This window comes from Drosophila miranda, chromosome 3 (assembly GCF_003369915.1).
Source record: "Drosophila miranda strain MSH22 chromosome 3, D.miranda_PacBio2.1, whole genome shotgun sequence".
Classification (NCBI taxonomy): Eukaryota; Metazoa; Arthropoda; class Insecta; order Diptera; family Drosophilidae; genus Drosophila; species Drosophila miranda.
The window spans coordinates 7,328,593-7,460,264 of record NC_046676.1 but is presented as its reverse complement, the minus strand read 5'-3'; the positions used below and the strand labels follow the sequence as shown (position 1 = coordinate 7,460,264).

At 45.7% G+C, this 131,672-nt stretch overlaps 28 protein-coding genes and 2 long non-coding RNA genes across 43 annotated transcripts in view; 13 read left to right on the top strand and 17 right to left on the bottom strand.

Moving 5' to 3' along the window:
* Positions 1-1,283, top strand: part of LOC108160803 (D-beta-hydroxybutyrate dehydrogenase, mitochondrial) — a 12,841-nt gene extending 11,558 nt beyond the window's left edge. Inside the window, exons 4-7 of the mRNA XM_017295024.2 lie at positions 1-72; positions 147-403; positions 580-681; positions 748-1,283. The exon at positions 1-72 is cut by the window's left edge and continues 82 nt beyond it. Coding sequence (XP_017150513.1) covers positions 1-72; positions 147-403; positions 580-681; positions 748-924 — 608 coding nt within the window. The 3' untranslated portion in view covers positions 925-1,283. The remainder of the gene's footprint in view (positions 73-146; positions 404-579; positions 682-747) is intronic.
* A 1,509-nt stretch (positions 1,284-2,792) lies between these two features.
* On the bottom strand, positions 2,793-10,071 carry LOC108161018. The gene is made up of 4 exons (XM_017295330.2): positions 9,913-10,071; positions 9,155-9,550; positions 3,917-4,126; positions 2,793-3,833 (listed from the first exon to the last, which is right to left on the bottom strand). Exons 2-4 carry the CDS (start codon positions 9,503-9,505, stop codon positions 3,609-3,611), a joined length of 786 nt encoding a protein of 261 aa, XP_017150819.1. The 5' UTR covers positions 9,506-9,550; positions 9,913-10,071; the 3' UTR covers positions 2,793-3,608.
* A 4,893-nt stretch (positions 10,072-14,964) lies between these two features.
* Positions 14,965-20,292, bottom strand: LOC108160548. Its single transcript, XM_017294615.2, has 4 exons — positions 19,991-20,292; positions 17,044-17,259; positions 16,604-16,908; positions 14,965-16,526 (listed from the first exon to the last, which is right to left on the bottom strand). Exons 1-4 carry the CDS (start codon positions 20,036-20,038, stop codon positions 16,163-16,165), a joined length of 933 nt encoding a protein of 310 aa, XP_017150104.1. The 5' UTR covers positions 20,039-20,292; the 3' UTR covers positions 14,965-16,162.
* A 1,725-nt stretch (positions 20,293-22,017) lies between these two features.
* LOC108158627 (DNA-directed RNA polymerase III subunit RPC2) lies at positions 22,018-25,625 on the bottom strand. The gene is made up of 2 exons (XM_017291104.2): positions 24,656-25,625; positions 22,018-24,601 (listed from the first exon to the last, which is right to left on the bottom strand). The coding sequence occupies exons 1-2, from the start codon at positions 25,536-25,538 to the stop codon at positions 22,071-22,073; spliced, it is 3,414 nt and encodes a 1,137-aa protein (XP_017146593.1). The 5' UTR covers positions 25,539-25,625; the 3' UTR covers positions 22,018-22,070.
* Positions 25,626-25,712: 87 nt separating this feature from the next.
* Positions 25,713-27,208, bottom strand: LOC108158631 (GTP-binding protein 128up). The gene is made up of 4 exons (XM_017291111.2): positions 27,054-27,208; positions 26,848-26,968; positions 25,952-26,792; positions 25,713-25,891 (listed from the first exon to the last, which is right to left on the bottom strand). The coding sequence occupies exons 1-4, from the start codon at positions 27,093-27,095 to the stop codon at positions 25,789-25,791; spliced, it is 1,107 nt and encodes a 368-aa protein (XP_017146600.1). The 5' UTR covers positions 27,096-27,208; the 3' UTR covers positions 25,713-25,788.
* Positions 27,209-28,177: 969 nt separating this feature from the next.
* On the top strand, positions 28,178-29,256 carry LOC108158634. Its single transcript, XM_017291115.2, has 4 exons — positions 28,178-28,214; positions 28,277-28,720; positions 28,785-28,907; positions 28,967-29,256. The coding sequence occupies exons 1-4, from the start codon at positions 28,202-28,204 to the stop codon at positions 29,119-29,121; spliced, it is 735 nt and encodes a 244-aa protein (XP_017146604.1). The 5' UTR covers positions 28,178-28,201; the 3' UTR covers positions 29,122-29,256.
* Positions 29,257-29,330: 74 nt separating this feature from the next.
* On the bottom strand, positions 29,331-31,262 carry LOC117187776 (protein kinase C-binding protein 1-like; the record flags this gene model as incomplete). The annotated part of the gene is made up of 2 exons (XM_033390610.1): positions 29,331-30,168; positions 30,222-31,262. Coding segments are annotated over 2 exons (1,743 nt in total), but the record flags the coding sequence as incomplete, so codon positions are not given.
* Positions 31,166-32,843, bottom strand: LOC117187806 (GTP-binding protein 128up). Its single transcript, XM_033390660.1, has 5 exons — positions 32,689-32,843; positions 32,483-32,603; positions 31,587-32,427; positions 31,326-31,526; positions 31,166-31,258 (listed from the first exon to the last, which is right to left on the bottom strand). Exons 1-4 carry the CDS (start codon positions 32,728-32,730, stop codon positions 31,424-31,426), a joined length of 1,107 nt encoding a protein of 368 aa, XP_033246551.1. The 5' UTR covers positions 32,731-32,843; the 3' UTR covers positions 31,166-31,258; positions 31,326-31,423.
* Positions 32,844-33,812: 969 nt separating this feature from the next.
* LOC117188457 lies at positions 33,813-34,855 on the top strand. Its single transcript, XM_033392363.1, has 4 exons — positions 33,813-33,849; positions 33,912-34,355; positions 34,420-34,542; positions 34,602-34,855. Exons 1-4 carry the CDS (start codon positions 33,837-33,839, stop codon positions 34,754-34,756), a joined length of 735 nt encoding a protein of 244 aa, XP_033248254.1. The 5' UTR covers positions 33,813-33,836; the 3' UTR covers positions 34,757-34,855.
* A 110-nt stretch (positions 34,856-34,965) lies between these two features.
* Positions 34,966-37,170, bottom strand: LOC108158629 (zinc finger MYND domain-containing protein 11). Its single transcript, XM_017291108.2, has 3 exons — positions 36,961-37,170; positions 35,857-36,893; positions 34,966-35,803 (listed from the first exon to the last, which is right to left on the bottom strand). The coding sequence occupies exons 1-3, from the start codon at positions 37,076-37,078 to the stop codon at positions 35,102-35,104; spliced, it is 1,857 nt and encodes a 618-aa protein (XP_017146597.2). The 5' UTR covers positions 37,079-37,170; the 3' UTR covers positions 34,966-35,101.
* A 399-nt stretch (positions 37,171-37,569) lies between these two features.
* LOC108158630 (zinc finger protein 551) lies at positions 37,570-39,091 on the top strand. Its single transcript, XM_017291110.2, has 2 exons — positions 37,570-38,054; positions 38,115-39,091. Exons 1-2 carry the CDS (start codon positions 37,659-37,661, stop codon positions 39,033-39,035), a joined length of 1,317 nt encoding a protein of 438 aa, XP_017146599.1. The 5' UTR covers positions 37,570-37,658; the 3' UTR covers positions 39,036-39,091.
* Positions 39,092-39,406: 315 nt separating this feature from the next.
* Positions 39,407-46,559, top strand: LOC117188456. 2 transcript variants are annotated; one of them, XM_033392360.1, is made up of 13 exons: positions 39,408-39,971; positions 40,035-40,161; positions 40,229-40,666; positions 40,728-40,883; positions 40,952-41,065; positions 41,152-41,502; positions 43,029-43,859; positions 43,944-44,123; positions 44,186-44,281; positions 44,373-44,408; positions 44,541-44,807; positions 44,955-45,999; positions 46,069-46,559. In XM_033392360.1, exons 1-13 carry the CDS (start codon positions 39,600-39,602, stop codon positions 46,280-46,282), a joined length of 4,227 nt encoding a protein of 1,408 aa, XP_033248251.1. In that variant the 5' UTR covers positions 39,408-39,599; the 3' UTR covers positions 46,283-46,559. The 2 variants fall into 2 exon arrangements, with proteins under 2 accessions (XP_033248252.1, XP_033248251.1); XM_033392361.1 differs by lacking the exon at positions 40,952-41,065 and having other exon boundaries at positions 39,407-39,971.
* Positions 46,560-46,999: 440 nt separating this feature from the next.
* LOC108158632 (tigger transposable element-derived protein 6) lies at positions 47,000-48,241 on the bottom strand. Its single transcript, XM_017291112.2, has 2 exons — positions 47,805-48,241; positions 47,000-47,726 (listed from the first exon to the last, which is right to left on the bottom strand). The coding sequence occupies exons 1-2, from the start codon at positions 47,915-47,917 to the stop codon at positions 47,153-47,155; spliced, it is 687 nt and encodes a 228-aa protein (XP_017146601.1). The 5' UTR covers positions 47,918-48,241; the 3' UTR covers positions 47,000-47,152.
* Positions 48,242-48,511: 270 nt separating this feature from the next.
* Positions 48,512-51,429, top strand: LOC108158628 (zinc finger protein 471). Its single transcript, XM_017291106.2, has 6 exons — positions 48,512-49,205; positions 49,271-49,630; positions 49,687-49,881; positions 49,940-50,041; positions 50,113-50,782; positions 50,858-51,429. Exons 1-6 carry the CDS (start codon positions 48,674-48,676, stop codon positions 51,111-51,113), a joined length of 2,115 nt encoding a protein of 704 aa, XP_017146595.1. The 5' UTR covers positions 48,512-48,673; the 3' UTR covers positions 51,114-51,429.
* Positions 51,430-51,438: 9 nt separating this feature from the next.
* On the bottom strand, positions 51,439-52,057 carry LOC108158633 (NADH dehydrogenase [ubiquinone] 1 alpha subcomplex subunit 6). Its single transcript, XM_017291113.2, has 3 exons — positions 51,860-52,057; positions 51,676-51,791; positions 51,439-51,620 (listed from the first exon to the last, which is right to left on the bottom strand). Exons 1-3 carry the CDS (start codon positions 51,987-51,989, stop codon positions 51,492-51,494), a joined length of 375 nt encoding a protein of 124 aa, XP_017146602.1. The 5' UTR covers positions 51,990-52,057; the 3' UTR covers positions 51,439-51,491.
* A 2,919-nt stretch (positions 52,058-54,976) lies between these two features.
* Positions 54,977-55,493, top strand: LOC108160780. Of its 2 annotated transcripts, none has more exons than XM_033392276.1 (2): positions 54,977-55,059; positions 55,116-55,493. In XM_033392276.1, the coding sequence occupies exon 2, from the start codon at positions 55,116-55,118 to the stop codon at positions 55,422-55,424; it is 309 nt and encodes a 102-aa protein (XP_033248167.1). In that variant the 5' UTR covers positions 54,977-55,059; the 3' UTR covers positions 55,425-55,493. The 2 variants fall into 2 exon arrangements, with proteins under 2 accessions (XP_033248167.1, XP_017150473.1); XM_017294984.2 differs by having other exon boundaries at positions 54,997-55,050.
* Positions 55,494-58,521: 3,028 nt separating this feature from the next.
* LOC117188287 lies at positions 58,522-58,805 on the top strand. The gene is made up of 2 exons (XR_004472545.1): positions 58,522-58,649; positions 58,716-58,805. It is a non-coding gene; the product is annotated as an uncharacterized LOC117188287 (long non-coding RNA).
* A 193-nt stretch (positions 58,806-58,998) lies between these two features.
* Positions 58,999-60,396, top strand: LOC108160779. The gene is made up of 2 exons (XM_033392487.1): positions 58,999-60,090; positions 60,176-60,396. Exons 1-2 carry the CDS (start codon positions 59,794-59,796, stop codon positions 60,302-60,304), a joined length of 426 nt encoding a protein of 141 aa, XP_033248378.1. The 5' UTR covers positions 58,999-59,793; the 3' UTR covers positions 60,305-60,396.
* Positions 60,397-60,659: 263 nt separating this feature from the next.
* On the top strand, positions 60,660-62,418 carry LOC117188507. Of its 2 annotated transcripts, XR_004472610.1 has the most exons (3): positions 60,660-61,075; positions 61,136-61,391; positions 61,455-62,418. XR_004472610.1 is itself a non-coding variant. In XM_033392488.1 (2 exons), the coding sequence occupies exons 1-2, from the start codon at positions 61,171-61,173 to the stop codon at positions 61,537-61,539; spliced, it is 306 nt and encodes a 101-aa protein (XP_033248379.1). In that variant the 5' UTR covers positions 61,089-61,170; the 3' UTR covers positions 61,540-62,418. The 2 variants fall into 2 exon arrangements, 1 of the variants encoding a protein (XP_033248379.1); XM_033392488.1 differs by lacking the exon at positions 60,660-61,075 and having other exon boundaries at positions 61,089-61,391.
* A 5,973-nt stretch (positions 62,419-68,391) lies between these two features.
* LOC108160719 (putative mediator of RNA polymerase II transcription subunit 29) lies at positions 68,392-76,154 on the top strand. 2 transcript variants are annotated; one of them, XM_017294895.2, is made up of 2 exons: positions 68,392-68,563; positions 74,115-76,154. In XM_017294895.2, the coding sequence occupies exon 2, from the start codon at positions 74,243-74,245 to the stop codon at positions 75,746-75,748; it is 1,506 nt and encodes a 501-aa protein (XP_017150384.1). In that variant the 5' UTR covers positions 68,392-68,563; positions 74,115-74,242; the 3' UTR covers positions 75,749-76,154. The 2 variants fall into 2 exon arrangements, with proteins under 2 accessions (XP_017150384.1, XP_017150381.2); XM_017294892.2 differs by lacking the exon at positions 68,392-68,563 and adding an exon at positions 70,612-70,810.
* Positions 76,155-76,944: 790 nt separating this feature from the next.
* Positions 76,945-81,926, top strand: LOC117188113 (centrosomal protein of 131 kDa-like). 2 transcript variants are annotated; one of them, XM_033391454.1, is made up of 9 exons: positions 76,945-77,069; positions 77,132-77,353; positions 77,423-78,977; positions 79,063-79,183; positions 79,252-79,389; positions 79,457-79,877; positions 79,948-80,603; positions 80,660-80,953; positions 81,051-81,926. In XM_033391454.1, exons 1-9 carry the CDS (start codon positions 77,043-77,045, stop codon positions 81,160-81,162), a joined length of 3,546 nt encoding a protein of 1,181 aa, XP_033247345.1. In that variant the 5' UTR covers positions 76,945-77,042; the 3' UTR covers positions 81,163-81,926. The 2 variants fall into 2 exon arrangements, with proteins under 2 accessions (XP_033247345.1, XP_033247344.1); XM_033391453.1 differs by having other exon boundaries at positions 77,043-77,069; positions 81,026-81,926.
* Positions 81,234-81,973, bottom strand: LOC108160837 (C-type lectin domain family 2 member D3-like). The gene is made up of 2 exons (XM_017295080.2): positions 81,821-81,973; positions 81,234-81,755 (listed from the first exon to the last, which is right to left on the bottom strand). Exons 1-2 carry the CDS (start codon positions 81,938-81,940, stop codon positions 81,351-81,353), a joined length of 525 nt encoding a protein of 174 aa, XP_017150569.1. The 5' UTR covers positions 81,941-81,973; the 3' UTR covers positions 81,234-81,350.
* A 79-nt stretch (positions 81,974-82,052) lies between these two features.
* On the bottom strand, positions 82,053-82,736 carry LOC108158000. Its single transcript, XM_017290143.2, has 2 exons — positions 82,660-82,736; positions 82,053-82,606 (listed from the first exon to the last, which is right to left on the bottom strand). Exons 1-2 carry the CDS (start codon positions 82,711-82,713, stop codon positions 82,124-82,126), a joined length of 537 nt encoding a protein of 178 aa, XP_017145632.1. The 5' UTR covers positions 82,714-82,736; the 3' UTR covers positions 82,053-82,123.
* Positions 82,737-84,199: 1,463 nt separating this feature from the next.
* Positions 84,200-85,977, top strand: LOC108160639. 3 transcript variants are annotated; one of them, XM_017294770.2, is made up of 9 exons: positions 84,200-84,306; positions 84,365-84,457; positions 84,542-84,624; positions 84,684-84,778; positions 84,837-84,965; positions 85,012-85,166; positions 85,222-85,366; positions 85,426-85,676; positions 85,731-85,977. In XM_017294770.2, the coding sequence occupies exons 1-9, from the start codon at positions 84,244-84,246 to the stop codon at positions 85,851-85,853; spliced, it is 1,137 nt and encodes a 378-aa protein (XP_017150259.1). In that variant the 5' UTR covers positions 84,200-84,243; the 3' UTR covers positions 85,854-85,977. The 3 variants fall into 3 exon arrangements, with proteins under 3 accessions (XP_017150259.1, XP_017150258.1, XP_017150257.1); XM_017294769.2 differs by having other exon boundaries at positions 84,515-84,624; positions 85,015-85,166; XM_017294768.2 differs by having other exon boundaries at positions 84,515-84,624.
* On the bottom strand, positions 85,871-86,603 carry LOC108160640. The gene is made up of 2 exons (XM_017294772.2): positions 86,446-86,603; positions 85,871-86,389 (listed from the first exon to the last, which is right to left on the bottom strand). The coding sequence occupies exons 1-2, from the start codon at positions 86,557-86,559 to the stop codon at positions 85,973-85,975; spliced, it is 531 nt and encodes a 176-aa protein (XP_017150261.1). The 5' UTR covers positions 86,560-86,603; the 3' UTR covers positions 85,871-85,972.
* A 5,518-nt stretch (positions 86,604-92,121) lies between these two features.
* Positions 92,122-102,054, bottom strand: LOC108160633. 5 transcript variants are annotated; one of them, XM_017294762.2, is made up of 7 exons: positions 101,540-102,054; positions 97,305-97,458; positions 96,074-97,248; positions 95,605-96,006; positions 95,134-95,424; positions 94,883-94,983; positions 92,122-94,436 (listed from the first exon to the last, which is right to left on the bottom strand). In XM_017294762.2, exons 2-7 carry the CDS (start codon positions 97,445-97,447, stop codon positions 94,278-94,280), a joined length of 2,271 nt encoding a protein of 756 aa, XP_017150251.1. In that variant the 5' UTR covers positions 97,448-97,458; positions 101,540-102,054; the 3' UTR covers positions 92,122-94,277. The 5 variants fall into 5 exon arrangements, with proteins under 5 accessions (XP_017150251.1, XP_033246424.1, XP_017150249.1 ...); XM_033390533.1 differs by having other exon boundaries at positions 101,584-102,054; XM_017294760.2 differs by lacking the exon at positions 101,540-102,054 and adding an exon at positions 98,754-100,111.
* Positions 102,055-102,759: 705 nt separating this feature from the next.
* On the bottom strand, positions 102,760-105,618 carry LOC108160457 (phosphoenolpyruvate carboxykinase [GTP]). Its single transcript, XM_017294473.2, has 2 exons — positions 105,277-105,618; positions 102,760-104,936 (listed from the first exon to the last, which is right to left on the bottom strand). The coding sequence occupies exons 1-2, from the start codon at positions 105,306-105,308 to the stop codon at positions 103,025-103,027; spliced, it is 1,944 nt and encodes a 647-aa protein (XP_017149962.1). The 5' UTR covers positions 105,309-105,618; the 3' UTR covers positions 102,760-103,024.
* A 1,957-nt stretch (positions 105,619-107,575) lies between these two features.
* On the bottom strand, positions 107,576-115,421 carry LOC108160113 (phosphoenolpyruvate carboxykinase [GTP]). The gene is made up of 2 exons (XM_017293905.2): positions 114,981-115,421; positions 107,576-109,543 (listed from the first exon to the last, which is right to left on the bottom strand). Exons 1-2 carry the CDS (start codon positions 115,013-115,015, stop codon positions 107,659-107,661), a joined length of 1,920 nt encoding a protein of 639 aa, XP_017149394.1. The 5' UTR covers positions 115,016-115,421; the 3' UTR covers positions 107,576-107,658.
* LOC117187739 lies at positions 111,588-114,966 on the bottom strand. The gene is made up of 2 exons (XR_004472339.1): positions 112,296-114,966; positions 111,588-112,222 (listed from the first exon to the last, which is right to left on the bottom strand). It is a non-coding gene; the product is annotated as an uncharacterized LOC117187739 (long non-coding RNA).
* A 1,196-nt stretch (positions 115,422-116,617) lies between the features above and the next one.
* LOC117185928 (sodium-dependent neutral amino acid transporter B(0)AT3-like) lies at positions 116,618-129,197 on the bottom strand. Of its 3 annotated transcripts, none has more exons than XM_033390535.1 (10): positions 128,852-129,197; positions 123,935-124,239; positions 122,864-123,096; positions 122,210-122,787; positions 121,717-121,864; positions 121,277-121,638; positions 121,057-121,219; positions 120,783-120,986; positions 120,452-120,520; positions 116,618-119,099 (listed from the first exon to the last, which is right to left on the bottom strand). In XM_033390535.1, exons 2-10 carry the CDS (start codon positions 124,203-124,205, stop codon positions 118,899-118,901), a joined length of 2,229 nt encoding a protein of 742 aa, XP_033246426.1. In that variant the 5' UTR covers positions 124,206-124,239; positions 128,852-129,197; the 3' UTR covers positions 116,618-118,898. The 3 variants fall into 3 exon arrangements, with proteins under 3 accessions (XP_033246426.1, XP_033246427.1, XP_033246428.1); XM_033390537.1 differs by lacking the exon at positions 116,618-119,099 and adding an exon at positions 120,059-120,269; XM_033390536.1 differs by lacking the exon at positions 120,452-120,520.
* Between the last annotated feature and the right edge of the window lie 2,475 nt (positions 129,198-131,672).

Sequence of the window (131,672 nt, the reverse complement as noted above, 5' to 3'; positions counted from 1 at the left end):
GGATAGCTTTGGGAGAGCTCGAGTGGATTCCATTCGCGGTGCTGCGCAAAAGCTTGGATCTCAATCTACTCGGTGAGTGGGGGCGCCACTGAACAGGAGTTTTCCGGTACTCAGTACTGACCCGTGCCGTTCCGTTACCCTTGCAGGAGCCGCTCGCCTCACTCAAATCTTCCTGCCGCTGGTCCGTCGTGCCCATGGACGCGTGGTGTTCCTCACCTCCGGCCTGAACCGCGTCCCATCGCCCGTGCGTGGCATCCAGTGCGCCACCCAGGCTGCCGTCGACTGTTTTGCCGCCTGCCTGCGCCAGGAGATGCGCACACGAGGCGTGGATGTGTCTGTGGTGGCGGCGGGAGAGTTCGCTCCCGGCAACGGCTGGCTGAACGAGACGGAACTCCGCGACCAGGTGAGCATTCGATGCTTCCCCTCTTAATGGCTTGGCAGAGGCAGCGGCAAAAGCGGAGGCCATGCAGCCAGAGCAGCCTTGCCATGCTTTTAGTTTTTTACGATACCATAACCATGTCGAAGCGGGGGAACTGGCAGAACTAGGAACTCATTAACTCTCCTTGCGTCTCCTTGAAGGCCAAGCAAATGTGGAACCAGCTATCGTCGGAGCAGAAGAAGACCTACGGCGAGGATTACTACGAGGCGGCCATGACGTCGGTGGAGAAGTATTCCCGCGAGGTGAGGGGCCGCACAGCAGTGCCCGACGTGTCCGAGAGCTAACGAGCATTTAATCCCCCTCCACAGGCCGCCGATATCCAGCCCACGCTGCGTGTCCTCATCGACGCTGTGACCAGGACCTTCCCCATGGCCCGCTACACGCCCGTGACGGCCAAGGAAAAGCTGCAGATCTTCCTGGCCGAGCACCTGGCCCCCTCTCTGTACGAGTCGGTATACGGCGAGCAGAAGAAGTTCGTCTACTGATCCGAGAACACCCAGACACCTCGACACCCCAGCCTCATCCCCATGCCAGCCCCGACCAGCCGCCCCTTGGAATACTATTGATTGCTTATGTCCCTTGTGCCATGTCCCTCGTGGCTCCCTCGTGGCTCCCTTTTGTATAGGGCATTTATAAGAAAACTGTCAGAGGAGGAGCGCTGACGGTCGTCAATGAGCATTTAGCTATGTTTTTTCCCCGATTATTTTGATAATTATTCTCAATTTATTGCAATTTCCCGCGTATCTGCATAATGTTATTATCCTTAGTTGCTAGAACGAATTGTGAAACGATGAATGATAAGAAAACGTAAAAGAAAAAGTAAAATGAAAACAAAACGAGTAAACCATGAATTTTACCTGAATTCTAACGGATGTTCCTGGAAAATGTGAACACGAACAGCTGGACAAGAATCATTTCTTAGTGTTTCATTCTTTTGGTCTGTTGGTTGAGGAATTAGTCGGACAAGCAATCCAATGAAGTGGAACATTGTTTGATTTGTAGAAAATGTCATATTACCACCTCCTCCCCATTCTTGGGAGCACCCTTTAAGCATTAATTGCTTCTGTTTGCCGTTGGTTGAGTGCTGCCTCTCCAATGAGACGATGGTTTGATCTGCTCAATCCAGACATCATGCCATTCCACTCAACGGCATTAGACATGCCTCCAGTTCCCGCTCCAGCTCCTGCTCATCATTCCCCCACATCCCAGCCGGGACTAAGCTTAAGTGCACTGTCAGAAGCACTGGAAAGCAGACACAAATAAATTCTATAAATTTTGAATGCATGTGATTCGAAACGAGTATGAGGGGAGCTCAGGTGCTGCCAGCCAGTCCCCGTCCCCCGACAGCTCAATGGGCAGCTATGGAGCCATAGCGAAGGAGTTTATAGGGAGTTTGTAGGGTACCCAGAAGCGCATAACTCGTGCATAAATCTCTCATAGTTGCTAATGTAAACCACAGCTGGCAGCTACTCCCAATCCGCCTCCCAGATGGCATCCGCCGCATGTTCGAACTTTTGCGAAAGAATACCAACTGAACGAACAAAAAGCACAAAAGTTGCCTGGGAAATGAGTTGGTTAGCTCAAACACACAGATAAACCCGGGAACATAATTCCCTACTAGCCACTATAAGACACAGACCAAAGGTTCTATGTGTGATTCCGTCTCTCTGTCTGCATTTATCTGTCAACATTCCAGCTGCTCCGGCCTCGGGTCTCTGGTCTCCGGTCCTCATCGTTTCTATTTTCCTCGTAACATCCTTTGTCTCTGTCGGCGCCTTCCGTTTCCCAGAGCTGTTGTATTTGGCTTACCAATCTGTCGGACTTCCACTGAGATGCTCACAGTAGATGAGCTGACCAGGTTGGCTCTGACGCCTGATTCAGGAACTCGCAAAAAATCCTGGGAATGTTGCTTTTCAGGCTTCTTTGCAGGCTTCTATCCGATATAAACGTACCTTACTCTCACTGGACGCCGAATCAATGCTACTGCTGGCCGTTGCAGTCCACTGTTTTGGATCGCAATTGTGTCCATTAAACATGCTCTTTTCGACAAATTTGATGAAGCCCATCTAGTCCGTAGTTGCCCTTGGCAGTAACTGAAAGGAAAAACTCGTAGCACATATTGTTTAAACGTTAAAGAGCACATCTATTTACATCTTCTCCTACCTTCCGGGCCACTTTGGATAATTAAAGCTGGGCCCAATTCCAAGGGCACTGCAAGTGTCAGCTGAGGCACAGGAAATGCCCTTTAGGCATTGGACAATTTCCGTTTACTTGGCCCCTGGCATCGACATACAAACTTATACAGTAGAAATCGAACAACCACAAGTAAATTGGGAAAGAAAACGCCTTCGAACACATTTATTCTCCATTTATTGTATCGATAAAAAGTAATTTTCACACAATGACCACAAATTTTTTCCGAGTATTGCACACGTAACAGATTAAAATTTGAATTGAATTGCTGGTGGACAAAACGAAGAAGTAAAGTCGATTGAATAAATTACCCTCTCCTCCTATTTGGTGCAGTAAAGTGTTTTGTTTTATTGTGAACAAATCCATAAAAACATTAAGTACAATTCGGTTGGTGCTTAGTGTGAGCATTTATGCAACAGGCATTTGATTTGGACTCGATTACAGCCAAAAACTATTGCTTTTTGGTTGGTATTTACCTGGAATGTGCTACGGAGTCAACAGACATACCAAAGAATGGTATGTTCTCATTATGGAGGAGTAAGGTACAGACAGGACAGTTTCGTCGATGCCCCACTGGGTGGGACGAGTGTAAAGGTATCTAAGAGACTGGGGATCGGCCTTTGAGACCTTTTAAGTTACACAGCTATTGGTCTAGGAACAATGGTCGGCTGAGACTGAGATTGGGCATTCTAGGTGAGAGTATATCTATGAAAATGTGGGCTCGAAAAATACACAACATTTAGCTCTAAACATGCAGATAAAACCCCCGCTAAATCACTTCAAATCGGTCGCTTCGCTCCAAGTGCCAGCATCAAAACGTGTTTCCAAAAATACCCGAAATCTTGGGGTTCCGGCTTGACAAAAAAAACTCGTACAAATTCCTTACATTTCTATCATAAGCGGCGGTTCCGTTCTGTTCCGTTCCCATTCCATTCCCAATTATCCCAAACCCTTCAATGTGACTCACGGATGTCCCCTAGCAGGACAGCTCCGTGGATCGCCGCGCCGTCTCGCTCTGCGCACAGTATTCGTTGTCCTTTGGCTCCCGTCCTGTAATGTCCACCAGCGAATTGGGATCCATGTTGGAGAGCTTGTCCAAATAGTCGTCATTGACGAAGTTCTGCTGCAGCTTGCCCACCAATTTCCGTAGGCGTTGGGCATCCAATGAGGGTCGCCGCAAATTGGCATTATAATCGCTCGGCTGCGGGGCAGTACATTGGAAGAGGCCGGTTGAAAAAGTGAGTGGTGAGAGGGGAGAGGGAAAAGGTGTTAAGTCTAACTCACATCTCGCCACTGCTCTCCCGGAAAGACTGCAATCAGCTCGGCATTTGGCTCCAGGGTGCTGAAGTACTCCTCGTCATCCACTTCGGTGCCATCGCAGTCCAGGTGTATCGCCGGGTCAGCGCGCTGGAACTTTGCTGCCACCTTCAGGCGCATCTCCGCGAGTGTGGTTGCCACCACAGCCTTGCGTATGTTGCGTGTGATGTCCTTGATCTGCAGGTTAAAGCAATTTAGTGGATATATTTGCCCAGTAGTAGAAACCCAAAAACACTGCCAAATAACAAAAGAACATAGCATTTAAAATTGCTCAGTTGCTCCCATTAAAATTTATAACGTATGTCCTCCGAAAGAAAGCCCCACAACGGCCCCAGAAATTGTGGGCTTTAACTCACAAAAGCCCCCAGCGGCATACGTGTACGTATCTCTCCCCTTAAGTTCTCAATACAAACAATAAAAACCAATGAAGCGGCTGTGATAAGGAGACAAAACATGAGGGTAATGGAGATGTATTGTGTAAGTATTGTTGATAGAGATGCCGGAGGCAGGCAAAGGCAGCCAATCAATTTATTATTTGCCAGCGCAACAAAGCACCCCAACAATGGCAAGGTCGAGGCCAGGTAACCGATTATATTTTCATTCCTTGCACTCGTCTGTCTTTTTTTTTCGGGCCTAAGAAATTGCTACTGAAATATTTAAAGCCTAATGCTTAAAGTAAGAGCCTGGAATGGATGGATGGATGGATGGAAGGGTCAAGCAAAAGGACAACGAAGTCAGAAACAGAAGCAGAAACAAAAAAAATGGCACAAACGAGCCCAGAGCAATCAAAAAGGAGCAAACGCCCCGCTCCAAAGGGTCGGGAATAGGTTGGGCCGGGCCAATCGCCAAAGGATTTCCGCTCACTATGATGGATCTGCAGGTGTCGACTGCTGACAGCCGACTGTCAGGCGGTTTGCGGCCATTTAATCGTAGTGCTCAGACCGAGACCCAGTTCCATCTCTATTCTCCGACTTCCTAATCGATGGCACTCTGACTTGGACGACTCCCCGACGACTGGCATCAATCAATTCGCCAGCCACTTTGTCTCGTAAACCAATTATTCGATGCTTAGAGGACCCAACCCATCAAATGACCAACCACATCTCGGGTCTGGCCAAAGTCTCGACGGCTCGACGTCTGCTCGTCTGGATGTCTGATGCTTCGACGACAATGAAAATGTATCATGCCCTTCACGCGAATTCGAATGGATGCCAGTCACGGCGGGGGCTAAGTGGGATCGCACTTACATTACGTGGATATTTTCAACTGGTTTATGGGTTTGTGGACTGGACAAGGGAGTTTCCCTTGAATCCATTATGTGGGTATGGCACAGTACGAGTATTCAATCAGCTGTCTGACTTTCCAAAGGGCAAGGGTAAGTCTGGGCCATATGCCAATGGCCTGCGGTTTTGTTTGCACTTTATACGTCTTTCGAATTGGCTTTTCTGAATGCCAGCCCACACCTATTCTCCTTTCGAGGCTGTTGCCTCTACTTTCTGCTGCCAAAAAGTCATTATAACTTGGGCTTCTGCTGTTTCTCGGCCTCTTAGCTGATGGAAACAATTTTTTTTCCGAGTTGGCAATGAACCCTGAATTTTGGAAAACCCCTTGCCCAAATTCCTTTCAACATTGTGCAGGAGTCTTTCAGTCACAATCAACTCTGTGGCCCTGCCCTGCTGAGTGGTTTCATCAACCAGATCAACACGATTGTTCCACTCGGTGTTGTGATCTATCGGGGCTCGGCTCTAATGAGAGCAGTCATGAGTACACAGGTGAGCCGTGAGCCGGGCAGGGCCAATATGTACCTCTGTGCGGTTGGGTCTGCGTTGGTACTCGCATTTCTGTTTGCCTGCCACTGTCAATATTGTCCCTGTAAATTTGTAGTTTGTATAGCAGGAGCAGCGGCAGGACAGGCCAAAGCATTACACGGGCAATGGGCAGAGATGCCCATGCCAATGAAGGCATGAATTCAACATGAGGACCACGAGAGACACAAGAGGAGGAGGCAACTTTTATGTGTGTCTGTTTCTATGTCGGAGTGTATGCAGCTCTGGACTCTGCCGTGCTAATACGAGACCATGCAAATTGAGGACAATTAGAGGTTCTAAATTGACACAAGCCGATAGAGAGAAGAGGGTACCGCAATGGAAAGTTATGGTACTTCGCATGACATTTTCCTCCTTCATTTTCTATGCTTCCCATTGTCTCGCTTCACCTCTCATGGTGTCTATTGTCACACTAATTTCCCCATGATTGCCATCAAAGTGATAATGGGAGCTACATATGTAAATCATTGACTAGTATTTCTTCCCCGTTCTATGCTGTCCACAGATCTGTGGCAGGGCGGGTCGGGTTGAGAGGCAATTTACATGCTTGTCGTCACATTTACAAGCACACTCGTATTAATAACAGGGACATCTCTTCAAGGGGCAGACCATCGGGGGAGTGGTTAAGTTGCACGCCTGCCCGGACATGAATAATGTTCGCATATTTGTTTTAATGGGCAACGTTGCGTATACGCATTGTACGGGCGAGGCTTCTCCCTGATGTCTTCTTTTCCAAATGCCGTTCTCTGTTTTCTGTTTTCTGTTTTCTGTTGGCTCCTGCCTTGTTCTCTGATGTTATTCATCGTTTCTGTGGCCCCGTCCATGGGTAATTTAATTCCGGCCATGACGCGGCTGCTTTTCCTTCCTTTTTCCGCTTTTAAGCTCATTTGGAAGGTGTCTGTGTGGGTATGTGGCTGTGCACTCTGGAGCACGGGACTTTTTTTGAATCCAATTGGATGTGGACTGCAACATGGAAATGGCATTAGCGACTCAGGAACTGTGCGTGGAGTGAATGCCGACAGGACATGGTGGGAAAATGTCAGTCCCTCAGGAATCATACGTGCAATTCAGTGAACTTTCAACTGAGCGATGCTTCGCAATTTCTGTGATCAAATTCGCAGAATCATTGATTGATTTCACACGAAATGATATGTGTTGTTCTAGCACGTAATATGCTCCAGCAGAGTACAATTGATGTCAGATTTCCCCATAAATTCAACGGAGAGTAAGTTATCCTATAAACTCATTAATTCCTACATATACTCGTATGCATATTCTTTCCCATGCAGTTCCATTGAGTCTCCCAGCGAGTAGATTGCATATTCCATCAATTCCATTCTCTCAAAGCTGTACAAATTTGATGAGCACCATCCCACACACACGGACTGCTTTGAAAGGTGTGTGATGGAAGAGGAGACCGAGGTGGGGTTAATTAATTAGCTAAAATACGCATGAATTACACATTTGTTTATCATCCGTCATCCCTTTGCCCTCCATCCTCTGCGTGCCACTAATAAATTGCCCAACATTCGGGCACTGGCAAGCTGTCAATTAATTGCTATATACTTCTGCTGCTGCTGCCTGTCTCCGTGGGCGTGGCTGTGGGCAGAGCTTATCATCCATGCAGTGGGCCCGATGCTGATCTTTTGGCCATCTCGTATTGCTGTGGCGGCAGTCTCTTGAATGGCTTTAGCACACACTTAATCGATTAGGCCAACGCTCCTTGAGAGGAGCAGTTCTTGGCCCAGCCCGATGATGCGGGGCCAAGTGCCAGACGGCTCGTTATCGTCTCACGGACGGGCGCAGACGAGACGGCTTATTGGATGGTTGGTCGATTGCAGGAGGGGGGTGCCATACAATCTGGTTCAATTCATATTGGCGCCCGCATGCTTCTCCTGCTGCTGCTTTTGCTATTTTATCTAGCTGAACGAACAGTTTCAACATTTTAATTAATTTTCAATTCTTGGCCATCCACAAAATTGGCATCCTTTCGCCCAGTTTGTGGTGAACTTATATTATTCGTATAGCCATGAAAAACGAAATAATAAATAAAGAACACAAACAATAAAAAGAACGAGGGGGAACGTTGTGAGTTGCTGCGGACACCGCAACTCTACGGTTATACCCGACACTAAGTCAGTATGGCTCTCCTCCGGCAGACGCCGCTAATATTAAACGACACGACAAAGAGTGCGTGCGAGAGAGACAGAAAATCAGTCTGAGCGTGACGTCGGGCGCTGCGTAGCCAGTGCAAATTGATTTGTTCCTTTTGGGTATAAAAATGATCCGATCTGATCCAGATTCAACAATCAGATAGATATGGTCGTTATCTATGATTCTGCGTTTTTAGTTTTCTCGAATCTGCAATATTGTGGATGCAACAGATTTTCGTCCTTTGTGTGGGCGGAAGGGGGTGGGACGAAATTTTGAGATATACGTTTTATAGTGCGATCTAACAGAAGTGCGGATACCATATTTGGTTACTCTAGCCTTAATAGTCTCTGAGATTTGTGGATGCCCCAGATTTTCGTACATGAAACAGAGCGAGAAAGAATGAAATTGTTTTCTTGATTCTGGCTATAATAATTATACGATCTGGTTGAGATTTTACACTCTAGAACATATAGTCATCCTCTTAGATTCTGCGGATGCCACAGATTTTCGTCCTTTGTGGGGGCGGAAGTGGGCGGGGCGAAGTTTTGAAATATTTTTGTAGCAGTGACATATCACAGAAGTCTGGGTCCAAAACATCGTTGCTCTAGCTCCTATAGTCTTTGAGCACTAGGCGCTGAAGGGGACGGACAGACGGACGGACGGACAGACGGACAGACGGACGGACGGACGGACGGACAGACGGACAGACAGACATGGCTCAATCGACTCGGCTATTGATGCTGATCAAGAATATATATACTTTATGGGGTCGAAAACGATTCCTTCTGGACGTTACACACATCCACTTTTACCACAAATCTAATATACCCCAATACTCATTTTGAGTATCGGGTATAAAAAGAATAATAATGAAAATATTCTATATACTATACACAAAAGTCTCCTTTTCGGGCTGGGAATTAGTGTTTTTTCTGCTTCAGCCCTGCGTCGGCCAAAAAACTTGAAAAGTTTACCAAACGCGTCAGCGGCGGCGGCAATAGAAGCACCAATGTCGATGCCCCTCCACGTGGATGGCTCTGAAGTGGCCCGGCCAGCTTTTTTCGGGCCATGCTGCTGATGCTGGTGATGGACTGACTCTTCACAACTTTTGCGCCAGCAACAGCGCGGGGCACGGCCATAATCACTGAACGGAATTCTGGCCCAGCGAGCATAAAGCTCATGAAGGGCCTAGCGCGCACAAAGGCTATGGCTGTACGGTACCCACCTTGAAGGGTTTGCTGTTGTCCAGTTGGGCGAAATCCTCCTCGGACATGGTGGGCGGCGGTGTGGGCGTGCTGCTGTGGGGCGAGAGAGCCAGCTCCAGTGTGATGCTGTCCGTGGCATCATCCGCCTCGGCATCCACTTCAATGTCATCGCCATCCGCATCCAGTTCTGCGGTCCGTGTCAATGTCCGTTGTCTGGATGGTGGGGCAGATCCAGATACAGATCCAGCGCCTGCAAGTGCTCCTGGTTCCTTTGTAGTTTCCATTCCTGTTCCCTCTGCTCCTTGGGACTCCATTCCATTGTCTGCATCTGCCATTCCGGTGGCAATTTTACCATCATCCGCTGCATTCATTTCTGTCCTCTCTTTTTTCTCTCCGAACTTTTCGAGTCTGCAACACTACCAAAGGATTTATGACAAGCAAACAAAATTTGAGCATTAATTGAAATATCTAGTTCGCTGGGAATCCGGTAATGGATCCTACGAGTTTGAAACAGTTAAGAACACTTTCCCCTGGGAAACGGTTACAGGAAAAACCCATCATTTCTCATAGCTGAATAAATGTTTACAAAATGCTTTTACGAACTTTTGCCATCAGTGAACTTTTCCCTTGGGAAAATGTACTAAATGTTTTCAATGTTTAGCTACTTTTGGCTTTAGAAAAATGCTTAAATGTTTTCACATATTAGGATTATTAAATTTCTTTTTTTTTACTTAAACACTTTATTTGTGTAGTGTTTTTCCTATGGATTTGTGTTTACCTTCTAATTAATTTTGCACCGGAGAACTGTTCACATTGTTTTTAAAAAAATTGTTCACCAATTTGTTGCCGATTAAATACGCTACGCGAGTCACCGCCCGAGTTCCGCCGCTTCTCAACAGCCAAGTGCAACAAAAGCCGGTCGAGCTTGGAATAAATTGCCAGACATCCGACCGCCCTGTATTTAAACAAGTCAGGACATCGCTCGGCAATAGCCTCGGCCTTTGCAAAGACAGCCAGCACCCGCCAAGCAAAGTCAGAGGGAAAAACCAGGAAAACCCAACAAAGAAAAGCCAACTCGGAGCTTTCGCAAAGAGAGCGCCAGAGCGCTAACAGAGGCCTGTTAAGGTTCTGTTAGGCTAGGGGCTGAATGGGCGTGACTGGGATGCAGACACCCATCGAATGTCTGGCCAGGACAGGACTCTATGGGACTCTATGGGACTCTATGACCTGTGAATGGAACAAACATTCTCGGAGCAGGTGCCACAGCCAGGCAAATAGTTGCACTTGGCCGAACAACACCCACATATAGAGGAGAATGTACATAAAGGCAGTAAATATAAATAATTTAGCCCGAACTTTTCGAGGCGTAAGGGCAAAGTTTGCAAACGCAATAAAATAAAGTTGGCAGTTTCGGGGCCAAAACTCCTATAAATGCAAAGGGTCTGAAGACCGAAAAATGTCGCTTTGCGGCATAATGAGATGGGGCGATGCCGAAGCCGAAGCCGATGCCCTTTCCCTGGCTGCATATTTAAGCCATGGAGCGAGATCGTGGTAAAAGTTTAAGCACAAAGCTGCTTTGGTTGAGGTTAAGAGACAAAGGAACCGATTTATTAGACCCCCAACTGTCGATGTCATGGTGCAAATGCATTCTTTTGACCTGATATCAAATTTATTTTCAAAAGCCAGAGCCAAAAGCGGAGCTTTAAAGTTTAAACACGATGTGGGGACGAAATTTATAACTGAGTTGAGCTGACAACGCTGAAATATTGCGTATACGGCATGTATGCGGCGGCTAAAGTAATTGCCAATCTGTCAACGCAGTGCGGACATCCTGTAGCTCTGACGGATATGGGCACGTGATCATTTCCAGAGTCACGTCATGCAGGAATCGCTAGTAATTCGCGTACCTCGCTCATTGATTGTTCGCTATCCCGCGGCGAGTCCTTGGAAAACGCACATTCTTCGCCTAAAAGCAGGCAACACTCTGTGCATATTTTAGCTGACTGACCGACCGCATCGCATCAGCGAATGTCGGTTGCCATTTTGCACATTCGTCTGCTGGTTCGCCCTTCAGGCAATAATTTCCGCCTCCATTTCCCCTTTCGGGTGGCCGCCACATAATTTATGTGCCTCGGTCCGCTAATTGTGCATTGGGCCGTGGCGCGAACAACTTTTCGCATATGTATGCAGCGAGACCCGACATCAATTTAAATGCATAGACCCCACCCGACCAGACGGTGGAACAAATGGAAATTTATGCGTCGCGTCAGCCAGGTGGGTCGTCGAGGAAGTGGTGATGGTTGGCCTGCCGAAAGCCCCTTCATCATCGACCGCCGCTCTTAATTGCATTCCATGACCTTCTTTCTGCCATTGTCCTCGTCTGCAGTCTTCAGTCTGGCAGCCATTGGGCAGTTAGATTAATTAACTCACATGTCGTCGCGGCATGAGGAGCAACATCAGCCGAAACATCAGCAGCAGGAAGTGCCTCCAAAAAGGTCACACTCAACGCATGTGGCAATGATTAATTGTCCTGCCGCAAGGTCTCGGTCTGGGCCTGGTCCTGATTCGCTGCAGGCTCAACCTTTGATATTCGAAATGGGTTTGGTTTGTTGCACTTTAAATACCCTTCCAGACGGTACGAGTATTATGATTTGACCAAATGTTTGTTACGCCCAGAAGAAACCGTTAACAGACTTGTCCTACTGTTTTCCTGTTTCATATTCAAGCTTGTCTCTCAGCTCAAAAACCATCCGAATGGAACTTCTTTCCGAAATAGGTAAACTATTTTCTCTGATTTGATGTCGGGGCCATACATATATGGTTCAAAAATGTCTGTACTTTCAATCAGTAGCACAAATACTCAATGCAAGAACACCAAATAAGAGGAAAAATCTATTTTTAAATACAAAAGTATTGAAATTAAATAGAATTCAATTCGATAGAAACAATGAATATGAAAACGTGTAATTTAAATGCGAAATATATTTATTTGAATTTTAAAATGTATCTGAAAACTTTGTATTTACAATTTATTTACATTTTTATATGTATTTTCCCACAGGAGTGGAAGGCGAAAGGCAGCGATCGGTAACTGCGGCATTGAAGGCTCTCAAATGTTAGATACCCGCCATTCGATTCTCTCTTCTTCCTGCTGGTCGCTGGTCGCTGCTTGCTTTTGTTTTTGTTGGACTTGTCAGAGCGGCACGCGAGGATTCAGTCGGCTTGGCATCCGAATGTGTAAATGCCAAATATTTGCTTCTGCTCCTGCTCTTGCCCCCTGCGCTGTTCTGGCATTTGCCATTCTAAATGAACAGCAACGGAAAAGAGAGAAAAAAATCGGAATTTCAATATGAGAGAACATGCTGGAAAAATTGCAAACATTTTAATTTAATTAAAATATACGGGTCTACTATATGAGCAAGCCCGACAGTTGGTTTTTGCCAGCCTTTTGTGTGTACTCGAATGTGTAACATGCAATTAAAATTAATGGTACACGTAATTGATTTGTATTTTGGCAAAGCGTGTGGGCTGCTCTTTTATTTTCGTACATCGAAATGCATTTACGCTTAATTCGCTTACGGCTTAAATGCAGGAGACAGGCCAACGGGCCAACGGGCCAACGGGCCAACAGGCCAAATACGGCTCTATAAGGTAGATAAAGCGTAAAAATATACCACCCATAAAGAGTGATAAAATCAAAAGCTTGAATGATGCTTACTTCTCCTGGAAATACTCGTATAATCCCAATAAAGGTTGAATCACACAGCAGATAAAGCGTGAATACCCTATACTATACTCGATTCTCGCCACTATAGCTAATGCTTAAACAAGCAGATCATTGTGCAGTCGAGGGTCCGCTCATACTGGAGGCACTCTGTCGGCGGGTCCACGCTGCTGATGTTGCTTGCCTTGAGGCACCCCGCAAAGCACGAACTTGTCTCCAGCTTGCCCACGGAGGCGGAGACGGAATCCTCTGGCTTCGATGGGGCCACGGAGGCCTCTCCCCTCGAAGTGGGCGCCAGCATCAGCATCAGAGTCGCCAGCAATTGCATTAGGATAAACAAAACGGATAATTTCATATTTGTGTATGCCAAAGTTGGTTAAATTTTCATTACTGACTTGCTGACAGCTGGCTCATTGCTATGGGGCTCCGGGGCATTCACTTCCATTTCCATCAGTACCGTGCATACCCGTGCATATGTATTTATGGACACATGGTCATATGTTTGTGAGCTCAGATTTGCCCTAATGACTTCCGAGGAAAGCCAAACACCCAAATGAGGCAGTCTGAGCATCAGTTTGCTGCTGGCCGTGGATCTGGTTGCACAATTATGAACCGCCTGCCGCCACACAGACCCCTACTTATCCACCCACACACACTCCCACACACGCCACGGGGCGCATTAGTAATGCCCATTGCGGCATCTATTAGAGAACTCCTTGTTTATGTTCACTACGAAAGCCACACTGAGAAAAGCAAACAGCCAGAGGCGGCTGCTGCTGCCCCCCCGCTCTTAGCTACCCCCCAAAAAACCCCCCACCGTACTCTGCCCGTGACATTTATTTCGGGGAAATACGAGCATGTGTGTGTGTGTGTGGATGTGTGTGTGTGTGGGTGTGGGTAAAGAAAAGGCAAGCAGCAGAAATTGTAGAAAATTATGCCCTCGCTTGAGCGGCAGGCGACTCGTTATCCGGGCAAATCCTCACTCAATATGTTGTTTACTCAGGCACGCCCTCCTCCCGGCTCTCTTTCCAGCGGAACATTTGACATTTGACCCTCAAAAGGTGCGACAACAAGCGTGCAACATCGTCTGACGATGCCGATGACGATGAGTGTACAATAATTGTGATTGCAGGTGGAATAAAGAGTTGAAAACGGCTTTGATTTGAGACAAAAAATATGGCAACGAACATTCGATCGAGGGCCAACCAAATCCAGGAACCCCAGGGGAGTTTCCAACCAAATTAGTGTTTGTAGCCGAGACTTCTTTGGCCCCCTTCACATTAATATACAAATGGAACTTCAAAAGAAAAGGAAATTCAGGACAAATTAAGGCCAAGGCGCGGGGTGTGGGCTGTGGGCTGTGGCAGTCTGAGGCAGCCACGCCCATCGACCGTACATAAGTATACGAGCACGGAAAATGCGAAATGCGACCGCACTTCAAAACCAGACAAAGAAAGGCAAGAGTTTGGTTCCATTTTTAATATTTTTTTGTGTGCTTTCAAATGCTTGTTTGTGCAGCAGCAATTTCCTAAAAAAAAGAAAAATTCAGAAAATTTAAGAACACATCAAAAGAAAAGAGATCTTTGAAATGGGAAATGATTTTATTCGAATGAGAAGTACTGGTATTAAGTGTACAAAGGTCACATTTAACAAATGTAATTCATTTGGCTCAAGCCACGCCCACTGCTCACTGCTGAGGGCGCAAATTGTTGCTGTCGGCACGAATTTGGGTCATTGGGGAAGGAGCTTTAAACTGTGTTAGTAGGGCATCTATCCATCCTGCGGCAGGGACCCCCGTGGTGCAACACACGTCACAGCACAGCCTTGTGACGTCACAAACGAACGCACACCAACCCAAGCCGATTCCAAGTCCGAGTCCAAGCTAAAACAATTAACTGTATGCAGTATCGTAGCTCTCTCTTCACGACCTGCTCTGCGTTGCTCTGCTCTGTTCTGCTCGCTCTTTTGCCAGCGAAAGAGCAATGCAGCGCAACGCAACGCCACGGAACACCCATACGCCCTGTTGCACACGGTGGGCATAGTACTCTATGTTGCGCATACGCGCTGATGTGGTGTCTAGTTAGCTTTTGGTTCACTCAACTCTCGTTAATTATTCAATTATTTATTCGTTCATTACTCGTCTCGTGTATATAGTTTACATCTGAATTCGTTTCACTTTGCTAAAGTTAATAATTGTTTCGTTTCCATTCGGATTTCCCTTATTGCTTATTCGAATTGTAGACTTGTAGTTTTCGTGGTTGGGTTTAGTAGTATTTGATGTTCTTTATGTTTTTTGTTGTGCAATTGTATGTCGCGTTTATTGTTTATTGTTTAATTTGCTAATGTTAATGTTTGTCGTTGCTTAAATTCATTCGGCAATAGAACCAGGGGGTCTCTTTGGGCTTGGGGTGCCTCTTCTCTCCATCCATCCAGACATGCATCCATCTCGGCCCGGGCCCACAAAAATCTATTACGAGTATTACACATAAATACAGTCAGTCTCAATTGGCCTTTAACGAATGACATTCACAATGGCATCGGTGTAAAAACAATTTTTGATGTGCGTCTCCTTTGCATAACTTGATTAAATACAATTAACTACCAACAAAATCTCTAAAGCAGGCAAAAATCAAAATCAACAATTTCCATCCCGGAATCAACGCATTTCGAACGCGACACTCTTCTCTGGGCTTTCTCTTGTACTCGTACGAATATTTATCTAGACCTGTGGTTCTATCTCATTGTAATATATAATCTTCTACTTCTTTGGGTTTGATTATTGAATATGCATCTACATTTGCATCTGCATCTGCCCTAAGCTGCGGCTTGTAGGGTTTTCTATGATTCTTATGTCCACACTGATACTGATACTGATACTGATAACGATTCTGACTCTGATCGGACTCTGATTGTTAAAAGACTCTTCATAACTTGTGTAGCTTATGTGCCTTGAAGTCTGGCATATCCTCCTGCATATATGTATGTTTGTATGTATTTATGTCTGTTTAATACTAGTACGTGTATTTCGTCGTTAACTTTCATTTACTCTTAGATCCTATGAAGCTTTCTCTGTGATTTCTAGATTGATTTTGTCTTCGTTTCGTTTCAATTGGCTTGCAGATGCCACAGCGCCTAATTACAAGCTACAAATGTATATTATATGTTAACCCAATGTTGCAGGACTGATGTCTCCATAAGCGCTCCTTAATTTCCTTGATCTCCTCCGCTGATTCTCGTGTCCGCTTAGTTCTTAGGCCTAAACCTCGAGCGGCAGACTTGACCTGAGGCCGCCCAGCATGGGCAGTCAGATATCTCCACCGGCATTCCCGTTCGCATTGGCATTGGCATTGGCATTAGCCTCGTTGGCCGCCGCCTCCACCGAGGACAGCGAACCGTTGCCCGTGGCCAAGCAGGTGCTGCTGGCCTCGCCCACAGTAATGGTTATCGTCGTGTTCTGATTGTCGCACTGCACCACCTCGATGGTGCGCGTGTTGCTGGCCGATGTGGCCGTCACCTGTCCGCTCTCCGCCTCGTTCAGCTGGCGCCCGATCTCGCGGTCGATGGCCTCGGCATCTTCCGGATAGCGTTCCGAGCAGAAGATGGCTCCGGCCTTGAGCAGCTTCAGCAAATTCAGACGATCCTCGGCGTTGCGCTTGGCGCACAGCGGTCTGGCGGATATAATGGCAAAAGATTGGACTTGGCTATAAATGTGAACATATTGTGGGAACAATTGTGTTGTACCGACCTGCCCGCGTCCTTTAGCTGCTCCATAAACTCTTTTCCGGTGATGTCCACCAACGAATTGGGATCCATGTTGGACAACGAGTCCAGATCCGCATCGTTCATCACGGACACGTTGCAGAGATTGTTCTGCAGCTGTCCGACCAGCTGCCGGATGCGTGCCGCCGACTCCGAGTGGTTGGCATCGGTGGTGTCGCCTCCGTCACAGCTTCCACCGACTCCTCCGCCTACTCCTCCTGAAGAGATGTCGCCGTTGCCAGTCACGGTCTCGCCGCCATGCGGCGTCGTTATGGTCACGTAGTGCGTGGGCTGTAACCGGAAAACAAACAAACAAACAAGGCAAGGACATTATTACGCATCTCTTCTTCCGTCACAAAACTCAATTTGTGGACATTTTCAGGGCGCAACAAGTGTAGTTATAAATTAACCAATTAGGACACTCACATCGATCCAGTGCTCGCCGGGGAAGACAGCCACCAGCTCCGTGTTCTCGTCGAGCGTGCGAAAGTACTCCTCGTCGTCGATTTCGGTGCCATCCGAGTCCAGGTGGATGGTGGGCACGTGGTCACACTTGCCGAACTTCTCCGCCACCTTGTCCCGTATCTCCTCCAGGCTGGCGGCGCACACGGCCTTCTTAATGTTTCGCGTTACGTCCTTGACCTGGCCGCCACAAGGCAGTAAACAAACAGTAAACAAACAGTAAACAGGAGAAGGCCGAAACGAAACGGAAAAGGAAAAGGAAAAGGGAATAATTGCATGTTTTTACAGTTACATATGGCCATAATGAATAATACAGATGCCAGGAAAAGGAACAGATGTGTCCCGACATTCGAACAGGCCAATGAAATATTTAAGCGGGTCCAAGAGGCGGGACAGCACCCAAAGCACACAACAGACACAAAAACAGAAAAGACAGGAAACAGAAAAAGGGCCCCCTCCACAGATACCGGAATGAAGCGGGGTAAAAAAATATCTCAACTGTCAAGCCGATTACTAGAAAGTACTTTTCAATCGGCGGCACTTTCAGTTAATTGCTTTTCCCTCACAAAGGAAAGGTACTCCCCAGCGAGGGGGGGCTGAGGGACTCTTTTTACTCTCCAATTACTATCAATAATCGTAATAATCTCCGCGAGGAGGACCACTCTCCCTCCTGGTAGAGCCGTGTAGAACAGGAATAAATAAGCATGATATGGCGCAAACGCTAATTGAGACTCGTGGCAGAAAGAGCTGTATAGAAAGAACTTTGACATTCGTCAGTTTAAGCGGAAATTCAGAGCTTAGCTTTAGTTTCGAACGGTATATAGGGGAGGAAGGATGGGGGATTGCGTGCTCCTGCTGCTGCGGAGCATCATCTCGAACCCAGTTTGACTTGCACTTCTCTCGGGCCGCGGCACAAATATTTACACGTTAATGCTGCACCTCCTCTTGTGCCTCCTTGGAGCTCTGCCACTACTTTCTTTTTGTGACAAGTTATGCCTGTCAGCAGTTTTGCGTTGCATGCCTCATGCTTCATGCTGTATGCTGTATGCTTAGGCGCTGGTGGAGACGGAGGGGGAGACGGAGGGGGAGACGGGGGGCAAATGCCATGGGCGAGTGCTCGGCGCAAGGACAACATGCCTCCACCAGGCTCCATTAAACTTGCATGCACCTTAAATGGTGCCTCAGCGCTAAGGTTAAAAGGAACATAAATTAGACCTGGCCAACAGATCTGAGGCAGCGTGCATTCCGAAATTTATCGTCCCAAAAACGTTGAGGAGCGTGCAAGACCTCCTCTGAGTCGTTCATATATGTACGTAAATTAAAGCAATCGCGTTGCCCAATCAAATTTTTTATTTCAGCTAACATTTACCCGTTTCCCGGCCATCCGCCATTGAATTCCCGCTTCAAGCGAGCCAACTTTTTCGCATCGCCAGTGTCAAATATTAATCACATCATACTTTGACTGAAAAACTTTTCCACATTGAAAACTTTCCCGAATGCCGTCCCCAAAAGCAGCATATATGTATTTCAAAGATGTGGGGAGCTCTTCTAGAAGCGAAAATATAATTGAGTTGTTTGTTTTGAAATGAAACTTGCGAAAAGTTGAGATTTTCTCTTTCGTGCTACTTAATTGAAATTTTTGGCAGCACAAATGTATTATATATGTATATTTTCAACTAAACTAATGGAAAAAAGCCACAGAAAAGCAAGCAATTAACGGGGGAATAAATTCCATATAAATTTGGTAGAAGATATCTTTTTTGTTTTAGCCTGACAGGCTTCCAAACAAAGTTATACGGATTCTGCATGTGGCATTAGCCTGATGGCCCTTCAATCACAACCAGCTCAAACTGCTCAACTATCGGGGGATCCCCATAAAGGCAGTCCTGTCGCCTACATGTCTGGGACTCTGTGGCAGAGCAGAGGCTTCACTTCCCAGTCACCTGCATCATCTTGGACCGTTTCCACAAGTCGCCCTTTAAATATTTGATGGGCGTAGGCCGCAGATATTCACGGCCCCGGGGAAATTATGCTTTAGTACAGCCTTAAATTGCTTTCCAACTATGACTTGACATGGAATTATGTAAATTGTTTAATAAATTATTTAAGCCAGGGGGCTGAATAGGCGGTGGGCGTGGCCCTGTGCTAATTACAGAGACATGTCGGGATGAAAAGTTTCCACTTTTAATGGCATTTTCATGGCTGTCTGGGCATGCGACAGGGCTGTTAAGCCGATTTGTGCTTGGCGGTTTTTGAATTAATTATTTTCATAAGCTGCGGAATTTCAATGGATCTGATCTGGCAGGAATGGAACCCAGTTCCAACCTTCTGGAGGTGCGGTCAGCAAGAAAGATTCTCTATGTCTCTGCTTCTGACAGACAGTTGAAATTGCGCTGCGGTTTTTGGATTTTTAAAGTTTTCTCTGTGTTGCATGTTGCATGTACTGTGGTTTTTACCGGCTTCAGGATGCACAGGGAGGAGCGGAGGCAGGGATTGTGCTATTTAAACGGCAAATAAACAAATTAGTCGGGAACAAAGGTCCCAGCCCCCAGACGGGTGGCAAACACAAACAATTGCACAAGCAAAGCCAAGCAAAGGCAAACAAAAACACAGAGGTGGGAATTGGTGTCAAGTTTCTGCCTTTCGAAGAGAGCACATTACTGAGCTTTCGCCTCTCTTTATGCTGGCACAGCTTTTACACTCTCTTCATTGCCTTACAACCAAAAGTTCACCCAGTTTCCATAAAAAAAGGAACAAATAAAACCCAAACGCAGCACGCGGCCAACACAACAACAACAGCGAGACACAACGCCCAAAAAAGGGCATGGCCAGCTCGGCCAGGCGTCGCTTTGTTTGCCTTCTGGCCTTTGTATGATTATAAAAATATAATGAGCTCCTTCTAAAAACTCACTTTGAATGGCTTTTTCGAGCTCGTTGTTGTTTCCATGGCGTTGGGCATTGTTTAAATTCACTTCTGAGACTTATCTTTATCTAAAACTTTAAATTATGCTCGCTCCAAGCGTATAGTATCTTCTACACAGCATACATCTCATTCACTATCCCCGATCTGTTACTAATTGTTACACTGACACACCCGCACCACACTAACAATGTTTGACTTTTGAATTCCTTTAGAAGTTGCACTTGAAGTGAGAATAAGTTCAGTTTCTGTAGCTGAGTTCTTTGTGCGACGTGCAGAGAGCGCCGGTTTCGACTCAGCTTCTGGCAACGCCAGGCGCCTGCTTTTATAGCCCATCCTATAGGCTAGTGCAGGTCTTTTAACTGGAAAAAAGCTAGTAATTAATCCAGTACAAAAGTGGCTTCTGAACGCAGGCTGAAGTGGCGAACTATACAGCCTAAAGTGTAGCCGTCCCATAGTTTCATTATACATCTATATCATAATGGTGTGGCTTACATGTTTTTACATATATAACTAAATCAAGTTTTTTTGAAAATCGGATACCTACGAGTATATTTTCAATAGGAAGGATGAATCTGCAAGGTTATCAAAGGCTATCCTTTCTTTTTTTCCTTTTAAAACAAAATTCTATTATATTACTAGAAACTAACTTGCGGAATTTGAATTCTAGCCCCGCAGAATCGGCATCACTGAAAAGTAAAAGAGAGCATATCAATGTAGAGCTTACAAAAGAGCACGAAAATTGAGAGAAAGAGAGAGAGAGAGAGAGCGAGAGAAGTCCCAAGCTTGCTATGTTATCAGCAGAGCGCTGTTATCAGGTAAGGATGAAATTTAGCTGGAATTTACTAGATTCAACATTTGTGGCTAATCCCCGCACTGATTCGTATCCCACTCAGAAGGTGGATCAAAGGTATATAGAGACAACCATGGGCCATTTCATCAGTGCCATCATCCATCCCCACCTTTGACCATCCATCGGACCTCACCCAGCAGGACAGTTAAACAGCACTTAACTTTCCGCCCAAGTGGCCAACACCCATTTAAATCTATAATATCTACTATACACACTCACAGACACACACAAATCCCATCCCCAGACCCCTTGTTGCTGGGGAGCAAACAGCAAACTTTTTGACAAATAGCCAAAAGACCTGAAAGGAAAACCGAAGCGAAGCCGGAAGGTGGCCCCAGATTGAGTTGAGTTGCGCTGGAACCTGAATGGAAGGAATGGTATGGCCTGGTATGGATAGACGGTGGGCTAGGCGATGGGGTGGGGTGCTGGCGGCAGCCTTAAATTGTCATCATTCTGCGCCCCATTGGCTGCTAGTTGCTTTTGCTACTGTTGCTGGCAGCTTGCCCCTTGTTGCAGTCCTGTCATTGCACTGCCTCCAACACAGGAACAACAGCAGCAACAACATCATCTGTGGCAGTCACTCTGAGTGGCGGATTGGGGGCCTGGCAGGTGGCTTTGACTATTTCGAGCGCAAGTCACTTGAAATGACGCACAAGGACATTGCCTTGTGTGGGTGTTATGTGCCGAGTCACGTGCCCCGGACAGTGCATTGACCACTGGGAGACGTTGACTCGAGCTCCTATCTGGGTTGAGGCTTTCATTCACAGTCAGGTGACACAAAAGAAGGCGAGTAAATCACTGTACAACCAAAGTAAGAAGCCCCTTGAATGCAGCTCCTTTAAACAGCCAATATGGGAGGAACGACACCATAAATAGTAGAAAGACAACAAAATCCACATTAATTATCAATTAAACAGGACTAAAAAGGGATAACAGAAGCAATAAAAAGCTGCTAAGCTGATGTTAGCTACCAGCTCTGCTAAGCAAACGGACTCCTTGGTGCCGCGCCTTCGTTGGGGGGTGACAGGACCTTCATGAATATGTAAAACTGTACGCAAATGCGAAATTAAAGCAACTAAAGTGAACCGCCTGGGGGCAGTCCAGTCCTTGGTGACAGCCATAAACATTTATCAAGCCAGGATTCTAGAGCGAGCAAGCACTGCAATTGGTAGATTACAGAAAGGCAAACATTTTATTTTAAAATACGAGGTCCATCCATTAATAGTCCTCCAGGATCATTTTGGGTACAACATTCATGCTGGTCAACTCCTGGAAGAGCAGCTTGCAAGCATACGGCATGGATATCTTCGAGACGTGAGCCGACGACTGGCAGAAGTGGCACCAGGAGCAGTAGGCCAGGCGGCCACAGGTGCGACACACATCCACCTCAAAGGCATCGGAAGAAATCATCAGACGCTCCATAATCAGCATGCTGGCTCCGTACGAGATGAGACAGTCGCGCTCCATTTCGCCCAGGCGCAGGCCTCCCTCCCGACTCCGGCCTTGGGTGGGCTGGCGTGTGAGCACGGCCTTGGGACCCCGCGCCCTGGCGTGCATTTTGTCCTGGACCATGTGCTTCAGCTTCTGATAGTAGACCGGGCCGGAGTAGATGTATGCCTGCAGTGGAGCTCCAGTGATGCCCGAGTAGAAGAAGTCCTTGCCCATGTAATTGAAGCCGTGGCGCTCCAACTCCGCCTGAATGTCGCCCACCTTTGAGCCACCAAAGGCCGTGCCGTAGTGGAATTTGCCCTCGAGAACTCCAGCCTTGCCGCCGAGCAGCTCTAGAGTCTTGCCCACTGTCATACGGGAGGGGAAACCGTGGGGATTCATGATCATGTCCGGACAGATGCCAGAATCATTGTAAGGCATGTCCTCCTGGTCCACAATGAGCCCTGTGACACCCTTCTGACCGTGCCGCGAGCTGAACTTGTCGCCAATCTCCGGAATGCGCGTCTGGCGCAGAAGGATCTTGATGAGGAAGTCCTCTTCCGAGTTGGCAGAGACCATCACACGCTCCACATAGCTGGGCTCGGTCCCCTTGTAGCTGATGGGCACCGCTGTGTAGGGGACCTGAGTCGATTGGCCCTCCAGTGGATTGAGGGACGTCACCGCCGGCATCTCCTTGTTGATCATAATCTGCTTGTTTAGTATCTGCTCGCCCGGTGCCACAATGCCATCTGTGTCTAGAACATCGTGCTTGAATATCACCTTGTTGGTGAGGGCATCCTTCACGGGACCCATAATCCTGTCAAAGGTCTGGTTGGCATAACGCTTCACCGTGCACTTGGAGTTCTTGTAGACCAGGCAGCGTCCGTACCCGCGATCGATGGAGGCCTTGTTCAGGATCAAGGCATCCTCGATGTCGTAACCCGAAAAGCTCATCACGGCCACAGTGGCGTTCTGTCCGGCCGGCAATTTGTCAAAGTTTGTCAGCTCTATGGTTTTGGTCTTGACCATTGGTGCCTGGGGATAGACCAGGTTGTACATCAGCGAGTCGATGCGGTTCTTTTGATTGTAGCCAATCATGCCCATAGCCTGCTTGCCCATGGCGCATTGATAGGTGTTCCTGGGGCTTTGGTTGTGATGCGGATAGGGGACGAGGCCCGCACACACCCCCAGCAGCGTGAATGGTTCAATTTCCAGGTGTGTGGTGCCCTCCTCTATGTGCTCCTCGTTCCACGCAATAAACGAATCGTTCTCCTCGTTCACATCTAAGTACTCGATGAGTCCATCCAAGAGGAAATCGTCAAACTTTCGCACGCCCCTCTCCAGCTCGTCCAGATGGAATTGTTTGACCCTCGGGCGGCGCTTCTCCACAATTATATAGGGACGGCACAGGCGTCCGCCGTCGGTGTGTATATAGATGCACCGCTGGGTGTAGGATGTGTGCACGGACACAAAGCTGCCCATGCGACCCTTCCTGCGCATGTAGCGAAGATTCCGCACCAGATGCTTGTGATTCAGCGTGAGACCGAGGACATTGCCGTTGATGAACACCAAGAAGACATTGGGATTGTTGATGGGATTACCGCTCACTTCCCGTATGTCTTCCACACCGGCGTTGAATGCCAAAATCATCACCGGACGCTCCTCCACCTCCGTCGTGATGTGCGTCATCAGAGCCAGATTCTTAACCAAGCCACAGGCCTCTCCCTCGGGCGTATCCGATGGACAGAGCATGCCCCACTGACTGGGCTGCAACGACCTGGGTCCCGATACCTTCCTTGTCTTCTCGAACTGCGAGTTCACTCGCGTCATCATGCCCAGAGCGGAGATATAGCTGAGGCGGGAGAGCACCTGCGTTACGCCAGCTCGCTCCATTTTGAATCGCTTGATGGTCCAATTGCCCGAACTGATGGCCGACTCCAGGCCGGCGGTAATCTGTGCCGCTCTCATATGCTTCACCACATCGAACTGCGCAGCCTTCACTTTGGGTATGTTCTTGTCCGCGATCATTTTCAGCTCCCAGTTCATGCGCTTGAACAGATCCTCGAACATGAGCGAGATGAGTGAGCCAGCCAATTCCAAACGCTTGTTGCCATAATAGTCCCGATCGTCGAAGAGCGTCTTGTCCAGCTCTGCGGACATCACACGTCGCACCATCATGGAAACGTAGATGGCCTTCATTTGGAAGTTGAAGTTGTCCACTGGAACGTGCGCAAGAATCGTGGTGAACAGCAGCTCACGTGCCTCTTCTGCGGGTGTCTTTGTGGTGGCGCTTTGGAAGCGCTTTACCACTAATTTGGAGCCTGAAGAGTGTGCAAATTAGACGGCTAGTTTCGAAGTTAACAGTAAGCTCTCACCCATATAGTCCAGAGCCCGCTGCTGGGTAAACACCTTTAAGTTGAAGGCCTCCAGCAAGGAGGCACCAAACCGATTCTGCGACTTTGTGTCTATGCCAATGTGTGCCATAATCTCCTGGTCGGAGACAATGCCCAACGCCTTGAATATGACCACAATTGGTATATCGTCCGTCATGGAGTTGTGCTTCATGTAATAGCGTCCGTGCTTGCTCAGCACCAGAGTTCGGGACTTCTTCTCATGGGTGGACGACGTCACCTGGCACTGGACTACGCCATTGAAGTCCTCGGTTAGCATTTTGTTCCACGACAACTGCTCCTGGATGAGTATCACCTTCTCCTGACCACGCACCACAAAGTAGCCGCCAGGATCCAGTGGACACTCGTTCAGTTTGGATAATTCAAACTCGGACTTTCCAGTCAGCACGCAATTGGAACACCTTAACATGAGAGGCATCCTGCCGATGAGCAGGTTGTTCCTCTTGATGCGCTGCGTCCCGCGAGTGTACTCAATGTCCACGGTAATGGGGGACGAGTAAGTGGTGTCCCTCAGGCGGCACTCATGCGGCGTGGTCGCCTTGGTTATGTTATAGCCATCATCGATGTCGGGCTTGCCCACCCGCACATCCAAGTACTTGAGGTAGAAGAGGGGGTCGGCGCCGCTGGTGACGAGCTCGTTCGCACGAACTATCTTCTTGATGTCCACATTGATGAAGTGGTTGAAGGAATCAATGTGCTGCCTGACGAGGCCCTTCACCTGTAGAAATGCCGGCAATAATTTCCACTTCTCCTCCAGCGGCTTGATGGGTGTGGCCCATTCCTTGCTGTCGCCTGGGTCCCAGATATTGGCCTCGATATGGGCGTCGTCTTTCTTTAGCTCCACCATCTATGCGATTCAGATTAGTTTTATTTCGTAAAAATAAATAACAAAACGGCATGCACGGTTCAAGTGTTGGTAAACGCTATTTAGAACCACATGCGCTTAACAGCCCACCTATCGCACGGACTTAGCAGAGCCATGTTAAGTTGGCTCGAAAATCAAATGGAAAAAGTCAATAGATTACAGCGTATTCGTTTTTTATTTTCAAATGTAAAACTGCAATCAAACATAATCAAAATGTAATAAACACGAAGCTTTAAACCTTTTTCACAATCTGCACCACATCCTCGTCGTTCAGTACGTGCTCAATTCCCACCTTTTGCGGCTGGTGCTTGACCGAAGAGCCCCAAACGAGCGCACTAAAAATTCAAGAATATTTTAAATCTAAATTTACACAATTATGCTCGATTTACACTCACTATTTGAACTCCTTGACTATGGTGCGATGCAGTTTGTTGCAAAAGTCTTCGATGCTGGTCCGCTCGTTGTGCAAAACCACGGGCGAATTGTAGTCTGGCAACTGTCCTTTGGGCTTGGTGTAAATCCGAATCAGCCTTAGATATTCCCACATCAATTCGAGCAAATCGTCAAAGTTCCAGTGGTGATGCGCCGAAATGGGTACACAATGGGGAATCTTGTATATGACGTCCAATTCTTCAATGGAGATCTGATCGATCTTGTTCAGCAAATAGATACAGGGTATATAAATACGATTGCCCTCAATGACATCGATCAGGTCGTCGCTGGTAGCATCGTAACGAAGCGTAATATCAGCATTGTGTATCTTGTATTCCGAGAGAATCGTCTTAACCAGATCCGTGTCCAGCTCCGATTGAGTAACCATTGAATTGAGATTGATGCCACCCTTGTCCTTCCGTTTGTAGTAAATGTTTGGCGGCTTCTTGTTTAGCCGAATGCCGAAACCTTCCAATTCGTGCTCCAACAGCTTTTTATGGCCCAACGGCTTGAGGCAATCCAAGACCATGAAGATTAGATTGCAGGTACGGGCCACGGCAATCACCTGACGACCTCGACCCTTGCCATCCTTGGCTCCCTCGATGATACCGGGCAAATCAAGCAGCTGGATCTTGGCTCCTTTGTACTTGATGCATCCAGGCACCGTCGTCAGGGTTGTGAACTCGTAGGCGGCCACCTCCGAGTACACTCCAGCTAAATTCGATAGCAACGTAGACTTGCCCACTGAAGGAAAGCCGACGAAACCCACTCGTGCATCTCCAGTTTTGGCCACCTCAAAGCCGGCTAAAAGTGATTACCAGTTAATTATCTATTTAAAGGAGGGCGAGTGTCGACGTACCTTCTCCAGTGCCACCGCCGCCTCCTTTGGGGGAGATCAGCTCACGCCGAAGCTTCGCGAGCTTCGCCTTTAGCAGACCCAAATGCGCCGATGTCGCCTTGTTCTTCTGCGTGCGTGCCATCTGTGCGGTAAAGAAGGTGAAGAGGGGAACGATACCAGACAGGTTAGTTTCTGTGTGCTGTGCTATTGATTGTGGCTTCGCTTACCTCCGACTCGATGGCCGAAATTTTCTCCAGAATCGTACTCATGGCTACGTCTCAGGTAAATTTTATTTGATCAACGAACTGCTTTATTATCAAATATGCATGTAAAAAATATAAAAACTGGGCACTCGCGTGGACAGCGGGAGCAGTGTGACCGACCCTCACAGATATACCGAAACATACCGTCTCAATTTCAAAATATACCGTAAATATACTGACGAATTCAAGTTCTATTTTACATATTCCTCGTTTTTGATATTCCATCGAATATTACTAGATAGAAAAAGCGCCCACGCTATGCCCCCATAATTTTATACAATTAATTAATGTATTTTCCACTTGACTGGTTTATTTTAAACTCTTGTTTTTGTTGCATTTTGCCTCAAAAGAGGTAGTAACAAAAACGATAAAACAAAAAAAAAAACCAACGAGGATAGTCGTTCCTATTGTTTAATTTTGATATTCCGTCGAATATTATTAGCTAGATAAAACATTTTGCAATGCCCACATACTTTTATACGATTTATGAATCAATTTTGACTTAACTGACTTATTTTGAATACTTTTTTTTTATTGGATCTTGTCTAAAATAAGGTTTTAGCAAAATATGTAACAAAAAAAAAAAAAAAAAAGAAAGAACGCAAGAGGATAGTCGTTCATATTGCTCAATTTAGAGATTCCGTTGAATAATTCTGGCTAACTAAAACCCTTAGTACTGCCCACATAATTTTAGGCCGTTGATGAATAAATTTTCTTCAAGATTGTCTAGTTTTTAGTCCTTGCTTTTATTGTATTTTGGCTAAAACAAGGCTTAAACAAAATAGTTCAACAAAAAAAAAAACAGGCGCAATGTTGCTGGTATTTGAAGACATAGGCCTACAAAAGGTTTGAAACATTTATATTCTTAAATCTATTTCTTGTATTTGTTTTTGTTAAGTTCGCTTCGGAGAAAATTCTTTCACATGATGCATAAGAAACTGGCAATATACGCAGTACTTGTGAAAATTTTGCAATTTTTTTATATTTAAATTCATTGTTGAAATCGTTTATTTGACCCAATATATACTAGTATATGAACCATAAAATATGGTATCGATGTATCGATTAAGATATCTATATTTTTACAGTTATTAAACAAACGTTACGTTGAAATGTTCACCAAAGGTAAATTTATTAATATTAATGCATTTTCCAACATAAATATGAAGTTTTTTCTTCTTTAAAAGGAAAACCAAGGACATCGTCGCTTAATAGCCAGGCGAAATTCAAGAGCCAGCTTGAAAGTAATTCGTCGCTGTTGAATCGCAGCTTTCCAACGGCCGCAGAACTTTCTCGCAAAAATGGCAGCCAGCTCCGGCAAACAAAGCTAACTGTCTGTCCAAAAGATAAAAAACTGAAATATGAAGGCTTTGTAGAAGAGGTTCCCAGAATAAGGGCACCGCATGAATTTATTTATATGCCACCACCAAAGCTGCAGCCGAAATCCCTTTGCGTGGCATCCAAAACGACCACCGCACCCATTAAAATGGAGCCCATGGCAATGGCAGAGCCGCCAGCCTCCCCAATGTCCAAACGGGGTCGTGATTTGCTAAGTCTAGTAGGGCGCGTGGATTTTTGTTTGACCAGCCACAAAATGTATCCTGATTTGAATGCTATTTGGAACGTATATGGTGGGGCTGATTATTATTTAAATGCTTATAGCTATCAGACATTTAATAATTTAACATTTCACAGGGAAACTGGCACGCATTATCGAAGGAAAGAGGTGTGAGCACACCCTACTGGTGCGTTGTGAAGGACCCATCCTCCAAGGCATATATTACGATTTTGAAGGCGATCTGAACACATTGTCCATTGGCAAGCTCAACAAATTTTTACTACATATTTTTTTTTTTTATCTCTGAACTGCTTTTAAGGTTGCACTGTCCATCTGGTGGGCCGCTTCGTTGGCCCGAACCGATTGCAGACGTTTAGATTCAACGAGGTGAGTATTTTGGACTGGGAACAGCAATTTATGCGCATAGAAAATGTATCAAGATATATTTTAATGCAAAACAATGCGCATAAGTAGTTTTGCTCCACAAAACTCTTAGACCAGACGGTTGCTTTCCGGTATATTTTAATTTTTGACTCTCTACATTTATGGTACTAATAACATTTGCTAATACTTATAAGCTAGCGTAAAAGTATATTCAAAGGAACTACACTGGCACTATTGGATATAACAAATAAAATACCTACTATTTCCACAGTAGATACAAAAGAAGAAACAAAATTAAATCCAATACTGTTGAATTTATTTGTCTAAATGGAAGATTGAGTGCTTTCAGCCTCTCAGAACATGCCTTTGCAAAGGCAACAAATTATAGTTATGTGTATAATTTATTCACAAGTATATTGTACAAATACAAGTATTTTAACGCTTGGCTTTGCACACACGACGGTGACGTTTTTTGTGCTGACCCAGGCACTCTACGCTGCAGTAAGAGGCGGTGAAGCAGCAATCAAACACAGCTTCTTGGAGACAGTGCTGACACCAGCGCTTACGCTTTGCGTCGTCCAACTCCTTTTTCAGCGCGTCCAGTTCTTCAGTCTTTTTCAAGAGGTTCTCGTAGCAATCAGTTAAATCAGACCTCAGCTGTTTAAGATCATTACTTTCCGCCATTGTCATAGATTCGTTCTCTTTTCCCCCTGCAATCCGCGCTGCAAGCGAGCATCGACGTAGTGGCACCTGTCGTGTGGGAACTGGAGCAGGGGTAATTGTAGTTCTGCGCTTCTTACTATTAATCCCTGGATTGACGGGACGCCCACGCTTGGCAGGTGTAGCAGTGTTTGTAGGCTCCGGGCAGTGGGACAGTGCCTTATCGATGAGTTGTTTGGTTACGGCGGGATCTGCGTGAAAGCCAAAGAGGTCAGGTGAGTAGTTTAACAGCATCTTGTGGCATTCGAGTTCCCTTATGGCGGCGGCTAGGGCTTTCGAGATCTTCCCTTTATGCTTGAATAATCCATCGGTCTCTATAGTTATAATATCCTTTTCTAAGACGGAGGCCCGCAAATGGTGTTTGCCGAAGAAGCGCACATCATATTTTATCGGGTTTTTCGATGACACGCTAATCACCTAAAAAGAAGAGGCTGTATTACCTTACCAATTAATCCTTGGATACTACTTACCTTTGCTGGCCAAGGCGGGTAACCACCGTGCTTGGCAAATACCAGCTCATGCCGCTGAAGACAGGGCTTGGCGAACCACATGCTGCACTCCATTTCATTTGAGTTGCGAAAGCAGTCCGGACATCGACGTATTTCCCGAATGTCGTGCGTGACATCGCGCATCAGCCACTGTGTGGCATTGTATGCCTGCTCCGTATGGCCAAAGAAGACGCCAATGTTATGCTGCAAGTCGAGCAAATCAATTAAGAACTCCGTCAAGTACGTATACTTTTTGGTCTCAATGTTCTTCTCAATATCCGCATGGCCGAGCGTATTCGACTTGAAGAGAATACGTTTTACCAGCGCTCTATCGCGACTGCTCAAACTTTTCATGTCTTTGTCCACATCTGTGATCAGCCAACTCTGATGCTTGGACCATGAGTAGCGAAGCAAGCAACTAAGCTCTTTCTTGTTTAATTGCGGGGGGTGGTGGATTCTTGCCAGCGTCATCAGTCGACAGGCAGTACAGTTCTCCGGATTGCTTGACGTATCAGGCTCTAGAAATGGTGGCTGTTCAGTCTTAACCGTGGACTTCCTTCGCTGACGAGCAGCCGGCTGCTCGCTGACAAAGGACACATCATCGTACCAATCTGGACTCTCGCGCTTGACAGATGTCTCCAAAACGGAGTTAAGGTTGATGTTGCTGTTGTGGTCCAGCTGGTGCTCCGTCGACAGCGGTGCCCGAGCCGGCTCCTCTTGACTTTTAGTCTCTACATCAGAGTCCGATTTATTAAGTGGGAATCTATGCGGCTGGCCCTTGTCCGAGGGCACATCGTATGTTGGTTTTTCTGGGTGTTTGCGTTGACAGCACTCGTGGAAAGAGCGTGAACACGATTTGCAGCTCTTTAGTGCCCCAGGAAGATTGCACTCGTAGCAATATCTGTCCGCTGAAGAGGTGGGTATTGATTTCCGTTTATGGCAAAAGGACAGCATGCCTTTTCCTTGCGCCACAAGAATACCCATGTCTATAGCATCCTCCACTGCCTGGCTTGCCTTGTCTGGGTGAAGATTGATTTAATTAACAGTGTAAATGAAGAGTCCAATGGTTTGCCTGCTGCCACTTACCCGAATTCAACGATCCAAACAAAGAGCGCTCTAGTGTCTGTTTGGGCACCGATGCTCCATTCAATCAAACATAATCAAAATGTAATAAACACGAAGCTTTAAACCTTTTTCACAATCTGCACCACATCCTCGTCGTTCAGTACGTGCTCAATTCCCACCTTTTGCGGCTGGTGCTTGACCGAAGAGCCCCAAACGAGCGCACTAAAAATTCAAGAATATTTTAAATCTAAATTTACACAATTATGCTCGATTTACACTCACTATTTGAACTCCTTGACTATGGTGCGATGCAGTTTGTTGCAAAAGTCTTCGATGCTGGTCCGCTCGTTGTGCAAAACCACGGGCGAATTGTAGTCTGGCAACTGTCCTTTGGGCTTGGTGTAAATCCGAATCAGCCTTAGATATTCCCACATCAATTCGAGCAAATCGTCAAAGTTCCAGTGGTGATGCGCCGAAATGGGTACACAATGGGGAATCTTGTATATGACGTCCAATTCTTCAATGGAGATCTGATCGATCTTGTTCAGCAAATAGATACAGGGTATATAAATACGATTGCCCTCAATGACATCGATCAGGTCGTCGCTGGTAGCATCGTAACGAAGCGTAATATCAGCATTGTGTATCTTGTATTCCGAGAGAATCGTCTTAACCAGATCCGTGTCCAGCTCCGATTGAGTAACCATTGAATTGAGATTGATGCCACCCTTGTCCTTCCGTTTGTAGTAAATGTTTGGCGGCTTCTTGTTTAGCCGAATGCCGAAACCTTCCAATTCGTGCTCCAACAGCTTTTTATGGCCCAACGGCTTGAGGCAATCCAAGACCATGAAGATTAGATTGCAGGTACGGGCCACGGCAATCACCTGACGACCTCGACCCTTGCCATCCTTGGCTCCCTCGATGATACCGGGCAAATCAAGCAGCTGGATCTTGGCTCCTTTGTACTTGATGCATCCAGGCACCGTCGTCAGGGTTGTGAACTCGTAGGCGGCCACCTCCGAGTACACTCCAGCTAAATTCGATAGCAACGTAGACTTGCCCACTGAAGGAAAGCCGACGAAACCCACTCGTGCATCTCCAGTTTTGGCCACCTCAAAGCCGGCTAAAAGTGATTACCAGTTAATTATCTATTTAAAGGAGGGCGAGTGTCGACGTACCTTCTCCAGTGCCACCGCCGCCTCCTTTGGGGGAGATCAGCTCACGCCGAAGCTTCGCGAGCTTCGCCTTTAGCAGACCCAAATGCGCCGATGTCGCCTTGTTCTTCTGCGTGCGTGCCATCTGTGCGGTAAAGAAGGTGAAGAGGGGAACGATACCAGACAGGTTAGTTTCTGTGTGCTGTGCTATTGATTGTGGCTTCGCTTACCTCCGACTCGATGGCCGAAATTTTCTCCAGAATCGTACTCATGGCTACGTCTCAGGTAAATTTTATTTGATCAACGAACTGCTTTATTATCAAATATGCATGTAAAAAATATAAAAACTGGGCACTCGCGTGGACAGCGGGAGCAGTGTGACCGACCCTCACAGATATACCGAAACATACCGTCTCAATTTCAAAATATACCGTAAATATACTGACGAATTCAAGTTCTATTTTACATATTCCTCGTTTTTGATATTCCATCGAATATTACTAGATAGAAAAAGCGCCCACGCTATGCCCCCATAATTTTATACAATTAATTAATGTATTTTCCACTTGACTGGTTTATTTTAAACTCTTGTTTTTGTTGCATTTTGCCTCAAAAGAGGTAGTAACAAAAACGATAAAACAAAAAAAAAAACCAACGAGGATAGTCGTTCCTATTGTTTAATTTTGATATTCCGTCGAATATTATTAGCTAGATAAAACATTTTGCAATGCCCACATACTTTTATACGATTTATGAATCAATTTTGACTTAACTGACTTATTTTGAATACTTTTTTTTTATTGGATCTTGTCTAAAATAAGGTTTTAGCAAAATATGTAACAAAAAAAAAAAAAAAAAAGAAAGAACGCAAGAGGATAGTCGTTCATATTGCTCAATTTAGAGATTCCGTTGAATAATTCTGGCTAACTAAAACCCTTAGTACTGCCCACATAATTTTAGGCCGTTGATGAATAAATTTTCTTCAAGATTGTCTAGTTTTTAGTCCTTGCTTTTATTGTATTTTGGCTAAAACAAGGCTTAAACAAAATAGTTCAACAAAAAAAAAAACAGGCGCAATGTTGCTGGTATTTGAAGACATAGGCCTACAAAAGGTTTGAAACATTTATATTCTTAAATCTATTTCTTGTATTTGTTTTTGTTAAGTTCGCTTCGGAGAAAATTCTTTCACATGATGCATAAGAAACTGGCAATATACGCAGTACTTGTGAAAATTTTGCAATTTTTTTATATTTAAATTCATTGTTGAAATCGTTTATTTGACCCAATATATACTAGTATATGAACCATAAAATATGGTATCGATGTATCGATTAAGATATCTATATTTTTACAGTTATTAAACAAACGTTACGTTGAAATGTTCACCAAAGGTAAATTTATTAATATTAATGCATTTTCCAACATAAATATGAAGTTTTTTCTTCTTTAAAAGGAAAACCAAGGACATCGTCGCTTAATAGCCAGGCGAAATTCAAGAGCCAGCTTGAAAGTAATTCGTCGCTGTTGAATCGCAGCTTTCCAACGGTCGCAGAACTTTCTCGCAAAAATGGCAGCCAGCTCCGGCAAACAAAGCTAACTGTCTGTCCAAAAGATAAAAAACTGAAATATGAAGGCTTTGTAGAAGAGGTTCCCAGAATAAGGGCACCGCATGAATTTATTTATATGCCACCACCAAAGCTGCAGCCGAAATCCCTTTGCGTGGCATCCAAAACGACCACCGCACCCATTAAAATGGAGCCCATGGCAATGGCAGAGCCGCCAGCCTCCCCAATGTCCAAACGGGGTCGTGATTTGCTAAGTCTAGTAGGGCGCGTGGATTTTTGTTTGACCAGCCACAAAATGTATCCTGATTTGAATGCTATTTGGAACGTATATGGTGGGGCTGATTATTATTTAAATGCTTATAGCTATCAGACATTTAATAATTTAACATTTCACAGGGAAACTGGCACGCATTATCGAAGGAAAGAGGTGTGAGCACACCCTACTGGTGCGTTGTGAAGGACCCATCCTCCAAGGCATATATTACGATTTTGAAGGCGATCTGAACACATTGTCCATTGGCAAGCTCAACAAATTTTTACTACATATTTTTTTTTTTTATCTCTGAACTGCTTTTAAGGTTGCACTGTCCATCTGGTGGGCCGCTTCGTTGGCCCGAACCGATTGCAGACGTTTAGATTCAACGAGGTGAGTATTTTGGACTGGGAACAGCAATTTATGCGCATAGAAAATGTATCAAGATATATTTTAATGCAAAACAATGCGCATAAGTAGTTTTGCTCCACAAAACTCTTAGACCAGACGGTTGCTTTCCGGTATATTTTAATTTTTGACTCTCTACATTTATGGTACTAATAACATTTGCTAATACTTATAAGCTAGCGTAAAAGTATATTCAAAGGAACTACACTGGCACTATTGGATATAACAAATAAAATACCTACTATTTCCACAGTAGATACAAAAGAAGAAACAGAATTAAATCCAATACTGTTGAATTTATTTGTCTAAATGGAAGATTGAGTGCTTTCAGCCTCTCAGAACATGCCTTTGCAAAGGCAACAAATTATAGTTATGTGTATAATTTATTCACAAGTATATTGTACAAATACAAGTATTTTAACGCTTGGCTTTGCACACACGACGGTGACGTTTTTTGTGCTGACCCAGGCACTCTACGCTGCAGTAAGAGGCGGTGAAGCAGCAATCAAACACAGCTTCTTGGAGACAGTGCTGACACCAGCGCTTACGCTTTGCGTCGTCCAACTCCTTTTTCAGCGCGTCCAGTTCTTCAGTCTTTTTCAAGAGGTTCTCGTAGCAATCAGTTAAATCAGACCTCAGCTGTTTAAGATCATTACTTTCCGCCATTGTCATAGATTCGTTCTCTTTTCCCCCTGCAATCCGCGCTGCAAGCGAGCATCGACGTAGTGGCACCTGTCGTGTGGGAACTGGAGCAGGGGTAATTGTAGTTCTGCGCTTCTTACTATTAATCCCTGGATTGACGGGACGCCCACGCTTGGCAGGTGTAGCAGTGTTTGTAGGCTCCGGGCAGTGGGACAGTGCCTTATCGATGAGTTGTTTGGTTACGGCGGGATCTGCGTGAAAGCCAAAGAGGTCAGGTGAGTAGTTTAACAGCATCTTGTGGCATTCGAGTTCCCTTATGGCGGCGGCTAGGGCTTTCGAGATCTTCCCTTTATGCTTGAATAATCCATCGGTCTCTATAGTTATAATATCCTTTTCTAAGACGGAGGCCCGCAAATGGTGTTTGCCGAAGAAGCGCACATCATATTTTATCGGGTTTTTCGATGACACGCTAATCACCTAAAAAGAAGAGGCTGTATTACCTTACCAATTAATCCTTGGATACTACTTACCTTTGCTGGCCAAGGCGGGTAACCACCGTGCTTGGCAAATACCAGCTCATGCCGCTGAAGACAGGGCTTGGCGAACCACATGCTGCACTCCATTTCATTTGAGTTGCGAAAGCAGTCCGGACATCGACGTATTTCCCGAATGTCGTGCGTGACATCGCGCATCAGCCACTGTGTGGCATTGTATGCCTGCTCCGTATGGCCAAAGAAGACGCCAATGTTATGCTGCAAGTCGAGCAAATCAATTAAGAACTCCGTCAAGTACGTATACTTTTTGGTCTCAATGTTCTTCTCAATATCCGCATGGCCGAGCGTATTCGACTTGAAGAGAATGCGTTTTACCAGCGCTCTATCGCGACTGCTCAAACTTTTCATGTCTTTGTCCACATCTGTGATCAGCCAACTCTGATGCTTGGACCATGAGTAGCGAAGCAAGCAACTAAGCTCTTTCTTGTTTAATTGCGGGGGGTGGTGGATTCTTGCCAGCGTCATCAGTCGACAGGCAGTACAGTTCTCCAGATTGCTTGACGTATCAGGCTCTAGAAATGGTGGCTGTTCAGTCTTAACCGTGGACTTCCTTCGCTGACGAGCAGCCGGCTGCTCGCTGACAAAGGACACATCATCGTACCAATCTGGACTCTCGCGCTTGACAGATGTCTCCAAAACGGAGTTAAGGTTGATGTTGCTGTTGTGGTCCAGCTGGTGCTCCGTCGACAGCGGTGCCCGAGCCGGCTCCTCTTGACTTTTAGTCTCTACATCAGAGTCCGATTCATTAAGTGGGAATCTATGCGGCTGGCCCTTGTCCGAGGGCACATCGTATGTTGGTTTTTCTGGGTGTTTGCGTTGACAGCACTCGTGGAAAGAGCGTGAACACGATTTGCAGCTCTTTAGTGCCCCAGGAAGATTGCACTCGTAGCAATATCTGTCCGCTGAAGAGGTGGGTATTGATTTCCGTTTATGGCAAAAGGACAGCATGCCTTTTCCTTGCGCCACAAGAATACCCATGTCTATAGCATCCTCCACTGCCTGGCTTGCCTTGTCTGGGTGAAGATTGATTTAATTAACAGTGTAAATGAAGAGTCCAATGGTTTGCCTGCTGCCACTTACCCGAATTCAACGATCCAAACAAAGAGCGCTCTAATGTCTGTTTGGGCACCGATGCTCCATTCATTAAATGCTGCATCCATATGCGTATGCATACGGGAGGTAGGAGCTGTTTTGTCATCTATATTTCGCAATCTAAATCGAGTAAATAAATATACTTTGTTGATGGTTTTGTTTTTGGTGGCAACTAGCTCAATTTCGGGTGCAACACTATCGATACTATCGATAAGCGAATTGGAAGAAACATATTTGTTTTGTAGCGTAGGAAACACATCGTATTTACCGTATGGTTAGCGGTAGCAGTTACAATAAAATATACACATTAAGCTGCATTTACGCTATGAAAAACATGAAACATGAAAAAATTAATAATTTTTCTAGATTATATTTTAAAACAAGTCTGGATTTTTGTTTAGAAACATTAACTGGTCTACAACTTTCGGCTTAAAGTGAGTACGACGATCAGGAATATTTTGACCAGCCGGGACGCACAAATAGCTTTAAAAGGCATCATACCGTTTGTATTCGTCTACAAATTAAGTTAATTTAAAAATATTTAAATTGAAATATTAATACTACCTTCCAATACAAGAAGGGACAAAAACATCGATGCATCGATGGTAACATCGATGTTCTTCCACCTCTATTATTTTGGCAATTTCTTTGCTTACGCAAAATACCCATGTTAAAATGCTAAAACAATGAATTCTACGCTTTACACAAACACGAGTAGCTATGTGGAGAGCGCTCGGGTGTATTTGAAGAAGGACGCCACATCCACAATTGTGATAAAGTGCTGCCTTTGCAGTGCCGACGCATTCATCGGGGCCGGGTGGGATGTGTTTATGAATCATTTAAGACGCCGGCACAAGGATGCCAGCAAGCTGGACTGCGATGAGAGTGAAATACATGATGAAATAGAACTAGAGTTGGCAGATGCTGAAGATAATAGCACATCGGAATCTCAGGGTGTAGGCAACGAAGAGGAGCAGAGAGAGGTCTTTACGAACGTTGAGTTTCTGGATGACGATACCTCAGACGACAATGTTTTGAGCCGCGAATCAGAGGCAGAAGAGGAAAATGAAAACAGCAAAGATGTAAGTAGACAGGCCAGACAGGCTAACTTTTGATTTAAAAATATATTTAAATTCTTGCAGAACTACGTCCTGAACACGCCGCAGAAGCCCTTCTACAACTTGCTCCGTACGAGTCCGGAGATAATGCTCCATTTCATAGATCTTCTGGAACAGCACACACATCTTTGGCAATCCCACAACGGGCTGTTCAGAAAGGAGCGCCTGGAGAGTGCTCAACGGGTTTCGGATGCTATGGCTAAGCGCTTCTGTTTCTCGCTGTTGCCGCAGGTAGTTTGCACGAGCTCCCGATCTCTTAAGGCCTGGTTCGAGCGCCAGTATGCCAATAAAGTTCGTTCCAAGAGCTGGCACTGCCGCTATCCCTCCTACTACGACAGACTAATTCAGTTTATGCCCACAACCCACATAGAAGTAAATGTTTGCGACGAATGCAAGCGGAGCTTCCTCAACGAATACCAACTGGAGGTCCACAAGTACAGAGTACACTGCGGCCAGAATCCCAACGTTTGTAGTGTGTGCAAAAAAGGTTTCCCGTGCGCCTCCAAGCTGCTGGAACATCGGGCCCGCTACCACTTTAAGCGTGTGGAGTGGCAGTGCAAGCTGTGCTCGTATAATGCTGGCTCAAAATGGGATTACCAACAGCACCTGAACGTGCACTCCGGCCAGCGGAACTACACATGTGAAATGTGCGGCCAATCGTACAAGAGCACCTCTGCCCTCGCAGTTCATCGTCGAACCCATTCACTGCCACAACTGGCCTGTCCCCACTGTCAGAAGCACTTTCGAGAGAACTGTACCCTCAAAAATCATATAAAGAAAGTTCACAAACGCGAAAATTCTCGAAACTACTCTTGCCGCGTGTGCTGGAGGAGATTTCAAACCGTTGAGGTATTGAGATTGCACGAACGAGTTCATGTAAATGTGCAGCAGAAGGAACTGTCGGAGACAGATGCTGATGACCCGGCTGGCTCAGAGATTGAGTAATTTTTGGTTTATTAAACTTATTGAAAGTAAACTTTTACTTGATAAACACAAACTTATTTGAAAAGCTGCATTCTAGGGGGGCGCGTCTAATAAAGTTATTGTTGTACTCATCGTTATCAGCGGTATCAACTTATTGCGCACTTTTAACAACTGTAAAGACAGAATAATTCGATGCAGCTGAAACTTAAGGTTTTCCACGATGCTGTCCGACTTTTTATCCTGTATTAAATGCTGTTTTCATGCCAAAAATAACCCACGAAACAAGACGGAAAATGAACGTGACACATGAAATTTTCGAATACAAACTCGATAGCAGTTATCGATACTGATTTGCCATTCACATGCAAAAGAATGCTGATTGCAGCCCTGTACAAACCGATGACGTGACGCTGTGAATGGTTTTTATCTGCGTCTAAAATGAGGCTTTGATGCAAAATCGGAGAAAAACAATCAAATATCTGTCGGAAAACTAAAATACTTCTTTCTTGCCAATTCGCAGTCAATGTGCTAAGATACAATCCACGTTCGCGTAATTAAATGTTCGCGCGCAACCGTGTGTGAAATATGGCATCTAACAATAGGTTGAAAACGGGCTCAGGATTATCCCAAATAAACTACAAGTTTACATGTCGCTGCTGTCTGAAATCCGATGCGGAGTTCCTCAAGCTGGACACGCTGGCGGTGGCGCGCAATCTGGATCCAAGTGAATCCGATAAAATACCCCTAATTCGTTGTTTGCTGTTCTGCATACGCACGGAAAATTTGCCGGAGCTTCCGCAATACATATGCGTTGAATGCAGCAAGAGCTTGCAAATAGCCTACTATTTCTTGCAAAATGCACTGCGCGCACACGAAATACTCTGCCGCAAACTGTGTCCGGGCAAGCCGCGTCCTACGCTGGCCCAGCGTTTCAATGGCTCCATCAAACAGCCAGAGGTGGGTTGGTGGTGTGTTTGGTTGTGGTGACGCGTGTTTTATCTGTTTATTTACTGCTTTTAGGTGTCGCTGCGGCAGGCGGGTGAGGACAAGGCTAAGCCACAGAAGGCATTTCGGCACGAGTGCAAACTCTGCGGCTTTGTCGTCTACAATCGGATGGAGCTAAAGCAGCACATACGTCAGCACGTCGGTACGGGAGTAATCTTCAAACCATGAATATTTCATATAAATTAACCCTATTGTTCTCATCATTTCAGATGGGAGCTCCTACAGCTGCAAAGTCTGTAGCTTCGTAACCCTGAAGCAGCGTCTCCTGCAGGAGCACTACAGTGCCACCCATGGCATGTCTGCCAACCACGCGGACGAACAAGTAAAACCAAAATCATTCTACAATGCCGCTCCATCCACTTCATCCGCATCCGCTACGGCTGCAAAAGAGGAGGTTAAAGTGTGCACCCTGGAGGACATGGAGCTGTTGATTCCCACGGTTCTCGCGCCCGGGGATTACATCCAACCGTCCATCGATGAAGAGCAACTGCGTGACATAGAACAGCAATTGGCGGCCAGCATGTCGGAGCCCGTTGTCGGTGTCGACACTTTGACCTCCAACATGACACAAATAGAGGGAAACAATATGAGCATTGGCACCGAGTATGTCGTGATGCCCGATGGTACCTTGCAGATCAACGGAGGCGGTGCGTGAAATGGTTCCCTCAATTCGTATGGCCAGTGGACTCATTCTCTCTTGTCTTGCAGGCGTGGTCATTGAATACATAGATGATAGCAGGCCACACCACAACGCCACTGGAAATGTAAGCCTGCAAAATCTCCTTGGAGGCGGCAACGAAAACGAGTCCATGGACATAGATGTCAGTGAGCTGATTGTGGAGGATATGGTGCCGCAGATAAAAGGTAATCAAAAGCCTTCCAATCACCAATGAGAATCCCCCTCACCGTTTCTGTTTGTTTCGCGCTTCCAGTCAAGCCAAAACCAATACCCATTGGACCCGCTCCCCTCAAGTACAAATGCAAAGTCTGTCCCAAAGCTTTTGTCACCATGGGGCGTCTGAAATCTCACCAGATAAGCCACAGCAGTTAGTATACCGCCCATACCCTACCCCGCCCGACATCCCCCACTGGATCAGACTCGACTAACCCACTGTGCCTTTGTCTTATGCAGATTTGCCCAAGTTCTACTGCGATCAGTGCCCCTTCTACTCGCTGCGCTCTGGCGATCTCTGCCAGCACTACAAGACAAAGCATCTCAAGGACGAACAGAATGGAAAGGTGGCCGGCGATGAGACCTATTCCTGCGACACGTGCCTTTTCGAAGCGAGGACATCCAACCAGCTGAGGGTGCACATAACTGAAAAGCATAAGACACAACCCTCGGATATAGATCTGCGCCCCACTTGGCAAAGTGGGGCGACCGCCTCCGGTGGCGGCATCAGCTCGGCTCGAACTAGTGGCCAGGGCTCCAAGGAGCAGGGCAGTCAGCCACAACACACCGAAATTCCACTGGGCATTCAATGTGAGTCTTGAGATGGTTACGACCATGACCAGGGAATTTTACTTCGACTTCTATCGGTTATCATTCGACTTTTGAGGTATTGCGGTGCGTTATGAAATGAATCGCGAATGGATGAGTTTCGATAATACTTTTCAGTTTCAGTTTGGCCCAGTTATGATTTTGTTTTTTCTTATCCTTTGTCTGGGGTCACACTCCCAATTAAGAAATGTGCAACTTGTATAAGTTTTTGGGTGTCTTATGAGTTGCTTCCCCTTTCAATTCGATTCATTTTCCCTACTACACCATTACTGAGAAGGGAGCCATATCCAACCCTATAAAGTGTATATATTCTTGATCGGCAACAACAGCCGGCTTGATTGATTCATGTCCGTCTTTCCGTTCCTATGACAAATTGATTTACCAAAACAACATGTCAAAAACAACTTAAACTGAAATGATATCTGAGCATATAGCTCCGAACGATCGGCCAGAACCATTATCATTGTTTCTGAAGAAATTCCCCAAACCGTACTTGCTCCCAACTCAAAAATGTGTTCTTCGACAACCAAAGCTAGCCAGCAGCATCTGCCGAACGTGGAAAAAGAATGCCTGAGAATCCAAAACCAAAATACATATCATGTGCATGACCAGGCACGATGATGGTCGAATCGAGATTAGGACCGAGGACCATTCCCGCGATTATAAAAACAAAACACATGTCGTTTAAATGACGAGGCACACTAGGATTTGTATTTGTTTACGTCTTTTAAATTAAAGAAGAGGTAGTTTTTTACCGTGTGGTATGTGTGTTCTTTCCCTAGCGAAATTGAATCACGATTTCTCCACAAAGTGCGAGAATCTTCGGTTCCCGAAGCACTCTCAGTCCTGACATTCTCTTATGTTCCTTTTTTGATTTATGGTTAATTTGTTTGGTTAATTCATTTGGCGGTTATTTTATAGGCACCACAGATACCGACAGCAAATAAGAGTCTGTCCAAAGGAAAAAGGAAGGAGAAGAATGAAAATTGATTGTAAATAATATTGAAAATATAGAATGCAATTTGTACATGTATCGCATATATATATACTACATATACTACATAAATAGTGGCCCCCAGGCATCATCTATTAGTAAATTGGATCTCAAATCATAATTGCATTCAGTGTTTTGGCATTCATATACGGGTAGGGCAGGGGGTGATTGATTCAATTGAGCAAACAAAACTCTTAACAAGCTACTTTTTCACTCAATGATAAGAGCCAAATAAGCCAAAATAAACTGATGCAAGTCGAGCGGGACCGTGGTATGAATTTCGGTAAGGACGAGAACAGTGATATTTCTTTTTTTTCTTGTCGTTTCTTTAAGCATTGATCGATTGTAAACTTGTGTTCTTTTTAGTCGTGCCAACTCTTACAAAGATATTTTTATGTGTTACTTTTTTTAAATCTAACAAGATATGGTATCAGTTTTAGTTGAATTCCCTGGTTATTTTATACACATATTTCTTTATTCTTTGTCGGACCCTATTTAATTCAATATTTTACAGATCCGTCTGCAGTGCTGGCGGCGGCGACAGTTGAAAATCAGCCATTGCATCAGCAGCAACAGCAGCCGGAGCAACAGCATCAAGAGCAGCAGGATCAGCAGCAACAGCAACTTGCAGCGGTTCCATCCCAAACATCCACGTTAACGCAGTCGGGTGATATCAATGTGGTGGTAGATGCCACACCGCTGTTCTTTACGGCGCCAGCGGCAGAGACTGGCACTGTGACTGTGACTGGGGAAGAATTGGACGGTCAGGGACAGGGAGCGGGAGATCCGGGTACAATATCCGCCGAAGCAATGGCCAACGGGGACGGCTTGCACATCGGCAACACATATGAAATCTTTCCAGAAATCTCAACGAGCAGTCTGGCAGCGACTCAGCCCATACCGGCATTGCCAACGACAACGTCGGCGAACATCTCAATGTTCGGGGATATGCAGGATTTTATAGACAACACAGATGTGGCCGCCATATGCACCATACCCGCCGATGATATGCCAGTGGTGGATGGTGACGATATTGTGATTGATAATAACAATATTAGCTTGGACTTTGATGCTGAGAACCTGTTTGAGGACTTTGAGGATGAGGAAGAGGCCGTTGGTGATGAGGAGGAGGACGAAGACGACGACGAAGACGCTGAAAATGAGGATGAAAATGACAACAATGATGCAGCCACCGATCAAAATCTGCTGCTAACAAGCGACGACGACGATGTGGATGACTTTGACGACGAGCAGTCCAAGCATCTGCAAAAACCCTACTGCATATTTTGCAACAAAAAGTTTACGAGCCAATACAAGTTCGAGAATCACATGTTTGTGCATCGAGGTGAGTCTGGAGATCCCTTATATAGCCATCTCTATATATACGTATGTATGAATATGCCTCTTATATCCGTATATTTCCTTTTAGGTCTAGCCCCCTACCGCTGTGAGCTCTGCACCAATCTCTACAACATGAAGCGTCTCCTTATCAGGCACTACAAAACCGTACACAGGCGCATGCCCACGCGGGACATGGTTCAGGCAAAGGGCGACAAGGTATTGGTGGCGCGCACCAATATCGAGACACTGCAACTGGATCTGGATAGGAGTAAGCCAAGAATAAGGCTCTTCATACTTCATCAAATCTACAATTTCTCAATGTAATTGCAGAGCCCATGCTGATGTGTGCCAAGTGTCCGTTTGAGTGCGAATTGGATACGGAAATGCGAAAGCATCTGAATGCGCATCACGGCATCAATGATGGTGGTAAGTGTAGCCATAGAAAAAGGCAAAGAGTGCCTTCTCCCTTTCATATAAAGCCATTTTAAAACTATATTTTGCACACTATTCGTTACAGTATCCGTGCATGCCAACGAGGTGTTTATTATACGCAGTGAGTAGCGTTACGAAATTGATTTATTTATTTATTTATTTTGAAGGGAGATCTATCTGATCATCTCAGTGCATTAGATGCTCTTACCAGTAGGAGTCCCCAGATAGCTATATATTCCTTGTCTATTCCCAGAACTACCCTTTGAGTGTCCGCGATGCATCCGCTCATTTGCGGCCAAGAGCACACTGACCCGCCATCTACAGCGTAGCCATTTGGTGGACACGATAATTGAGATGCAATCCAACCAAACAACCACAAACTCGGCAGCCACAGCCACAAGTACCACGTGCACTGCAACCACCTCATTGCCGGCGAACACGGCTGACGAGCAGCAGCTCGAGACCGATCGGCCGGCCACGTCGGAAACGGAGGCTGTTGGCTATGGCGATGGGGAATGCGGTAAGAGCGACAATAGCCTTGCACGAATGAACTCAAATTCCAATTCCAACTATGCCCAACACATGTCGACGCACAATCCGATTGATAAACTAAATATGCTGTTGTTCGATGGCGAACATGATCTTTGATTGTTGTTGTACTCACCAGAGGTAGCAGTCAAACCTGATGGCGCAACGACAACAGCAGCCGGAGTTAAAGAAGAGCCAACGACTACTTCAACCGCGTCCGCATCCGAACCATCATCCATAATATCAACCATAAAAGCAGATCCAACATCAGAAGGAATTCCGAATCCCCCCGACGAATCGTCAGAGCCACGAGCCATGAACGATATAGATTATGTTCCATTCAAAGGCGAGACAGCATCAGCAGAAGTAAAAGCATCACCACATACCGCCACAATAGAGTCTTCGTCATCCACACCAACGCCATTTGATTTTGTCTTTGACTTTATGGGGGAAGCAGAAAAATCCAGGCTTACGCCTACGCCCACCACGCCCAGTTCGAGCAACAAACAAATCGTCAGCAGCACAGATCAGTTCCCCTGCACCACCAATCCGAGCACCAGCACTAGCACCAGCACCAGCACCAATGCCTTTGCACCGAGCCTCCTAATCAACGGCAGCGACAAACTGTTGACTGTTGCAATGGAGCCGTCGCCCATTAAGGGTCTACGTCCGCGCATCCCTCGCACCCCCACCTACGCGTGCAAGCAGTGCAAAAAAAGCTTTGATGAGCTGGGAAAGCTGGTAAAGCATGAGATGGATACGCATACCAATGGCGAATCGTCACGCTTGGACTATAAGCACATATGTGGCACCTGCGGTACAACGTATCGCACAATGGCGCTGCTCAAGTTCCACATGAAGCGGCATTTGACCCGAAAGTTTACGTGCAAGTTGTGTTCAAAGGAGTTTGTACACAAAACTGAACTGGACAGGCACATGCTGGCCAAACATGCCACCGAGAAGTCGTTCCGATGTTCTCTGGATGGCTGTCGCAAGATGTTCGCCTTCAAGCATCATTTGGTGCGGCATCAGAATGCATCCCATCTGAAGTTGCGCCACGTGTGCGCCATATGCCAGAAAGAGGTGAAGACCAGCCAGCACCTGAGGCACCACATGACCGTGCACAAAGGAATGACAGCCTACAAGTGTCCCAAATGTGACCGCACATATTTACGTCGCGGAGCGTAAGTACCATATAAATAAGTGACTAGTACGTATCATATCATGCTAAATGTTTCCTCTCCTTTACTTAGCCTTCGTGTCCATGCCCTGTCCGTCCATCATGTGCAGCTTACGGAGACAGAGCTGGCCGAAGTCTTTCGCCACAATGTGGGCTATACCAATCCGCACGACATGAAGGTATTCACACGCAACGGGCAATTGGTGCGCCGCAAGGAGCTGGAGGCCGAAAAGGAAAAGGAAAAGCAGATGGGTGATGATTCATCCGCTGCAGCGGCGAATATTTAAAAATAATTCTGAAATCTGAATCATGCTCATTAGTAGTCCTGAGAGTAATGACACCCTGTACAAAGTTTATATTGTTTATAATTACTGTTTCCATATGCAGTTTTAAACACACACATTTAATGTCTTGAAGTTTTCCCCCTAAGGCTAGACTTAAGCATGATATCATTATCAAAATCGACCTATTACCGACACATATAGTATGTACATATATTACATGCCAATATTTGTATATGGAACAATTGTAGCGATTTGGTTTGAATATATGTATAATAATCTAGTAATGGATTTCCTTTAAGCGGATCTGGGAATGGTGGCCTCGAATTACAGTCGTTCCACACTTAACTGGCAGCCGATGCACTCGAGTGGGACTGCAATGGCAACTCCCCTACCCAAGGGATGGTCTCAACCCAATCACGACCAACGCGCTCTGCTTGGCCAAAGAGCTATACAATAGTCTAAGAATATAACACATTTATTTTTATATAAGCTATAGACTCCAAATAGGGGTAGAGTAGCGAACGCCGATTCGACACATTTTTTTTTGTAAATTGGAATTTATATTTATATTTGAAAGCAATAAACAACCTGTTAGCATAATCTTTCCGTACGCTCGATGTAGAAGTGCCTTCTATCCTTCTTTATTTTTCCATTATCGCATATCTGATACAATTCAAATATCCCCTTTTATGAAGATCCTATGTTGTGGATACAAACAGATTGTTTAAAACAAGTTTACGTGTATTTACAAATGTAACATAATCACTTTGAGTCAGTTCGGTTTAATTAATAAAGTAAGCAAAATAGTACGCTAACATAGGTAATCGTAGATGCATGAATACTAATGGTATCAGAATAATCAGTTCATTTTGGTTAAGGGATGAGTTCCGTTTTCAAGTTGTTCCTCTTCCAAGTCCACTGGTTCTCCAAGCTGCTTAGCTGTTGATATGATACATAATCGTCTTTGGCAAACTCCTTCAAGCGAGCTATCTGCGTCATTGCCTCGTCAAAGGTTGTTATCGGATTGTGAATAAATTCAGGTGCATCTAATGGGGAAATCACAGTATCCTCCTCATCATCCATTATGGGCTCGCATTTCACCAGGATGGCCTCAAACTGCTGCACGTCCAGTGTTTCGCGTTTTGGGTGGAAGGTTATGTTGTGTCGTTTGCGCCACTTCTGCAGCCAACCGTCTGAGGCCGAGAAGCCAGTGTATCCCAGATGCTGGGCTATTTCTCGCGCCTTTGTCCTTACCACCTGTCCAGACAAGCGAATGTTCTCGCTTCTGGCCCTGGTGAACCAGCTGAAGCACAAATCATCAATGTTGGAGCCCTGCTGGCTCAGACAGTTCTTCTTCTGATGGCCATTGACTCCTGATTTCAATTTAGTATCGATTTGCCCTTTGTTCTTCAAAATTCCAGCTGCTTGTGTTTTTCCTATATTAAATCTGGAAAAAGTAAATTTTTTTAGACATGTTGTTTATGCATTTAACAGCTGCTTGTGTTTTTCCTATATTAAATCTTGCCTTCTGGCAAGATCCCGAACGGACAGTTTCTCCTTCTCCTGCACCTGGATAACTTCGCTTTTTTCGTTCAAAGAAAGCAATCTACGGGGAGTCCTGCTTCTGCCAGGCGGCATTTTTAGTTGCGTTGCTGCAAAGTCTGCAGGCGGTTCGCCTCAAGCGCCTAAACAAAACTCAGGCAAGTCGCTGATAAATATCCAAATAGATTAGGCCTCCCCTCCCACTTGTTTAAGACCACATAATTTTTATTTTCTTTAGGTTTAAAGCCCGCTTGAGTAAAGGTGGAAATTGCCAAGTCAGAGAATTGAAGATGTTGGAGTACTTGATATAGTTCTACATCAATGAAGTCAAAAAGTTTGGTACGCGCTGATAAGAATTTTTGTAAATATCATTATACTTTCTTAGAGATGGGGAGTTTTTCCTTGTGTTGTATGGCACAATTAAAAATTAGGCGTCATCGATGTTATTTAAAACTATATGGCCAGTGTGTGCCCATCAAATTTTTCTGCTTAGAAGTCGGTTTTTTCCTTTAGCCAGGCTGACCATTTACGGCATATTTTGACGTCGAAATTGAGTTAACGGCATATTTACTCAATTTCATCATTCATTGGTACTCACATCCTTGTCACCCATTCACTTTCAAACAATTTCTCTTTGGCGCGCACCACTCGCAAGCTTGATATCGATATGACCATTCTGCTCAATAGAGGTGGTAGGACATCGATGTTTGCGAAAAGAACTGCAAAAGAGCGGTACAAAACACATTGTCGGCAGTCAATTTTATTTCCTTCTTAAAACAAACAAACAAGCCTGTAACAAACATTAAAAACAACAAACAGCAGCTAGAGAATCAAAAGAAAATAGGAGCGACAATGGAAGCCGCAACCGCTTTTGCGGATTCCGCGCTGTCGCCGATTAACAAACGGAACTTGGCAAAGTGTCGAGCGTGTCTATCTGTGAATCGAAAAACCGTGAAGTTGGACGCCAAAATGCCAAATCTGCAAAGGTCGCGCACCTATGGCCAGAGTCTGAGTCAGTGTACCAACCTGGAAATGAGGGCGATCAGCCCCGGCGGCTACCACTGGCCCATGCAGATCTGTGTGCGGTGTTGCCGCGCCCTCGAGGTGGCAACGCACTTTGTGGAGATGGCTCTTGAATCCAATTTGAAGCTGTATGCCGAAGCTAAAACGGTGAAACTGCCCAGTCCCCCCGGAGAGCTCAAGCGGAAGGCTAGCTCCGAGACGCTTCAGTGGAATCAGTTCAGTGAGGAGTTCGACAAGTTTGTGGAGAGCTACGATGGTGTGTCAGGACCAATTGAGGAGAATGTGCTGTATATGAGAGGTGCAAAGATTCCGCGTCTGGATGCGGATGTTACGGCCAAAAAGACCCCAAAAGAGGATGATGGTACGAATCTTTCTCCCTCTCCTGTCCTGTTTTGTATATATTTAATGTAAATGTTGTTCTATTAGTGATTCTGTTTGATGTCAAGTATGACAACAACGATTTGGAAGAGGAGGATGAGAATGACGGCTCAGATGCCAAGAACAATGAGACCTTTTTTGAGAATAGTATTACGACGGGCTCCCCATTGCCACCAGGCAATCCTCAGGCAATCAAATCAGTGGGCGGCCAAAGTGGCGAGAATAATAATAATTACAAATTTAATTTCAACAATAACAAAAACGGTGACATGTCCAGTTTCCCCGATGTCGAGCGCGATCTTATACAACGCGCTCTGTACATGACACTGAACGATGATGACAGCAACACGAATAACACGGCGCAGAAAGAGCAGGCCATTGAGTCCATCAAAAACATACTGCTAAATGGTAAACCGAGTAATTGAGTATTTGAATGTATTAACCATGGACTTCTTGTTTTGTAGAGAGTGAGAGTTTTGGGTCCCTGCAAGGCTCCTCTACGAGTGGTGTAGCAATCAGGAAAGATAGCCCCGACATACCCATGCTGAACTGCCACATCTGCGAGTATGCGAACACCGAGGCGAAACAGATCAGGAGTCATTATATTGGCATTCACAAGATGGATATGGCCGAAGATGATATCATTGGATTGACCAAAAGTGCGTATCCAGTAAATTGTATATCTGAGAAGAACTATAATTCTCGACTTCGTTTTAGATCAAAGCTTCAAGTGTCGCCCTTGCAATAGTTATGATACGAAGAACCGACAGGAAATGCAAAAACATCTTATTCATCATCATAAAATTGATGGGGATTTTGGTAAGCAGAAGACAAAAATTTGTATGATGCCTACATCCTATTCTGTATGCTCTCTGCATTACGACTTGCAGAAATGTACTGCTATGTGCAGCAGAACTGCCCAGCTTGTCCGCGGGTCTTCAAAGATCAGAGATCAGCCAGAACTCATTATACAAGGATGCACACTCAAGCGGCCCGAGAACTACCCGAAGCGCACACATGCGGGGCATGCGGTAAAGTTTTCAACCAGAAGGCCAGCTTGCAGGCCCACCAACGATTCTGCCAGGTGAAGGACCCCGTCCAGTGCACTTTCTGCGAGCTGAAGTTCAGTAGCCTGCGCAAGTACGAGATCCATTTGCAACAGCTACATTCAGTGGACACACTGCATGCATGCGAAATCTGTCACAAGACTTTCAAGAGTGCAGACTTCCTGGCCGTACACCGTAAGAGGCACTCCGAGCGCCATTACCAGTGCGACAAGTGCTCCCTAAACTACATCAACGCGGCCGAGCTACGAGTGCACTACGAGCGCGCCCATGTAAACGACGAACAAGTCAGCTGCCTCATATGCGGGAGTCAGTTCCAAAACTTTGCTTTGATGCGCGAGCATGAGAACAGGAGTCACCAGAAACAGGTTTGGCGCTGCGATAAGTGCAACTTTGAGGCCTCATCGCGGGCTCGCATGCGTCAGCATCAATTTGAGCACACCGTCTATCCTTACAAATGCAGACACTGCCCCGAGGAGTTTGCCGATCGCAAAAAGTACGTATGGGAACTCGAAATTGCCGACAGTTGGCTGCCATAAAGTAATTGAATATTGATTCTCTGACTATTTAGAATCCGACTACATTCCAAAAAGGTGCACTGCATCGAGCTGAGCGATGAGCAGCTGGCCGAAATGTTTCGCGAGAGGACTGGCTATACAAATCGGCACGATGCCTTTAACAAGAATAATACCTCACTTGAAATTCCAGGATTTAGCGAAGATTGCTTTAGTGAGCTGAAAAACCTGGGGGTCGACTACGACGATATCACATCAGATCTCTTCTCGAATTCCACCACTCTGGACGAACTGCTCGACCTGATTCCCTGAACTGAGGACCGATCCGATCCATTTACCTGCATAGAAGTTAAGAGATCATGAAACATTACAAAAAAAGAATAGCTAACGAGAGCTAGAAGACTGTACCCAATTTACACCACACCAACAATCGACCGACAAATTTCCATTACTTTGTTGCTTTCTTAAATTATTTTGCTCAGATAACTCAGACCGAACCGAAACGAACCTGCTGGTGGTATTTACATTCACGTGTATTTCACTGCAGGTACATAGAAACGAAACCATGATATTTCTGAAGTTACCAATCTCAATAAACCGTTAGAAAAGTGCTTCTGAAGCGCCCCCAGATCTTTTGTTACTTCTTCACTCCAGACTCGGAATATATTTAAGCTACTTTAATTTGAAAATCTAATTAACGCCTTGGACGAATTTTGAGAGGAAGTCTGTGGGCTTGGGCTCCTGCGACTCCTTCCAGTAGCGCATAATATGGCCTTTTTGTTTCCAGATCTCCACCGTCTCCTTCAGCTCCATTTGCCCCTGTAAATAAGATGTCGATTAGATACTGAATGATTTTGTCCCAGCGTATACGCACCTTGATGACGAGCATGTCAATCACGCGTATGTCGGTTACATGACGGTCCTTGACAAATTGCTCGCGCAACTTGGAGCGGCACTGCTCCACAGTCATGGGAATATCGTAGTCCATAACTGGAAGGGTACCGAATTGTTTATATAGTGTCGGGACACTAAAAGATGACATAACCAAGAGCACTCACCGATATAGGGAATCTGGCGGTACCAGGCCTTGTAAAGGTTCAGGGCACGCTTGCGTGCCTCCTCCCTGTCGACGGACAGAATGGGACGCACCTGCTGTACGGCCCGTTTAATGGCTTCACGTCCGGCCATGGCTTTGTTTCGGTTTTTTGCGCAAAATTATTCGGACCGAAGTAATTAGTCTGCTTTTCAGTGTGACCGACCCTCAGAAATATATCGAAACATACCGTCTCATTTAAAAAATATACCGTAAATATACTGACGAATTCAAGTTCTATTTACATATTCCTCGTTTTTTATCTTCCGTGGAATATAACTAATTAAATATAACCCTCAGCGCTTCCCACATAATTTTATCCAATTAATGCATCAATTTTCTACACAATTGGTTAGTTTTTAGTCCTTGCTTTTATTGTATTTGTACTAAAACAAGGTTTAAAAAAATAGCTCAACAAAAAAAACAGTCGCAATGTTGCTGGTATTTGAAGACATGATGCGCGTATAGGCCTTTGTGCACCCTATTTCGTTAATTTTATATGTAGACCAAACGCAATTTATTAATACCTTTTCTCAAATTGATATGTTTTTGACCTATTCATGTGTATTATTAGTATCTTGTATATATTTATCTCGATCCTGATACCTACTGAGCCTTGGAAGACAAACATTTTCTCAATTCTATAACATCCATTTCCCCCAGGGTAATATGTGATTGTATGTTTTTTCAGATTTTTTGAACTCTCTCAGGTCTGGTTCTGTTTTGCCACCAGCATGTTTTAGTGTGTGTGTTTAGTATTGCTGGCCGCTAGAACTGAAATTTGAGTTTGGTTCTTGTTTTGGGTCTTTTGATGGACTGACCTACCGTCACAAAATAAATGAAGAATGGGCAGGGGGTGGGGGTATGGTACACTAGGGCGCGGGAAATAAAATAAAAGCTGTTTTTTGTTTGATTTATACCACAAAATATAAAATATTACAATAATATAATTGCACATTTATTTCCTTATTTTAAACAGGTTGATTATAAATTATAAAAATTATGCAAACGCCGTCGGTTCTCGACTTTTTTGTTTATTATAACTAAAACAATGATGTATCTAAATATACAATATAAGAAAATATATATATATACTTAAATAAATATGCATAAATATATATATTTCTTTCTATAAATAGAGGATATGCCTTAAGAAAGTCGCCGCTCAAATTGGCTCCCGATTGAAGATCGGTACGCAGGGAACACCACGAGGAGGCCATTATATATCAAATGGGGTCAAAAATTAATCTGACCTTTGAGTCGACTTGATATGACTTAATTTCAAGACTTTTAAGTAATTAAGTCACATCCATGTTCCCCGCCTAAAATTAAATCTGTTAGATATATGTACATACATATAAATGAAAATAAAAAATAAGCAAAATATAATAAACTTATACATACATTTTATAAAATGAAATAAAAAATCCTACTGCCGCAAAATTTTGAGCTTCTTCTCGTATGATTTTGCATTTTGATTCCCTATCATCCTATCTGTTAACCATTTACAATTTTTTCTAATCAAAATCAATACAAACTGATTGAGCAGATGATTAACCAGTCTGCATATTTATCTATTTTTGACGTTAAAATTATACATTTTTGGACTATGCTTCTTTTTAAATTGAATTTGTGAGACTTTGTCTCGAAATGCCGATTAAATATATCAAAATAAATTTTAACTAATGTAAAAAAATCTTCAGAAGGAGCTTTAAGTTTCAAACTACTGCTGACATAGCCAAAATTTTTATTGAGTATTAAATACTCGGAAGAACATCGGACCTCATCGGACGATTTTAAAAGTTCAGAGCATTTATTGCAGTCATACTTTTTCAGCAGCTTATGCAATAAATACCCTGCATAATTTCTTAATGCATTCTCATTAAATGCGGCTTGGATACTTAAATCTGTTGCTTCTATCGAAAGTTCTAACTCTGCATCTTCGTTAGTGGAAGCCAAGATATCTTCATCAAAAGTTTTAGACTCTGATGCCGACTCACTTGATACATTATCTTTTATAATGTTAATTAACATCGTATCTTCATCGGGCGAACAGTTCCCAGATACTGTAGTGGAAGTTAGAACTTTCATAGAAAGCATTTTACTAATAATTACATTAAATTCATACATAGTTGGATTATTGTTGGTAACACCGCGAGATCTGATTAAATAAAATAAATTTTCTAATGGGTCTTGGTTTAATTTGGATGTAGGTTAGGTTAGGTTAAGGCGGTAGCCGGGAGGGGGGGGATAAGAGCCTCCCGCCCCCAAGCTCACTTGGACCTATAAAAGGTCCGTTGTGTTGCCGCATAATTTGGATGTAGCAATATAAAAAACTTCAGCACTTTCACTCCAAACATTTTGGGCCAATGAAAGTATGGAGTTGATTGTTAAAATCATACCCTTTATGCAGTAAACTTCCTGTGGATATTTAAATTCTTCAAAATATTTTCGCATATCCGACAGGGTCTCATTGACAAGATTTGCCTCCGCAGAAACATGAGTCATCTTGGCTATTATGGGAATAATATTTGGTTTTAAGTTAGTTGTTTTGATTCTGTAACGCCTATTCCTGCGATATACAACCCTTTTTAAGGCAAAAAATCGATCTTTCAATTTTTTAAAGCCATTCTCTCTTTTTTTTTGGTCAGCCATTAACTCATAATATTTGTTTCTATACCGTACCTTGACAACGAAGAGAACTGCACACTCACTCTCCTCTCCTCTCCTCTCTATCCCGTAAACAATCGTTTGATGCTTTAATGCTACTCAACAGCTCAAACTCTTTTGCCAGGCCAATGATGATGCAACAACAACAACAACAGTAACGACAGTGAAAACCCCCGAAAAAACCCAAGCAGAACGAAAAAACTACTTAAAGTGAAAACTTTTGCTTTTTCGAGTGAGATACATCACCATTCGTACTCAAGATACACCTAAGATAGAGGCACATTCGAGGATCACAGACTCTTGAGTATGGCCGAATTATTCCCATCTCTTTTTATTTGAACGCCACCAAATTGGGACAAATAACTTCGCTAAATAAATACAATTAATTGTTTCCCTTTCGATTCCTTTTTCTGTCAATCTCAATCCGAGAGAGAGAGAGAAACAACTCAGCTGCCTCACAGCTGTATATTTGTAGTATTTCCTGAGGCGAAAATCGTGAAAATATTATTTAATGTTTCCATGGACTGAAGTAATTTGTTCTCGTATTACAGATGGAAGTGAATGCATTTGAGATCCTCGCTAGCATCCCCGACGATCCAGACACGGGAAGGTTTTTCGCTCAATCGAGGTATCTGAAGCTGGAGATACCACCCAACGCGGAGGGCTGTCGCCGGTTCCTGCACGGCGTGGCCGTCAAGGAGACATTCACCGGCGATGTGGTGATGGAGGACTGTGTCGAGATGACCACCAGCAGTGTGCTCCGCTACTGTGGCATCGTTAAGGTGTCTCGGGCATGCATTCTCAAATATATATACCCCGAAGATTTCTTTGTATCAAAATACAACACCAAAGAACCCTAGAAATAATTCCTCATGCTTGGCTCCCCAATGACTGTCGTGAAATTCGATTGAAATAAACCATTAAAATAAACCCTCAAAATGAAATTAAAAAAAATAAGAGTCACTCAGCAAATGCTAATCGACCGGCAAGCAAAAAAACTATCAACGGCCGAAGCTTTAGATACACTTGCAGACTTAATTGAGTTACTGGCAGACAGATTCGATGCTCGACCGATGGCTCCCACATATGATTAAGTGACGGGGGTTCCCCGTCTTACACGATGGCCATCAGATATGCTCCCCGCTCTCTGTGGCAAACACGGCTGAACGAACATCGATCGAAACTTTGCAAGGGTATAAAAACTATCAACGACAAACATCAAATGGGAATGTGAAACACATAGACCTCGACCTTGACTTTCATACAAACCGAAAAATAAAAACAAAAACAGCCCACACAAAACGACAAGGACGTGCATGGGTCTTGCCCAACACTCTGGATGTTTTGGCGGTTTTCTTCATTAATATTGACCAAATTCTTTGGGACAATTGGTCAGTGCAGGCCCTAAATGGAAACCGGTAAGACGTTCAGACGGATCCAACATTGACAGGTGGTAATTGATGGCCCGAGGGTCGTTTCTGCTTTTGGCCAGGTTTTGTTGCGCTTTGATTAGCAGTCAATTGGCGCCTTCATCAATTGAAACTATTTTTGGCCACCATTTTGGGAGGGGGGACCAGTTTGTGGGAGTTTCTATGCCAACAGTTAGCTGGTAATTGGCTTAAATTGTTTTCGGGTGCCAAAATGAACTTTATAACTCAGAATTTTCCCCGCTCTTTCAGTATTTCCCCACCTTATGTGAGTCCTATCAACTGCATATTGCGTCTTTCGCTTGTTGCATAATCGAGTGCAGTATGGGGCAGCCCCGGGGGCACTTTGGGGGCAACTGCATAAACTCTGAAGGCGAACACGTCAGTCTGCCACACAGTCTGTGGGGTCTGTGGGTCTGAGGGGAGCGGTGAGGCAAGTGGAGCTCGACAATTGGGTCAAAATTGTTTACACTCCGCTGCGCATGCGTCGCCGTCTCGGTTTCGGTTTCGGTTACAGTTGATGTCTCGTCTACCCCTCCCTCCCCGACGGCCGTCGGTCCGGGTCCGTCTTCTGCAAACGAGAGACCCATTACCCATTCGAAACCGATTCGGAATCCGCCAAAAATCATTTTTTTGAACATTTTTATTTATTTGCTTATTTCTGTGTGGATTTTTTGATTGTGTGTGGAATTTTGTTTTTGTTGATCTTTCGGCATTTCGGTTGGACCTCAAGGCCGTTCCGTTGAAGATTTCGATGGATTTGGTATTGAAATTTCCCATGATATACGCAGATCGCGGCGCACCCGTCGAACCCCGAACTGGACCAAGGAAAACCTGATCGGATCTGGTCAGATCTGTGTGAAAACTGGGGTTGCTTTGGGGTCAAGACTGAATTTATGAAAACCCATTAATAACCCAATTGAGTGTTGAAACATGTTTTTGGATTGGGATTTTAAGGAAAAACCAGCGATTTATTCTTCGTATAACTTATGGATAGTAGGGGATTTGCATGGACAAATCATTTAGTTTTCAACGCATTTTCAACACATGTATTCAGCTTCAGCTTCAGCACGCACTCTTGCCCAATATGTCGGAGGGTCAGTCAGGGGTTAAGCTTCGCAGCTTTACAGCTCTACAGTTGCCCAACACAACACAAATAACCACATAAGAAAATACACATTGAAACAAATTTGAAAAATGTTTCCCAAAAAATATTTGTAATTCGGAATGCAGAACAGAAATCACACCAGCAATGTAAATGGTAAAAACAAACACCGAAACTGAAACTCACTTTCACGCGGCTCGATAATCAATCGGTCAATCAATCAATCAATTAGTTTAAAAAGTGGATGTATGTATGTATAGCACTGCGAGGGTAACCGAAATCGAGTTCGAAAACCAATTTGATTCGATGTTCGATATCGAAAACAGTTCTGTAACGATATGGTCGTGGCGCCGCGACCGCTGGGGAATATATGATTTTGGCGCCGGGCTACTTGGTTACTGGGTTTTGGCGCACGCGAAAGAGAACTAAGCGGCGACCAAATTGTTTAAACTTACAAAAGCTACATAGGTAGTTACCGGCGGCGACTGCGTCGACAGCGGCCGTGGCAGCGCGAGGCGGGGCGGCCCGAACCGGACTGCGGGCACAGTGGAAGCTATCGGCCTAAAAGCAGTCGAATAGCGGCTTAGCGTATTCAAATTTGTTTGAAAAATGAGTACAAATTAACTAAAAACTAATCCTAGTATCTGCACACCGTTTTTCAAACCTGCATACACCATCAGTACCGAGCCGCGCTTTAATGTGATTTTCTCACCACCGCATTGCCAATCGTGCCCACTGTGCCAAGTCGAGCTCCAAAATGCAGGCAGAGACGGCAGCAGCGGGAGAGCAACTCCAAGCCCAAAGCTCGTCGAGAGTTGGCAGAGGCAGCGTAAGCGCTGCAAACGGCACAAGCTGCAAGTGCTGCAGAGGCAGCGGCAGTAAGAGAGTGCTGCTGCTTCATTGCATAAGAGCCGCCAGCAGATCCAGCAGCAGAGCCAGCAGCAGAGCCAGCAGCAGTGTAATGGATACAATACAATGCCCACCATCGCGACGGCATGGCCGAAGATCGGAGATCGGTGATCAGGGGTCCCGCCCTACACGGGCATTCCGACTTCTTGGGCCAAAAGAAAAACATAAGCCAGCACGAAATTCAGGCATTTAATTGTTTATGAAACATTTACATATGCAGTGTGTGACGCTTTCGTTGTATGAACTGGCACATCTATATACTGTATGGTTAGTGGTTCTACCCCAGCAGTACCAGCAGTGAGCGATGACGAATGTCATCGAGGCGTTGACGCCAGCCAAATCGAACCCTTTGTTTTTTCTTTTGTTTCTTTCTTTTCCGCGCGTGCCGAACGTAATTTGGTTCTGCCGACCGTGCGCAGTAGCAGAGAACTTCGTTTTATCAAAGACTATACAATACTATATTATACTATACTATACTATACTATACTATACTATACTATATTGTATAGTCTTTGGTTTTATCTTTTCGTCTTCTTTGCGTCTGCGTCGACAGAACTCTTTTGCTTTGTTCTTTGCTATTTGCAATCGTCACACGGAGTTTTAATAAGTGAAAATAAGTAATCTGTGATTATTATTATTATCAGGTAAGTGCAGTTTTTAAATAATTAATAATATGTGTTGTACGCGTGTTAAATAAAAAATTATTTCAGCGGCGGTGAAGATGAAAATACCCGACGAGCCAGCAGAAAAAGTGATTCGGAAGGCTATTCACAACATTAAGAATAGTCATTTTCAGAAGACCTCAAGAGAAAAAAAATACAAAGCAGACAATAATGAATAATAATATAAAAAAATAATTGGAAAAATAAACAATTACAATGTATTACTTTTTATATTAAATGCATGATTTTTAGGTAAAAATCATCGCTTATTATGTGCATGATCTTTAGGCAAAAATCATGCATTTAATAAGCGATGATTTAAGCCAAAAAATCATCACTTATAAAATGCATGATTTTTCGTGAAAAATCATCGCTTATTAAGTCATGATTTTTCGGCAATGCTCGATGACAATTTCATCGATTATGCCCTAGGACATCTCCATGTTAATGTCATCAGCTCAGCGTATGGCCGGTCATCGACTATGTCATCGGGGGTAGTGACGCGTTCATCGACGTGTCAGCAGCTGAGTCATTAATGACCCGTACTGCAGGGACTTTACTCGCTCACTCATACATACACATATGTATGTATGTATCCTACCAATCCAATACCAATACCTTCCCAAAAAGAGTGAGGCCTCGTAGGCATGAGTGCGCCTGCTGGTAGATCTTGCGTATCTGCGGTCCGTCGTAACACTTGGAGCCCGTCAGCTATTTGTGAGTGGAGGAACTTGTCGGGATCAAGGTCTTTCGAAGCTGAAATGCCGTGCTTTGACTTTGCACGATTTTATATTTATATTTTAACATACTATATTTTGAAAATATATACATATCTCTCTGCATAAATTGTTGGTGGTCCTGAAAAGGAGCGATTTGTAAGGATAGGATAAGTGCCTATCCGGGGTTGACTCCATCCGGATTGGGAGTATCTATCTCGGAGACTCCCACGACTATTGCCATAAATTGGCATTCGGCAGATGCTCCATGATTTTGGCCTCCATAGCTTGAATGGCAATGCCGGATAGCTCCAGGTCCGTGCTATTGAGTCGGTTCAATGTGGTGAGAGGTGTCGCCGGGTAGGAACACACTCGCCAACGAGTAAATCTATCTGTCCCACCTCCCTGAGATGCAGGGATGCAATGTACTGAAAGTTGTAGACAGGGCCCAGCACTTTGTCCATCCGCAGATGTACGACGTCCCGCTGTCCGAGGAGCAACTTCAGAACGCGATAGAACACGTACCGCGGGAGAGTCGCTCTGCAGAATTGAATTCCGGCGAAGTGAACATGCTGTATAACCTTCAATTGTTTACGAGTCCGGACGAGTTTCATATGGATTGGGGTTGGCACAGAAAATGGAATGTTCTGGTTATCGCGGCCTTTAATATGGATGGGAGTAATTTCCATTACCTCCATATGAAATTGGTAAGTGCTCATATACTCATACATTCACCCAATTCTGTTTTATAAATACATATATTAAAACATTTTATTAACCATTTTCCCACAGAGCATGGTCAGGGATAAGGTGATGGGAAACATCGAAATAAACGAAGCATTAATGACGGTGCTGAACGTCATACACCGACGTGGGTACTCCAACCGTCTTTTTTCTAGGTACAGAAGGCTCAAGTGTTGAGGATTTACTGCAAATAATTATTTGCAGTTTTGCTCTATATATGCATACATGTATATTCTTTGCTATGAAAGAACAGTTAGCACAACATTTATTCGGACACCCTGTCTATTTCCACATTCTTTTCAAATAACTTGAAAACAATTTAATTTTAACAAACAAATTTTATTCCATTATGAAGATCCATGTTGCTACTACTAATTTTAAACATAAAACCAAAAAAAAAACCTTTTTTGGCATATCAAAAAAAAAACATAAAAGTATAAAAAAGGCACTTTTCTACGCACAACAATTATTCGGACACATTGTAGTTTGTACGAAAAAGAATTGTTTTCCCCCAGTTTTATTTGTGTTTTTCCCAATTATAAAGAAATAAACGGATGTCCGAATAAATTTGTGCTGACTGTATGTGCACGTACGCAAAGTAAACCTAACTGTTCTTTTCATCCTCTTTATACAATCTTGTCCGCTTTTTGGCAGACACACACACAATGAAAGCCTCAGTATTGCTTTTTTTAAACGACGCCGAAACGACGAGCTATTGCCGACTTCAGTGCTGTTTACGATATTCGTATGAAATGACAAATAATTTTAATTATTATTATTGTTGCAAGCACGCACCACCCTACACCGGGAAGCGATGAAATGAGTGCTCCGCAGGTCCGTGCTCCCCAACAAGTGCCCGGCGGAGGATACGCCAGACGAATGATGGAGTTATGGACATCCATTGTGGAAACTGAGGAGCAACAAAAGAAACAAGAACTGTTCGACAAAGTAAGCAGTCACTAATAATCTCCTTTAGTTAGACTTTCAAATCAATTTTCATCCCATCAGGGTCCACTAACTGTTGAAGCGTCACCTCCGCAGACATGCAAAATTCAGATTCATCAAACATCCTCGCCCGCCCTGAAAGTTCCGAACAAAATCGGTGCAAAAACTCCATGGGCAAGATCATTTCGATCACTCCAAGAACCCAGCAGCCGGAGCTCGGAGCTCCGAGTCTATTAATGGTGACTACCGGTATTGTCCAGGCCCGGTGCAACAGGGCACGTTGGCTGGTGGTGGTCAGAATCAGCGTCAGACCGTGCAGGTAGGTTACCCATCAAAGAATTCCTCTAGAGGAATCAATTAACACTCCTCTCTGCTCTTGCAGGTGCCCTGTCCGTCCCCGGCCTCTGACCGTTCTGCCACTCCCGTTCGGATCGAGGAACAAGATGTTCTTCTCCAGGCCTCCGTAGACATGGTTCTGGGGGACGCTGATGGCCCCAATGACGCTAATGCCATCATTTCTCCTGTCCCACAACTCGGGGGCTAAGGCCAACAAACAATGCCGGGAATACTCAAAATTTTCAATGCGAACGCAGACGTCCGATCAGAGTGGCAAAAGCTGAGACGTGGCTCTGCAAAACTGAAATGCAAGCAAAGAGGTCGCATTGCGGACGTAGTAATTGATTACTTTCAAGCTAGGAACATCGAATTGAACCGCCAACGCTGCCTTGTCCTTGCCCAGGAGATCGTGACACGACTCGAGCACGAGGAAAGTAAAGATTGGACTAATTTAGAGAAGGGTAAAACATGCTAGGAAAATGCGGTACTCAAATTTTTAAAAACGACACCTAATGCAGATATATCAGATGAAATTAATATTTGTTATCGTTTGACAACATATATCACATATTTCAAGAAAAGTCGCAGAGCACGAAGAAGGCAGGCTGCCGATCTTGTTGTTTCAGAGGGAGGAAACATTAATTTTTTGATTTGGCCGCACGAAAGCGAGGAAAATACGACCTCGCTTCTGTTCTAAAACTTCTATCTTTATGCCCAGAGAAGGCCAAATTAGTTCATAAGGCTGTACAGGACCCAGTAGGAAAGCCGACACCTATTTCTCCTGACCAAATTTTTGAACCGCCGCTGTCCTGTATGTATGGAAACATATGAAAACATAACGGTGTCAGAATCTTTTTCTCATTCTTCGAAATATTTCGTGTGCGTCACATTGGTCAAGGAAAATGTCGAACATTGAGGTATCTTTAAGAGGGGAAGTGCAGGAAAATCCTTTATTTTATGTAACCAAATTAGAAATGGACGAAAAAGAAAAATTAATTATTAAGATGTAAGTAAATATTTTGTAGTATTTAGCGCATAATAATAATAATAGCAATTAGCTATAAATACATATGTATGTTCCTTCTTTAATTATGTTATATATTATATCTATTGTGACGACGCTACGGCCGGAAAGAGTCTCGTGGTTCAAGAATAAGGCGTGGATTAAGCGGCACCAAGAAATAGGGTTGTTTTATTGTTGTTAAAAGGTACAGAGCTTAGTAGGTGCTCGTCCGGTCTGTGTTGGACTAGGTCGGTTAGTTGCGGTGGTTTAAGTGCGCTCCGAGGAGAAGTTGAGAGTCGGAGGTTTATATTCATATTCATATTCATTAAACGTAATGATTTCCAAGAGCGATTCTGCTCAACAACAATTTTGAATGGCTTTGAGCGAGAAATGGACTTTACAAGATAAAACGCGCCCCTAGGTCTGCTGAAGAATACTGTTCAGAGCAGAACCCAGCCGATTAGCTGCTTGCCAAAGCAGGCCCTCAGCCGCTTATATTGTTTGTTACTTATGTCTATGTCACTCATTTGTTTGTTAAAGCTTTGCGCTTGCTTGCCCTGCTAAACGCTCTCTGCCAGCTCGCTCTTCGCTATATTGCAAGCAATTAGTTGAAGAGACAGTTCAGGGGATTATGGCATAAAACCCTAAAAGGTTCATGATCAGCATAATTAGACCTACATATGGGTAGACGGATAGGCCTAAAAGTACGGGGAGGTCTAGATGGAGCCAAGTCAATCTGACCCAAGAGAGTTTGGGAGTCAACAGTCCCGAGAAGGAGCTTGTGCAATGACGGCAGGTCAATAAGATTTAGCCTAGACCGGTAGGGTGGCAAGATTCTACCCGAGTCCCAGTTAAAGTTCCGAAGGGCAAAAATTAAAAATTGCTTTTGCACGGATTCAATAACAGCCTGCTGCTCTTTATACTGCGGGCTCCACACACAAGAACAATACTCCAATATAGGACGTACTAACGAGATGTACAGGTCGTCAAACTCCTTGGACCAACGCTGGTTGAACGCTAAAACACCCTTAGTTTAGAGGAAAGATGTTGTTTAACATCCTCCGTTGTAGCCTCAGGAATAAGACGAGAAACAAATATTGCTTTCCGAGGGACCACGAAAAGCAGACTGGGCAAAAAACAATAACAAATTGCCTGCACGAGTCCGATGCGTTACGTTGCGTATATTGAATTTATATGTATTAAACACGTGTTTACAAACAAAACACTGGTGATTAACACAAAGTAGAATCAAATTAAAGAGATGCGATGATATATCAAAACAAAGTCAGAACAATGTTGTATGATATTTAGGCAAAGGGCGGAGAATGCATGAGCAAGAAAAAAACACAACAGGCTTAAGCAAGAGCTAGAAGCGAATTTGAGCGGTTCGTTTTATTTGTTTTTATCGCGAAAAGTGTAATGATTAAAAATAAGTGCAATATCTGAGAGTAAACAACAGTGATAAAGAGTGAAATGGGCGAAAGTTATATGGCGTCGCGCATTCCCTGCTTTTATAATCTCGCGACCAAGGCTTCCATTGCCATTACATGCTGTAACTGGCGGTTACCGCCGATCTATCAATAGATAATATTGAAAAGACTAACATAGATCAATCAATAGATAATATTGATATCAAGCACAATGAAGATACATATTTTTCAGATGAATCCGGCTTTGAATCTCTGGAAAAGAAATTCAAAGCCCTAAATAAGGAAAATATTTCCCAAAAAAAGGAAATTAAAAATTTGCATGCAAAATTGCACGCATTCACTATCCAAAATGAAAAATATGTACAAAAAATAAACGATCTAGAGAAAGAAATTTCTCAACTTAAGTCAACGAGCCCGAACAGGGCTCATGAAGAAAAACAATGTAGTGCTTCGCTGCCGCTCCAAGTATTTGAGCCTGGCTTTCAGGGCGAACATATTGAAAAGTTGAAGAAACTTGTACAAAAAATGGATGAGAGTCACAAAAATTGTGCACTAATTTTTGATGAAATGATCATCCAACCAGAAATATGTTATCTTGCCAATGTTGACCGAGCAATTGGTTACGTAGACCTGGGTCTGTGTGCCATTACGTACATAAAAATAACTTCTTGAAACACGATCTAATTACACCAGTCGGAAAAGCGACATGGAAAGTTATCGAAGTTTTATGAAGTCGATTCATTAAATTCTTTTCGTTTGGCACCTAAGCTTACAGAACAGCACATCAATCCGAAAGGATTTGATTACATGAAAACCAATTTGGCGGTCAACATATTTTCAAGCACGGTCAGCACAGGCATTCAAATGTTTGCTGATGTTGTTAAAAGCATGTTTTTAAAAAGTATCAACGATGGTTTCGATGTATTGAACAATACATACTGCCATGCCAATAAAACGTTCACCAATCGCTTGGATGAATTCGTAAGTTATTTGGCAAAGATTAAATTCAGCCCCCATAAAATAACCGAATCAGATTCCCAAGCCAGTTGCCTGAAAAGGCTGATTGAAACTTGCAAAAGAATCAATTTTGTAAAATGTATTATTCTAAAAGTACAAACACAATAAAGCACCTTTCACAGTTTTGTTCGATCAGTCGAACACATCACAAGATGACAATACTCCAGGCGAGACGCGATTGGGAGCATTATTTGGTTTTCAGGTTTTCAGAGAAGTCGGTCGTCAGCTCTAGATTTTTGTTTTGTTTTTGTGCGGAAATGTCGGAGCTCTCGAAACTGGAGACACTCTCCAACAAGGACCTCCTGGCCATGCGCAAGGAGCACGGCCTGCCCTCCGTCGGGGTGGCCGACAGCACTTGTGCCTGCATCATCCCCGCCGAGGGTTTATTTAATCGATGTTTAAATTAGCTTTTAAATAATTTAGTTTTAAACAATTTAAACCGACTAATAGAATCAAAAGCCATGCCCCCGAGAAGATTCGTTGCGGAGGTTCAATTACGCTCCGAGAAGTGTGGTTGCGGAGGTTCGATTACGCTCCAAAGAGTGTGGTTGCGGAGGTTCAATTACGCTCCAAGAAGTGTGGTTGCGGAGGTTCGATTACGCTCCAAAAAGTGTGGTTGCGGAGGTTCGATTACGCTCCAAGAAGTGTGGTTGTGGAGGTTCGATTACGCTCCAAAAAGTGTGGTTGCGGAGGTTCAATTACGCTCCAAAAAGTGTGGTTGCGGAGGTTCAATAACTCTCCAAGAAGTGTGGTTGCGGAGGTTCTGGGGTGCCATGGTGCGCACGGTGCTGACTCCCTGCGCACTAGGTTTAGAAGAGTAGATGTTTACAGTTCAAAAAATAAAAATAAAGCCGCGTGGCTTCGACTGTGCTCGCCTTTTTATAGCAATTGGCAGCGCCGCCATTTGCGAAAATGACTTCGAAGCAGCGCAGTCGCGCCGCCGCTGGTCTGCCTTGCAAGAGCGAGAGAGATATATCGGCTGTCGCTGCATGTGTGAGATTTTGTATGTGCTTGCTTCTGAGTACAACAAAAATACGTCAGCCGACAGCGCAGCCGCAGCTGGTGTCTCTCTGTCTCTCTCTCTCTGCTTTTGCAAGATAGCAGACAAGGGTGGGTTTTGTGTTATATATTTATTGTATACTTACAGTGCCGCTCAACTGAATAGGTTCAACAATTTTCCAAAGTCAAACCGCTATATCTTTTTAACCAACTTACCGATTTATATGAAACAATTGTTTGTGCATAGATTGATTCATTGTTAATAAAGCAAGAAAGTTTGTGGTTTCCAGGACACGTTTTTAAAGCTATTTATTAATATTTTCAAAAACATTACACGCGACAAAGAGTGCGTGCAAGAGAGACAGAAAATCAGTCTGAGCGTGACGTCGAGCGTTGCGTAGCCACTGCAAATTGATGTGTTCCTTTTGGCTATATAAATGATCCGATCTAATCCAGATTCAGCAACCGGATAGATATGGTCATTCTCTATGATTGTGCGTTTTTAGTTTTCTCGAATCTGCACTATTGTGGATGCAACAGATTTTCGTTCTTTGTGGGGGCGGAAGGGGGTGGGGCGAAATTCTGAGATATATGTTTTATAGTGAGATCTAACAGGAGTACGGATACCAAATTTGGTTACTCTAGCGTTAATGGTCTCTGAGATTTGTGGATGTAAGCCGTAGTATAGTCCTTTGTATACCCTATTTTGTTAATTTTATATGAAAGTATAAATATTGATATGAAGATAAAACGTAACTAATAAAGACCTTTTCTCAAATTGAAATTTTTTAAACATATTTATGTATATGATGAGTGTTTTGTATATATATCTCGATCCTGGTACCTATTCTTGGTCTCTGCGAGAAGACAATAAGCTTTAAAATATCGTTGAAATAATATTTAATAATATTAAAATCTATTGAAAATAAATTTTTTTTTTGCCTGGGATGACAAACATATTCACAATTTTATAACATCCATTTCCCCCAGGGTATGTGTGCATGGAATGGGACTCATTGTTGTGAACCGGTTATGACGACTAATTCTTGGTTATTCTTTCTTCCGTCGAATATTCCCAGCTATACAGATCTCTTATTTTTGCCCAGATAATTTTAAATGATTGCTGAATCAATTTTGATCAAGACTAACTACTTTTAAGTACTAGAAAATCTTTTATTTTGACAAAAACACGATTTCAACAAAAATGTTCAATAGTCACAGGTTGTGACGTCAATGTTGCTGGCATTTGCAGACTCTTTGTTGTCAACCAGGGTATGGGCGTTTGTATACCCTATTTCGTGAATATTATATAAAGATACTGTTTTCCAACCTGCTTTCAAATGTAATTAGTAAAGACCTTGTCTTAGATTGCATTTTTTTGGTCTATTCATGCATTCGATTAGGTGTTTGTATATTAAACCTGATCCCTGTAGCGATTCTTTGTCTCTGTAAGAAGACCACTAATTGCAAAATATCGTTTAAAATAGATACTGACTAGTTTCTGCATTAATTAGAGCATGGGATGAAACACATTTCCGCAGTTCTATAACATCCATTTCCCCCAGGGTATGTGTGCATGGAATTAGCAACATGTTTGTGTATGGAGTGAGACTCATTGTTGCAATAGCGAAACTGCGGCGAATCGGGTATTGCCTATATCAAGCTATATAGATGAAGATTGTTTCTTTAAATTACCTTTTACGTATTTTATTTTACTAAAATACGGGTTTCAAGTAAATGTTGCCGCAACAGTGTGTATGGAATGCGCAACATTGTGTATGGAATGGGACTCATTGTTGCTAAAGCGAACTGCGGCGAACCTTGAAGAAGAGAGGATATCCCACCTAGAAAAAGAGAGAAAGTAAAAAAAAGAGAAAATCCCAAGAAAGGGCTTTCGATACTATCGACTGGAGGCGAGTGCGCGCCAAATAGAAATTGTTTGAAAATGAATAAGTCAAAAAAATATGAATACTAATTTAATAGATTGATAAAATTTATCAAATATACCATTATATAATTCAAATTAACAAATTCGATTCCATTTGTTTTTTTTTTTTTGCTAATGGTAGCATAGCCTCGTAATAAGATTGTGTTTGTGTATATACCCTATCTGCCTTCAGTTATTAAAAGTAGTAACTTACTTCTAAGTAATTGAGTAAAATTACAGACTCATATACAAGTTCGAGTATTTCGAGTACCTAAAATATTTATAGGTCCTTTTGTTGCTGAATAACATAATTTGGCCATCGGCACTCGAATTGGTACGGTTTGAGCCGCTTTGCATAGACGTTACATTGGGCTTTACTTACTCTTTGCTTTTGTTTTGTTTTTCTTTTGTGCGAATTCAAAGGACGCCCATTGTGGGGCCGCTCACAAAAAGTGCACATTGTCACAGCACCAATATGCACAAAGACAGCAGAAAAAAACTACGCTTTCATTCATTAAAGCTGGTATTGTGGTTGTTGTGGCGCGGCTGTCACTGCCACCGCCGCCAGCGTGCTGTACCGATCGAAGCCGATTTTGCGCTCAGTTGAAAACACGTTACGCGCCTGTGTAGAGCGTTTTTGCGCTTCAAAACATTCCCAAGCACCAAAGAGCCGATCCCCCCAGACGAGCTAACAGATTCGAAAGTTTTACACCGCGTGCATTTGCAAACAACAACAACAACAATAGCAGCAGCAGTAGCAACAGCAACAATAACAATTTGTATGTTTCGTTTGTGTTCAAGTTTTAATTTTTTATGCAAATGCACTCGGCAGTCGGCAAACGACAAAATAAACTTTTTTGGATGGTCAACAATTTCTATTTTAATTGGCAGCGCCGGCAATATACCATATAAGAAATGAAAGCTGAATCTAAAAATTAAGACTCTTAGAGTGGCATTTATTATGCATAATTAAGCCAATCAATATTGTATATATTTCTCTTTGCCATTTGCGATAATCTCAACGCACGCAGCATCGCAGAGTCTGTGTTCTCTTCGATACATAACATATGTACATATGTAAGTGACCCAAATTGTTAAAGACATAATTGTTCGACTTACGAAAACGAACCATTTTTTGAGCATTTTGCGTGTTGTGTGGAGTCTTGTGTTACTCGTATTTTTTGCGCGTCTCTTTCGCACTCTGTACGCAAATTGGCGTTCGCTGTTAATTGAAAATTTTCTTTGTCAAGGTTGCTAACGACCGATTCCATTCACCCGATGTGGATATGGATGTGGAGACTTCGACTTCGACTTCGACATCGACTCCCGGGCCTTAGTGCACGTTCGCTTGTCGCGTCGCGCCGCTTCGTGTTTGTGTGTCAATTAGTGTGTTATTCAACCGCGCAAATAGATCATTAAAACAATGCACACTCCGAAAGGCAGAGCAGAGCAGAGCAGAGCAGAGCAGAGCAGAGGCTGAGCTGAGCTCTCTTTCGGCGTACGTAATTGTAATGATGTGCAAATATTGAACTGGAGCTAGAAGCTCTGTTATTAGCACATTGATTGGCCATACAAAACTGGCTTCCTATGCCCAGGCAAGTCAAACAAGTCGAAAGGCTTACCAGTTTTCTTTGGCTGGCTTTATTTTCAAGTGCGGCGCAGATACGTTCCGTTTATAGGCCACTCCTCAGCGAAGCGGCAGTGTACAAGTCAAACGGCTTTTCCGCCTCCCTCCGGCGCTTATCACGGCCAGCTCGGGCTCGAGAATCGGGCGGCGGCAGCTTTTTGTGCGGAAGCCCTCGCATTAGGGCCAAACGAATCGTGTAAATATTAAATGCTCTTTGCTCTTCATATCGGCGAAATAATCAAACAAAACACAACACGGCACAACAGCAACAGCAACAGAACACAATCGAACACAAACTCATAAAGTTTAGGTGCCTGGCTGGATGGCTGGCAAAAGTTATCAAATTCAAGTAGATACGGCGGAAGCCCCGCCTGTGCCAATCTGTGGGGGAATGCCTATAGTTTATGCGGGCAGTAAGTGATAGATGGGAGATACCACAAATATTTTGGGTTTTCATGGGATCATTAAATCATTTAATACCATTTCGATATCGAACTATGGGTACTCCACTCATAGTTCAAGTTACGTCAACCAATTTTGTGATTGATCTATACACAATAATTGCAGTATTTATAAACACTCTAGGTGTTATTGAGTAACTTTATTCTTCTATAAATTATACAATTATGAGTAGCATTTGGCAAAGCAAATAAAGACAACAGTACGTACGGATGTATGCATGTGTGTATATTGTGACTCAACAAGTTGTTCCAATTTACTCAACTGATTTGCAGTGCAAACAATGAGAGCCAGAATGCATATTCATAATCAGCTGATGATCAGATGATTGCGGCACGTGTAAACCTCTGTACTATTTATATATTTACCTGTTTACCTGTTTACCTGTCTACGCGCCACATTTGACCCTAGTTCAGTAAGTAAATATTTGTGCAGGCCATTAATGTCAGTTCTTTTGATTTGAGACAACTTCAGCTTCTGGTGCCGGAAGTGAAGGTGTCCATTAATTTGGACATTTTTGTGTGTTTGCCCAAAACGCTCGAAAGTTAAATGATGCATAATTTGCGAATAATTAAGTGACACAAATGTATAAAAGAAAAAATTACTCACGTTTTAGAGGTTTCTTGGGGAGCGCACCTTTCACGCAGGGCGCCTGTAGGGGATTTTCTGTTTAGTTATTAAGCGCCAAGCGAGAGCAACAACAACTTTTCCCATTTGCTGTTCAGTTCAGGTATTTTCGTATTTATTTTGCCAGCTATGCGCACGATAACCGACGACGACGACGACGATGGCGATGGCTACGACGACGACGGCGTTGGCAACGCTGACTTCAGGCGGTTGGAAGTTGGAAGTTGGTTCAGGTTCAGTTTCAGTTACGTTTTGGCGTTTTACGGTAACGCAGCGCGGACGACAAATACAGTTAGCCTCCAATTATACATAGGTGCGTCTAAAAGTATATCTATGTGTATGTGTGTGTGTGTGTGTGTGTGTCAAAAAATAGAAGAGGGAGAGGGAGGGAAGAACAATAATTTTTGAAAGACTTGCAAACGTGTAAATATTGCCTGAGCGCCTTACGATTGCTCATACGCCGCGTTGGCCGCCCAGAAAAAGCCGCTTACGGTTACTGTTCGTGACTCTGACTTTTGTTGCCGTTAAACTGCTCGTCTGTAGCGAATTGTCGCGTCTGTCTCCCAAACACGTTCTATATACGATAGTACCCGATCGAACCAACCATACCCATGGCAGGAAAAATTCCACTGGGCTAATCCCCGCCCCCACCCCTCCACGGACCGGTAACTTTCACAGCTCAGGGCTGGAACCAAGCTGCGGTGGTTGGTGGCATTATGCAGACATGCACATACATAACTATAACTATAAATCCCATAAATTGCAAAACGCCAAGACGAATAAAAAATATTTACAACTAATTATGCGCCCAGCCAACAAAACACTCTCCCCAACACCACCATCGTCGTCGTACCTTGAACCCAACTCTGGCTTGAGCTTTTCTTTATGCAAAGAGGTTTCACTTTCTTTTTACGCCTGCAAGGGCCGTTAATCACATGATTGGGTAATAATACTCATTGCTGACCGCCCTCCGCGTACTCGCCCCGTACTACAATTCTTGCCTTATCGCCCCGGATTATGCTGGCCGCTTATCAGTGTTCTTTTTGGCAATGGCAGAACACCAGCTAGTGATAAGATTAGCTCCACGGGCAACACCCCACCACTGTGTTAATGTTTGTCTGTAGTACCTGCACGTATCCACCCAACTCTTGGGTAAGCGGAATTCCCATCCCGGCCGAGATCTGAGCAGATTGCAATTGTTGTGCACTGTTCACACAGAGACACAGAGAGACAGAGAGAGACAGAGAGAGACAGAGGGACAGAGATGACCGAGTTTGTCGGCAACCACAAGACCCACACCTTCAGCTTCAGTCGAACCAAAGCGAACGGAAAAGGGTTCGGGAATTCGAATGGGAATGGGAAGGGGGCCAAGAAACTAATTTGATCTCCGGCTGATAGACGCACCAAGCTCACGCAACAGAAAGCTGGAAGGGCAACGGGCAGCGGGCAACGGGCAACGGTCCACGGGCGACGGGGAGTGGGAGAGCAGAAAAATCAAATTTCTAAACCAAAGTTTGGTTCATTTCGAGCTGGGCTTTTATGGTTTTGAATGTTTTATCTGAGCGTTTGGCACAAACAATCAATTCACACCCTGAATTCGAAGAATTTTTGGAGAAATTTGGTTGTTTTTTGAGGCCTGCTACTCGGTCTACTCGCATGGGAATGTTGCCATCTCATCACAAGATTGTGAGAAGATCTGAGAACACACACTGAAAGGCTTCGGTTCTATCTGAAAATATATTATTATATCGACTAATAAAATGTTGGTAAAGCTTTATTCTGCCTTGATAACCATATTCATAAATTCAAAGCTTATTCTCGATAGAGTCTCACTCTCGTTCACCTTATGCAAATTGGAAACGAAAATAACTCACATTGCACTTCATGGTGCCGTACACAGCAGCGATTTCAAGGCCAATCTACTGGGTGAGAAACGAAACCAATCGCCGAGTGAGTGGGGAACGTACATATTCAAATAGCAAACAGAGAAAAGATAACACACATTTTCAGCTGGGAAGACGAAGACGTGGGAGGGATCTTTACGAACAGTTGGCTCTCAGTGGTGCACAATTAACACTCCCCGGCTTTTGGATCATAAAAATAAACATTCGCAAACTGCTCGTAAGCCTCGCGGCAGAGTTGAAACACACTCGGGAATACGTACGTACGTAGTCGAGTCTGTGCTATAAACTGTTTTCGTTTTCTTTTTGCGGCTATCAGTTCCAGACATTCTTTAATTGCTTCAACTGGGAAAGGAAATCATTTTAAGTAAACAAACAGACCCAGAGACCTGTAAGCCTCTTGACGCACGTTCGCAGAACAGTTTTGTAGCCAGCCAGCCAGCGGTATGAATAATTAAGTCACTATGTCAATTATAAAACCAAAGCTAGCCAAAGATATGGCAGAGAATGAGTCATGATTGAATTAACTATGGAGTAGCTAGGGACATTTTTAAAAGTTTATATCGGTCAGCGGGCACGGCACCCTTTCTAGCAAGGGATGCACTGCCAAGAGTCGTCATCCACCACAGAGGAGATCGATATTGTAAACCCACTTGTATTTATATATCGTTTCACTTGACATCTGCTATGTTGTGTATGTTTAAAGCGATTCTGAATACCCATCCCAGACACGATAAAGCAATCAACTATAAAGCAACGACTGAGTAATCAGAAAATGAGACACAAATCAAACAGCAGCGGAGAGCTGACCTTTCGTCGGGCAATTGAACGCCTTTAGAATTTATGAGTGGCTGACTTGTCTATAAATTGTAGCATTTAATTAAATTACCCAAGTGGCAAGGTGGAAAAGGTGGGGAAATGGCACTACCGATGTACACATTTTATCTGTTTACAGTTGATAGACATGGGGCTAGCAATGTGGATAGTGGATCGCGTACGTGTGCTGGTCAACTGATAGGCTTGGGTCAGCCATCGAGTCACATGCTTGATCGTTGATCGATCCGCGGACCGCCTCTGCCGCCAGGCCATTTGCACTTGGACAAACCCAAGCCCCAATCGATCTAATTGATATTTAAGCATGCTTACCTCTGCCAACAATCAACAAGCAACAATCAACTGACATTTGTTTTCGGCCTGGCTGTAGACAGCGGCTGACCCTGCCATTGGCACTGGCTGGAGTTGCGTAATTGCGCATACGCCATGTGAAACGACGAGTGCAAGGTGTTTGCTTGCGAAAGTGACTGGGCCACAGTCTCAATATAGAACGAACACTACCTATAGTATGTACTATAGGTACTCATTTCTCAATCTCGGCAAATGCTGAGAAACAAAACATTTCAAGGTCTTGAAAAGTACTCTATAAAAATTACAAATGCAGCATGACTCAAGTCTTCGATTAGAATAGTAGTAAACTTTATCTGGGGCAGCTTGCGGCGGCTAGGGCCTTAGTCCGCTATAAGTCCAGCTGCAGCGGGTTTCTCTTAATCAAATAAAATTGCTGCAATTAAATTATATGTTTATTATACGCGATTTTCACCCTAAGAGCATGATGAGCTCGAATTTGCATGTTTAAATTTTGACTGATTTAATTTTTGGCATTTGAAATGTTATATTAATTTGTTTGCTGTTTTTGTTGTTGTTTTGTTTTGTTTGTAGCTCAACGAAGTGCAAAGAAACCCAAAGACCCGTTAGAGCAGCCACAGAGCGACGATCGACGGAAACGGAAAGTAAAAGCCATCTCACCCAGATACAGACACAGACACTCCTCTAACACAAGCACAGACATGGCGGAGACGATCAACAACAAGCCGAGCATACAGATTCGGAGTGGACTGCCCTCCCCGCTGCCGGACAAGAGCCCCTCGCCGGCCACCAAGCTGCTGATCAGCCATGGCAAGCCCAACTTCACCATCGGCAACAAATCGCCCAAGGCCGAGGAGAATGGCACCAGTCCATTGTCGCCCCAGCAGACCGCCAACAACAACTACAATCCCTACAAGAGTGCCAGCAACAACGGGAGCAACAGCAACAGCAACAGCAACAGCAACGGCACCGGCAACGGCAACGGCACCGGGAGCGAGATCAACAAATTCATCGTCGGCACCAAATTCAATGGAGTCTTCAAGCCATCGACAGCGGCCACCAGCTGGGCCACCGCCACCACCAACGGGAACGGCTCGTTGAATGGGAATGGAGCTGCTGCCGGGGGAGAGAATGAGGCGTCCAAGGTCGTGCTACGTCGTCCGAAGGCGGCGACATCTCCGCCGCCCGCCGAGGCCGAGGATGATAATGTGCCGGAGTTCATCAGACGTCAGCGACGCATCCAAGAGCGTCTGGCCAAGGAGAATGTGCTGGACTTCGAGAACCGTCGCAGTGGCTACTTCACTCACGTCGTGATCTCGCCAGACTCGCCCAATCGCACCTCGTTTGTGGAGACCATGGCCAGTCCGGCCATAGTTCCGTCCCTTGAAATGCCTGCACCAGTGCACGAGAAGGTCGGCGAGGAGGAGGAGGAAGAGCAGAAGCAGCAGCAGGAGCAGGAGCAGGAGCAGGAGCAGCGGGAGCGTGCCACACCTGTGACTACATCAGCCCTGATTAGCGAACCAGAGACGGTTGCGGCTGTCACCAATGGTCACAGCGAGGAACCCGAAACCACTACCAATGGGCATGCGGATCAGGAGTATGTGGCTCCCGAAGAGGTGGCCAAGGCCATTGAGGAGGTCAACAAGGCGGTGGCTGGGGAGGATGATGACAAGCCCGAGGCAGAGACTCTAGAACCGGAAGCAGAACCAGCTTCAGCTCCAGCTCCAGCTCTAGTTCCAGTACCCGTTGAAAGGAAGATCGAGTCAGAGGACGAGTCAAAGCCAAAAACTGAGGAGATCATCCCAGCGACAGCGGCGCGTACACCCTCTCCCGTTGAGGCTCAAGTGGAGGTTGTGCAGCATGTGCAAAACGGCGAGACCGCTGCAGCTACAGCAGCACCTGCCACAAATGGCCAGGACACCGATGGCATCACCATTTCCCACACCAATGGCCAGAGCAGCGATGGCCCCAGCATACCCTCACCGGACCCCAGCGGTGCCCTTGGCGTCAACTATGAGCCCAAGACGGTGGTTAGCTTCTCCCAGGAGCTGGGCGGTGGCGAGAACAACTATCCCGACACGGTCAAGGTGGTGACCTCTGAGTCCTCCGACGGAGAGCTCAAGGATCTGGCCAAACTGAAGTTCGACATCAAAAACGATGGCCAGGCGGACGATGTCCAGGTGACGCCCGTGCTGCGTGCGGAGTAAATGTGCGGACTCTGGCCAGGATTAGTTCAATTGTTGTCAAAAGGGGAGGCGAGGCGGGGCCAGACGAGAGAAAGAGAGAGAGAGCTATCTATGTATTGTATTTTGTGTTAGCTGCTAAGTTGATTATGAGAAATGTTGCCAAATTTAATTTTATGCTTCGCGCATCAGTCAGTATCGAGTATCGAGAATGGACAATGGAAAACGGATAAAGGATTATGGATTATGGACAATGGATCATCCATGAAGCCCTAACCAGATTGGACTATGACCATGGAAATATCCAGCTGTTGAAGGGAGCTGTTGGCTGCTAAGCCTGCTAAACTAAACCAAACTACATTTATTTCAATAGAAACCATTTGCTTTATTTAAATAAATTATTATTATTAAAAACGAACATTGCTTGGCATTTCCCTTGGATTTTGTTTGATTCTCTTGAAGTATTTCAAAGATAGGACTAATCAGCCTTCGATAAAGTTGGTTTATAACAGATAAGAGAGCACGAACATTCGTTCTAAAGTCCGCCAAGAGTATAAGTTTATTAAAAATTTCTTGTCGAAGAATTGTCTGGACGGCTTTCGGCTGATGGATACAATATAAATCCCCATGGGGTTTGGGGACCTCGCACCGATCTCAATGAATGGATTACTTTTGTGAATGAAAAAACGAAAGTGTTGGCTGAGGTCTAGCATTGAACCCTGAGGTGTAGCTGTCCTTCGCTTCGATATGCTCTAGCGGCAATCAGTTGCCTTCCATGATTAATTGCCTCGATTCGGTGGGTCTTGTCTGTACGCGATAGTCAGTGATTGATTGCGAACATAATAAGTTATAACATAATAATTTAATTGAATTGGAAAAGACCGACTGTGGACGGCTGAATGGTGAATCATAGACACCGACCGAGTCACGTGGGTTCCATGTAGAAGACACCTGTACCTGTCAGGGGTTGGACCCGGTAGCGGTAGTGGCCCGGTAACCATGTCAACTCTTGGCCCAGGCGGACCGGCCGACTGTTTTGGGGGTTGCAGTGCTGACCAGCATTACCAACATCTGTCCTGCACCTGACCCCTTACACATGCGTTAAATCGATATGCCGCAGCCATGAGGTGGTTGTTTTCCCCTTTTGGCCAAAACAAAGTGCCGCTCGACCATGGCACAACTAACGAATTATCAAACGGGGTTCAGTTCAGTTGAATCCTTAGTTCGAAATCAGTTGGCCATGGCACTCCTGTCAGTTGAAAACTAACTACTTAGATGAGCTGCCCCCCGATTTCTGATTACTAATTTGCAAGCGATTATGGATCTAAGTCTACAGGGCTCGCAGGTAGGTGGACTAGACTCCCTCTACTATTATCCTGTTTCGCTGTACTCAAACTTTGGACGCAGATAAACCTCGCCACACGACAGAAATCGAAACCGAAGTACAACAGTCGCTCGTTGACGACTCTCCACAATCCGAGCCCGAACTTTCGGCCCCGTTCGGCAAACTTCCTGCAGCAACGCAGTCGCTCCTCGCCCTTCCTGGGACGACCACAGTCCGCGGACCCCAAGTTCGGACAACGGCAGAGCGTCTACTTCAACGACAAGGAGCTCAAGTCCCACAGCAAGGTTTGTTGAGCTTGATCCACAAGCATATTAAGGATCTTTCCATCATTTTAATAGCTTATACATCTTCAGCGCCAGGTGTCTTCCAACGATTTGCTCAAGTCCCTGCTGGGGGAGCCCATCAAACGGAGCTGGTTGTGCCGCAGCGCCAGCGCGTGCAACTCTTCAGAGTCGGACTTCTCCTCGCAAAAGCGCACTCCGGACAGCAGCGAGGGAGAGCAGCAGCTGGACCGCTTCCTGGTGACTATGCCCGTCGGGGATAAGAGCAAGTTCTTTGGTACCAACTGGACGGGCCAGAGCCAGGGCCAGGGTCAGGGTCTTAGCAATGCGACCCTGCTACAGAAGACAGCTAAGCCGGATCTGCCGGGGCGTGTGTCCTTCAGCAAACCCAACATGCACGATGCGGACTCTAGCGACTGCGACAATGACAAGCAGGAAGCACGGCCCAGCATCTCGGCTCCCGGCCCACTAGCTCTGTCCAGCTTCCACAGCAAGGCGGAGCCACCGGATTCGGCTGGCCAGAAGAAATCCGTGCACTTTGGCTCTACCGCAGCCGAGGGCGAAGTTCTGGCCGAGACGTACGAGTACCCCAAGTGCCCCTCGGAGAACTGCACCTGCAGTACGCGTTCCTCCTCCACCACCAGCATGAATGAGGCCTCTTCCGCTGAGGTCAAGTGTGCCTGCGACGCCCCCAGCTGTCGCTTTATGGAGTCCACTCCGCTGCTGGACATGGCGCTTCCATCTCCGCCCTCTCCCCCTCTGCTGGTTCCCCAAAAGTCCACCACGCCAGAGCTAAACGTCATCAGGGAGTACAAGCAGGAAGTGGGGGTTCAGATCGTGAGGAACCATCTCGGCATGGACCGTTCACCCAAGCATATGGAGCCGTTGAACAACATTGAGCCGCTGCCCAGCTATCTGGACAAGTATGCCCCAGTTTCAACGCCGGCAGCGGCAGCGGCAGCGGCACCGGCCAAGGAGAAGCAAAACAATCTATCCGAGACCAAGAACCTGGCCACTATTATTCCAAAGGGCTCTCCGAAGAATAACAGCACCAACAGTGCCTCCTGCCAGCAGTACCCCAGTGCCAGCGGTCGGAACTTTGGGGCCGAAAACAACTTTCTCCCAGCGGTGCAGGATGACCGACGAAAGTACGGCCACGGCAACAGCAACAGCAGCGCAGACTCGGTCATCAACAACTACCTGAAGGTGGCATCCACTCCGCCATTTGTGGGAAAGAAGAAGGAGAATGTAAAGCCCGTCAGTGCCGAGGCCAACAACAACAGAATCAGCAAGTCGAAGCTCCCAAAGACAGGAATACCCATTAGCGCCTGTCCCGCTGGGAAGCTCAAGAAGGCGGTCAGTGTGGGGAGCCTGCGGGAGGAGCGCAAGCTCAGTGAATACAATCTGGACAAGGTGGACAGCTGGATGAGCATACAGGAGCAGAAGCAGGCTCGTGCCCAGTTCGAGGAGTTGCACAAGCAGAGACTGGAAGGGGATGGTCTGGAAGATGCTAATGACATCGATAGTGGGTCACAGCTGTCCCTGAAGTCAAACGAAGACTCCAGGGACTCCACCTACGACGAGATCGTGTCGGTGATCAAGGAGATCGAAGAGGACAAGAAGAGAGGTAAATTGTTAGACAGAGTGGAGTATATACCCCGCTCCTTCTTCCTTAAACTGAGCTCGGCCCTAATAGAATATCATCTTTATAGACAACTATGCCGAACGTCTTCCCAACGACCTTAAGCTCAACCTAAAGTTGGATTCGCGCTGTGAAACCGCCGACACGGGGACTATGAGTGTCCCTGTCCAGGAGAGCGGCGACAAGTACAAGTAAATATCGAGTTGACTAAAGGCGAAATGAACTCTAAAGAAATAACGAGAATTCCAAACCGTTCTAGGGACATCTTGGCCTATCTGAACAATGTGGAAAGTAGCTGTGACAAAACGCTGATGGAAACGCGGCGGTCCATGCCGGATAGCAATCGTTCGGAAGTTGAGTTTGTGGTGGAACCCGACATCACAGACGAAGTGCCCAAGTAGGTGAAAGATCCTGAATCTTTGGATTCTCCTAGCTTTGCTGATCGATTTGGCTCTGCTTTCCAGGCTATCGGAACTGTTGATGCTGCCCAACCATCAACTGGCCCGCCGTGTCATTGGCCTGAGCCTGCGGGCCAATGAGCTGGCCAATGCCATTCACCTGTCCAAGGAGCATGTGCTGCAGTTGCGCGAGGAGAAGCAGAAGTCGCTGCGGGCCGAGAAGGCAAACAATGCCGGCAAGCTGCGCGACCAGAAGAAACACTACGAGGAGGTGGTGTCCCGGCATCAGGGCTTTATTGAGCAGCTTCTGAAGGATAAGGGGTCGTTGTGCGAGAAGGTGGCTGCCCTGACGCGGCGCCTGGAGAGCCAGAACCAGGCCTGGGAACATCGTCTGGAGACGGAGCTGACGCGGGCCAAGGAGACTACAATGGCGGGCGAGAAGATCCGACGCGAGCGCTGGGTCCGCGAGAACACCAAGAAGATTAAGGTGGGTTAGGTGGAGGCAAGTTTTTAATGGTTCTGTTTAATTGTTCTTGCATTTCCACGTCCACTGGTAGGAGCTGACGGTGAAGGGCCTGGAGGCGGAGATCAACAAAATGAACTGCGACCATCAGCGCGAGGTCACGGAGCTGAAGCGAAGCCATCAGATGCAGTTGCTCGACGCTCTTGAGGAGGCGCGCCTGAAGCACGAGCAGATCGAGACGGGCATTCGGGAGAGCTGCACGCAGGATCGCGAGTCCATCATCGAGAAGGAGCGCACTGCAATACGAGAGCGCTTCGAGCGCCAGCTGCAGGAGGAGCAGAAGGCCCAAGCGGATCAGCGCCAAAAGCTCAGCGAGGAGTTCGCTGCCGAACGGGAGCGGCTGCAGACGGAGCTGCGGCAGAAGGAGGGCGACTACCAGGCCAAGCGGCAGGAGGCGCAGCGCGAGCAGGACATCGAGCTGGAACAGGCCAAGTTCGAGATGCAGGAGAGGATGGCAAAGCAGGAGGAGAAGTACCAGAACCGCATTAACACCATCGAGCAGCAGTACCTGTCCGACTTCGAGCTGTGGAAGGCGGAGTACGAGAACAAGTGCAAGTTGGACCAGGCCGAGAAGGAGAATGCCATCCGGCAGCACTATCGGGCGGAGCGGGATCGCCAGTTGGATGAGCTGGTGGTGCGCATGGAGGCCGACGCCCTGCAGAACGGCGAGGAGCACGAGCAGAAGATCGCGTAAGTTACTTGAATGCTTGTGTAGTCAATTCTTCTGCAACGTCCATCCTTTGCAGCCGGCTCAAGGAAAAGTACGAGAAGGATCTGACCTTGGCCGAGAGTGTGGAGAGGTCCCTGAGGGAGAAGTATGCCGAGACGCGGGGCAAGTTGGCCGAGGCCGATGCCCAGGTGCGCAACTCCCAGGCGGAGGTCCAGCAGCTCCAGCTGGAGCTCAGCCACAGCAAGAAAATGTGCGGCGACATCATCGGAGAACGAGACAAGCTCCGCGAAAACCTCAACGCGGACATTCAGAGCGAGCTGAGCGTCCTCAGCGAGCGCCACAAGCAGGAAATGGAGCAGCTCCAGAAACGGTAAGCAACAGCCGCATGGCCCTATCCGCGATATGTTCGCCCCTCATTTATCAATCACTTCTCGATTTGCAGGGTCCACCATACCATTCACCGACAGGAGGAAACCATTGAGGTACTCAAGGGCGACAACGATGGGCTGCGACAGCAGTGCCTCAAACTTAACGCCGTCATTCGGCAGCAGCGAAAGGACTATTGCGTCAAGTAGATAGCTAGGATACGAGTACTCGTAGTAGATAGCTTCATAAACATGAATACTTCCAAAGAGTAAAACAATAACACTTAGAAACTTACCCGCTCCATAAATTTATTAATTTAACTTTGACTGAATGGGAAAGCCATTTTTCGTTAACAAAGAAATTATTCTGACTGGGCATGATTGCTAACTTAATAAAAATAATTATCTGCGGCAGGCAATTCCCTCATGCCTCGGCAACGAATTGTAGCCACTCGAATATCTGCTGAACTGATGTTCCTTTATGCAGAAAATAGATTCTGCGCAGACAAACATCTTCTCCTCCTCACATCGGGCAGCCCAGACACCGAAGGTTTCCTGGTCCGAAGACCTTATAACTGCACAGTTATGATGCTCGTCGCTCAAGCTACTTTCGAGTGGCAAATATCGGGTACTGTGGTGGGTTGATACGTAACTCCAGTCCTCTGTAAAATTCCTGTTCAAGCCAAACCAGTACTCCGAGTGACTTAGAGTCAGGGAGCTCAGAATTCGAAAGTGTTTCTCAGTATCAAAGTCTGCCAGGCACATGCTCATTCCCATGCATATGTCCAATGCAGTTTCCCAGTTTTTCTACGCGAATTTAGATTGAAATTGTGAGCTGTGGAAAATGTTTAGAATACAATCAGCTCAACTACCTTTACGACACTGAAGTAGTGGCAAGTTCCTCTGGACTCCACTCGATGAGTGTCGATGATAAAAATAAAGAAAACTATGGATATGAGAGTTGAAAATCGGAGATCTCGATCTAGATCCATGTCGGCTTCAATACAAAGTGTGGCAGGGGCATGACCAGCAGCAACCAAATGAGATTAGGGCATAGAAAACTCTGTTATCGCTACAGAGGCATGCCAAATGGATTGGATTTATACATTTGGACGCAGTAATCGTTTATTTCAGAAATGTTCATTCAAACTATTCATTTTATTAGTTTCGATCACTCAAGTGTTTCGATCAAATAAATTAATTACCACAACGAACCCACCAACAAGCTTGCCATTTTTCAGGAAGGAAAAACTGGCTCTGTTGAGTCCTTTTATTGTGAAAGATGGCCAATTATCGGTGGACATGGCAACATTTTTAACGTAATATTCACCCTTGTGGAACGGGCACAGGTCATCGCCGGTGGGAAAGTTTGAATCCAAAAACGAGGGCTGATAATATTTTCCAAAAATGTTCTTCATAAAATCGCATGGCTTGGTGCGTATTTTCAAATTCATTGGCATCCATTCTCCGTTCTTAAATGTCGCAATATCTATCCATACGTCATATTGCTCATCCATATCAACGTGGTTGATTAAAGATCCATTTAGCAGTCGGTCTCGCCCAATTAATTTGAGATTGAATTCAAACAAGGTTTCTTCATCAACCTTTATTTTCTCGAGTGATTCAAGTCTAACATCGTAGTTTGATATTCCCAGGCACTGTAAGTCCACTGTAAGTGTTTGCTTTGCATATATGGAAAACAAATATCTACCAATGTAGGATCAAGCCACAGGATGAGAACAACCGTTGCGCACCATACGGACATTTTCAATTATATGTAGCTATTCTGCTTCTGTACTGGGGCCGTAGCATCAGTCGTTCTTTATATATACGAGTACGAAAGTTTTGCATGCTGAACACTAATTAATTTAGGACTTTTCGTTTGACACAGATGTGCATATTAATAACTAGTTCTGCGATGGAGGCGTGGCTCAAACTAATGTTAAATGTTGGCACGTTTTCCTTGCATGAACTGGCACACCTATATACTGTAGGGCTGATGCTTTTGCTGAATGGAAGCCACTTTTTTGAATGGAAAGACTTCCATAATACATCTAAAATAATAGCACTAATTTATTTCGAATTCAAAAAGCGCGCGTTTTCCTTATGTTTTTCAGCACTGAGCTGACGTTAGGAAAACATCGATAGTAGACACAATGTGTTGTACTAAATATTTGTACGCGGAAGGTCTTTAAAAGTTTATTATGCTAAACAGAATTTGCACTACTTGCACTTAAATACCTTTTCGCTCATTCACTTTCAAACAATTTATATTTGGCGCGCAACACACTATCCAGTCGATAGTATCGATAGCCTAAATTCAATCGGGTAAGGCTCTCTTTGAACCGGTCGACGACAAGCCCCATTCCAAACACAATGTTGCGGGCAACACTAATTTTCATACCCTAGGGAAAAGGATATTATAGAGTTGAGAAAATGCTTGTCATCCCAGGCTCAGTAGGTCACAAGATACTACAAATATGCATCAATATGTTTTAAACGTATCAATATGAGAAAATGTCTTTATTAATTACGTGTTAAAAGTAGTTTGGAAATCATTGTCTTCATATGAAATTATCGAAATAGGGTATACAAAGGCCTATACACGCAACAAGTCTTCAAATGCCAGCAACACTGGGACTGTTTTATTTGGTGCACTATTTGGTTTAAGCCTGGTTTTAGCCAAAAACTAGCCAATCTTGTATAAAATTTATTCTAACTTGAGCAATATGAACGACTATCCTCTTTAATTTTTTTTTGTTTCGACCTATTTTGCTAAAACCTTATTTTAGACAAGATCCAATATAAGCAAGTATTTAGAATAAGCTCGCTTAGAAACAAAATTATTCATAAATCGTATAAAATTATGTGGGCATGGTTACATAGCTAAATGTTCTATCTAGCTAGTAACATTCGACCGAACATCAAAATTTAGCAATATGGTTTCCAATCCTTGACGGAGAATGATTAACCTATTATAAGCCAAGAGGGTATTTCAAATTTCCACCGAAAATAATGAAAATTTAATAATTTTAGCGCAGCGTGAAAGATATGGTAGTTTTTGTAAGTTCAGAGGAAATATGGAATGGATCTACAAAAAGAATTTACATGCGTTAATATTTCCCGACATTTACCTCAAGTAGTTGAACTATTTAAATAAAGGGGGCTTAAGTGGGCTAAGTTCGTACAATAGAACTTGAATTCGTCAGTATATTTACGGTATATTTTTAAAATGAGATGGTCATATTTTGGTATATTTCTGAGGGTCTTTCCAGGGTGGCGGGAGTTTCTTTAAATGTTAATTATGCTAAACAGAAATTTCTCTACTATTAGCAACTGCTTTCCGCTGGTTTGCAAGGTGAGTGATAGTCGGAGGAAGGTGCGTTGATAATACAATGCCTGTTTTTACCACATAGGCCATAGAAACACAATGCGGAATTACCCAGCAGGGACCTGTGGCCAGGTACGAACTGGACCAACTCCTGAGACAACTAAATGCTAAGGAAAGGGTGAGTGCGCCAGTTTCGATGCACATGAATACATATGTACATAAAGATACCTTCTAGCTATTGGCATCCAAATTCTATTGCCAGTTACCAGCCAATGTTGGCAGCTTTCGGGTTTTACTTCAGCTACAGCAATTGCGGATCCTCACCGCCACGGAGTATATATTAAGGTACGATTCGCCAAATTCAATATGATCAAAATGTGACAATGATTCATCCCTGATATCAGTAAAGAACACTCTGAGCAGCTCCAGGTGAATTTAATTATATTTCTGGAAACTGAGTACGAGCTCCTGGCCAATCTCTTTGTATCTGCGGCCTATGGTTTGTTCATCCCCAGATGGTATTTGCACCCCATTTTATGCGCTTCTATTCTTGACAGATGCGGAGTCTGGAATGAAGCTTTCGGCTATTCTGGCAGACGCCTTGGGCAATCTCTTTACTGGACTCGTGGCCGATCCGAAGATAAGCAACCTAAGCTATGTTGAGCCGTTGTGCAGTGCCCTGCCAGGTAAGAGGATCCCGGAAATATCTTCCAAATAATGCTTTGATGCTAGCAGCCGATGCCCTGGGCGTGTGTATGAATATGCATTTGAGCACCTTGCTGGAACTGCACAAGGCTAAGGACATCAATGAGGCATTTGCCAGCTTTAGTGCCTGGATCAATGAAGGTGTGGACGAGCTAACCTTTGTAAAGCTTCTCTGTGAAAAGGTTTCCACTGTCGGATAAAGGCTAGTTGCTGAGACTAACTGAAACATTCTTTCAGCTCTTTGCCTGCCATCACCAAGAGGCTCTTCAAGTGCTGTTCAAACAGTCGAACTCCGAAAACTTCACGAATTGGAAGTTCTACCTCATCTTGGTGCAGTCCATAGCCAGCACCTGCAATTCGGAAACAGCAGCGTTTATGAAAAGTAAACATTGGTTTAAAGGTCTATACCCATGTATACATATTAATAGATATCCACCATAGAATACCTCAAAAGCCGAGTACTGCACATGGCTACAACTGGTTGTCTGACTTCTCTCTTGCATTTGTTGCTGACGGCGCGTGCCACGTCAGCCTGCACAATGGACATTCACAGCAATCTCGATAACTACGCTAAGTGGTACAAACAGAACATTGGCGAAATGTCATACCTCCTGAGACCAGAACATTTTCAGGTGGCCCTAGGTCTTCTAGAGGAGTCGTTGCATTATGAAAGTGAACTGCAGTACCTCGAGGTAAAGCCTTTTCATATCCTAAATGTGCGGAATTCTAATTTTGTTTCATTAAAGATCCATGCAGCGATTGCTCTATCACCTGGAGGTCGAATTGTTCAGGCGTACAAAACAAAATGTCGAGCATATTTGTCCCAGTTAAAAAAAGGGGAGAAGGCGCAAGCGTCTGAAGGAAAATAATGAACAAAATAATCTTAGCAGCTGACTGCGGTCTTAGGATAAGGTTGATTTTATTTTCGAACTCAAGGTTCAGGCCAATTGAAAGTAATTTATTAAAATAGCAGCGTAGCATTAAAAATTCAAATGCCGAGTATAGTCGATACTCCAGGGCTGAGCTGGCAGGGCACTTCCGTGGGGAAGTTGGAAACAAAGCTGCTGTTCGTCTCAAGGCCATTGCATTTTACGGTAGGGGTGCACACAAATCGTTTGAGCTGCCCGCAAGATGCTGTACTAATAGCGTACGCGTCAGGACCCAAAGGTTTTAGGTACCCGCACGCTGCTGATAATGAAAGTTGGGATTGTGGCGGCACGTAGTTCTGCGGCTGGTTAGAGGATACGTATTTAAAGGTCATTTTCTCATATCCATTTAAGCCGAACCAATACTCTTCGCGGTCAAGCAGTTTACTTTCGATCTCTTGGAAGGTATGTGCGGTGCTTACATCAGCCAAGCACATACTTAAATATTGGCAGGAAGTCAGGGCATCAAACCAGTCGCGCTGTTGGTGGCAGATGTCAGCTTTTTTTACGACAAGTAACACAGAAAAAAATCTACCTTGTCAGTGCTGAAATAATGGCATCCGGAGGAGTTAACTTCACCAATTTGCCAATTCCAGATGCATACAAATATGCTCAGACAAAATGTGAGCCGCTTCACCTGTAGATCCATTGCACCTTGCTCAAGAACGGGTAACAGAATTGTGGTAAAACTCTTTCGTATAAGACGTAGGCGAATAATGCAATTAAGGCGTTTATAATCTAGTTAGAGCACGTCTCAGCTAACGATTCGCCTAAATCAATATAATCTACTTATGCTCGGTATTTGATAATGCCAATGCAAAGAACATTCTGAATTCTGAAAACTCAGCTGGATCTACTGCCAAGGTAGAAATTTTTATTATTCTCTACTTCAGCATTGGTCCATAAACAGCAACTGCCGTTTTTGCTCCGGCGAAATGACGTATGAGTCGGTGCGAAGAGGTTTGAAGATTGTGCTATGTATGAGCTCTTCGAAGTGAAATAATGGCATCCGCTAGAGTTGACTTTATAGAATTGCAGATTTCAGAAAAAGAAAAATAGGTTCTGAAAAAATACATATGTACATATGTATATAAACAGCTGCACTTGTAGATCCATTGCGTGTCGCGTACGTTCCATAAGAGGCATTGGGAATTTAGCGAAACTTAGTAGGTTAAAAATATAGCCGGATTGATAACCTAATTATACTACGTACGAGAGGAACTGCAATCGGATAATTCGCATTGTTGGTCATATTCATACATACATATTTCCCTTTTCGTATAATGTATAGATATTCAAAAGAGTTTGATATTAAACCCGGCTAAAAAAATATAGCAATATTTCCAAGTCTTTCTGCCAATTTAAGACTAAACTTTTTTGACTCAAATTGATGCCAATCGATAAAGAGAGTCTCCTTTCAATCATAAATAGGCATGCCACGCCCATATGGGGACACGTATAATACAATTAAACGGCTTTCAGAGACCACCAAATGGGGGATTTCCCTGATGCGATACATGCTTAGATTTTAGACTGGAGAGCTTTTGGGTTGAATCTTATCGTGCTTCGCACAAATTTATAGCATGGTTTTTCAAATGTCGCCCGACGTCTACATACATGACAATGACATCGACATGTAGAAGGCTCATGTAGAATTGCCTTTTAAAATCGTAGCAATCGTATGGATGCAGTAACGTTATTTCTGGTTTGATTACAGTTACAAGTCATTATAAAAATTTCGCACTTGATCTTTCGCACTCAACAGTTCATTTGAAATAGGCCGGATATTTGCATCACAATACACAACAAATAGGTGTATGAAAACTAGGTAAATATGGAGACATTTTATGGAAAAAACTACATATTTGGTGCTCATAATCCAAGCAAACATCTAAGCGAAAATATTATTATGCCCACATTTATGAATTATTTTGTCTCTATCTACGAGCTGTGACATTTGCTTATACCAACTGAATTTTTTTAATCATAGGCATTCTGATTCTGAATATGCGTTTTCTTTTCCTTTTACAGAATTTACTTTTGGAATCATTCAATGTTTATATTGTAGAAAAAACAAATTCCACACTTGTGTGAACTGTCCAAATAATTAAATTCGATTATGATAACGAGACAACAGGCAAACACTGTTTGTTTTTTTTTGGAATAATTTAAATTTCAAATCGATGTGACCCTTGCATGCATATTCATTGCATGGGTATTGCTTTGGGGAAATCGCTCGTTAGCTTTTCATTCATTATGCAAAACCAATGGTCCAATCCTCTCGAGAATCCGCTATTAAACACTGGACGAACAAACACCCCACATACATACATGTGTACATATACATACACCCTACAATGTGCGCTTGTGTACATTCTGGACCTGCACAAAAACCAAAAAAAAAAAAACAGAAATCCGAGTAAAATTCAAATTTGCATTATTCAAAATGTCACGTCCATGCCCACGCCCAGTCAATATGGTAAATGTTGAAAAAATAAACAAAAATTCTGGCATCGACGGACGTAAAAAAGAGCGTTTGGGACATGGGAGTCGTGTCCGTGACAGTTGCAACAGAGTTGCAACTCTGTTGCAACTGGATGCCAAGGCCAAGAGCGTCCCCAAGAGCTGGGGAGATAGGGAATTTGCTATCCCTGCGGTTAACAGTTCATTTCACAGGGGCAAGGCCAACCCTTGACCGGGATCAGAATTGGGTTACGTTGCTGCCGGGCGCCCGGAGCGCTGACTGCAGCATGTTTTCAGAATGTTTTGACTTTTTATCCATATTTTTTTATCCGCATTCTGGCATCAAGGTCACTATTTTGCCCTACCACTGACTCTGACTCTGACACTGGCGTACCAGAGAAAAAGCTCACTGAGAACGAACTCCTGTGCCACAAACCATCCGGTGCACCTGTCTGTTGACTCTGCCCTCTCCTAAACAGACAGACAGACTTTCAATTTCTTTGACACATTTGCTTGAAAATGCTCAACAAGTGCGCTGGCCCCTGCGAAGATAAACCTGCCAACGAGCATTGCTGCCCCTGCCACTGCCACTGCCACTGCCCCTGTCCCTGCCCGGGCTCCTCCCGGCATCAGACAAGCTTTGACTTTTATATCCCGCTGCCTCCCACCCCCGGGACTCTTCCCTCTCAGGCAGCACAGCACCCCATCTGTAGTCCGTCGTCTGTTTACTTTTGTGGGGGGGCGAGGGCGGGGCTAACTTTAGCAAATTGCCAGTTTTGGCATTAGCTGAAGCAACACACGCCCGCCCGATCCGGTGCTCTGGTGCTCTGGTGCGCCGGTCCCGCAAGATACTCGTACTGTGCGTACATTTAAGAGATTATTTTGTCGAGGTCCTGTCGCATTTCAAGTTTGATGCGCGTACCTTTCTTCTTCTCTCGCGTCTGGGGTTCACTGTGGATGGCCATTCCGGTCAGGCAGGCTGGCGGAGGGTCGCGGTCGCTGTTGTTTCTAGGTTACAATCGAAATTCCGCTGTAATTTGCATGCCGCGAATGCCAACCCCTACCCTACCATAGCCTCCCTGCCCAGCTGCCTTTTCACCGTGCCGTATTCCTCTTTACGCGCTTTATCCTCGTCTCGTTTCCCTATGACTTCTTGCGGCCTGCCTCCCGTCTGCTGCTTAAGAATAAACACTGCCCTGACAACTTCCTGTTTCCTTCTCCACGCCAATTTGCAAGCCGCCCCGCCCCACTCCGCCCCGTCCACGAGCATCGCCAAAGGCAAGCAAACAAACATAAAATGGAAGCAGCAAGCCGAAAACCTTTTCTCATTTCCTTTGTAAATTGTGCACACAAACACACCCATATGGCTCTCACACACTCTCACCGAAGGTGTTTTCGAAGAAAGGTAAGGCAGCGGGGACTCATGCCAGTCTTTGGAGAGTGTTCCCCTATGCGTGGATGCGCGCAAAAAGCACTGTTGCCCTCGCCCTTGTGTGTGATCGGTACTGCCTTACCTTCTCTAAATATGCCTTGCTTCCACCCACTCAGCGAGATAGCGAGAGAGAGAGAGAGAGAGAAAGTCAGGAGGCAGGCGCTCACTTGTTGCTGTTCCAGTTCCCGCAGCAGCTATAGGAAAAAGCAATTTCGTGGCAATACGATGAATTGACAGCGGCATCGGCCAGTGCCCGGTCTGATTGCCTGCTCCTGCCTTCCCACCTTCCTCGTCTGGGGTCCGTTTGATGCTGATGGCCTGAACACACACAAACAGTGAAAGGGCACACCTGTAGATGACTTCCCTTGCCCTCCGCTCCTATTGAAGTGCCTGGCGCGGCCATTACGCTACATCGTAATGAAAGTATGCACTAGCGCTATGCACATACTGCCAATCTCATTTGGGACCTATCCAGGCATATTTCAGGCCCTTCTCTTTGGAGTACAGGAGTACAGGGTATGTACCACATTTTCTGTCGTTTGCTTCGTCAGCCGTCCCTAGCTCTGTGCAAATAATCACACTTCAAAGGCAATAAATCGTTATTTAAATTTCATTTTCAACATTGTTTAAGGTTTCGTTTCGTCGCCGCTCAGGGATAGGACTCCGGGAATCGCGGCGGGAGCGCCGCCGGAAAAATATGCTTTAAAAATTCGGCTTATTTGGTTATGAATCCCCCGAGAGTGTTGACTGCCAGCGCGAATATTTCTTCATCTGTGTTGCGAGAATACCTGAGAGTTTGTTTGTGTGAGCGAGAGGATTGTTTGCGTTTTCTTCCTTTTTTGCCGAATTGGTTTAGGATGGCTAACACCCACACACAGGCCCACCGCAGGAAAATAGCTTTTTCTATATAAAGTGGTGTATACTATGTGTGTGCTTTTCCATCCCTTTTTATGCGTTTCCCGGGACAGCTCTTCAAGCATTGCCTTCCGTCAGAACGACCTGCAAGTAATCCGCTTGGAAATGCCGAAGGACGACAGCCGTTATCCCATATGCTATATAATCAATGCCATATTCGAGATGGGTTTCGTTTCGTTTCGTTTCCATTCCGACCCCGACCTTCTGCAGTGCAATTAGAGAGAAAGACTTGGGAGACAGTGTTCTCTCCAAAGAGAGATAGTCGTATGAAGCTATCCCCATTACAATTACCGTAACAGAGCACCTGGCTGTTCTCAGATTAATCTCTATGGTCCATCCCCGTTGTAATCCTCTGAAGACTTAAGTCGATTTGTGTCGCGTCTCCCAATCGCAATTCCAAGGACTCTGCTTATGTTTTTACAAATATTTGAGATTGTGTGGCAGGGAATCGTTGGCTGATGTCGACGATGGGTATGGGACCGCTGATTAAAGGCCAGCTCAGGGCGGGTTTATTCATTTACGTTTGTTTATTGAACTTAAATTAGTTTGATTTTGCCTCTGATGCCTCTGCCTCAGCCTCAGCTTCAGCCTCAGCCTTTGCCATTTTTGCTGTCCTCACAATCTCCAGTCTAAGGTCTGAAGAAGAAGAACTCAACGGAGACAGAAACAGGGCCAACAAAAAGGAACAATCTTGGTAATCAGAAAGAGGGGAGCTGCTGGAACCGTTCCTTGCTTAAACAAAATAAAATAAGCTCATTAAAATTATGAGCCTCAGCAGGTGGCGGGGTCAGGGCGGAAAACTTTCTCTGAGTCTCAGTCTGAGTCTGAGTCCGTTGCCAGCCCATCGCGTTATCCGTGACAGAGCCGAATCCGATGAGGGCGCGTTGCCATGCCACATGCCGCACTTCCTCGCGCCCATCAATCAGAGCCGGATTGTCAACTTTTCATTCTCATCTCTCGACTCCGCCGTAAGTTAATTACGGAATTTCAGCGCCTGATTGATTTCCGGGCGCGGGTGCCCGGGTGCAGCTCAGAGCAAAAAATCCCTAAAAGACGACAACCAATAAGACTTATCATTCGCCTCCTTTCTGATTCGTTGCCAAGTGGGCCTCGTGTCACGGGCCCATCGCCATCGATGAGTCTGTTGCACTGGAGCGTGAAATCCAGCGAAGTTTCGGTTGCGGTATGATTGACAACAAGCACTTAACACATTTCTACAGTCCCTATCCCACCCTCGCAGGCATGCTCCTAATGAACCTCAAGTGCGCAACAGCTGAGCAGCAGCCCCTTGAACTGGGATTCGATTAGAGGCTGGAACGGAACGGAGCGGAGCGGATGCTGGGTCCTTCCCCAAGCAGTCAAGGATAAAGAGAGAGGGAGAGAGTTCAGATTTTTGTAGCCAGTTACAGAGCATAGTTGTCCTTTATTTATCTTTATCGGGATGGGAGATTTAGGGGTATAGAGGGAGTTAAACACACCAAACAGAAGAAATCTGATTTTATCCGCTTGTACTCTAATTAATTTGGTTTTTCTGCCGCCTCATTTCTGTGACATGCACAAAGGCTTCCTTCCTTCCTACTCTTGCAACACTCAATGTGCACACCACAACGTCGACGACTGTGGATTACAGTGTGCTGCAACACACTCTGTGGGGAGGGGGAGGGGCTCTCCATCATCATCATCTCGTATAGACTCTCGTATAGGTACTCGTTAGCTTTGGAAAAATATAAATATACATCGATCTACCATTTCTCTACTTTGGTTATTTGTACAAATATGCTTTAAGCCAATTTGCAGGTGTAGCACAGTTACATAAATCTGCAGTAAAATTCCATTTAGAAATAATTTATCTTTTATCTTTTTTTGCGTTTTTTTGTTGCTTTTCAATTAGTTTTACACAATAAATTCGGTGGGCATTTAGCTAGCTTTGATTCGAATACTTTCCCCCCACATTGGATTAACAAATCAAATTAAAGCCGGGACCTTGGCACTCGCGGCGTATGCGCGATACAGATTGCCCCCAAAGAGGGGATGGAATAGGATGGAGAGTTCTCTGTGCAGATTTCAACTTTTACGAGGCAAGTTTTTTAGTTTGTTTGTTTTTTTGGGTTTCGGTAAATGTAAATGTTAAAAATGATAAAGTGCACTCGACAGAGAAGGATGGAGGATGAAGGATGGTGTGGTGTGGTGTGGTGTGGTGTGGTGTGGTGTTCGGTGGGGAAAATGGAAAAATATAAGTGGTTAGCTGTCGAGTGTCTAGTGCTCTCCCGGCCTGTTCTGGCCTGACCTGGTTTCTCTAGTAATTTTCCCTTCTAATGTGTAAGTTTACATATGAAAATAGTTAGAGTTTAGTTAGGTTTTAGTTTGATTTTTGCTTGTTTTTCGCATTTTGTAAAGGTATTTTTCAAATATAAGCGTATAAGTTCAGAGTTCAGAGATCAAAGTTAGAAATGTTCTCCACTTACATGCACAAATACACAATACATACGAGTACACATACATACATATGTTCACATGCACGTACATATAGAATATACGCACATACGAGCTAGATTATGCTTTGATTAGGGCTTAGGCTTATTTAGTACGTACTTTAGTACTAGTAACAACAGTCAACATTCAACAGTCAATCCGATATGAGATTTTCGTCAGTTGGAAGAGTTCTTGCAGAGCAGATCGAGGAGTAAACATCCCTTAGTCTACTCGATAAATATACCTAGGGATAGCGCACACTTATCGGATAGGATATATATATATATATATATAGTAACTTTATCTGCATCTGTATCTGTATATCTATATGCTTGTATAAGTATATCAACATCTATAAAGTTCGCTCTTCTGCATGGGCCTATGCCTGCTCCTTCAGCTTCAGCATCAGCATCAGCATCGCCTAGTTAAATTGACAGCACAATTATTGGATTTGAAATTATTCTCCATTGGAACACATATAAGTACACACACATATAATATACACATATTCTTAGGGACTACTCGTACTTATACCCAGCCTCTGGGTGGAGGCTGCACACGCGTCGCTGGGTCGCCGCTTATCAGCAAGGCAAGGCCTTGGTCAGAACCCGAAAGTAGGTGCGTCTGGGCCCGATAAGCTAATCGAAACGTCCGCCATAAACAAACGAATTATCGCTGCTCGCGGAGGCCTGACCACGGCCAATGACTTGCCGGAATGGTGACGGGAAAGGGAAAGGGGATGGAGATGGGCCTGAGGAGCGGCGACCTAACATTAAACTTTCAATATTTTTTGGGGCCGTCAACGGCGACGGCGACGTAGCAAAAAACATAACAAAAGCGTGGGCCTCCCTTCGGCTAATCTGAATGGCATTCAAAATATTCCGCCTGCCGCTTTTGATAAAATTCTCCTTTGCACAGTGCTCTGTGGCATAATTTGGCTTTTACACAAGAATGTGCCAAAAGAAGACATCGACAATGGACTCGGCCCCTTCTCTTCCTCTTCCTCCTCATTCTCATTCTGTTTGGGAGCCATGGCTCTGCACATGTGGCTGGTACTCGTATTTGTTGGGGAATCCTCCTTCTTCTTAGAGCACATGGAGGTTCTCACAGCTCTTCGACTTGGAGATGTCGGAGAGGCAGATTTTCTGCAGAATCTCCTTGGCCAGATGCAGCGATATGTGGGTGCGAGAGTGCTTCATCTTCGACTGGGTAGCCTTCTTCTCGCGGACCTCCTTCAGGCGCATCTGGGTAGAAGAAACAGTGTATATAGAGAAACGGAAAAGGGAGAGAAAGACAAACTCTTTAATCTGGTTATCGTTAACCGGCCAGGTTTCCGTTTGACTCACTCGCAGGCAGCTCAATTTTCATTAATTAGTGAACCGATCCGGAAGGATACCCAACCCCAACCCCACTCCAATTGTGCAGGGAATAAATTTAAATGGATTTGCCGCGCCGTCTGGGTGGTCGCACTGGGGTTCGATGGTGTCGGATGGGGCAGGCGCAGACGGCACGGCAAATCCATTTAACTTTGTTTCCTGCACACTTTTCCCATGCATCGGAGGGGGTTGCGTGTGTTTCGCACCTAACCTAAAATGTCCGCAAGCCGCAACCCACAGTCCACAGTCCACAGCCCACTGCCTGCAGCCTGTCTGGACACCCCTGCCCCTGCCTCTGGCTCACTCGCACTCACCTGCTTCAATATGCCAACGAGCAGCTCATCGACATTGTGCTGTATGCCGCTTGACGTTTCGATAAATTTGGCATCGCGTGAGGCGGCCAGGGCTTTTCCCTCTGGGGGCCCACCATAGTTCATAGTCCGTCGTCCATAATGAATCGGGGGAAACGACAAAATAGCGAAACAAAGCGGAGAGGATAGCAGGGATGGATATAACGAAACGAAATCAAGCCATCATAATTAAGAAGCAGGAATTATAACGTTACCTTGTGATGTGATAAGCCGGGCACGGGCCAGATCCGCCTTGTTGCCTACGAGTATGACTGCCTTGTCCTTGGTGTACTTCTCCTGCCACAGATAATTGATGATTTCCTCGGCCACACGGAACGTGCCCCGGTCGACCACCGAGAAGACAACGACACAGCCGTGCGGCTCGTAGGTGGAGAGCGAGTTCTCCACGCTCATCTCGACGCTCGGGTGGTCGATGAAGACCATGTCCGACTCCTCGTCATCCAGCAGGACACTGACCGTCTTCTCGCCGAACTCATCGTCTAAAACTCAAATCAGAATTAAACTCTAAAGACCCAAGTGGAAGCTGGGAAACTAGGGGTCAGACACACATAGGTTCCAGCTACGGGTACGATTGTCTACTCACTGCGCTCCAGCCTAAGAGACTCTAAGAGGCGTCTCTCGTCTCTCGTCTCTCTCCTCTCAGGTGACTCGCACCCAACACTTACCTAGGCTTGCATCGTAGGTGTGCATGTATTCCGAGGTCATGAACTGGTTGACAAGCGCCGTCTTTCCCACTCCCGCATCGCCCAGCATCACCACTCGGTAGCGGGCCGCGGGCGGCGGCTCCAGGTTGTCCGACTCGTCCGAGGAGACCGGCAGAGAGTCCACGTTGGCATACCCGCCACCACAGCAGCTGCCCTCGAATGGGGACCTTTCGCTGGCCCGGCTGTTTGTCGAGTTCACGCTCGTGTTGCTCCGGGAACGGCGCGAGATTATGGAATCCCCGCAGTTGACCACGTTGCCCTTGCTGATGGAGAAGTGACGGAGCCGGTAGAGATCGTCGCTGGCCCTGGGATTGTACGGGCGCTCCGGTAGAGAACAGACTCGCGGCCGAATGTGGTCGGGAACTGCAGGGGAACGTGGAAAACCGCCGATTCAAAGTTTGCACTCTCTTACAAAGGATATTTCCCTCACCTGGCAGCTCGAGAAAGTTCGACGTTCTCCGCTGACGACCCCGATTGGAGCTTTGGAAGGCCAGTGGGCCAACATCATCGTTGGACACTATGGAGGCATTGGAGCAGGCGCTCTTCATGGACTCGCGCGAGTTGCGGCGACTGGCCAGGAGGGCCAGGCCTCCTTTGGAGCTGCCCCTGCGGCGGGGCTTGTGCTCGACGACCTCGCGCTTTGCCTTGACCGGTTTGGATGGCTTGCAGCCGCTCAGCTCGTGGTCCGGATCCTGGGTTAGGTCGCTGGTGGACTTTCGATAGCGGAGGGAGACCACGCTGTCGGAACATGTGCGGTCCAAGGTGGAGTGCGAGCTGTGGAGCACCTGGTAGCCGGGATTCGAGGTGATGTTGATGGCATGGCGGCGCTGCCGCTGCAGATTCTGCTGCTGCTGCTGCTGCTGCTGCTCTGGGTCCGTAAAACTGAAGCTAGTCGTGGTGTGGGTCACCAGGGTGCTGTTTGTGTGCTGGGTTCCCGTCTCGCCCGACTCCATGGACAGCTGGGTGCAGTCGGTCACGCAGGAATCGCGCTTCAACCCGTAGTAGCCCCCTCTTCTTGCTCCCGCTCCTGCTCCCGAGCTCAGGTTCCGGGCCACGTCGATCTTGCTGATCACCGGCAGCTCCCACTCGTCGTGCCGTCGCTTGCTGCCATCGTCTACGCCCGTTGTGGTCACCAGAGGCAGTGGCTCAAGCGGCAGCTTGCTCCTCATCAGCTTCTTGGAGCCCTGGCGACGCGGCGAGCTGGGAGGCTCATAGTACTCGGGCCCGCCATCCCCATCCGGCGAGAAGGGCTCGTAGTACTCAAACTTCTTGGAAAACGCGGAGTGGTCTGCTCCGGAATTGGGGCTCACGGCATCGAAGACGAACTTGCACGGAGCATTGGGACTGCGGGCAGATGTGCGACCGCTGAACAGCGAGTAGGAGTCATCTATGGAGCCCGAGGGCGGAGTCTGGTAGTAGGAGCTCGGCGTGGAGCTGCTCCCATCGTCGCAGCTGTCGTTGGCGAAGGACGTTGTGATCTTGGGACTCCTGGGCGCCTCGTATCCCCCGCCGTAGCCATAGCTTGGACTGCGCGGACCCGTCCCCGTCCCCGTCCCAGTCATCAAGGGAGTTGCATATACCGACGGCGGTGCGGGATGGTAGGGCCTAAAAAGGTTCCATGTCCCATCATTGGAGTAGCTGTGGAGAAGATTGATTCATACCTGGGCGCCTTGGGAGTGGCTCCTCTGCTCGGCAATGGATTGCTGGCCGTCCTAGCGGTGGATTTGTGCTGGCCGGAGGCCTGCTGCCTATAGCCCCCACCTCCGCTGGCTCCCTCATCCCAGCTGCGTTGCTGCTGTGCCATTTTTAGTGGTCCTTTACAGCAGTATCATGAGATGAATGAAACGAGGCGAGACGAGACGAGACGAGACGAGAATGAGGCCGGTAATGGTTATACTGATGGTTATACTGACGGCAGTGAAAGATGCGACCAACTCATGTGTAAATACCATGGGCCATTACTCATACCACACACACACACGCAGACACACGCACACACACGCACAGTGATCCTCGGGCCCCCCTTTGGGATACTCTGCCTAAATGGCCACAAAGTAAACATAATTTATGGTTTTATCTCTATTTAATCAAAGTAATGAAAAGCTAGCCATAGCAACCAGCAATCATAAAGGCCAGACCAGACAAGGAGACGGTGTCCATCCACACCCGCCCACACCCGTTCACATCCGCTCCCACAATTCAGCCGCAACCGCCCCGGGCGATGCAGCTCAAAGGCTGCTGGAAATAGACCTCTGCCCGCAGCCTGAGCCGAAGTCAGAGCCAGAACTCAGTTCGAAGCAAGTGGTTCATTTAGTGTTAACTGTTCGTATCCTCGGAAATGCTGGTGGTGTAAGTGGCTGCCCCAATTACCGAACGGCAGATGCGGGTGGGGGACGTCGACGGCATCAGCACTTGGCTACACACATTCCCCATTAACTTATGCAAAAGTTCCAACCCCACCTCCACCTTCACCCACGCACCACGCACTCTCTCTGTGTCTCTTGCGGTTTGCGTGAAAGTTCTTGGTGTTCTTGGTGTTGGTGTTGGCTCGGTTTGTTTGCGGACTACACCCACGAGACTCACGAGGAGGAGACGGCAAGAGAGGAGCTTCCTGCGCTACAAAGTTCTCTAATGGGATTTACCAGCTTGGTGTCGAGGAATGGGGTGGCGGGGGGGGGGTGCCCGCAGCTATTAAAGTTGAGCAGTCTGTGCGAGAAAATGTTGCCTACATTTCTCCTGCCTGCTTGATTGATGTGCAGTGAAAACGAGAGCTCCGCTCTCTTAGCGGACATCTGCCATAGTTCGTAATGCACTGGAACTGCCTGTTTTCCGCCCAAGAGAGTCTTTGCTCTATGTCAATGAATACCCATCGGCAGCTCGCGTTGCGAGAGGCAACAAGTGTCGGCCATTTCCCAGTTGTTCAAAGTTCAATTGAACTCCTGAGTGATTTTGCATTCACTAGAACGAGCGCGCACAATCCACTGGCCCTTGGCCCATGGCCCACTTTAGTTTTATGGCTCAGCAGAGGTCCCCGCGGGCCAAGCCAAGCCAAGCCAAGCCAACTGTTGCAAGTACTCAGAGTGCCATGATATCGACTCGACGCCACTTACGCGTACATGAGCACTTCGTGTATCCCATTGCAGTGGGGCCTCAGCTTCTCCCGCTTTCTTCTCCTGGGGTGGGGGAGGACAGGACACGTGTGCTGCCTCGATAGCCGCTTAGCTCGAAATGTGACTCTCAACTGTTTGTCGGGCGGTTGTCGGTTCTCGGTATTCACGGTGTTCACGGTGCCCACGTCCGACCTGCGGGCCATTATTATCTATCTATCTATCTATCGGATGTACAAATAGCACCCACACACACACACCCACACACACACACACACAGACACTCACATGTCGCGCACATGTGCGTGAGTACGTGTCCATACCGTTGAGCAAATAAATGTGTAACTGCAGCAAGGATTACCTCGTATTCGGTGTCGTACTTTCATTATCATTCCCCAGGGAGGCGACGATGAAAGGAATTATGCTTACCGTACTAAAGTACCTCGATCATTAGGTTCCCATATATATGTCAGTTTTCCTAACAAAGTTCTCCTCTGCTGGGGCTTTTTTCTAGAATTTTCTACCCAAACAGAGTGCTGCATCAAAAAGCGCATTCCACTCGTATTCTACAAGGCATCAATTAGTCGAGCTGCCATCGATTCAAGTGTTTTCCTACTTGTTGTTTCTGCTGCTACATTTTCTTTCGTTCTGTTTTTATTTGAATTTTCTTGTTTTTTTTTGCATTTTCTCGTAACGCGATGGCCTGTTGCCACCGCAACCAATCGAACGGACGGACGGCCGTTGGCCACTGGATAGTGGACAGAGCCAGAGCTTACCTTTGCCTTTATCTAAGTTCCTCTCCCTTTCCCTCTTTCAGTTCCATTTCCACTCCGGCAAAACAGTTTTTGGTTATGCGAAAATCTGCAGACAAGCCGGGGCAACAAATCAATACAAATACAAATACAAATACAAATATGAGTATTAGTACGAATATCTATCCTTCCATCAAACCCTCGTGGGTTACGTCCTTCTTGGACGCATTCAAATGTTCAATAGTTCGGCCCGTCTTCGGTTTGTGTGGCATTGTCTGAGCAGAAAGGGCGAAACGAACGGACGGGGGGGCTCAGGGAGATTGGCTCCCCAGCTTATTGTATTGACCGAGGGTCTGGGTCTTTGGGGCTGCCTGCTGGAGAAAAGGTAAGCTTATATAACATAATAATCGTTGCAGATTTGCGAATTATGTATTCAAGATATACAATAGGGCAAGACGGCGTCCTCCGGTCCGACTGGGTCAATCATTCAAAACCGAATGAATTATTGATGGAATGCCAGGCCCAACTTTAAATCGAGTCTAAATCCTAAGTTATGCATAGGACCGGAACGATATGTGCCTGATTTGACTGTGGCAGGGGTAAAGAGCAATTTGCATACCCAAAGAGGTTTCCCCGGAATGCGTAGGCCCTGCCTCAATCAGGTTTATGGCTTCGCTTTTCTTGTGGCCTTTTGTGTGGCGCAAAAGTCTGCGACCTGCAATGACGGTGGCGGCGGCACTGCCAACTTTCCGTTTCCCGTTTTCCCAGTTTCCTTTTACCGTCATTATTTAAGGAGGTAAGAGTAATGACTCGCCTTGCACTCGCTTCCACCGTGTATCCCTCCCCCTCCCTCTCTCTCTCTCTCTCTCTCTCTCTCTCTCTCTGTGTCTGCCGCTCTCTCGTTCTCTGTTTCACCGTCATTAGGTCGAAGACGTCCGTCCGTCATAAATGAGTTCTTCGGCAAATGGCTCGGACAACCCTTTGAGAAACTTGGCTTAATTACATGCCCGCACCCGTTAAGCGCATACTTAACACCCAACCCCACCGAACCCCCGGCTTCCCGTACAAATATTAACTTGGCCAACCCTTCCCCCCTCTTCATCTCTCTCTCTGTCCATCTGTGTCTCTGCTGTAAAAATAAACTTGAGTGTGTGTACTACTCGTCGAAGGCATAGTGCGAGAAAACAAACAAGAAAAGTCCATAAAACACTTAAGATCAAAGTATACAAAAGTATGTCTGCGTCTGTGTGTGTGTGTGTGTGTGTGGATCTCATGTGTATTTGTGGGTGTAAAGGAGAAGACAAGAAACCATAGCCTAACTAGCGGGGCAGGCTCCAAATGGCAAACAGAAAATTACAAATCCTGGCCAAAGTCACGTCGCAACTTGGTCATTAGCCACCACTTGAGGCTCTACCCTCCAGTCATTGGCAGCCACCACTGCCCGCTGCCCGCTGCCCGCTCCCATCCATCGATTTTATTGCAACACATAATTCTTGGAGCCGGGCCCACGCCCACCCATCGCCATTTGTGTAAATCTCATGTTGATGGCATATTAAGTGACCTCCTGGCTGGTATTTAGCCCCGAGCAGGCAAATTTGCACTTTAAATGCTCGGAATACTCGCATGCGTCATTTGCTGAACGTTGAACCGCTGGGGGAGCATTAGCAGACAAACAGAGAGACGTCTGAAAGTGCAGACGACACCCAGTTAGGTGTAATTAGACGCGTCTGGGCGCGAGGATTAGCAATTAAGCGAATGTCCTGCGAGCGCAACAAGTGCCTGCCACACGACGACGACAACGACGACGACTACAATGAGAGCAGCAACAATGACAACGAGGACTAGCGTAATCCCAGTCACACAGGGACAGAGGAGGAGGAGGGCGGACGGTAGACGGTATACGGGGCACAAAGCGAGAGCAGCGCATAAATCAACATGTCAAATCGCAGCTTACAAAGCGCCACCCAGACACACGCATACACATGCACAAGTATACACACACAGAACGCACACACACATACGAATATGTATACTCACTCTCCCTCTCTCGTTCTGGGCATGCATTAGCATTTAATGTTTACCATTTTCAGCAAATTTGCAGGATAATTTTGTCTGCTATGGGAACTTTATTAATTGTCCAACACCACACCACAGCACAGCAAAAAAACTCCGTCACATTCACCGTCGCTGCAAGCGAAACCCGCACCAACACTAGCGCACTAACACACTATCACCGAAAACAAACACCCACACAACGATGAGCAACAGTTTGGACACACAGCACAGCCAAGAGCTGCGGTGCTCTGCACTTCCGTATCCGCCTCCGGATGACGCTCACTCGAACTGTCCGCGCGGACGAAGCTGCAGCGACCGCTGCTCGAGCTAAACTGTGGCTCCCCAAGGCAACTTGGCAGCTCGGCGCCAGTTCTTCGTTCTGTTCTGGTGGCTCCCGAGCTCCCGAGCTCCCGAGCTGGCGGAAAGCGAAAGCTCAGTGAAAGTGAAAGCTCTGCTGGCCTTCGACTCGCCCTGTGAGACAGGCAGACAGGGAGTCGAAGCCAGCCGCCATATGCAACAGAGTTTAGATGAAATATACTCGCATTTGACAGAAGTTTGTACGATATCTAAGATTGGGAGCCTTGGAGTGTGAAAAAGTAATGCCGGGGAATGCTCGCCGCGCCGGAGCTCAAAGAAATTTGTTTGATCTCTGGCTGTGGTAGCTGAAAGAAAGTCTCGTGGTTCAAGAATAAGGCGTGCTCTTAATGGGATCGTATCTTCCTTCTGGGTCTTCCTTCGGTGTCGTCCTTCGGGGTCGTCTGCGCGCCACACGTGGTTGATAGCTGCGCGCTGGTCCAGGCAGTCGTCCGTTCGGCGTTGGTCTAGGTCGCGGAGGTTTAAGTGCGCTCCGAGTAGAAGATTCGTGGCGGAGGTTTAAGTACGATCATGTTTATTCTTTTTGTAAGAGAACGAAAGGTTTTCAGTTATTTTGTCTCTTATGTACTAACGGGTGGTTATGATTAACTGCGTCTTCATGTTTTGTTCTCCGTATGTTCCAGTGGTGAAGTTGGTTTTTGTGGCGCCGGCTGATAGGATAGTAGATAAATAGATGATTATTTACTGGTCTACTGGCTACCTTCGTTAACGGAAAGTACAGAGTTCAGAGTTAGCCTGAGATACCAGGATATCGTATGTCTTGCTCTGAAGATAAAGTCTCATAATCTGTTTATAGATCAATAAATATTATTTCTTGGATTGGGATATATATCATTTTGTTTTATTTTTGTAGTTTTTGTTTGGTTTGTTTTTAAAATATCATCTTAGAGTATAAACTTAGCACTCGCTTATAAAATAAATAGTCTGGAAGTCTTCGGCTTACATACTAGAGAAACGACTGGTAGGGGAAGTGTGGGACAGTATATGCCTGTCTATATATGGAGATGAGACAGGATGTGTGATCAGGTGTGAAAGGCGGGTAAAGATGCGGTAAATTCTCATGATGGTTGGGCCCTCTCCTCATCAGCTGACTTAGAGGGCGGCAACGCGGGTGGCAAGCTGCTCCAGCTCGTTGTAGATGCTGGGTGGCAGATCGGAGCCCACCTGGGACTCGAAGTAGGTGCGGATATCCTGCACCTCCTGCGACCAGAAGTCCCTGGGCAGCGAGAAAAGTTCGCTCTCATCGATCTGCGCCTTCATGCCCGTCAGGTTGAGGGCGCCCTCCGAGGGAATGTGTCCAATGGCCGAGTCCACGAAGCAGGACTCTCCGTTGATGCGGCGCAGGACCCAATCGAGCACACGTGAGTTCTCGCCATATCCGGGCCACATAAACTTGCCCTCGGCACTCTTGCGGAACCAGTTCACATGGAAGATCTTGGGCACCTTGCCCCTCTTCTCCATGCTCAGCCAGTGGGCCACGTAGTCACCGAAGTTGTACCCAAAGAAGGGGCGCATGGCGAAGGGATCGTGCATGATCACCTTGCCCTTGTGCTCGGCCGCGGCAGTCGACTCGCTCCTCATGGCAGCGCCGATGAAAACGCCGTGGGTCCAGTCGCGGGCCTCGTAGATGAGGGGAACTCCGGCAGGACGACGACCTCCGAAAAGCATGGCGGAAATGGGCACGCCAGCCGGATCCTCCCAGGCACCATCGATGATGGGGCACTGAGCGGCGGGGGTGCAGAAGCGAGAGTTAGGGTGGGCGGCTGGCTTTCCGGAGTCCTTGGTCCAGGGCTTGCCCAGCCAGTCGGTGATCTGCACATTAGGAGCCAGGCTGCTCTCCATTCCCTCCCAGAAGACGCCGCCGTCGGAGGTGGAGGCAACGTTGGTGAAGATGGTATTTTTGAAGACGGTGTTCATGGCAATGGGATTCGTCTCCGTCGAAGTGCCTGGCGCAACTCCGAAGAAGCCGTTCTCCGGATTGATGGCCCTCAGCACGCCCTTCGAGTCGAACTTCATCCAGGCGATATCGTCGCCCACACACTCCACCTTGTAGTCAGCCAGCGAGGGGTTGAGCATGGCCAAGTTGGTCTTTCCACAGGCGGATGGGAAGGCGGCAGTGATGTATTTCTTCTCCCCTTCGGGGTTGGTGATGCCCAGGATGAGCATGTGCTCGGCCAGCCAGCCCTCGCGCTTGGCAATGGTGCTGCCGATTCTCAGGGCGAAGCACTTCTTGCCCAGCAGCGAGTTTCCGCCGTAGCCCGAGCCGTAGGAGACGATTAGGTTCTCGGCGGGCTTATGCAGGATGATGGTACGCTCGGGATCGCAGGGCCAGGAGGGCTGTTCCACCTGGCCGTTGGCCGGGGCTCCGACGGAGTGCAGGGCGCGGACAAACTCCTCCTTTTTGGCCAGCTGGCTGAGGACTGAGGCTCCCATGCGGGTCATGATGCGCATAGACGCCACTACGTAGGCGGAGTCGGTAAGCTCAATGCCGATCTTCGAGAGCGGTGAGCCCACGGGGCCCATGCTGAAGGGCACCACGTACATCGTGCGTCCCTTCATGCATCCGGGGAAGCGCTGCTGAATGGCTGTCTCCATGTCCTTGGGGGAGATCCAGTTTCCCAGAGTTCCCTTCACTCCGTCCTGGGGTGTGGGAATCGTCTCCTCGCGCTGTTCCGTGCAGATGAAGGTCTTGGACTCCACACGCGCCACATCGCCCGGATTGGTCCTGGCCAGCCAGCAGTTGTCGTACTTGGGCAGGGCCACGATGGTGCCGGCCTCCAGCAGGCTCTTGATGAGCATCTTGTTCTCCTGCTCGCTGCCGTCGCAGATGTGCACCTGGTCGGGCTGACACAGGGCGATCCCTTCCTCCACGAAGCTGCGGACGCCCGCTGTGAGGGAGTTGACATCGCCATACGAGATGGGAATGCCGCGGATGTGGCTGTACAGACCGCAGTTGTCCTGGCGCAGCTTGTGCAGCTGGGGCAGACCGCAAACGTTGGCAGAGCTGGACAGGAGGAGAGAGAAGAGCGGGGGAAACAGGAAATTAATCAAGTGCTTTTCACATTTTCAATGGAGTGTCCGAGAACGAGGACGAGGACGAGGACTGCGACTGGCACTGGGACGGGGTGACGGTGTCGCATTAATTATGCGGTTTTCATTTATGCAATTATGGCTCGCATTAAATGCAATTACCGCAATTTATACGCTATTTAAATTATTATTTTAAAAATAATATCCGCTACAGTCAAGAGGAGAGTGTGTGGTGGGTTGGGGTGGGGTTTGTTTGGTTTTCTGTGCGTGGCGTTGCGTTGCGCGTGGCCTCTTTTCCTGGGGCAGATACTTACATAACTTTGCTTTGTTCGATGAATTCAGGCATGTTGCTGGTGTTGTATTTTATAGATTTTGGAATAAGCTGCACAGATTTCTTGATTTGCGTTTTACGGCGGTGACTTGTAGAGTCGTGGATAAATGTTTGGCACTTGGTTTGATTTTTTCGGCAAAATAGGCGAATCTGCTATCACAGTTTTCAATTATCACAATTAATGTTTTAGTGTCTCAGTGCGACTCTCGCTTTCATATGTTCTTCCACAGCTTTTTGTCAAATATCAGCTTGATGCTCAGACCACTGAAAGTAGACTTTTCACTTGATCTTTCCATTTACTCCGGAAACGAGTAACTGATGCCAGATGCCAGGCCGCGCGGCCTTTTATACGCTGCCGGCGGGTGCCTCGGCGTCGATGCGACTAGAACAGGCGCGTTCGGCTCCGCGATCGTGTCCGATCGGTGCGCTTGCGAGCGAGAGCGCTGATTGGTCACCGTTGGGAGGCTCGCCGATTGTTTTGGTTTTTCACAGAGGCAGAACCGGTGTAGCGGGGGGAGATCGGGCGAGGGGGTGGAGTGCCCCCACCTGGCAACAGCTCAAGTACCAGAGAGCATTTTCTAGGCTGTTTGCCGCTGACTTCGGGCCAATCGAGCATTGATAAGAGCCGCAGTGAGCCGCGGCATTTGTTATTATTTTGATGTTTTGCCATTTTCCCGTTGTTAATTTAATTACTTTGTTTTTGGTTGTTTATGCTTTTATTGGACGCGGGGCCTGGCAAAAATAGATCCCACTATACGGCAACAGGGTGTGAGCGGGTGCGGCTCTAACCGAAACAGCTGTGTCCACGGCCGCTCATGAAGAAAGAGAACCCATGTAGGGGTATGTGGGTATATTCTGGTCCAATCTGCGGTGCAATAAGTGGATGGAGGCCTCTACACGCGCCCTCCTACGCCTCCACGGCTATGGGACCCAAAACATCACGAGGCGCACTCGGATTCGATTCCATTAAATTTTTTTCTCTCCTTGGACCAGTGCCAAATCGAAAATATTCTCGGTTTTTATTTTTTTTTTTTGCGAAACTGGTGACGGAAAATTTGTGTGATGATTTCTGCTGGTCCCCCTCTCCACCGTTGACCGTGGCCGGATTGGAGGCCAACGCATTCATGTGACTCTTGCCGGGGCCCAAGAATAGCCGCGAATGGTTGTCATGTGTTTTCTCGCGCTCTCTCGCTCTTTCTCCGCGTGGAAGGATAAATGAAGGTGCCGTTCGGGCGACTTTGCCCCCGCTCCATGCTGCCTCAGTCCCTTTCGGGAAACCGTTGCAAATCCGGTTCCGCCGTTCACTTACCCTAGATCCAGTCACAGAAGGGACTGTATCGAGCAGGCCTTGGGGAACCCAAGCCCAGCCCACTCCCTCTGCCGCCCCGCTCCACCTGGTAGGACTGGTCCATTTCCAGTTCCACACACACGCGTCGTGCAATTTTTTGGCGGTTTATTTATAAACTATGGACTTGTTTTTCTAGTTGTGCCTGATGTCTGATAATCTTCATCATCGGCGTTAATTGCCGGACTCTGGCACTGTTGTCTCCGCTCCTGTTCTACTCTCTCCTCCACCTGGTCCTCTCCTCACCCACACAGCAAGCGCGTTTCTGCCGAGTCGATCTTATATTGCATTTACGTCAATAGACATTCCCCAGCCCCAGCTCCAGGGCTGGAAGACAGGGTACGTAATAAATACACATGTACATGGATGTACTATGTGCCCAAGTGATCTCTATGTGGGACAGCCAGGCGGAGGGTTATCAGCTGACGAGCCTCTAGGGGCGTCTAAATATAGAGCTGGCACTGTCTGTAACCCGGATCTTGATTGGCACCCAGGAAATTTTCCTAGGGGTTCAGTTTTACAAGCCCCCCTTCGGTCAGAGCACAGCCCGGATCTCTTCTTCTTCTTGCCAACAACAGAAGAAGGCCCGTGCCAGCGATCGTTATCGAACCTAGGCGTGGCGTTGGAACATCACACCACACTCGTCCCGTCGATAATCAGGCCCTGGCAACCCGGAGTGGGTCCCCGTACCCGTCCCCATGCAGCCTTCGACATTTCTTTCTTTGGATTTCTTGGGACTTTTTGGATTCTTTTGGCATTTTATTTGCTTGTTTTCCATCGCTGCGATCTTCTGATAACTCGGGTTAAAAGGCATTTTGGATTTATACGCTTGTTTACGCCAATTGCGGACGGGCCTCCGTCGCGGCGGACACTGATAAGCCATTGGGCCACGCCCCAATACCGATCCCATCCCGAAATAAATGTCTTCGATGCCGAATTTGTTGGTGTATAAAAATCGTTTCGTTTTATTTTATGCAATTAGGTCTTAGATTAGAAAGAGTAACCTATGGAACACACACATCACATGTTGGCCACACGCGCCTTCAGCTCCGTCAGCTGCTCGGCCACGGGGCGTGGCAGATGGCCGCCCACCTGCTCCTCGAAGTATCGCTCAATTTCGAGGGCCTCCTGCTGCCAGAAGGCCTTGGGAAGATCGAAGAGCTGGGAGAGATCAATGTTGCCCTCGATCCCTGACACGTTCAGGGCACCCTTGCTAGGCAGACGACCAATGGGCGAGTCCTCGAAGCACTTCTCGCCCTGCACCCGCCGGAAGATCCACTCCAGGACGCGCGAGTTGTCCCCGAATCCCGGCCACAGGAACTTGCCCTCGCTGCTCTTGCGGAACCAGTTCACGTGGAAGACCTTGGGCACCGTGCCCCTCTTCTCCATGCTCAGCCAGTGGCTCAGATAGTCCCCAAAGTTGTACCCAAAGAAGGGGCGCATGGCGAAGGGATCGTGCATGATCACCTTGCCCTTGTGCTCGGCCGCGGCAGTCGACTCGCTCCTCATGGCAGCGCCGATGAAGACGCCGTGAGTCCAGTCGCGGGCCTCGTACACGAGTGGAACTCCTGCGGGTCGACGGCCCCCGAAGAGAATTGCGGAAATCGGCACGCCGGCACTGTCCTCCCAGGCGGGGTCAATTATGGGACACTGCGTGGCGGGAGTGCAGAATCTGGAATTGGGATGGGCGGCCGGCTTGCCCGACTCCTTCGACCAGAGCTTGCCCAGCCAGTCGGTGACCGTCAGGTCCTTCAGCTGAGCGGACTCCATGCCCTCCCAGTAGACGCCTCCGTCGGAGGTGGAGGCCACATTGGTGAAGACCGTATTGCGGAAGATTGTGTCCATGGCAATGGGATTTGTGGCCCGCGACGTGCCAGGCGCCACTCCAAAGAATCCGTTCTCCGGATTGATGGCCCTCAGCACGCCCTTCGAGTCGAACTTCATCCAGGCGATGTCATCGCCCACGCACTCAACCTTGTAGCCGGGCAGGCTAGGCGTCATCATGGCCAAATTGGTCTTTCCACAGGCGGACGGGAAGGCGGCTGCCACGTAGATCTTCTTTCCTTCGGGATTGGTGATGCCCAGGATGAGCATGTGCTCGGCCAGCCAGCCCTCACGCTTGGCAATGGTGCTACCGATTCTCAGGGCGAAGCACTTCTTGCCCAGCAGCGAGTTACCGCCGTATCCCGAGCCGTAGGAGACTATCTCATTATCGGCGGGCTTGTGCAGAATGATCGTCCGCTCGGGATCGCAGGGCCAGGAGGACTGGACCTGCACACCGCTCTTGGGTGTGCCCACCGAGTGCAGACACTTGACGAACTGGCCATCGCCCTCGCGGAGCACGTCCAGAACTGGGTTGCCGGCCCGCGTCATGATCTTCATGGACTCCACGACGTAGGGCGAGTCTGTGATCTCAATGCCGATCTTTGAGAGCGGCGATCCCACGGGTCCCATGCTGAAGGGGATAACGTACATGGTGCGTCCCTTCATGCAGCCCGGGAAGCGTTCTCCGATGGCCGCCTGCAAGTCCGCCTCCGAGATCCAGTTCCCCAGAGTTCCGGGCGTCGCCTTCGGAGTCACCGGCACCGTCTGCTCCCTGCGCTCGGTGCAGATGAACGTCTTGGACTCCACACGCGCCACATCCGCCGGATTGGTCCTGGCCAGCCAGCAGTTCTCGTACTTGGGCAGCGGCAGAATAGTTCCCTGCTTCAGCATGAGGCCCTGGAGCAGCTTGCTCTCCCCCGCACTGCCGTCGCAGATGTGCACCCGCTCCGGCTGGCACAGATCGACGCACTTCTCCACGTACTGCTTGACGGCGGGAGTGAGGACCTTGGCATCCCCATACTGGACGGACAGGGAGCGGCAGACCAGTCGAAAGTTGTAGCTCTTCGGTGGGCCAACGAGGCTGCGGAAAAAGAACAGATGGCGAGCGAAAGTGTTAGGTAATATCAGAGTTAGGTAATAGCTGCATTCGACAGGTAGAATTTAAAAAGAGGTTGGGTTATCTTCGTGCCGGGCCTACCTAATGTGCCAAGACCTTCACCCACAACAGCCTATCCGACAGCTGTGCTGCGGATCGTCGCGATAGCGCACTACAAGAGCCGAGCACAACTGTACCCCCAGAGCGAGAGCGAGTGATCGTAACGTGATTTCAAATTCTAAGTGGGCACGCATAGCCGCTGAAAAACAGTCAACGGCAAAAGCCAGACGGTTTGCTCAATAAAGACATAATAAAAACAGAAAACTGAAAGCAAACAAAAAACAAAAAACAAAAAACCAAACTGACTGCTGATCAGCTGTTCGTCTGGTCGGTCTGGTTTTGAGAGCTTCAGAAACTTGCTTCTCACATTTTGCACAGAGATCTTTATGGACGTGGAATGGGACTGGAAATGGGGAGTTTCCCCTGCACCAGCCTTCGACTGAGAGATACTCGTCCTCGTATTTCATCAGCGTCACTTTCATAAGAAGCGAATCACTGTTGCTCACTCTCTGCGCCTCTGCGAGAATGATGCAATGTTTCGTCAGCCAGCGTCGATCTTTGTGCTCTCTGTTATGGTTGCGACGCCATCAGCTGGGGCACTTGCATCGAAAGATAAGAGAGCAGGTAGACCCAACTTCCGGCAGAGTACCCTACCCGTATGCTCACATACATTCAAGTACATGTATCTACCATACATATGTGTCCATTCTCCATTCTCATTGTACCTCCATGTCTACACATTGTAGAGACACAATCAAGAGCCACTCTCCCGCTCTCTGATACGTTACACAGTGCAAAGTCCATGGCAAGTCACCGAACCTCGCCCCCACCCAGACCCAGTCCACCGACAAAACGATAAGTTTACACGCGTTCAGGGCTGCCCCATTCGTGACGTCACAGACAGACAGACAGCGACTGTCTGGGCGCTAGCTGAAGAAATATTCCCAAATAAATGTACATACATATGTATGTATATGTTTTATAATTTCGGAACTGCGCAGTTCCCTCCGCCGCGTGCTCCACACACACGAATACGACAGACCGACGAATGTGGCCTGGTTTCTATATTAGCCCAAGATGTCTGCCACGCCAGTGAGGTGCTATGAAGGCTACCCTTGGCTATGCTATGCCAATTCCCCCAATGAGCCCCAAACCATTGATGGCTAGTTACAAATTGAAGCCACCAGGCTTAGTCAGAATACACTTTGTTTATATATATATTTGATGGCCCATGTCTGGGTTTTATCTACGATCATTGTGTGGAAGTTTTATCTGCAAGTGCCGGACCCATTTATGAGTGCTGTGCCAGTAGGGATGGCTAGTCAAACAGTAAACGTTTAGAGCGTATTATTTATTGGGGCCCGGCACTGATAACCACCTAAACCGCTTCAGTCCAAATTAAAGCGGACTATCACCGCGTCAAATACAGATCGCTGTTGACACTAGCAGCTAATTATTTGGGCAGCACTCGACGCTGCCCCTCCAGTGCTTGATTAGTGCCACGCGCCTCCATTGGAAGCCGAAACTGCTGCGTAGCCGGAGGTCTTCAATAGCTCGGGCGATAACAGAGAACAGTTCTGCGCCGCGGAATGAGAGCGCAAAAAAGTGCATGTCTTTGCCTTTTGAAATGGATTCGAAAAAGATCTCCCGCTAGCCAGCCCCAACATATCATTCACTGCTATCCGCATGACGCCACAGATGTTCGAGGTCGGTTGACCGCTTCCCTCCATCTCTCTATATGGCGGTCTATTTTTGCCTTTGATTCCCCTTACAGAGTCCGTACTCCTCAACAGGGAAAGCACTTAGAGCATTTAAAAGAAAGGATGGAATTTTTCTAGGGTATTTTATGCTTCGTTGTGTCGGTAGAGGTCTTCTTTTATTTTTACTGCGAAAAGAAAATACAAAGAATTTTCAGAAAGCGCGTGTTTCCTTCAGTTAATTTGCATGAGTTTTCATATGGAAAACGTACATATCTCTGACGAGGAATATAAATAGTGATACATACGTATGTATATGCACACTTGGCAACAGATATTAAGCGTGTCAGCTGATTCAACAGATTTTCCACAACAAAATGATAAATTTGGAAACGGAACTGTACTTCTGGTATTATTGTAAAAGATTCTCAAAACTGGTTTTAGATGGGGGTTCAATAGCCTTGGCCCTCCGCCTTAGATTCGGCACTGAACGGAATACGGACAATCAGAAGATTGCTTGCCCCTGAGTCCTTATCGAGTGCGAAGCTATCGTTTGAAGACAACTGCCTATCGAATATTGGGCAATGGTTGATCTGAATCGAATCGCTTACAATGTAATAGTGACGTGAGAGCTGATCACGAGGAAAGTCCCCTATCTTATCGTTTTTCTATTCGAAACTCTAGAACTTACGACTGACGACGGTTGCAAACATTTCCACTGGCCGATTCTGATCAGCGTCATATATATTGTGTACGATTTCAAAAAACATCATTTATTGAAACAGCAATTTTTCTAAAAATATCCAATTAATCATATCTTTTATGTTGGTTTCCCTTCTCTAAGCCCGACACTGCGCAGAAACTGATACGGGGAACCCGGTTCGAACTGGAATCTGAGGATAGTTTGCTGAAATAGAACAAGCTCATTACCGCATATCAAAGTCCAGGAAAAGGCATCGACTCGCTTGAATTTTGTTTACCAGCTGATAAGCGGCCCCCAGACGGGACGGCACACGCTCTGGTGTAGATTAAACTGTTCCGCCAGTCACATAATGTGTATAAGGTAATGGACAGACGCAGCTCCCTAATGTGGGTCTAGTCTCTTCCATGGAATACTGGGGCAGTGACTAGGGACTGCTGTGGAGTGGATGTAATGGCATCAACGCTGCTTGACTACAGCTGCACCAATTGCTGAATGGGATGACTCAGTTTTTGGGATCATTAGAAGCGAAGCGTCATGCCCCTCACTATTGAGTATAAAATAATCTTATCTAGGGGGGGCACTGAAAAGTTCCAGAAATTGTGGCACTACGTAGTAAACAAACAATTAACTGATAATGGAATCACAGTAAGCCATTTTTCCCGTGTTGCTAGGTAATGCCCCCCAAATTCTTTGATCGATGTGGGAGTGGAGTTGGGCAGCAATTAGGGGGAGGAAGGCGCGTGCCTGCACATACACATGCATAAGCAGAAAACAGACAATGGAACCATCATATTTAAGACTGTTTTGATTTCTTTCGTGCATGCATAAGTAATGCTATTTATTATTGAATGCTTTGTTGGGGGGCTCGGCCAGAGAAATAGACTCCCGTCCCATTCAGCGTCAACAATAATATTTGTGTTGTTGTCTTTGCCATTTCGTCGGTGTCGTTGTCGTTGTCGTTGTCGATGTCATTGTCGTTGTTGTCGTCGTCGCTGTGTCTAAAGGTTATCATCATTGGATTGGCAGGGTGGGCACAGCGTCAGCATTGGTTCTGAAGTTACTCAAAGCTCAAAACAAAGCTGTCAATGCGAATCGGCCCAAGTTTCTGGCGGATACGGATACCTCAATCAGAATATGGAGACAATGGCAGGAATTGGAATGACCTGGTGCAGCTATGAGTGCTCCTCCCTCAAACTTGCTTTCTGGATCGCTGCTGGCAACACTGAAACACGCCACTCGCATGAATCGGCCATCAAGACAGAAGCCATAAAAGAAACCGTCAAGAAACGTCAGCAACAGTTCAATTCACTTGTTGCCATGCGGCCCAAAAGCCCATACATGCAACGCTTTGTTTTTATTTTTATTTCGCCTGATTATTTCCAGCAATTGCTTACACACACACACACACACACAGGGAGAACCAGAAATACAAAGAGGACAAAGAAAACGAGTCACAACAAAACGACAAAAATAATAAAATACAAAGAAAGGAAGGCCGAACTGACTGATACTCTTGAAAGCCATTGGTCGTGCTATATTATCAAAATGATTTAGTCATCCGATCTATATCTAGATCGATTTGTCTCGATCCAATATATTAATTATATCGAAGCAACGAATCGAGTGGGGGGCGAGCAACGTACAAGAACGAAACGAGTGCGTAATGGTATTATATTTTAATATACCCACGTATTATTTTTGAGAAATACTCTCTGCAAGGGTATCAAGAGCGTGATAAGAGCAAACGAATACAATAATAAAAGCACAACCTGTTTGTGTGTAAGAGAGCGCCCAAGACGCGAAGCTTTTGGCTTGGTTTGAGTCTTGGGTGCAAGTGATCGGATGAGCTTTACACTGGCGGTTCATTTATTATGTTGGTGAATACGATCAGAAGCAAATCGTTTAAATTTTGTATGGTGAAAATGGATCTTAGATATTAAGGAAGTCGAATTCCCAATCGTTTTTCCATGTCGGTATTTTACAAAAGAATTGACTTATTGGAACTAAATTCGACAATAAATTAGTTCTTATTACACGATTAACGTTCGCAAAAGTCTCACTTGCGAATTCTGATTGTAGTTAATTAACCTTCATAAGTAGATGCAAGCTTATCAGCAGCCTACTTGAGGTTGAGCTTTGTAGCGAGAGGGAAATCAGAAATCATCAAAAGAGCGACAGAAGATGAGCTTTTAATTGCAGCTTGTGTCGCAGAGAGTGCATTGATCTTGTCGCTGCAGACGAATGGCATTAACATTGATGTGGTTGTTGCTGTTGATCTGTTGCTGTGTCTCGCTTCGAGGATGAATGGGATGACGATGCTAGCTGTGCTTGTTTCACATGGAATTTTCCCCCATGCGATAAGAACGATCAAGGGAATGGGTACCCTGGTCAGTAACTATACACAGTTTTAGTTGAGGTAGGTTATAACGATGGATTACTTTACGAACTGTGATTATCAATGCCAAGGTGTGTAAGCCAAGTGGGCCTCACAATGCCATATACTCGTAGTGTGCAGATCCCCCTTAATTGGGGAGTATATTAAATTGGCCAAGCAGTTGGTTGGAAGTAGTTAACAGATCTAAAGGTGCGTTTCCTGTGGTAGAAGATTCGCGGATTTGCAAATATAAAGATCCATATTTATCCTCAACATACCACTCGTAAATATATAGTAAATATGTATGTGTTTAGGAGATTTTTGCATATAAAACTAGCGTTCGAAAGAAAAAGCACACCTTATTCGGATATAGGATGTAATATATTTATGTACGGTTACCTCCTTCTGTTATCAAAGTCAGCAAGGTATTTCATCGTTTAGTACTCTCATCTTCACTCAACCACAATTTGTTAATGGCACAGTTTTGGTTTCCCGCCTCCCGCCTCCCCCCGCCCCCCGGTTTCTTGGCTATGACATTGAACCTCCCACGAAACCGAAATCGAGGTCCCCCTCTACCGCCAGACTCACCCGCCTCTCAGCAGCTGCACGCCTTTGAGGAGCATTCTGCTGCTTCGTTGTGGCTGCGGGTCGGATCTGATGTCGTTGTCGGTGTCGTAGATGTGGTTCGTCCGGCCCTCGAACTGCTTTCACTTGGCGACTTGGCGCGCACTTGCAATTTTATGGTTGCTTTAATTAATTTATTTCGTTCCGTTTGCCACTGCGTTTTTTGCCGACTCTTAATGTGATGAAATTGCAACTTAATTTGAATTTACTTATTTATAAACTTTCTTGCGGCGGCCGCACGAAATGCACTTTTAACAAATTGATTAAGGGGCTCGCAAAGCGTGCAACGTGGAGCGTGGCGTGTCGTTGGCGTGGCAATCTCTGGGGAACTTGTTGCGCTTCAGCTCCTGCTGTCTGTGCGGGGCACTTGTTTCTGCTTTGCCACAACAATCCAAACTGCGGCACTCTGCGCCGGCCGCTGCGCTCAAGTAACATACATGAACATTCTGTTTTCGTTTCGATTTGTGTCTTTTCTGTGCTCTTGTGCTCCGCTCCGATCCGATCCGAATCGGTTCAGAAACATATGGGGACGTATGTTTTGCCTTTGCCCTGATAAGATAAGGCCAGGCCCGGCCCGAGTCTGCTGCAGCTGACGCTTGGTACGTGCCGCCCACTGCATGCGCCCGCTCGGCGGTGGCACAGCTCGGAAACCACCAGAAACGACGGGACGCTATGCTGGCCACGCCCCCTTCGGGCATACCTGTCTGGCAGGTCTGCAAAGGTCTTTCGCAATGACTGCACAACAGCAGACGGTCGGTCCCTCAGCCGCTCTTATCGATGGAGCTCCTGTTACGCCATCGCGGATCAGCCTCTAATCTGCGGATTCTGCTGCTGCTGCTGCTGCTGCTCTTCTCTCATTTAGTATGGGATGTTCCCTTATCAACCGATCGATAGCAGCACTTCTTATACCGCCGGTATTTTACCATATTTATAGGCCAATGCCGTTTACGATGCTTCTGTCCAATAAAGACGCTTACCGATCCACCAAGGTCACCCGGGGGTGCCAATCCCTCCTTGGGTGCAATTTTCCCACAATCACTTCGGTTTGCTGATATGATTGGGGATAAAAATACCCAAGTGATTATTAATAATGAACCATGCATATATCGAAAATAGAACTATTAGTATATTTTCTTTATTACTAAGTGAAATATTCAATATGCCGGTTGTTTTGCCAATCAAACATGTGGATATTTCTATTGATTTTTCGTAGAAACTAACGTTCTCTTTTCAATTGTCAGCCGTGATAATAATAACAATGCCATTCCCTGCCGGACATGGCCCGATCGTCACTTGTATAATCATATGTATTGCATGTTATTTTGGAGGCAAAACCAAACAAAACTTTCCCCGCTGTGATAAGCCTAATCGGTAATTTTTGGCTCTCGATCCAAGGTGCCTTGACCAGGGGCCGGCACACCAAATACAAATCTCGAGGCATTGTCGTCGTCAATCGGAATCCAATCAAATCCGCGGATGAAACGTGCCATCTATGGAACCATTGTTCGGTGGTACAGTGGGTCCAGTATAGGGCAGATTGCGCATGGACTCTAGAAAGGAACGCCAGACGTCCCCAGACGTTATTAAGAAAAACACTCAAGTTTCGTTTTGCTCTTCTTCAACTTAACGCACTAATCTTGAAATATCTTTATTAATCATAATCATAATCATTTCCTGCATACGGTATAATAATGGTTTATATAAGTATTCATCTCTTTGCAGTGTGTTTTAATACAATCAAATTTACACGAGTCCGTTGCGCACTTCTACTACAACAATAATTGATATACAATAATTATACGTAGGTATAGTAGAGCTATGTATATAGGTTATATGTACTGTATATACTATATGTATATACCTATAGGTATTGTATATATAGTGGCGTAAACAAGTTAACTATACATTTAGGCTTGTTATTATGTGGTATGTGGTAATTGATTGATATTTGGTTTCGGTTTCTATTGCGATTGCGATTGGGATTGCGATTGCGAGGATTTCAGGATAAGTGTTTCTTGGATAGATGGAGGTGAGGAGAATGGTATTTTCTATCTGTTATCTGTTAATGAGCAGCTTCTGATCTCTCTTTTAGCGCCACCAATCGGTATGGCCCATCTTGACTATTTATATGAAGGTGTACAAAATTGATGGCTTCAAAAATTGAATGGTAATGGATAAAATTCCTGCTAGGCTATGGGCTGTGATACTCGTATCTCTCACACCGCGACGAGGCCATATTATAAGTATATTTCTATAATTGTCTTATTGTCTTCAACATCTTCAATCTTATTCTGTTCTGTTCTGTTTTGTCATTTTGCATTTGACTTTGAGTACTTTCCATGTTCCAAGTGTTTTGATTCTGCATATTTCCATATATCATTAATCTCTGTGTTCAGTTTTTACGTTGCCTTTACCCCTACCCTAACGAAATAAGAGAAAGTTACGAAGAGGTGGGGGTGTGGTGCACAGTTCTGCATAAGGATTGCACGAAGACCATTTGGCGGAAACCGAATTGGGAATGGTAAGGGGAACGGGTCCGAGGCAGATAGTTCTCGGAGTGAACGGAAGTGAGTGGATGGTGTGGTGTGGTGTCGAGTGCCGCTTAAGAACTAGTTAAATATTAGCTTTATGGTTTCCCTTCTTCAGTAGAGCTTTACCACCACTAAATCTATTCACAGCAGTTTATTTTTCTCGTTTTGTTTTGTTCTGTTGGTATATGGTAAAATATACTTGGGTGGCTCAATCAGAAGAGCGGGGAGTGGTGGGGTGGGGCGGACAATAGAGATAAAGATGGGGTTGAGAGAACAGATATGGTGTGGCTGCATGGGGGCGGGGAGGAGGGGATCGAAGAGTCTTAAAACCTAAGTGAAATCGATAAGGTTTCTCGCTTAGACTAAGTTCTGAGGATATTATTTAGAATATCACACATTCCATGTATCTTTGTGTTCAATAAGTATTTACTTGTATCTCGCTCAACGCAGCTAGAGCTTGAAATGTCTATAGAGTGTAACTTGTTTGTTTGAATTAACATTAAATTGTGTAACTCTGTTTCTAGATCTCGTTAGATTTAATAGATTGGGGTCTTGGCATGCACTCCCAAGTTTTGTATGTAAGAAGTCCAAATAATAACAGACAGTAGATCTATACTAAACTAAATATCGAGTTAAACTCTTTGGAAATGCGCTTCCTAAGTCGACTACAAAGCGTTTGCTATTGAAGAGTGGCTGGGGTGGGGTGGGGTGGGGAGGGCTATGGATGGGAAACCAGAAATACTTTCAGTTTGTGTGTTAGAGTGTCTAATGGTAAAGCTTAAAGCATTCCAACTAAATGCTACGCTACATAATCATCCAATCGAAACTTTTAGCAACCCCTTTTATTTAATAGTTTTCCTCTTCTTTTCTTTTCTTTCTTATTTAATTTTGTCCTGTCCTGCTTTCCTTCTTCCACAGCACAGCAGCTCATTGTACTCGCTATTTGCGAGTTAGTTAGTTTGCTTGGTTTTGGTTTAGTTTTAGTTTAGTTTGAGTTCAGTTTGTGTTAAAAATACGGTTTAACAGTTTTAGTTACGCACTCGAACTAGAATTCAATTAATTCAAACTCTTCAGTTTATTCTTTCTGTTTCTTAGTTTAGCTTTAAATTATGTTAAAATACTTAGAGTAAATATTTATAAATGTTTGCGCTCATCTCGGCACGGCTCCACTCCAGCTCCCTGCCTCTCTCTCTCTCTCTCTCTCTCTCTTCCGTACTCTCAGTTTAATTAATATTTCACTTGCCATTGCGTTCGCTCTGTTTCTGTTCCTGTCTCTGCGGGGGTTCCACTTCATTTCATTTCACACCTGGACCCGTCCTATATGTGAACACCTGAACACCTGAACAGCTGTCTACAAATCGTACGCATCCTTTTTGTAGTTCTGCTGCTTTCTGCTTGTTGGCACATTTAACACGTTCGATGTTGTTGTTGGACGCATCATCATCATCCGCATGGTCATGGGCTTGTCCTCCTCGTCGTCGTCGGAATAGTCGCTCTGGGTCTTGACGTGGCCACCCAGGGCGGGTCCGCTGAAATCGTTCTCATCGTCCTCCTGATTGGATTGGAGAGCAGAAAACGGATTAGAAGGGACCGCAATGAGCAAACAAAAAACGAACAAAAGGTCCTCTAGGAAATGAAATCAAGAATATCGTACAAATTATAATAATACATAAATCATATGAGACCACGACACCACGCGGCGTATACTTGATATTCTACAAGCAAAAGCTTCCCACACATCCAACAGATGGCGCTCTGATAAACTTCTTAAAAGCACAACAAGTAAAATGTACAATATTTACATGTAGAATGTAAAATGTACATAATGTAATCATATCTATCACATTCATAGAATTAATTAGAACGGTACATGGGTACATGGGTACTTGGGTACTAGTGTACCAGGTATAACAAAAACATCGAAAACAATGAACCAACAAACGAACAAACTAAATGGAAAATTATGACAGTTTTCGTATCGTATTTGTTGTCTGGACTGTTTACTTTACCTGTAAATTTGCCTCGCTGGACCGCCAATTAAAGTACTGTACTGCCTTCTGTGTGGACTGGACTGACTGCCTATATCTGACCATTTCATTCATATATACACTCATTGCCCTACTTATATCTGCTGAGCCCTCTCAGGCCCCTACCTGCCCAAGCGATTTAGCTAGTCTTTTCCCTAAACATAACGTTTGTAAATAATTGTCGTGGCCTGGCCCTTATCGCTGGCTTAATATTGAATTTCATTTAAATATATTTCTATGTCAGTTTTAAAAAGCATTGATTTGCATTTGCTGTTTTGTTGATTTGTTGATTTGATTGCTAGCTACGAGAAATTTCTGTGCGTTGGTTAGTTCTTAGTGGTTTTGAGATTGGATTGAGTAGTTGTAGGAGGGAGTATCTGAGGAATGAGCATTCTCTGTTTGGTTTGGCTACTACGCAGTTTTTGGGCACACGGCGCGTGGAATTTAGCACTGTCCTTAGTTCGGTGATCAGTGATCGGTGATAGGTGTCTTTTGGTGTCTTTTGGTGTCTTTTGGTGTTGGGCCATGCGAATGAGCATTAGAGCTAACTACTTTTCGTGTTATCTTAGGGATTAACTGGGTTCTGTTTTATGTTTTCTGTTTGGTTTGCTAAGTAATTTCTGGAGGATCTTTAAAACTTGGCGCAGCACTTAATTAACAACGTTTCCAGGGTTTCGTTTCGGTTCGTTCTAATTCTAAACATTGACCAATGAGTGTGGACACAGGAGCATAGGGGGAAAGAAGAGCAGAGAATTGTGTGATTAGCGTTAGTGTCTATAGAGAGAGGTGCATGTGGCGGGAGTGGGGAGTGTGGGATCCGGGGATTGGGGGATTGGGGGGATTGGGGGATGGCTGACCAGGACAAGACACAACTTACTTCGAAGTCTCCAATTGTGAAGCGTGTCGCCGCTAATGAATCTTGCGGTGGCATATCCGGACTCATATTCTGTACGACAATGAGCGTGATTTGTATTTGTTTTTTGGTTTTGTTTGAAGCATTTTCAGATAGGAAAATCAAGCGCAAGTGTGAGGAATGTTTTTTAGGTGAGAGAAAGACACAATTAGTTACACTTATTGTCCAGAGAGAGCTGGGCATTATCTTAGCCTAGATGAAGGTTCAATTTGAACGCTCAAACAACACACTAAATGGTAGTATAAAGAAAGCTGGATCGCGAATGCGAATGCGAACAGATGATGGGGGGACTTACATCGTCGTCGTTGTCAATCATCTCCTTGGTAGAGGCGGTTGTCTCGTTGCGCCGGATCGATCCCTGGTGTATGTCCAGGTCCACCTTCAGGCACTGGAAGCTGCGCATGAGGAACACAATGGGCATGGGCAGAACGCCGGCCATGATCATCGAAAGGGCGATGCCCATGACCCACCTGGGGTATTCCTTCTGCTCCACCATACCCTGGATTCAAATTGAAAAGCAGGTGTCAGGCAAGCGGCAAAGTTGAGCCCTCGATGTGGGATAAACCTACCAATTCGGCATTCCAAGCTCCGTATGTGGGATTGCGGATGACCATAAAGACGATGGACGAGGCCAGGATGCAGACCATGATTACTGGCCCAATGTAGCGCCATGTAAGCTGCCAGTAGAGGCCGGGTCTGTAGCCAGTCATCTGATAGATGTCCTCAGTGAAGCTGTGGGCAGAGGACTTGTAGGACTTGTCTTGAGGGAATGCTTTCAGGGGTACCCACCGCTCGTGTCCGTAGATAAAGATAACGGCGATCATCTCCATCAGGGCCACCACCACCAGGCCAATGGTGCCGGCAAAAGAATCGAACATCTTGAGCCAGTACTCCCCGGCACCTGTGCAGAAGATGAAACCGACAGTAAAGCAGAATAGACATACCACGCCAGTGACATGCTGTTTCTTAACCCGCTTGATAATGTCTATGTCGAAGAGGGTGCACAGCATGCCCTCCAAGATGCCGATCTGCGAGCCCAGTCCCAGCGACAGCAGCATGGTGAAGAAGAGCACGGCCCAAAAGGGGGCGCCCGGCAGCTCCACGATTGCCTGGGTGAACACGATGAAGGCCAGGCCCGTTCCCTCGGCGGCCTAAAGCAGAGGAGGAAGGAGGAGCCATATATACCATATATATCATACCATATGAGGCATATCCAGGAGAGTACTCACATTGTCCAGCTCCTTGGATAGGGTGCACTCGCTCAGCTGAAATAGGGTCTTCTCCGTGTCGTTCAGCTTGTCCATCGCATGCTCGTACTCCAGGGTGGTGGCGTTCTTGTTTTCCAGAAACGCATGCCTAACGAGGATGTCCGTGTTGCTGTGGGGGCAGAAGACATAGACGAAGACCGGTTTAAGTCGGTTAGAGCCCACGGACACGGCCGGACAGTTCAAGAGCAATTGCAAATAACTCAGCGTGGGACCATTAATTGATACAAATTGACAGACACGACCGCGATTCCATATATCGATTCGAATATCAATGAACGGCAGGGCACACAAATACCCAGATGACCATTGATACGACGATACGTAAATAGGCACGGAGACAAAGCCTCGTGCCAGTTACAACTGGTCAACATTGGATGATGTGATGACCTATCCCAGGTGCCTGTCCACCGATGCGTGCTGACCCCACCCCAGCCATTTGCACTGCTGTACTCACCTTGCCACACAGCGATCCACGTTCATGGTGGCCTTGAAGCCGAGAATGGCGAAGATGACGACACTCGCGTAGATGGCTGTGACTGCATTGCAGACGGACACCAGCAGGACGTCGCGGACGCAGTTGTTCTTCGGCGTGTTGTAGCTCCCGAAGGCTATTAGCGAGCCGAAGGCGAGGCCAAACGAGTAAAAGACCTGGGTGGCCGCGTCCAGCCACACCGTTGGCTCCAGCAGCTTTTCCACCTTCGGCGTGTACATGTGCATTAGACCAGCGCCAGCGCCGCGCAGGGTTATGCCGCGGATGAAGAATATGGTGAGGACGATGTAGGGGAAGAGCGAGGTGAAGTAGACCACCTTGCCGGAGCTCTGGATGCCCTTCATCACGATGAAGAAGACGATGGTCCAGGAGAGCATCAGGCAGAGCACAATCCACCACTTGAGGCCGCCGGGCTCGTCCATGGACGGGGCGGCGTCCAGGGTGGTGCGGTACCAGAAGTACGTTGTCTCCGACGACTTGGCGCACTCTTCAAGCGCAAATCCAGTGCCGTTGGTCGGACAGGTGGACCAGGGCAGGGGGTACTAGGGGATTATGGAACGATGGAAACACCTTATAAAAAGATCTCTTCGAGATCCCAATCTGTGTGGGAAAACTCACCCGAAAACTGTTGAAGAGGTAGAAGAAGACCCACGTGATGATGACGTTGTAGTAGAGGGCCACGAACAGCGTCACAATGCACGACGAGATGCCGATGCCGCCCAGCCACGGATGGATGGTGTTCCACACCCCCAACGCGCCCAGCCGCATGCGCTGCCCCATGCCCAGTTCGATGAGGAAGAGCGGTATTCCCTCCAGTATCAGCATAATCATGAACGGTATCAGGAATGCACCTACATATGTGTGGTGGAGGGCATGTAAGAACGGGTGAATGTGTGCGGATTAAGTCCAAAGTCCACTTGAGTGACGTGACACGAAATCAATTTGAATTTGCATTTGCATTTGCTCTTCTGGATCGTGTTCTGCTCGAGGCAGAAGGCATCTGCTCCAACACACCACCGCTCCAACAATACACTTTTTGTACGTCTGGTGCATTCTTGGCTTATATAATTAAATATTAATCTGCTCCGTCACCTGTGTGCCCGCTGGGAGTACTCTGCGCTGGCAATTTGGTCATTCTCTCTAGTTTGTAATTGAATTAAACCCGGGGCGGGGTTGAATTGCCACTAGAAATGTGCGTGCTCGACACGGGGCGTGTGCCCTTCCCCTTTCCCCAGTGGGCCGATGCAAAGCTCCGCCACAAGGCCCCCACAATTGGGTCTTCCGGACCCGCCAGACGCGATGATAAAGCTATGCAATTAGTGCACATTAAATCCCATAATGTTATTGTCAAAGCTGTGCACTTTATTAGCTGCTCATACATATATGTAGTTCGTTGGCCACATGATATTGGATATGCCACACAGAGCGGTCGGGAGGGAGAAGGGGAGCAAAGGGAGCGGTGGGGGTACCACCTGCCGTCTGTATAATTAGCGTTATCGCACAGGTGACGCCAGCAGAAGCAACAAATTGGCAGTGGAGTGGAGTTGGGTTGGGGCTGGTCTTTGGGGTTGGGTGCAGACATTGATTGGAAAAAACTGCAGCGATATGCACTTGTGGCAGTTGCTGACAGTTCGGGTAATCCGAACATGTGCATGGCATTCCATGGACATTCCACGGGTGTGTACTCACCGCCGCCGTTCTGTTGGCACAAGTAGGGAAAGCGCCAGATGTTGCCCAGGCCCACCGAGTAGCCGATGATGCTGAGGAAGAACTGCATCTTGCCACTCCAGGCGGCCCGCTCCGGATCTCCGCCCGGAATGTCCACCGACTGTACCGAGTTGCGCTGCGGGGCGGTCAGGACGATGGTCACGCCGTGCGTCCCATCGCCCCGTGCCCTGGTGTTCAATGGAGCCATCTCGTGGCCGTTGCGCGGTGCATCGATGATTTTGGTGGCAGCCATCAACGCTCGGGTGGTTCAAGTCGCGCCGTGGTTTCTGAAAAATGAAGCAGCCGATTAGGAAAAGGCCAACACAAGGATATGATTCTCCGACGGCACTCTGTTTGATCAATATTCCTCGGGTGTGAATGTGTGCCAGTGTACGAATGTACATGTAATACACGATATATGTGTGTGTGCGCGCTGGCATTTGCTCTTTTCAGTGGTGGGGCGTCCTTGAGACCTCTTCTAGTGGCTGCTAACTCAATTTGTGTCCTAATTGCTAGCCATTAAGGCGGGTTTTCCTTGGTTAATGGAAACTTTTCGATGGCACTTGTAATTCGAAATCTCCTTCCCTTCCCATTTCTTTGCTCTTATAACTTTGAAAGTTGGCGAATCTACATACTACTTATAGGTGGAGTACTCGCTCCTGCATAATTCATAAAGTTTTTCATATTGCTCTGCTGGTTAATCTCTCTCTTAATGAACAAAATTTGTATGCACGCACGGCAGAAAGTTAATAGGAAATTTATCTCTTTCCACATCCCGCTTAGACGAAGGACACCCGGCCCCTCAATCGTCAAATCGCTGCGCGGACGGAGAGTCACTGAACCACCTCACCCATCTAAGACCTAAGCGCCCAGAAATCGTGACTTCCTGAACCTTGTTGCTCAGTGTGTGAGGCCAAAAAGTGTTGACTCCTACGGAAGGTCGTTGCAAAAGGAAAGAGCAATGAGAAAAGCAAGAGGACACGAGACTAGAACACACATACTCGTACATAAAGTAAATAAAGGGTGGAGGCGGCGGCAGGGCAGCCCTATGTACTATGTACTCGTATGTATGTGTGTGTATGTTGGCTTATTTACTTGGAGGCTCGTCTCTGCTCTGCTCTGCTGACGTAGTAAAGCCAGAGGACGCAGCAGAGCAAGCGACAAAGAGAGGAAGTGAGCTAGAGCCAGCGCCAGAGCCATCTCTCTCTCTCTCTCTCTGAGCGGGTGTGTTGTCGCGAAACAGCAGCAGCTGTCTGGCAAGAAGCAGAATCGAATCCCACCATAGCTAGAGAGCAATGCCAAAAGAGAGAGAAGTAGAGAGAGGAAAGCTCTGGCAAGCTTTTGGCGTCCTGCCGCTTCATTGATAGCTCTGTGTATGCACACATATGTACATCTGCACACAAACACAAAGACACAGAGCGCCACTATACGGTCTATATATTCTTTTCCGATTCTTCATTATTTTGCGTATACGTAATGCGCTATGACGTCTTTTGATGGCTGACTTGTTCCACAACTGCGTTAGTGGTATCGAATAGCCAGCCCCCTGGGCACCCGGGCCCACCCCCTGGATGGGTGGGAGTAAATATTTATTCAATTACGGCACACAGTGGCAGGCAGCGCACATAAATGTATCTCGTGGATGCAAAATGCAAAATGCACAAAGCTCAAACACAAAAATTACACCACAAGCTCGTTAATTCAGAGTAGATGGCAGACCAGGAACAGCACCACGATGGGACCAGCCCCGAGGGTAAATAAAAGGATAATAAAAGGACTTGGAGCGTGGAGTGCGTTCAATGCCACAAGCTCCCAACCAGTCCCTTCCATCTCCATCTTCAGACACACTGCAACATTTGTTTGCTTGCGTGCGGTGCGGTGCGGCGCGGTGCGGCGCGGTGCGGCGCTTTGCTTCCTTCGCTCGTCCGTCGCCTGCTGATTACACAATCCAATTGACGTTACGTAAACCAGTGTGTGGAAATATTAAGCTCCTGTGATTGCTGTTTCTTTTGCGTCGCAATATTCCCACAGCCACCCTGCCGCAACACCAGCCACACGCCCACGCCACTGGCGTTTCTAAATATAAAGCTCAAGCAGGACCCGTACACGGACACGGTCACAGAACGACCCTGGCCCTGTCATTGGAACGGTTTAGCCCACTTAGACCTTCCCCTCCACCTCCCATAAAGCAGACTGAAACACAATGCTTAACTCATTGTTAAGGGAAATTGCTAAATGAGGGGCGCACTGCGGCTATGATTGAAAGATTGAAAGCACAATCAGAATAAGTTTGATTGAATTTGACAGGATGTAATTGTGTTGCACTGCTTATACAACTCCACTCCGCCTCGAATCGCACTGATTCTGGCTTGGCTTTGATACCGATTCAAACCCAAAGAACAATGCCTTGCCAAGCGATGGAAATTTATATGAATGGAAATTTACCAAGCTAACCAATCCATGAACAGACACACAAACCTCCTAAATGTGTGTGTATTAGATGTGTACGTAAACAGGTATAAAAGCCTGCGCTCCTGAACAAAACACCGCCAAAAAGGGCAAACGTAACAAAAAACAAGTTCATCCCCTTTCCGACCCGGTGTTGGGGGTAGGAGCAGCAGCAGCAGCAGCAACAGCAGCAGGGGATGGCTTTAAAGCTTATTCCCGGTTAAAGTGCCACCGAAATAGCTAAAGCAGAGACAATCGGAGGGCGGTGCGGGGCGGAGCGGAGCGGAGTGGGAGAGCGCGGATTAAGGGACACGAATCTGATGACATGGCGTGTTCCAGGCCAAATCGATTGAAACACTTTTCGGTTCAAGTAGGAGAGGCGACCGGCGACCGGCGACCAGCGCCCAGCGCCCAGCTGTGTTTTTCTATTCTGCATAAATCATGCAATTTGATTGCCAATGAAATATTTTTTGTTTATGCAATCGATTTTGTACATTTTATTGGCTTTTGTTCACGTACACAATAATAAACCCTGTGCGCACCGCACAGAAGTTTGTTCACGATGAGCATTTCAAAATTCCAACTAATAATGCCATATTTGCGGCTATTTTGGGATCCGATCTGCTCAGAGTGCAGATGCAGCGAGAACAGAGAGTGGGGAAGATTGCGCAAGTTGTTCGGCTGCCAATATGCAATGTACGCCCTTTGCTCTCGCCCTTCCTACCCTCCTTGGGGGCGCCCCTTCGACAATGCAAAGTAAATGTTTTAGCCAGTCGACGGCGAGATGTGGACGAAAAATCTTTGAACGCCCCAACCCCCATACAGGAACGAGCTACCCGCTTCCCAGAGAGACAGTGAGAGAGAGAGAGAGATAGAGAGAGTTTGACCTTGAAGTGGGCTTTTGTTGCAATTGCGCGGGTGGGTAGTCGCCGTCCGGATTTCCTGGAAATCAGCGCTACACTGCGGAGCGGCACTGGACGCATTAAGCTACCCAGATCCAAGCCCAACACTCCCGCCATCCGCCATTGCTTACGCGTTCTTAGGCTTGGGCCGCTTTCGAAAGAAGGAGTTGCTTTTACAATGATATTATGCAAATAAACGCAGCAGATGTCTGACGGACGGAAAGTTTTTTAAGCTGAAACTCAATATGAACCGTCAGCAAACCAAACAGCGTTTAAAAATAAGCTATATTTTAGCCTGATGAGTCCTTCAAAAACTCTGTCGTTGGTTCTTGTTCTACATAATTTTTTATTATCATAAGATGAAGAAGGAAACATAACCAGGAACTATCTTCCCATTGTTCTCTCGTCTCGCAAGTCCAAATATCTTGGTGAAACATTGCCTTTTTCAATCAATAAATAGCCAAAACAAAACAAAGAGAAAACAATTAATTTTTCAGGAGCATGCACCCAGCGGACACATGCACTTGCCAGCCAAAATAACTTACATATATGCCAGTGCCTTATATACTTCGACAATGTATGTACGCGTACATATGTACCTACAACTTTCGCTCTCACTCTAGCTCGCATGGAGGCGGGATTGCAGTCAGACAGGCACAAAGTTCAATTTCTTGCTTTTTGGCACAGCATCAACTGTTGGCCTGTTGAGGATGAGAGGTACATAAATAGGTGGGGAGGGGGGGTCTGAGCTTTTTGGCTAAAACAACCCCTTAGCCAATGCCATTGCCAGCCTCAATGCAATTTCACTTTGCCACATGGAGCCAAAGGTAGCAGAATGTTGAGCGGGTGAGTGGGTGAGAGGATGAGTGGTTGAGAGAGAGAAGCAGATAGACAAAGAGAGACAGAGTGGCGGGAGCCTGAGGTAAGATCTACGGAAATTGGTTTGTAAATTTAAAAATTGATGCTCATATCTCATAGAGAATCAATTTCAAATTTTGCTTGCGTTCGCTGGCTCGCCCCATGATTAATCACTTGATGCTGAAATCTTGCCAAAATCTAGTTCTATTTCTTCTAATTGTGCATCATACCAATTTGTTCTTCTCGGGCACATGGATCGAAAATGTTGCTTCCTGCCTGTTACCAACGTGCAAAGTCGTACGAGTGTATATTTGTTACAATCGCATTGGGTCTGATGAATTTTCGCATTTCCTTGGTTTTATTGGAATGCGAATACGAATGCGAATGCACAGAAATGCAGATTTTCGTTGGCGTGAAGGGCACGAAACAATTGAATTCGTTGCTGAAAGCAATTTGCATAAACTGTTGTCACTGGAAATTCCACGTGCCTCACAAATACGAGCGTCGCTCATTATGTACAAGTTCTCGGAAGGAGAAAGAAAGAGACTACCACTGCCACTGGGGCTGGGACTGGGACTGAGAGAGAGAGAGAGAGATAGGGAAACAAGTTTGCGCTGTGTGTGTGAGTGCGCAGGACACGTCAGGACGGGCAGAATGTGCTGCTGTCCAACGTGCTAGCGTACCAACGTACCAAAGTTTGACTTGGCTTAGCTTCGGGATCCTTGCTGGCTGGCTGCTGTTAAGGGCGGATTTTTCACACACAAACAGGCACACACACGCGCAAAAACACAATGGCACAAATTTCCCTTCCAGACAACGTTTTTGGCAACTTGGAAAACCTTTGTGTGGCCGTAAATCCAAAATGCACTCTGCAATTCTCTAATACTTTGCTTTAGATCAAATGCACTCTAATAACCATGGACACACACGCACAAATCAATTTCGTTCGAGGAATTTTAGCGTTTTCACACGGAGCCTTGCCCAATTTTCACGACACGACCGTTGATTTGAGCTTTCTGTTACAAAGTGAAACGAAACGCTTGGCGCCGTGATAGCACTGCCAGCCAGAAGCTCTCGAGCGACGTTGCCGTGGTGAAAAGCCGAGCGAGAATCCACCACCACCAGAACCGAGAGACGGGCACGGGCGCTAACGCAGGACGACGGGCCACAGGATGAACGTACGGAGTGCATGGAAATTTTTCACATGCGGATAGAGTTCCTCTGTTTAATTTGGGCAAAGCTTCACTTTCATTGATTGCTGCCAGTGCGTGTGTTTGTGTGCGTGAAAGGAGGCCAAAAGCTAAGGGAAGCACGTGGCACTCACTCCATCAGGGGGATGAAAGCTGCCAAAATGCCGCTGCTCGGCTTTGGGGGTAGTTTGGAGGAACTACCGTAGTGAGCAAGAGAGAATAAAAGAATGAAAGAAAGAAGAGCACTATAACTCGAGAGCTGTAAAATACATTCATTAAATTGTTCAAAGCATTGAATACTTGAATGTATTCAGAATTTTTCTTTGAAGTGCCGCCAAAACATAAACTATTTTCCATTGCATCCTTTTCAGCGCCAGCTGATATCGATATCGCGCTATCGAGGGCGTTGCGCTATGGATTTTTTAGCCATTGATTTTTTGAATCGATGGTAAATTTACGGTATATCGGCATATAATGGTATATTTTGTCAATTTCATCAATCTATTCAATTTAATTTTAAACGTTAAGTAGAAATCCAATAAAAGCAATTGTCTAGAATATGCCAGTCAAGTAGAAAATAGGTTCATTAATCGGATAAAATTATGTGGGCAAGGCTGAGAGATCTACCTAGCTAGTAATATTCGACGGAAGATCAAAATCGAGGAATATGAATAATTCGTCGGTACATTTTGAAAATGAGACCGTATATTTCGGTATTTATTTGAATCGGGTATGAGTCGGTAATAACCGGTAGGCAGCATAGGTCCCATTCCTTACTTTTAAATTATATACCTAAATTACTGTACTTGGACATCGATTTAGGGTGAATATGCCCAATTATTGGGGAATATTAACACGACACATCCGGACATATTCAGCAGAGTAATTCCCATGTTGTTCACTTTAACAGTGTTAAAATTGGTACTGATAAATATATTTTTCAAATATACCGCCAAACTACGAACCGGTAAAACGGAATTTTTTGACGATTTTCATTGGCCGAGAACAAAAATCGCGTTCCTTAAGAAAAGGATAGGATAGGATATTATAGAATTATGAAACTGTTTGCCATCCCAGGCTCCAAAGAAGGCAAAAACAACTTAGTCTTAGTTTTAGATATCACAACGATATTTTTCAGTTTATTGTTTTCTTACAGAGAGCAAGAATAGGTATCAGGATCGATATATATATATATGCAAGATACCAATCATATTCATGAATATGTATAAAGCATATCAATTTCAGAAAAGGTCTTTATTAATTAAGTTTTAACTTCTTACCTTAATAAAACTCAAGAAATTACAAAATTATTTTTGATTTTGATTGTATAATTATTATTTTTGATTTTTATTGAATAATTATTATTCTTGATTTTTATTGCATAATTATTATTCTTAATAATTGTTATTCTTGATTTTTATCGTATAATTATTATTATAATTGTTATTCTTGACTTTTATCGTATAATTATTATTATAATTGTTATTCCTGATTTTTATTGAATAAATATTATTATAATTGTTATTCTTGATTTTTATTGAATAACTATTATTATAATTGTTATTCTTGAATAACTATTATGATAATTGTTATTCTTGATTTTTATTGAATAACTATTATGATAATTGTTATTCTTGATTTTTATTGAATAACTATTATTATAATTGTTATTCTTGATTTTTTTTTGATAACTATTATTATAATTGTTATTCTTGAATAACTATTATGATAATTGTTATTCTTGATTTTTATTGAATAACTATTATTATAATTGTTATTCTTGATTTTTATCGTATAATTATTATTATAATTGTTATTCTTGATTTTTATTGAATAACTATTATGATAATTGTTATTCTTGATTTTTATTGAATAACTATTATGATAATTGTTATTCTTGATTTTTATTGAATAACTATTATTATAATTGTTATTCTTGAATAACTATTATGATAATTGTTATTCTTGATTTTTATTGAATAACTATTATGATAATTGTTATTCTTGATTTTTATTGAATAACTATTATTATAATTGTTATTATTGATTTTTATCGTATAATTATTATTATAATTGTTATTCCTGATTTTTATTGAATAACTATTATTATAATTGTTATTCCTGATTTTTATTGAATAACTATTATTATAATTGTTATTCTTGATTTTTATTGAATAACTATTATTATAATTGTTATTCTTGATTTTTATCGTATAATTATTATTATAATTGTTATTCTTGATTTTTATTGAATAACTATTATTATAATTGTTATTCTTGAATAACTATTATGATAATTGTTATTCTTGATTTTTATTGAAT

Coding starts and splice junctions, on each gene's coding strand:
- LOC108161018 (XM_017295330.2), bottom strand. CDS start 9,505: ATGAATGCAGCGGATGATGGTAAAATTGCCACCGGAATGGCAGATGCA. Junction 4,127..9,154: donor ACAACAGCAAACCCTTCAAG/GTGGGTACCGTA, acceptor TTTAACCTGCAG/ATCAAGGACATCACACGCAA. Junction 3,834..3,916: donor CGGGAGAGCAGTGGCGAGAT/GTGAGTTAGACT, acceptor ACTGCCCCGCAG/CCGAGCGATTATAATGCCAA.
- LOC108160548 (XM_017294615.2), bottom strand. CDS start 20,038: ATGCCCAACGCCATGGAAACAACAACGAGCTCGAAAAAGCCATTCAAA. Junction 17,260..19,990: donor GCTCGAAAAAGCCATTCAAA/GTGAGTTTTTAG, acceptor TGTGGCGGCCAG/GTCAAGGACGTAACGCGAAA. Junction 16,527..16,603: donor CAGCTAAAGGACGCGGGCAG/GTCGGTACAACA, acceptor TATATCCGCCAG/ACCGCTGTGCGCCAAGCGCA.
- LOC108158627 (XM_017291104.2), bottom strand. CDS start 25,538: ATGGTGGAGCTAAAGAAAGACGACGCCCATATCGAGGCCAATATCTGG. Junction 24,602..24,655: donor GCGGGCTCTGGACTATATGG/GTGAGAGCTTAC, acceptor CACACTCTTCAG/GCTCCAAATTAGTGGTAAAG.
- LOC108158631 (XM_017291111.2), bottom strand. CDS start 27,095: ATGAGTACGATTCTGGAGAAAATTTCGGCCATCGAGTCGGAG. Junction 26,969..27,053: donor TTTCGGCCATCGAGTCGGAG/GTAAGCGAAGCC, acceptor TTTACCGCACAG/ATGGCACGCACGCAGAAGAA. Junction 25,892..25,951: donor ATAGTCAAGGAGTTCAAATA/GTGAGTGTAAAT, acceptor TTGAATTTTTAG/TGCGCTCGTTTGGGGCTCTT.
- LOC108158634 (XM_017291115.2), top strand. Junction 28,721..28,784: donor TGCTATTTGGAACGTATATG/GTGGGGCTGATT, acceptor AACATTTCACAG/GGAAACTGGCACGCATTATC. Junction 28,908..28,966: donor TCTGAACACATTGTCCATTG/GCAAGCTCAACA, acceptor ACTGCTTTTAAG/GTTGCACTGTCCATCTGGTG.
- LOC117187806 (XM_033390660.1), bottom strand. CDS start 32,730: ATGAGTACGATTCTGGAGAAAATTTCGGCCATCGAGTCGGAG. Junction 32,604..32,688: donor TTTCGGCCATCGAGTCGGAG/GTAAGCGAAGCC, acceptor TTTACCGCACAG/ATGGCACGCACGCAGAAGAA. Junction 32,428..32,482: donor CGGCGGTGGCACTGGAGAAG/GTACGTCGACAC, acceptor AATCACTTTTAG/CCGGCTTTGAGGTGGCCAAA.
- LOC117188457 (XM_033392363.1), top strand. Junction 34,356..34,419: donor TGCTATTTGGAACGTATATG/GTGGGGCTGATT, acceptor AACATTTCACAG/GGAAACTGGCACGCATTATC. Junction 34,543..34,601: donor TCTGAACACATTGTCCATTG/GCAAGCTCAACA, acceptor ACTGCTTTTAAG/GTTGCACTGTCCATCTGGTG.
- LOC108158629 (XM_017291108.2), bottom strand. CDS start 37,078: ATGACAAAACAGCTCCTACCTCCCGTATGCATACGCATATGGATGCAG. Junction 36,894..36,960: donor GTTTGGATCGTTGAATTCGG/GTAAGTGGCAGC, acceptor ATCTTCACCCAG/ACAAGGCAAGCCAGGCAGTG. Junction 35,804..35,856: donor ACCCGCCTTGGCCAGCAAAG/GTAAGTAGTATC, acceptor TCTTCTTTTTAG/GTGATTAGCGTGTCATCGAA.
- LOC108158630 (XM_017291110.2), top strand. CDS start 37,659: ATGAATTCTACGCTTTACACAAACACGAGTAGCTATGTGGAGAGCGCT. Junction 38,055..38,114: donor AAAATGAAAACAGCAAAGAT/GTAAGTAGACAG, acceptor AAATTCTTGCAG/AACTACGTCCTGAACACGCC.
- LOC117188456 (XM_033392360.1), top strand. CDS start 39,600: ATGGCATCTAACAATAGGTTGAAAACGGGCTCAGGATTATCCCAAATA. Junction 40,162..40,228: donor GCACATACGTCAGCACGTCG/GTACGGGAGTAA, acceptor TCATCATTTCAG/ATGGGAGCTCCTACAGCTGC. Junction 44,282..44,372: donor TCACGGCATCAATGATGGTG/GTAAGTGTAGCC, acceptor TATTCGTTACAG/TATCCGTGCATGCCAACGAG.
- LOC108158632 (XM_017291112.2), bottom strand. CDS start 47,917: ATGCCGCCTGGCAGAAGCAGGACTCCCCGTAGATTGCTTTCTTTGAAC. Junction 47,727..47,804: donor GTTCGGGATCTTGCCAGAAG/GCAAGATTTAAT, acceptor TACTTTTTCCAG/ATTTAATATAGGAAAAACAC.
- LOC108158628 (XM_017291106.2), top strand. CDS start 48,674: ATGGAAGCCGCAACCGCTTTTGCGGATTCCGCGCTGTCGCCGATTAAC. Junction 49,631..49,686: donor CAAAAACATACTGCTAAATG/GTAAACCGAGTA, acceptor CTTGTTTTGTAG/AGAGTGAGAGTTTTGGGTCC. Junction 50,042..50,112: donor TAAAATTGATGGGGATTTTG/GTAAGCAGAAGA, acceptor TACGACTTGCAG/AAATGTACTGCTATGTGCAG.
- LOC108158633 (XM_017291113.2), bottom strand. CDS start 51,989: ATGGCCGGACGTGAAGCCATTAAACGGGCCGTACAGCAGGTGCGTCCC. Junction 51,792..51,859: donor CCGCCAGATTCCCTATATCG/GTGAGTGCTCTT, acceptor GTACCCTTCCAG/TTATGGACTACGATATTCCC. Junction 51,621..51,675: donor TTGACATGCTCGTCATCAAG/GTGCGTATACGC, acceptor TCTTATTTACAG/GGGCAAATGGAGCTGAAGGA.
- LOC108160780 (XM_033392276.1), top strand. CDS start 55,116: ATGGAAGTGAATGCATTTGAGATCCTCGCTAGCATCCCCGACGATCCA.
- LOC108160779 (XM_033392487.1), top strand. CDS start 59,794: ATGCAGGGATGCAATGTACTGAAAGTTGTAGACAGGGCCCAGCACTTT. Junction 60,091..60,175: donor ATTACCTCCATATGAAATTG/GTAAGTGCTCAT, acceptor ATTTTCCCACAG/AGCATGGTCAGGGATAAGGT.
- LOC117188507 (XM_033392488.1), top strand. CDS start 61,171: ATGCAAAATTCAGATTCATCAAACATCCTCGCCCGCCCTGAAAGTTCC. Junction 61,392..61,454: donor ATCAGCGTCAGACCGTGCAG/GTAGGTTACCCA, acceptor CTGCTCTTGCAG/GTGCCCTGTCCGTCCCCGGC.
- LOC108160719 (XM_017294892.2), top strand. CDS start 70,627: ATGCGCACGATAACCGACGACGACGACGACGATGGCGATGGCTACGAC. Junction 70,811..74,114: donor TAGCCTCCAATTATACATAG/GTGCGTCTAAAA, acceptor TTTTGTTTGTAG/CTCAACGAAGTGCAAAGAAA.
- LOC117188113 (XM_033391453.1), top strand. CDS start 77,043: ATGGATCTAAGTCTACAGGGCTCGCAG. Junction 77,354..77,422: donor AGCTCAAGTCCCACAGCAAG/GTTTGTTGAGCT, acceptor ATACATCTTCAG/CGCCAGGTGTCTTCCAACGA. Junction 79,184..79,251: donor GAGAGCGGCGACAAGTACAA/GTAAATATCGAG, acceptor AAACCGTTCTAG/GGACATCTTGGCCTATCTGA.
- LOC108160837 (XM_017295080.2), bottom strand. CDS start 81,940: ATGGATCTAGATCGAGATCTCCGATTTTCAACTCTCATATCCATAGTT. Junction 81,756..81,820: donor ACTACTTCAGTGTCGTAAAG/GTAGTTGAGCTG, acceptor AAATTCGCGTAG/AAAAACTGGGAAACTGCATT.
- LOC108158000 (XM_017290143.2), bottom strand. CDS start 82,713: ATGTCCGTATGGTGCGCAACGGTTGTTCTCATCCTGTGGCTTGATCCT. Junction 82,607..82,659: donor TGTGGCTTGATCCTACATTG/GTAGATATTTGT, acceptor GTGGACTTACAG/TGCCTGGGAATATCAAACTA.
- LOC108160639 (XM_017294768.2), top strand. CDS start 84,244: ATGTTAATTATGCTAAACAGAAATTTCTCTACTATTAGCAACTGCTTT. Junction 84,966..85,011: donor GTTGTGCAGTGCCCTGCCAG/GTAAGAGGATCC, acceptor CTTTGATGCTAG/CAGCCGATGCCCTGGGCGTG. Junction 85,167..85,221: donor TAAAGCTTCTCTGTGAAAAG/GTTTCCACTGTC, acceptor ACATTCTTTCAG/CTCTTTGCCTGCCATCACCA.
- LOC108160640 (XM_017294772.2), bottom strand. CDS start 86,559: ATGGATCTACAGGTGAAGCGGCTCACATTTTGTCTGAGCATATTTGTA. Junction 86,390..86,445: donor ATTATTTCAGCACTGACAAG/GTAGATTTTTTT, acceptor TGCCACCAACAG/CGCGACTGGTTTGATGCCCT.
- LOC108160633 (XM_017294760.2), bottom strand. CDS start 98,781: ATGGGATACACGAAGTGCTCATGTACGC. Junction 97,459..98,753: donor CACGAAGTGCTCATGTACGC/GTAAGTGGCGTC, acceptor ACTGCTGTAAAG/GACCACTAAAAATGGCACAG. Junction 94,984..95,133: donor CCGGCTTATCACATCACAAG/GTAACGTTATAA, acceptor GTGGGCCCCCAG/AGGGAAAAGCCCTGGCCGCC.
- LOC108160457 (XM_017294473.2), bottom strand. CDS start 105,308: ATGCCTGAATTCATCGAACAAAGCAAAGTTAT. Junction 104,937..105,276: donor ATCGAACAAAGCAAAGTTAT/GTAAGTATCTGC, acceptor CCTCCTGTCCAG/CTCTGCCAACGTTTGCGGTC.
- LOC108160113 (XM_017293905.2), bottom strand. CDS start 115,015: ATGCTCCTCAAAGGCGTGCAGCTGCTGAGAGGCGG. Junction 109,544..114,980: donor GTGCAGCTGCTGAGAGGCGG/GTGAGTCTGGCG, acceptor CTTTTTCCGCAG/CCTCGTTGGCCCACCGAAGA.
- LOC117185928 (XM_033390535.1), bottom strand. CDS start 124,205: ATGGCTGCCACCAAAATCATCGATGCACCGCGCAACGGCCACGAGATG. Junction 121,639..121,716: donor TATCCAAGGAGCTGGACAAT/GTGAGTACTCTC, acceptor CCTCTGCTTTAG/GCCGCCGAGGGAACGGGCCT. Junction 120,987..121,056: donor GAGCTTGGAATGCCGAATTG/GTAGGTTTATCC, acceptor ATTTGAATCCAG/GGTATGGTGGAGCAGAAGGA.